Source organism: Triplophysa dalaica, chromosome 19 (assembly GCF_015846415.1).
Source record: "Triplophysa dalaica isolate WHDGS20190420 chromosome 19, ASM1584641v1, whole genome shotgun sequence".
Lineage (NCBI taxonomy): Eukaryota > Metazoa > Chordata > Actinopteri > Cypriniformes > Nemacheilidae > Triplophysa > Triplophysa dalaica.
Window position 1 is genome coordinate 14,068,570 of NC_079560.1, and position 144,179 is coordinate 14,212,748.

The 144,179-nt window shown below is 37.2% G+C and overlaps 7 protein-coding genes across 7 annotated transcripts; 4 read left to right on the forward strand and 3 right to left on the reverse strand.

Moving 5' to 3' along the window:
• Nucleotides 1-3,671: 3,671 nt before the first annotated feature.
• grk6 (G protein-coupled receptor kinase 6) lies at nt 3,672-35,689 on the reverse strand. Its single transcript, XM_056730932.1, has 16 exons — nt 35,464-35,689; nt 30,902-30,997; nt 15,600-15,712; nt 13,771-13,848; nt 13,481-13,581; nt 12,666-12,758; nt 12,137-12,200; nt 10,754-10,894; nt 9,595-9,785; nt 9,479-9,516; nt 9,011-9,100; nt 8,721-8,929; nt 8,110-8,247; nt 7,841-7,978; nt 7,047-7,181; nt 3,672-6,925 (listed from the first exon to the last, which is right to left on the reverse strand). Exons 1-16 carry the CDS (start codon nt 35,513-35,515, stop codon nt 6,875-6,877), a joined length of 1,728 nt encoding a protein of 575 aa, XP_056586910.1. The 5' UTR covers nt 35,516-35,689; the 3' UTR covers nt 3,672-6,874.
• Nucleotides 35,690-36,393: 704 nt separating this feature from the next.
• Nucleotides 36,394-38,407, forward strand: nop16 (NOP16 nucleolar protein homolog (yeast)). The gene is made up of 5 exons (XM_056730640.1): nt 36,394-36,586; nt 36,780-36,888; nt 36,982-37,048; nt 37,385-37,491; nt 37,582-38,407. Exons 1-5 carry the CDS (start codon nt 36,483-36,485, stop codon nt 37,717-37,719), a joined length of 525 nt encoding a protein of 174 aa, XP_056586618.1. The 5' UTR covers nt 36,394-36,482; the 3' UTR covers nt 37,720-38,407.
• Nucleotides 38,408-38,544: 137 nt separating this feature from the next.
• Nucleotides 38,545-42,284, reverse strand: arl10 (ADP-ribosylation factor-like 10). The gene is made up of 5 exons (XM_056730639.1): nt 42,172-42,284; nt 41,143-41,288; nt 39,779-39,947; nt 39,422-39,597; nt 38,545-39,313 (listed from the first exon to the last, which is right to left on the reverse strand). The coding sequence occupies exons 1-5, from the start codon at nt 42,218-42,220 to the stop codon at nt 39,158-39,160; spliced, it is 696 nt and encodes a 231-aa protein (XP_056586617.1). The 5' UTR covers nt 42,221-42,284; the 3' UTR covers nt 38,545-39,157.
• wwc1 (WW and C2 domain containing 1) lies at nt 42,043-78,394 on the forward strand. Its single transcript, XM_056730638.1, has 22 exons — nt 42,043-43,138; nt 48,665-48,774; nt 49,517-49,720; nt 51,530-51,606; nt 51,792-51,871; nt 53,511-53,640; nt 57,342-57,488; nt 57,619-57,689; nt 57,834-58,076; nt 60,112-60,201; nt 62,123-62,682; nt 62,986-63,103; nt 64,601-64,768; nt 65,042-65,234; nt 66,718-66,858; nt 67,251-67,315; nt 70,727-70,874; nt 71,229-71,387; nt 71,528-71,620; nt 73,611-73,841; nt 74,235-74,353; nt 74,464-78,394. The coding sequence occupies exons 1-22, from the start codon at nt 43,020-43,022 to the stop codon at nt 74,528-74,530; spliced, it is 3,333 nt and encodes a 1,110-aa protein (XP_056586616.1). The 5' UTR covers nt 42,043-43,019; the 3' UTR covers nt 74,531-78,394.
• A 1,023-nt stretch (nt 78,395-79,417) lies between these two features.
• On the forward strand, nt 79,418-82,303 carry cnot8 (CCR4-NOT transcription complex, subunit 8). The gene is made up of 7 exons (XM_056731369.1): nt 79,418-79,550; nt 80,036-80,229; nt 80,547-80,740; nt 80,855-81,016; nt 81,116-81,260; nt 81,337-81,447; nt 81,528-82,303. The coding sequence occupies exons 2-7, from the start codon at nt 80,113-80,115 to the stop codon at nt 81,654-81,656; spliced, it is 858 nt and encodes a 285-aa protein (XP_056587347.1). The 5' UTR covers nt 79,418-79,550; nt 80,036-80,112; the 3' UTR covers nt 81,657-82,303.
• A 214-nt stretch (nt 82,304-82,517) lies between these two features.
• gemin5 (gem (nuclear organelle) associated protein 5) lies at nt 82,518-99,859 on the reverse strand. The gene is given in 30 exon segments (XM_056731368.1): nt 82,518-82,757; nt 83,621-83,696; nt 83,782-84,220; nt 84,349-84,511; nt 84,617-84,871; nt 86,410-86,620; nt 86,713-86,832; nt 86,921-87,068; nt 87,171-87,308; nt 87,382-87,477; nt 88,422-88,544; nt 88,684-88,800; nt 88,908-89,126; nt 90,368-90,539; nt 90,944-91,083; nt 91,159-91,242; nt 91,245-91,339; nt 93,911-93,984; nt 94,062-94,198; nt 94,841-94,923; nt 95,658-95,743; nt 96,127-96,339; nt 96,602-96,764; nt 96,841-96,973; nt 97,052-97,153; nt 97,251-97,405; nt 99,093-99,274; nt 99,384-99,538; nt 99,610-99,687; nt 99,690-99,859. Coding segments are annotated over 30 exon segments (4,383 nt in total). The 5' UTR covers nt 99,751-99,859; the 3' UTR covers nt 82,518-82,592.
• A 211-nt stretch (nt 99,860-100,070) lies between these two features.
• mrpl22 (mitochondrial ribosomal protein L22) lies at nt 100,071-102,062 on the forward strand. The gene is made up of 7 exons (XM_056731589.1): nt 100,071-100,114; nt 100,203-100,245; nt 100,544-100,670; nt 100,770-100,835; nt 101,131-101,208; nt 101,308-101,377; nt 101,787-102,062. The coding sequence occupies exons 1-7, from the start codon at nt 100,087-100,089 to the stop codon at nt 101,993-101,995; spliced, it is 621 nt and encodes a 206-aa protein (XP_056587567.1). The 5' UTR covers nt 100,071-100,086; the 3' UTR covers nt 101,996-102,062.
• The last annotated feature ends 42,117 nt before the right edge of the window (nt 102,063-144,179 follow it).

Here is a 144,179-nt window from a genome sequence, read left to right on the forward strand (position 1 = left end):
TGTGACTACACAGTGCATGTCTGTGAGGCAGATGCAGGGATATCAGCCTTGATGTACTTCGAGAACTGTTCCTTTATGTTCTTGGAAAACATTTTGGTGCACTTGATTTCCTCTGTCATAACAACCAATTACATCTCTTCACCTCACCCTTTCTGTACTGTTGTCCTCAGATGACGCCCTTGAATGCTGTTTAATGCTGCAGTGTGTCACAGAGGGATGAAATATAATATTACAAAACCATGAGCTACATCTACTGTAAATACAGTATACCTTTACACAGCCATTCCACTTTTACTGCATCATCTCCGGGCAGAATTGGTAGAAGAGTGACTCAGGCTAACATGACACAGTGATCACAAAGGAGACAAAAGGTCACTCTTTCCGTCTCACTGACCTCGTTTTGCCACATGCGCTGTGCCCTCAATGACAACAGCTGACCCGCAGACGCTCTGTGTGACGGATCTCATAACAGGACACTTTACAGTACGACACAATCTGCCCAGCCTTCAAATAAAGATACAATCAGTGACACACTGACTCGTTCACTTGAGACAATGACAGCTTTTGTCTGATGAGTAAAGACGCAACGTTCGTCACAGTGCCTGCTTGCGTTTTCCCCTCCCTCTCTTTTAGCAATATCAGGATCTCTGCGTCAGGCCTACGATGTGATCATTGAAAAAAGTACCAAACGCATTATGGGTTTAAGATTCAATGGTCACCAAATTCATTCTGGGGAATAATAAGAGACATTGGTTTGACCTTGATTCCTCTTGAGACACAACATGTTTAAACAGCTTTGATCCTGGAAACAAGCGCATTATTAACCTATAGAGCGAAACTTTGTGAATGTTTAATTCTAAAGTATAGAGCTTTACCTATTGTTGGCTAGCAGATGCATCTATAGCTGGTCTATAATTTACAAAGGTGACAGCATGTCTGACATAATGTTCCCTTACCCTTCATTTAACGTCACCTATAAACTGATAGTAGCAAGAGACAGGAATTGGACACATTGTTTTTTGTAAGATCCTTAAAATCCACTGCCAAACATGCTCCAAACATTCTTGTCAATTCAGTGCATTCAAGACACAGATAAGGTCATTTAAATTACATTTATTCGTTTATAAGACGATTTCTCCAATGCAATTCACAAATGAGAGAACATTGCAGACAGTTTATCTGATGTTGTCTACTTACTTTATGGGCGTTATGCACTACTTTTAAAATCTGAACAGATTTTTTTTTAACTAGACATCACTTGCAGACTTTTTGAAAGTTTCAGATAGAAACACACTTATGGATCGAATCTGCAGACTGAAACAGACTTTCTGCAACAAGTCCAGCCTGAAAATCTAGGCAGAATCTGAGCAAGGGATTTAAGCTGACGGCTAAAAGGGACAGTTCACACAAAGTTAAAATTCTGTCATTTATTCACCCTCGTCTGGTTTAAAGAGAAATCCAGAGAGACGCGATAGCTTTACACATCGGTACACCATGTTCACGAAAACAGTTCCAGCTCAAATGACCTTGGTCGGGTACAACAGAAAAGCTCTTCATCCCTCTCATCCACAATCAAACCCTCTTGTCTCTCGCTCAAGGCCCGTGAGTCTAATGGCATGTCCAAACCTCACTGATGGTGAGACGGGCGCTCTTCTTTCAATGTTAAAAAACCCAGAAGGGTCTATTTGCGGCATTATTTATTTCTTTTAAATCCTCTTAAAGAGCGTTGCCCGGCAACAGAAGGACCCGAGAGGAGAGCGAGGTGCAAGGGAACGACACGGATGATATTCAGCGATGATCAGTCTGATGGACGAGTCCACCACACAGAACAGATGATGTACTTCAGAAACACCATGAAGTGTGAGAATATGTCTCTCGAGATTCGAGACACGCTGTAAAAAGCTTGAAGGGAGACCAGCGTGTTGCATAATAAAAGTAACATTACCTCGGGATTGAGTATCAAGGTATTATGTGATCGCCGAAAGCCAATCTGGTGGGTATAAAAAGGATGTCAATTTTTGTGCATTCTACACACTAGTTGTAATAGATGCTAGGTTACTGTTTCAGTATTGGCATGTTGGTTTTGATAGTAATATTGAATTAAATTGATTGTGTTACATTATCATTCAGTACATTTATTAAATTACATTTTTACGTGATCTTTTCACTGATACAGACAAGAGGAACACAAGAGACAAATTATGACCATAAATAATATAACCCATAAGGTTAAATCTGTGTGCAGGAGAAATGAGGAAAGCCGTTTCTGGGTGGATGTGACACCAGCATGTGACAACATGACTGTCTTAAGAGGAAAAAAAGAAAAAACACCTGTTTAGAGACACAAAAAGGTTCTCCTATGGCATCGTGAAGTGCCTTTATTTTAAGACTATAATTATAGGAATTGTCTATAGATTTTTGATATTAACCGGTTTTGGGGCCATGTTTATATTCTTATAAAGTTGCGAGAACGCATAAAAAGTGTGCTAAATGTATACATTGCAGATACAAAGATAAAAAAAGTAAATCTTACAAAAGTCTTTCCTCCAAGGCTGCGTCCGAAATCGCCCACTTCCATACTACATAGTAGGCGAAAAATGAGTATGAGTCATGAATAGTATATCTGAAACCTCAGTATGCAAAAAACAGTAGGCGAGAAATACCTGGATGGTCGACTACTTCCGCCGAGATTCGTAGAGTGTAGGATGGACAATAATCTATCTCATTATGCCACGAGAGCTGAGCAACGAGTAAAATTTCAAAAGTAAATCATATAACTAAAGGGGAAAACTTCAAGGCGGACTTCTTTTTCTAACGTAAGGGCCAATAAATGAATTTCTCGTGACTAAATTATGTTTTTATTAACGCTCAAGTGTAGGATGCTGTACATACGTCATCCGTCAAAGAGCATACGGGTCACATGACGATAAAACATGGCGGACACATTTTGTCTAAAATATATTCTTACTTCTCCAACTCATACTATATAGAACGTACTGTTTTAACGGCAAATAGGAACTTATTCAAATTCAGTACGTACTGTTCACAGTATGGGATTTCGGACGCAGCCCAAGTATTAAACGTTTCTCCTGCTACTTGTTTTACACTATTTGTGCTACAGAAATAAAGGATAAATGGTTTTACTAGCTAAGGGAAGTTGTGTTATTAGTTCAAGTAAACAAAGTTAAAGGAATTAGTATTTTGTCCAATTTGTATTATACACCTTATATTCGAAGGCTTTATTAAACCTGAGGGGCCTAAAAAGCAAAGAGAGAGTAAAAATATGTTTTTGCCACTGCTAATATAACACCATAACCAGGCAAGACAGTACAAGCTTTATGTGACCATTTAAATGTCAACAGTGAAACCCTGGGGGACACAGTGCAATATATGCTCTGTTTGTTATTTATAGAAAATATGTTTTTTTATTGTAAACTGTAGTAACCATAGTTTTGTGGCAGATTGATTTCTACCAGTTTTACCACAAATACCATGATTAAGCCATGGTTACTGTATCAAAACATGGTAACGTTTTGGTTACTATGGGTTATCTATTAATAACCATGTTTTTGGTTTATTATGTATTTTCAGAAGGTGTGAAGTAAGACTTTGGATTTACAAGTTAACAGAACACATTCAACACAGAAAGCCTTTTGAAATCTACACAAAAGTTAACCAAATAAAAATTTATTGAAGTTAAATAGTAATGCAGAAAACGTTCAGAAGGAAAACGAAAAGAAACAAAATGCCGTTTGTGGCACACAGATGACCTGCAATGTACAGACTTCACAGCGGAAAGGAAAACTAAACAAAGCGAAAAAGAGAATCAGTGCTTGGACAAGAAAAACATTTACCAAACAAATTCATTTACTGCCATTTTCATCATCATTAACATCATTTTACACACAAGTCTATAAACAGTGTTTCCCGCCAGTGGCGTATCATTTGTACAACTTTAAAATGGACAAATATAAGAAATGAACTTTACACATTGTTTCATCAGTAAGGCCATGTACATATATTAAGCAGATAACAACATAGAATGACGGCAGTAACCTGAGTGAGAATTACCTACTGAGTTTAGCAGAAATTAGTATTCAATGTGCAATCCAGGAACCGTTTGTTTGTATCACATACAGATAAGGCTTCGAGAACAGGGAGAAACAGATACGAGTTTGCACTGCAAAAAAATACACACATTCGATTGGCCTTGAATGAAAGGATTATGGACTTTTACAAACTTGAAAAAAATAATAAAGATATGTTATAAATTCATCAGAATGAAAATGATCAACAGAACAACTTAAATTCTGACATTATTTTGAAGTTATAACTATTAAACAATGGCACATGACAAATTTAACAACACATTTTTAACTGGGCTGCGTTGAATAAAAAAACGAAGTGCTTTCTGAATGCATCCTTTAGTCGTATTAGCTCAAATAAACACAATTACTGTCATATTCAACCCCATGACATGTTGCTGATTGATTTTCATATTTAATATTTTAGCTCTACTATGAAGGTAATGTATAATAAATGACAACATACACTTAGATAAGATATAAACTCATTCTTGGTGTTAAATGGTATACGTCAGCTTTTTTAAAAAAACAAAAAAACTGTATGGCATTATGAGTTTTATTGTACCTTTGATTCTCAAATGAATTTGTTTGAATAACACCGACAAATGTGCAGATTTGATTTTGACACTAAAGCATTCCCCATGATTCTCACAGCATGAACTTTTGAGTTTAACTTCACCTCTTCCTTAATGAGATCTTTGATATTGAAATGATCTGCGAAATTCATATACTACACCGTTATTATCATCAGTGACCCTGAAGTTGTCCACCTTTGTCTTCTAAAAGATAAACAAAACACTAGAACGTAACATTTCGCACATTACGAAATGATGGCCTCCACTAGTGGTTAAGATAAAGAATATGGGCACATGCAGTGCAAGCGCACACGCTCAAACATATAGCATTTAGGCACACACACATATGCAAACACGACGAAAAAAACATCAGTGCATTGCACAAAAGGAAAAATTATGTACAACTGTGACAGACATGATCACTTCACAGTGTTGAAAGCCTGGCTCAGGAAAACAAACTGAGTTCCGTCTTGAAATGTTTTCATTTTGTACACATTTATATAGTAGTTATAAAAAAATCAATTATTGCTAAATTAACAAACCAAGAAAACAAATCCATACATTTTACAACTGTACACTACGGTAGAGACTGGAATGTATCTGAGTCTGTCTGAGAGAATAACGTAAACTGCAAGTGGATGAGAAAATGTGTCAACAGGTGACGGTACGTCCATGGATTTCTTCGGAAGCGTTATGCTTCACAACAGAGTCTAGAGTTTGTGTGCCGTCGACGGAGCGCATTCAGCACGGCTCCCATACAAAGTTCCACGGAGTCCCGTGGCTTTACGTCCAAATGTTCAATGTAAGAATTCACAAGAGTTCTGGATAAAGACCGGACATCCATAGGGCACACGTTTGAGGTAAAAAACAACAACAACGAGGAACAAAACAAAGTATGCGGACTAGATGGTAAGCCGACTCGAACATTTATAAAAAACACAAGTAATAAAAAGTACCTTGAAACTCTAAAGGCACCTTTCGTGAAAACGAAGGACAAAAATACAGAGTTTGGTCTTAAGTGCAACAAGAGGTCAAAATGTAGAGGAAAGTTCCCAAGCCATCATAGTTCAGAGCAAATAAAAAGAGCTTATTGTGAGTGCAGGGGATAAACAAAACGCAAAAACAAAATAAAACGCAGAAACAAAACAAAACGCAGAAATAGCAAAACAAAACACAGAAACAAAGGAAAACACAATACTTTTGGCAAAATATTTTGTTTGACCTACACGTAAAAAAAGCAGCAAATGAATTTTATGCAGCACTTATATTAACTATTAAAAATGAAATGACATCGTTTTTAGCACGTTCAACATTAAAGCAACGATTACCTGCTGATTGTGTTGTGAATTTAAGTCTTTAAGTTTAAATACAACAATGTCAAACAACAGTACAAATCTAAAGAACAATGCTGCCAAATCTAAATGGAAAATAATGCCTCATGGTTTGATTCGGTATGTAACGCAGAACAACAACCAGGATGTTTTTTCCCCATTTATCAGGGGAGGATTCCCAGGAAGACGCGCTGAACACTTTACAGATGAGTGTCGCATATTTACAACAAGATCTGCACGATCAACCGTCCGCAGTTGTTATTTGTACACATATGCACTTTAGTCACGTCCATTTGGTTTACTAGGTCTCTCTAGCTAAGTCACCCTACGTGAGAATTGATGATGTCAAAATATCCCTCTGTTATTCAGTGACTTCCTGATTTGTTTAGAATCCGTTAATGCACGTTTCGCTGTTTAACACAAATGGTGTCATTTGATTGTCGATATTACCATATGAAAATAAAATTCAAAATATAAAAATATTTGCAAAAGCAAATTTCCTTTGCTTCCGACGTCTAAAACAAATATTCAGTGTACATACTGTAAAGGTGTGTGAATTAGCACGGGAACAGAAAAAGAAAACGAAAGCGCTAAGAGGCTGTGATACACGTGTTCTGGTGACATGTACAGTATAGGTTGGGTCGATCGCCTTTTGTAATGATGTGTCCTCGCCACACTTCACAGGTGATAAAGGACAACGACTGTGACCCATTCTGTCCATTTCATTTGGATGATTTTAAATAAGATGCACTGCATGGCTATATAGTGAAAATATACATTCCGATATTTATATAGAGCTATCGTAAAAATACAAATGTGCAAAAACTGTAAACAAATCAGATCCTCAGCGGTGTGGGGGTGGAGCCCCAGCCAGGCCACGCTTTCATAGCCGGGTCGGCTCCTCCTCACTGTCGCTGCAGTTTCCACAGCACTCCTGCAGGGGGAGCACAGACACATGCGCAGTCAAATACTGGTAGACACCCGAAGAAGCATGTCATAGGGGCATTTTAATGTCAGCTCTTTAAAACCCCCCGAAAAACAAATTCTTAACTCACCTGTCTTCCGAAGAGTCTCTGCATTAAGCCCTGTTTGGGTGGGGGTGAGGGTTGACCTCTCCAGTCTAGGTCGGGGGGCACAGAGCTCTCTAAGTTTAACACGTTGAGCTCTTTAAAGCACTCCGTCTCTATCATCTGAATGGGTCGATGATACGAATGCACATTAAGAATGGCAATGAAACGAACACACTGTCATCATTTGGTCACCCTTATGCCATTTAAAACTCTTTATGCTGTGCAACACAAACGAAGATATTTTGAGAAATGTCTCAGTGGTATGTGTCCGTTCAATGGAAGTCAATGGCTCAGTGATGTTTGATTGCCAACATTCTTCTTTTGTGTTCTGTCACACGATTAATCACGATTCATCGCATCCAGAATAAAAGTTCGGGTTGACATAATGCATGTCTGTGTACTGTGCATTTTAATGTTGTATTTATAAAAAAATATGCAATTATTTAAGATTGTTTTATTTTTATATTAATAAAAATGTACGTACTATTTAAATGATTGTCAAATAAAATAATACATTTTCTTAATATATACATTTAGTGTACATGTATGTGTTTATAAATACTACATTAATATGCACAGTACACAGATATACATTATGTAAACACAGACTTTTATTCTGGATGTGACTAATTCATCGTTTAATTAATCGATTAATCGTTTGACATCCCTAGTGTGTGGGTTTTTAACTGATAGAGAGTCAATTGTGTACACAAGTTGTCTCTCTTTATCGCCATTCAGGTTAAAATCATTACTGAAGTTATCTTGACCAAAATCCTTACCTCATTTTGCCAGGGGATGGAAACACATCCAGTAGACACTTTGCAGTAAAAGGAGTCGTCTTTGGGCTCCAGCTCCACTCCTTTAACTGTAGAGAACTGCTCGATGTCCAGCACATCCTTACAGTAGATGGCCTGAGGCTGCAAACAGATGAAGACAACTGCATGTCATGCCGGTGCGCTGAAACACTCACAGCCTGAACTATGCACAGAAAAGTAAAAACAACAGCAGTGGTGAATGGTATCCTGAGGTATAGCACAAACATACTCACATCAGGAATAAAGGGAGCTTCGAGCATGCCTGCTTCAAGACGCTTGAAGTTAATGGAACGGAAAATAGGGTGGGCTTTAACCTCTGAGGCTCCGCCTCCTTGACAGCCAAGCCTCTCGCTGGGGTCTTTGGCTAGCAGCTAAGGAAAACCAAATCAAATAGTATTTTTTTGCTTATAAAAAGTTAAAATAAACAATCAGCCCAAAACACAAGTGTGCTAAAAAGACACAAAGCTAGTATTGAGGATCCACTGAACAATGTGATGTCATTGATCACTTTTTGTGTTTAGACTTGATTCTTAATTTTAATGGTTTTCACTTTTGTCTACCATTGTCATTTTCCCTACTATGGTGGTCAATGGTGGACAAGAACTGTTTGGTTACAAGCATTTTTCCAAATATCTTTCTTTTGTGTTTATCAGAACAAAGACATTCATACAGATTTTGATAGAATTTTTGGGTGAACTGTTCCTTTAAATCATAGATGTTTCTCTTGAGAGAAAACATCAGGAAACGACTCCATTTGATAGTGTCAAAAACCAACTCAGATTTGTCAAGTCTGCTGTCAAAACTATAAAAGTCAGGCTAGTGTAAAGTTCAGTTCAGCGCTAACCATTTTACAGAGTGATTTGGCATCTTCTGAGAACTTGCTGGAATATTCTTCCTCCACCTCCTGGACCAGTCGCTCCACCTCCTCGCGCTTGATTTTCTTTTTGCGCTGCTGAAAGGGCGACTGGCCCTCGATCATCTCGTACAGGAGACAGCCGAGAGCCCACCAGTCTGGACTGAACGTGTAGCGATCGTTCTTCACCACCTCAGGGGCTGATGGGACACACAGAGGTTACACTGACATCATCTACGACACTGTTCCGAGCGCAACTCAAATCAAATAAAAGTACATACCCATATAGCCCACAGTCCCAACCCGACCTTTGATTGTCTGACCTTCAGGTATATGCACGGCCAAGCCCAGGTCTGATATACGTATATGACCTAAAGAGAAACAACAGTCACATTGCATCATGAAAATTCGTTCATCATTTATTCATCCTTGTGTCATCCAAAACCTGACTTTCTTTTCTCTGCAGAACCTCGGTAACCAAACAACATTGACCCCCATTGACACAAAACCACAGAGACATTTCTCAAAATATCTTCTTTTGTGTTCCACAGGAGGAAGAGTCATATACAACTGTGCTTTTGTACCACCTCACACGTTTATTATTTCTACCAAACCAAACACAACCATATACAGTTCATGTGATGTATTCCACTCCCTCTAGTGGCCAATATGAGCGCTTCAGTTTAGAAACAACACTAAGATCAAACTTTAGTTACCCACAAACACCCACATTTCACACAGTGACTTACCATGATCATCCAATAATATGTTTTCTGGTTTCAAATCCCTAACAGAGAAAAAAAGTTTGTTAATTCTCCTTTATTTGTGTGTAAAACTGCGTGTAAGTGAGAGTGAATCTCCTCACCTGTACACTATTCTCTCTCTATGGAGATCTTCTAAACCGCAGCCGATCTCTGCAGAGTAGAACACGGCTCTCTTCTCATCGAAACCAGCATCTCCCATGTGATAGATGTGAAACTTCAGATCCCCTCCGTTCATCAAGGTGAGCACTAAACACAAGGCGTCTTTCGTCTCGTACGCGTACGCAAGACTCACCTTGTAAAAAAAGCAGAAATATGTCAAACACGGATAAAACAGCCCGTGTGGCGAAGTGTCTGAAGTCTTATTTAATGGAACTTGAGGTTATGATGACACTTCTAAACCTCGATTTATACTTGAGCATTGGACCTACTCCATAGCCTACGTGTCGGTTTTCATTTATATTTCTACGTCGTTGTCTGCGTCGACAGGCAATGACCACTAGGTGTCAGTGTCCACGCGCTGTTGCTTGTGTAACCCAGACAAGACCCGAAGAAGAAGCAGCTCGCTTAAGAAGCATTAGCATTGATAGCGGCAAGTTAACAGTGAATTTTGTTGCAGATTTGATACAGAAGCACAAATATTTTACTTCGATAACTCATTCGGAAATACGTTTGAGAAAACATGACTCCTTTTTGACCTGAGGGAGGGGTTTAAACGGACCAATCCCAGCGCATGAGTTGACATTTTTGGAGAGGTGCGCGTCAGGCTACGGCGTAGGTCCAACACTCGAGTATAAATACAGCTTAAGGGTCTTCATTTACTGTATTCTGAATTCAACTTTTTAAATAAAACCCCGTCCAGAACCTTTATATTGTGATGTAGCTAATCTGCAAAAACAGAATATAAAGTCATAAATTAGCACATAGTTTGTTTTTGTAGCACACACCAAAATGGCTTTACAGACACTTGTCTATGTAGGCAGTAGACAGCAAGGCAACACACTGAGTACAGGAAGAGGGCTAGATTCATTTAACAATACACTCGTGAAGTGACTAAATCTCATTAGAACTACCGTGCAAGATCAAGACTGAAAGCCCTTCTGAACAGGATATGAGATAAACAGAAGTGAAGCCTAATCTTGCAATTTTCTCGACGCATGACAACCTTACAGACTTTGTGTTTTTCTTTGAAAACAGCTGTGATGCAATGGCACCGATGCCAAGATAAGGTGGTCGACGAAACAGCTATCGCACTCCACTTACAACAAACCGACTGTTGACTTTCTCCAGAATTTGTTTTTCGTTCAGGGCCATGGACTCTCCCTTCCTCTTCTTGATGCGTTTCTTCTCCAGCTTTTTGCAGGCGTACATCTTCCCCGTGGCCCGGACCTGACATGCACAGACCTTGGGCGCAACAACACAGAGAGGTCCGTTCACGTTGTGTAATCCACTCTTTTACATCGACACTTGGTTAAATAGTGCAGAGGTTGAAAAGCAGTTTGTACAAACTAACACACAAAGAGGTATTTCAGGTGAATTCAGGGGATAGAGGAGCAGATATTACATTAAAGCAGGGTTTTCCCAAACTGGGGTTCGCGACCCCCTGGTGGTTCAACTGGGAATTGCAAGGGGTTCGTCAGATACGCTGCATGTCTACCAGTGCACACAAGTTGTTTCTATTACTTTAAAATGTAAATAGCAAAGAAATGTTTAGAAAATAACAACAGTTATGATATGTTCTATCAATAAAAAGCTCAAAATAGATAAAAAAGGGGTACTTTTTAATGGAGTTCGGCTGACAAAAAAGTTTAAAACCCTTGCATTAAAGAAATGAAAGAGATGTATTAAACCACCAATAAATGATAGACAGAAATAACTTTACTTGTAACCAACTGTATAATGTCCCATTTTACCCCTTAAGTGCACGTGCCTTAGTTCTCAAGACAATACGTTGTCAAAATACTGTTTTAGGATTTAAAATAATAATATTTTTTACTAATTTTTAATGAGTATGTAATGGATTTGTTTGGAGAAGATGGAAGAAATGAAACGGTTTCATGCAAAAAAATGCAAATGAAAATAAATATGAAACTATAATTTAATCTCTTACTGTATTTCTTACATTTAATTTCAGTGTTCAAATATCGTCGCTGCCCTTCTGAGACCTTTTATTTCAAGATTTTAAATTTTCGCAAAATTATTGATCCCCCTTTAATCTTGTCATTGGGTTTTGCAAATCAACTTTGACAACACAGTATTTAGTCGTGCTTTGATCATTTCCTTCAAAACAGAGAATTTGGACATCTGTGGTTTCCGAAGGACAGCGATGTGCAGTATATAGCAGCGTAAATACAAATATGTATTTTTTTATGAGATTCACCCAAGAGGACCTTCGACAGGACAACAGAGGGCAATGCCATGAGTAATCTGATATGAGATTTGCTTTCTTTATATCTGTCGGCATTGACTATAAACCTGAAGGATAATCTGAAGGATTTACGACTGACAGCAGAATAAAAACACGACTGTGTCCTTATAAACCTTGTAATGCACAGATATCTGTTGTTTTAGTGCCACTCGTGATTCATAACACCCTGATAGAGTTCTGCCAAAAACACAGCTGTGCCTTTAGCGTTTCATACTAACCTCGCCAAATCCACCCTTTCCCAACACTCTGTACTGACGGAATGTGTTTTTTGTGACTGGCTGTCTGTCGAGGAGAGAAAGAGAACGATAAACAAATGTTATAATCACATCAAGGAAGTATAATACATTTTCATTTCATTACAACACACACAATTAAACAAACTTTGCCTCTCTGATAAAACGCTGACGCACAATACTAAAAAAACGCACTTGGAATTAAACCTGATGCCTTGGACTCAATATGTGTGTATATACAAGTGATCACTCTGATGGGAATTATCCAGGCCTGGCTTGGACATTCACTAAAAGGACGTTTTTATGACTGAACGTAAATAAACAGCGAGTTCAGAGTTCGCATCTGTTTCGTATAAGCTTTGCTTCAAAAATAAATCATGCCGCCCAAAGGAATAACTCTTGACTCTTGGCAGCGAAGAAACATTTCTTAGCCACATAATAATTTCCCTCGTTTAACATGGTCACATAACTACAGAAAATGATTAGGTTTACATGTCATAAACGCTATTTATACCTCTCCAGCCATTTCCACTGTAAGAAGCGACTGTAGTACATACTGTCGAGGCAGTCTGCAAAGGGGGCCACGCTCAGGTAGTCATGAATCAATCTACAAAAATTAAATAAAACATTGAGAGGTAATGATACATGTGGTCCGGGATAAAAACACAGTAAATACAAGATATTAACAGTTTAAGGGATAGTTCACCCAAAAATGAAAACCATCTCATTATTTAATCACACTCAGGTTGTTCTTAACCTGTATACATATCTCTGTTATGCGGAATACTAAGGAAGATATTTGGAAGAATGTCAGCAACCAAACAGAGCTCGTCCCCCATTTACTACCATAGAGGGGAAAATAAATACTATGCGAGTAAATGGGGGTTGAGATCTGTTAGTTTACTCACATTCTTCCAAATATCTTCCTTAGTATTCCATAGAACAAAGAAATGTATACAGGTTTGAAACAGTAAATGATGACATAATTTTCATTTTAGGGTGAACTATCCCTTTAATGCCAAAACACTTGGTAAATCGGTAAAGGGCAAGTAGTTTTGAACACTTTTTTGTAAAGATAATGAAAACTGACCCTAGTATTATAATTATATCTTTTATGAACGCATACGGGATTTTTTTCACATATTTTAAATCACCAAGCAAAACTCCTAGTTGCTTAGAAAAGCATTTGCGTATTTCGAGTCATCATGTACGTCTTTAGCATAAACAGGCGTGAGTTGAATCCTTTAAGATAAGGGATTTGTTGAAATCCTAATGAAATTTGAGCAAACTAATGCAATAATGAGAGTGTTTCCTGTGCAAAAGACTCACTTGGTGCACTCCATAAAGAGCTCTTTACATGCGTCCTGCTGTAAGCGCTCTGCACACTTAGTGACCATCTCCTCTGTTACCTCAGGGATATAGTCTTCTGACTACACATACACACACAAGAATAAGGTCTACAACAATACAACATCTTTTATTGCACATATACATCCGATTGAATTAAACAACAAGTTAAAACGACTATACGTCAGCTTTAGTAAAACATTTTTTAGCAACTTTAATGGTGACATGCACTAACATAAGCAGTCAGTTATGTGTTGAAATGTTTACTTTACCTTTGGACTGAGGTACTTGTCTAAGAGTTCCTGCCCGTATTCCTTCCTCTTCTCATCTGGTGTTACTTCATACTCCGCCTGAAATGATGGACATATCGGTAACGTTTGTTATGTTATACATTTAGCATTATTTAGATTCATCATATTGCTTCTGTTTATTGTTTTGATATTCAAATTTCAGCATTTATAGGTGTATCGTGGTCATTCCAGTCCAGTGTCTGTTTAATTTCACCAAAATCAAAGCTCAGGAGTGACAGAAAGTCATCCAACAGAAATGTGAAATACTGACAAGCATGACAAGACACGTGAAAACTGTGATAAACATACAAGTTCTTACATTAAAAATAATGTTCGAAATTTTCCTAAATACATGTAGAAATATTACTGTCGTATTATTTCAAAGTGAACATGAACTTGTTTTCTTTGCAGTATTTGAGACTTGAAAAAATACAGAGCGTTATTTTAACCTGTTTCTCCAGTTTTCATTGTCTGCAAATAAATGCAAATAGAAAATTTTATTTCAAATTCGGGAGAAATATTGATAGTACACATACCTATAAATAGTTCTATAAAAGAACGTCTTCATTTTTTTCACTATATAACTGTTTGGCTAGAAAACCAAAACAAACAATACAAAATGTGTATTGAGATTCTGAATAAAGAAATAATAAGTAAGTAATTTGAATATATAAATAAAATATAATAATAAACAAGAATTGAACAACTAGAAAATCTCTCGCAAAACTACATTTGAAGAGTTAATTTGCCCCAATTATTTAATAGGTTCAAAAATCATGTTTTTGTTGTGTTAGCATGTTAACATTGTGTTAGTTAGCTGTATTTTTGTTATTATTACTTGTTCAAAACAACACAACTGCAGTTTGATTGATATAACTTGGAATGCACAATAAAAAAAACATGATTTATTGATTAATTTGAAAACACAATCTATTATCTGTTTTTCCAAAACAAACTCTTTATTTTTTTATGTTAATAATAATTGAATCTCAAATGTGAATTTCAGTAACCAAACAGATCTCAACCCCCATTGTTTCCCATTGTATTTATTTTCCCTAGTATGGCAGTAAATGGGGGATGAGATCTGTTTGGTTACTGACATTCTTTCAAATATCTGTCTTTGTGTTCATCAGGACAAAGAAATGTATACAGGTCCAGAACAACCTGAGGGTGAGTAAATGACAGAATGTTTTCATTTTTGGGTGAACTATCCCTTTAACTTTTACTGCTCATGTGATCTTAACATGTAATATTGTGTCACATAACGAAAATAAAAGTGAAAAGAATACAACGTAAAAAAACATAATGCACAGAATTGTCAAATAATGCAGAATCGAGATCAAACCCCAGTTATAGCCTGAAGAAATAGAGTTAGCACACTTCACATCTTAAACATCACGTTACATAATTTAAAAAAAGGGACATTTTCCCTCAAATACAGGATTGTGGATAGGAAAGCTGATCTGAAATGGGTGTACATTTGGAAAAAGACAGCAGTCCGGGTAGAGAAGGCCATGGTGGTGTTTTCATGAACTGTATTTGTGGTATAAACCTTCTCCCTGTCTGCTGTCTTCATGGTCGGCTTCCTTCTCAAGATGCTTCCAAACAGAAATAGAACTGAAATGAAGTGCTCTACATACCATAGGCACTAACTCTGTTTACAAGAGCTACACAAACACCGCTACTAACTTAAAGAACATGAGAGATCTGACCGGCGTTCACGGACACTTGGCATAAAGCTAATAGCAGTGATTATTGTGCAATTCCAAAAAATACCCCAAAGGTCTTCTCCTTAAAACAAAGTTTCTCACCACAGCATCCAAGAATCTCACACAGCGTCTCAACTCCGGCCTGGTGTCGCAGAACTGTCGGAAGAGCAAGCGTCCGATTGGCTGCTTCTCACAAAGGCTGTTGTAGTCTTTTTCTGTGGAAACAGACCGGTAAGACACACAATGACTAAAGGCTTTTTGAAAGAAGATTTAAACGTACACACAATGAAAATGAGTAAATATCATTTGAGTCAATCGATAAACACAATAAAAATCAATAGCACTTTCCTCTCTTTCTTCCTCTCTCTGTAAAGAGACCCAACCATTAGACCACAACCAAATGGATTACAACATTCACAAAATACTACGGACACGTCCCAGGATTGGTAAAGCTGATACGTTTAAACCGAATCCAAATTTATGATTGGTATATTTATTCTGTTTGCTTAACAGTTTTTTTTCACTATACAGCTGAAATAATACAAATAGTAAAAAGTGAGATAAAAACCCCATTACATAAGCATTGTTTGACTAATATGGGTTTGTCAATGGCTGATTTTAATGCTATATTGATACAACACGGTGGATAATGACCGTAATAAAAATCAATATATAAACGCAATACAACTTAATAGACTGTAGAGGAAATGTGATTACTTGATAAATAATGTGACACACAATATGCAATTTGAATACAATAATGTTTTATGGTTATTAAATCAATTTGAACTATAAGGGATGTAACGATTGGCTTAGCTCGCGATGCGATTCACGATACTGAACTCACTATACTATTTATCACTTTTTTTCTACAAAATGAGTTGAGACAAATTAGAAATGAACAAGTGCCTTTTATTATATTTCAAATGCTGCAAATTTCTTTGTAAAATGAAAATATCTTTTATGTGCAATAAAAAAAGAAAAAGTCTCTAACTAAGACTTTGTCCGTGCTTTTTCCTAATCTGGATATCCACGTTTACTAAGTTAGCATGTAAACACAGCGGCCCCTGTGGTTCAAAACACGTTTCACGATTCATGTCTCCACCGAATTGAATCGTCACATATTATAATCGTTAAAATTCCCGTTAAATCCCTATGAACTATATTAAATTATATTAAAATTAAAAGTTATTTAACCAACAGACATATCATTGCGAAACCTCGTATGTCCAACTTCGCTGTTTTTCAGGAAATGAAAAAACTTGTCAAATGACTGTGATACTGTACTGTCACAGACTTTTTAGCACTTTTTATTGGTAAGTTATTTTCAAAACTCAGCGACAAACATAAGGGTGACTAATAATTATTATTTATGGCAGAAAATTGTAATCGCAAAATATGGAGAAACTAGGTTTCAGGAGGACACAGCAGGAAAATGTTATGCACATTGGCACGCCAGTGCCTTTGCTATCTGCATCAACCATAAATCATTGAGTTATTGCATACCATTGCATTATTTTGACAATTTTGTTATATTACGCAGCCCTATAATTGATTGTATGTACAGCAAATGAGACAATGTAAAAAAAAAATGTTTTAATCTAAATTGACTTTTGTGTTTATTTTATCACTACATAAATAATAAAATAATATTTTGATTTAAATTTTTCTTTGAATGTTACTTCATTCAGAGTATATTGCAGTAAAATATACAATACTGCCACAGAATAAGTTCAAAGACCACTCCAATTGTGCCTTGAATAAGCATCTCTACATTTATTGTGTCCGTTTCTATTTAAACAGACTTTTAACAAGGAACAAACCCCAGGAATGACAAAGTCACCCAACAGAAATGTAAAACACAAACAGATTTGAAAAAAAATCTATTTTATTTGATCTTGTTCAAATATTGTATCCTGAATCACATATAAAAACACTAGTGTAAATTGTGTTGTTTAAACATGACTATGAACTTCTCTGTGAAGTTTTCAAGATCTGCAAACATTGCATCTTTTTGTCATTGTGATCAATCCGTCCCATTAGAATTTTCAGCAAATAAATGCAAATAATACCTTATTTCCATTTGGTAATGGTGTCACTAGGTCACAGAATATACCAATAATATAATTTGACTTAAGCACATACCTAAAAACACTGATATCAGAAAAACGGAAAATAATGTTGGAGTCGTCTCTAAGGTTCTCCGTGGCTGAATTTGCCCATTCACAGTTCTGTCCAAATGACCAATACACTCATCTCTCTGCCACGTGGCGATAAAGAAAGACACCATTTGCAGTAGTGCAACAGCTTAGACATAATGCAGAACTATAAAAGGCCTAGGGCCTCCCTTCCAAGAGAGCTTTTTCATATAAAAGTTAACTAATGTCAAAGAAGAAGTAAAAGAGAAGATGTAAAAAGCCCTGTGTAGAGGTCTATACAAAAATAATTCAGATGGATGTTAAGAGAACGACACGAACAGATATGCTTGCATTTAATTGATTTACTTTTCGTTCGATTTAACTGTGAGGCAATGTATTGTATTGTATTATAGTAGGTTATTAAATATAAATATATATTTTTGTTCGTTATGTGTTAAGGGTTTGAAAATGGAGATGCGAATGTTTGGCAAAAATAAAGAGTTTCACACAAAAAAGAACGACACTAACTGTTTGCAACTGTAAAAACGCCAGCGAGAAGGCTGTGACATCAACAGTGGTTCTAATCCGTGTCTTTAGCCACAAACCAGACACAGTGGTTAAAGTGTTTAAGAACGAGCAGGAGAAAGAGAAAACATTGAAGCCAGCGGAGTGGGAAACGACCAGTGGAAGAGATTTGCATCTGATGTGCAGGTATATGCAAAGAGAGAGTAGGATTGATGCAGAGGCAAATGGGAGCATGTGGACACGCAGTAACATACAGGCAGCGAGTGGGAGGCTGGTATTGATAGCAGCAATGCCACATAACTACACAGAGAGCTTACAGCTATTTCACACGGTCGCTGGCACACACCGCAAAGACTGATTGCGAAGTGCTGATAAGCATCAGGTTTGCTGCTGTCAATGCACGCTTGTAGTTCATTACTTTGCAAGAAAAATATTCGTTTGTAGTCGTTTTTAGTGCATGTTGAGCATTTAAAGGGGTGGCCAGATTTTGTTGAGTTTTATTGTAGATGCACTCTTCCAATGACATGCTGGTATTCCCATTTTGTTCCCATCTCCCATGGTCCCATTTGAGTTCTTGTAGGTGAAAGTTCTGTTAAAAATGCAACTTCTGTCATCCTTAACATATTGTTTTCAATCCCACATGATTTACGTTATTCTGTGGAAACGTGAGCTGTTCTTTTCCACAGAATAAAAATACAGTACAAGGGAAGGGATGCCACCTAAATTCTTGAAGCCCAATTCCGTTTTTATCCGAGATTTTTTTGATGACGCGTTTACACCTTATTTTAAAAGTGACCCGTCTCCGATACTCTTAAGACCAAAAACTGAAGAAACGTCATTTACCTCCGTCACTTATCTTTTAAACAGACCGCAGAACTATCACGGGTGATGAAATGACTGAAATGTATTTTTTTGTCAAATTTGCATTTAACATTATTAAATCAGTTGTTTAGCAAATGGTTCCTTTCGTAAATAAATATGTTGTACAAGCGATTTGTCCAAATATAATGGGGTTTGCATATGTCAACGTGCAGAAGAGAGTACCAGAACCATTTTTCCCACTTCAAGCACTGGCCCTTTTCATACAGAGATTTTGGATAATGGGGGCGTAATGTGTGCCTGGATTTGTTCCTCTGTGTGCATATACACATAAAGACATGTGACGTTAGGCTACTGTAATGTAATGTTATATTTTTTAATCGTGAACTTAACTGTCACTGTAAAGGAATTTCCTTTGTGGTGTTTTTAGGTGGCTTAAAAGTGCGGATTGGTTTTATTACGACTTTTCTTGTATTATTAGTGCCAAAAACATCTAAATAAGCTCTGTTGATGGGTTATTATTATGCAGCATTTGTTGTTCACTAAATGTTTAAAGAAATACTTTTTGTTTATTTAATTGGTAAATGCAGAACAACGACCAACAATAAGAACAAAAGGTAGACTTCTTTTTTCCTTTAATACGTTCAGCCAGCTTATGCTACAAATAAGATAAATATGAAAATAAATAAATAAAATCAAAATGTGTATGCGTCTGTATTGCAAATAAAACTGAAAGCAGCGGAAAGGCATTAATGATGTACGACTCGCATTGACGGGTGAATATCCGATCTGCCTTTACATGACAGTCACATCGCCACATATCGGATTTATTTCCACATAGGAATGAGGCCTGAAACCAATCTCGAAATAACCGTATGTATGCGTTTTTTCCTGTTTACACGGTCTCATAAGAGCAAAAAAATCGGAATTGGGTCACATTACACTGTTAGTGTAAAAAGCCCCTAAGACTCTGTCTACACTTGTTTTCATTTTCAAAACGCTCTTTGTCCACACAACCGTTTTCAAGCGTTTCCCAAACGCTGCCCATCCACACTGTAATACCTAAAAACGCTTCCATCCATGTACTGCACTGAGTAAAACCTAAGACACGTCAGCATGTGTTATTTCTGTCAGGTGTTTATTTACTGTTTTATTATTGTTATGCATTATTTTATGCATTATTATGTCGCGGCAATGCGAAGCAAAGAAACAGTTTTTTTAAAATAGACAGACACTGAGGTAACTTACAGATGTTGCTGCGGGAAACACTACAAAGCTGCAAAAAAATGGTGAAAACCTCCGAAGAGAAAAAGATGCATTTAATGCAATAGTGTGGATAGGGTCTTATATTACTGCTCAAAAGTAAGGGTTACTTAACCCCCGCCAGCCTTTTTTAATGAAGTTTTCACAAAACTTTCATTAGCCTAGAATATTTTCTTCTAAGAATATCTGAACATACAATATATCAAATGTGCAAAGAGAGCCTCTGGTTTTATTTTATAAGCAGCTCTTCCCAAATGTAGGAGGGTTTCATCACAAACACAACCTTCTGAACAAAAGAATTGTGTTCTTGAATGATTCAGAATGATGATCAAACAGACAGCATTTACTTGTCTTCAGAATGAGTACAACAGCTACGGATCCAAAAACGTGTAACCACACTCCCTGTATTACAGTGAAAACATGAAAAGTCTGTCATAAATAATGGAAAAACTCATTAATGACGGGGAAAGAGTTAACTGAAAAGTTTCTCATGATCTTAAAAATGTTTCTATTTGAAGAAGAATGCTTACATGCAGGGGCAGAGCTAGAGGAGGCCAAAGGAGGCTAAAGCCCCAAATATTTTCAGTAAAGCCCTGAATGTTTTTATTACCATGCCATGTACAAATCACTAAGGAGCCGTTTACATTTTGCATTTTTTGGCGTGCACAGTACATGTTATTTTAAATGTATATGCACGACAATCGCTCAAATAGAGAGCAATGCAGTCATGGTGAGCATGTGATGCGACGCGCTATTTAGTCCTGGCACATCGGTGCTAAAAATCCATTTATCCTTTGCTGGAACCTTCACGATGAGCACAATTTGTGGTGACTACGCATTTTCAGAAACAAAATGTGTTTTCTGACACATACATTATATGGGTGTCTCTGGGTAAGGCCCTGACTGTCTAGTCACCTTAGAACCATCCCCACTAAAATGTTTGAAAATATTTCTGTTGACAAAAAGGTTTATAGTCATTTTTCATTACAGACTAACATTTTTTGTCAAAATTGTTTTTGAAAGGGATGACTTGAACTGAATAATAAAGAAAAAGCAGCCCAGCAAAAATGTGAACTCCCCTATAGAAAGGATCTCAGGATGGGACAAAATGGCAAGAAAACATTTACATATTCGAGGCAAAAGGTGACTAAAATATAATGTAATGTTTATTTATTTATCTGGTTACAAAAAAGATCCCACATTTTTTACAGCTTTTACTATTATTCTAAAATGTTAAATGTGTGTGGGGGGATTACTAAAGAATATGTCAACTGTTAAACTACAGCGCACATTTGTGACCATTTTCATTTATTTATTTTTGGTCATTTTTATTCGAAAATTTCACAAGAATATGCTGTTCAGTATAGCACACACTTTATGTTGGTGTGAAAGTAAATCCCACTACATCATGTGTCATCAGGCAGGTTATCACATCTAAATGTGCAGTAGATGATTTGTTCTGTGGTTTACATCAACAGCTTCCTGACCGACTACTCAAGAGTTTCTGTAATGGGTCTCAAACCCTCTCAGCTGTTGCCTGAGGGAAAAGGAAGAAAGATTATAGATATGTTGTGAATAATTAATCTTAAAACAGGCCTGCTTTGTCTTTTCTTTCCTCGCTTCTCTCATGGCGTGGTTTTCACACACGCAACACTATACAAGGTTTGATGTCCTGAGGATTTTATGGAAGTAATTAAATTAGCATTAACACGGTTTCGTTTATCCAGTCACGACGAGGCTTCTCAAAGCGATCTGAACAAGAGCATCTTCATCTGTGTCACACTGTTACTCTTAGTAATCTTAACCTCAAACGCAAACCGTCTGTTCACTTCCCATCTGATGCATACGGTACACAAAACTGGAAAAGACCTTGTCAGTGTATTGAGCCTTGATTCGATTGGCTGATCCGATTAGAAGAACTTACAATTTCTGTAAGGAAAAGCAGTGTTTGTAATGTACTGTTTTGTAGTTTCTTTTGGTTTGATAACCCCGCCTTCAATCACACAAACATGTATCACTCTCGAGACGGGTTTTAATGTCTAGGTGGGCGGTACTTGGCCTGTTTAAGCTGCAAAATGCACCGCAGACCTTTTGTCTTTAAGGTGAATGTCCGGCTACATAAGTCTGATCTCAGGCAGGTTTTATGATGATATAAACTGGGCAATGAGTGAAAAGATGAGAGACCGAAAGATACCAATCTAAATTAGGCCTGCAACAAAAATATAAGGCCTAAAATGATGTCCAAGTTTGCACACCTCACATCTTTGCTCTTTGCTCTTTATTCAAATATTTTATTTAAGGGACATCAAGTGTTTAGTATGCATTAAAGGTGCAGTGTGTGCAATTTAGCAGAATCTACTGGTGAGGTTTGGTGAGTCTAGCAACCAATGGCTCACTCCACCCCTCCCTTTCAAAGCACTACGATGGCTGTCACAGGACTAAAATGTCTTCACCTTTTCACTTCTTTGCCAAAGGAGATAAAGTATTTACAAAACACGCTCTGTAAAGAAGTTTGTTCGTTTAGGGCTACTGTAGAAACAACACGGCAAATTCCTTGTATGTAGATAGAAATAGCTCATTCTAAGGTAATAAAAACGTAACGCTTTATTATGGTCTATATAAACCTCTCAAGACATAGTTATGTATATTTTAATGCATTTTTGTCAATAGATTCTCCATAAAATACACATTCGACCTCTAAGAGCAAATATTGTACAAATATAAAAACAAACTGTACATCATAATAATCAAAATATCACAAACCCAATCACGATGGTTTGAAATAGCTGAATGATTTGAATCTTTTTCAAGTCAAAATGTCGATATGGATGGAGACTGATGAAACACAGAGAGTCATCCTTTCTTGCACCAGAAAGAATACAAAACAGCTTAAAATATTGTCTGTAATTCATATGTAATGCACACTGTATGATTTTGCGTATAAAGGCTATATAAAAAAAAAAAAAAAAAACTAACCCTCTCTTTCTCTCAACAGGTATTGTTGAAATTAGTATTAGCACATATTGGATTATTGCTCCTGTATGATATATCGCATATTGCTCCATGAACTCTCTGTAAGTCGCTTTGGATAAAAGCGTCCGCTAAATGACTAAATGTAAATGTAAAGTGAAATAAAACGAAATACTATAAGATAACGCTACTTAAAATGTTAATTTTTTCAAATAAACTAGTTTGTTGTAAAAATGTATTTACTCCAGGGTGTCCATGGTGGTGTTGGTTCAAACAAGGTCAGTATCATCCTTAAAAAGCACTGTCTGACTGATATTAGACTTCCATTTGTTATTGTTGAGCCTGTGAGCGTAATTCTCTGATAACAGAGTCAAATATATGGCAAGAAAAATATACAGTCAATGTCATAAACCTGAGCTGGAGCCTCATTAACCATTGAAGCCATAAAGATTTAAGCTTACTGGAGCATAACATTGAAACCATGACACTAATCATGAGAACATGTGGTTGGCATAGATGCATGTTGTACGGGGAAAGGTTTGTTTTTGTCAGAAGTGCAAAATCATTTTCTCTTGCTGGATCGTCTGTCATACAGGAAGGCAAACACATTTTTAAAAGATGTTTGGATAAAAATGCTTATGGGCATGTTGTTTTATGCAACAGAGGCTGTTTTTTGGTTCCTTGCATTTCATCACGGAAGTTAAGGGCTTCCTGAGCTGCAAGCTTGAGAGTCTGTCCTTAAAACAGTGAAAAAACACCTTCTGTTGTCTCGCTCGAGGTGTCACACAGATGCTTGTGAATGTATGAATCATCAATGACAATAAAATGGTCGCATTCCCCTACAAACGTGACCTTTTGAAGAAAGAAAATGGAGACAACTCCCTCAGGGTCTGTTTTCACAATTTGAAACACACGATGGGAAGATAAACTCCTGAGGCTTCCCCTTGACCTTTCAGAAGAGAATACCAAGACTAGATCGAACAAGCCTTGAAATATTGCCTCAAGTAAAGATGTTCCTCTGAACCTGTGGATCTATCTGCTTTATTCACTTGTGTTTTTCTCTTGTTGGGGCCTTCTTTTCTGAAGAAATCACTTGTTAAGGTCAGCATGAAACAGCATTCACAACCCATTTTGCTTTTATAATATGAAGCAGTCAAATAGAGTAAGAAAGTGTAGGGAGTGCGTGATTGTATCTCTGAGGAATTGATTGGGTTGTGAAAATGAATACGGATTGATTAGATGGGGAATGGACTGAATCATGATCAGGAATAGCTGCGGATATGAATCATCATAAAAGAAAAAAAAAAATCACTTCTTCAAGTCCGTTTAGAGAAGTCGTGGTGCTCAGCAGCCATGTTTTCAATACCTCACATGCAAGACTGAAGTCATATCTACTTTAGAGATGGAATCTCTAATATTCTAACCAACAATAAAACCTGACATCACGGGTACCAAAACTTTCGTTTCTTAAAGGGATATTTCACATCCACGTTTTTTTATGGTATATTGCAGTGTTTTATTATAAATTATTTGTTGTCCACTTCATTATTCTTTTATTCATCTGCCCTCATAAAACTATTTCAAATCTTAAAGGGGTCATATTGGACGGCTAAAACGAGTATTAGAGTGTGTATTTGGTGAAACACAGTTTGTTTACGCGGTTTATGGTTAAAAAAAACATTCGTTTTCGCATTCCGTGCATTAGTGTTGCTCCTCTGTGCCCCGCCTTTCTGAAACAAGTAGATATTTAACAAAGCCAATTGTTGTGAAAAGCCCTGTGTGTTCTGATTGGCCAGCTACCCCGTGTATTGTAATTGGCCGAATATCTCAAGCATGTGGAGGAAATGTAACGCCCCTTACAATATTCGGAACATCAGCATTCAAAGCATATTGACAGCTGACAATGTCACCGGTACCCTTTTAGTTCAGCCCGAATATGATCCAGAAAATGCATTTGACCAATCAGATTAATCTACTTTCCCAGCGCGAATCTGCCAACAGAGCATAACAGACCCAACATAGTAGTTTTTCATTTGTAACGAAACACACAGCGTCTCCACGATATGGCGGCGGCAACAACAACTCTGGCGATGCCACTCTATTTATTAAACAGTAGTACTGAAGTACCAGTGTTTGGTTTCTAAATAAATATGTGTTTAAACAAGTCAAAGATTTAGTGAGTCATTCATAAAGAATATATGATCTGTTTTGAACAAATTGGTTGGATGATTCACTGACTTAGTAAACAATTGTTGTTACCTATTAGCCATTTGAGTCTCACATTCAAAAGTAAGCATAACATTTAATTTTTTCAAACATTGCACATTGAATTTGGCCTGCTTTTTCTTTACCAAAATTATGCCAGGTCTTCAAAAAAACACTGTCTGAACTCAATGTCTGTCTGCCCTCATTTGTAACTGCATTCGCAGCGTTACGACACAATAGAGGCGATGTTTCATTTCAAGCACAGTGAGGCGCTGAAGAGTTGCAGTTCCATTCCATTTTCTACCGCTTATCCGAACTCCCTCGGGTTGCAGTACAAGAGCTATATTAGAAGCTGTATTTCACGGCATTTGGGAGAATATTGTTTCTTTTACACTTACATACATCCAATTTCTTAAAAAGGTTTACAAAATTAATTTTGCATTCATCCCTGTGTTAAAATGTGCAGATGGCTTGCTGAATCAGTGTTATACTGTACATAGCACAGCAGGTTCGCACATTGTGACAGAATGACTCACAGACAAATGACGTAGCCTGTTAGCTGTCAACCGTTCCGTATACGGGACACCTAAGTTTGCGTCAATATTGTGCATGTAATTTCTAATTGAATCATGACAAACTATATATCATTGGAAAGGTCTAAGTCTCTAGAATACAGATTTCTTTGAAGTTTTTGAAAATATTATGTAGGGGGATGTATTATTTTTTATAAAGAGTCTGTTTAGATTTTTTGTTATCCTTTTGTGACGCATATTTTTTAATGTATTTCTTAAACAAAGAAAAACAAACTTTTTAAATTTATTTTTTACAATAAACCTAAAACATACCTTTCATTTTTTTTGTGTGTGTGTGATTTTTTTTTATAAATTGTCTGCGGTAAAGCACATCACTTTATTGACGTACTTAAGGCAGACTTGTTTTTAATAAAATTAAAAAGTTCATATTGATTTCACTGAAGCTTTAAAGGAACAGTAAGCCTACACATGCTTGGGATGTCACCAGCTCTACTACATTTTGAACCAGCAAAAACCCTGGAATCACCACAACATGGCACAGTATTGTGATAACACTGGGTATCGCGATACTTCGGCTGGCAAAGTATTGTTAGATGTTTATGGTATCGTGAAAACTCTACTCCACACCACTGGTCAGACAAACAGATGGCAAATTCAAGCCATTGGTGCTATGTTGGGTTTTTAGAGATGCTCAACAAACAGACCAATGTTATGATAGCGCAGTGTTTACACTCAAGCTAACAATGACTTACTAACAGCTTCCTCTGGACCTAACGCTTCATCTTTAAGTAACTCTTGGTAGTTAATACAGTAATAGTACTATCCACGTTGTTCATTAGGTTGTTTTGACAATTTTAACTATGTTTTGCCATCATACACTTAGTATTTGCCAAACCACTTTGAGGCACATTATCAAACTTCAAGACAAAGCTGAACTATTCAGACACAGACTTGTCCGTGATGAACACTTTATATAATAGTGCGGTCAGAGGGGAGACAAATCGAACCCAGTGATGTTCAGCCTCCCTAGAAGCAATGCTGGGGTGAGATGTGACGTCTTCACGATGCATAACCATGAAGAGACGTATTATCACATAAAGACATTAAATGATAGAGAAACGCCCGAGGAGGGTTTAAAATAACCAGAGATGCCCAAAGGCTGTTGTTTATGTCTCGAGTTCCTCCGGATGTCCATTTTAGCACTTTCAATGTTTATATTGTTCGTGCCTCTGTTTGCGGATGCTTATTCAAGGCACCTAAGGCGAAGGACCCAGTGTGATTCTCCTAACACTTAAGAATGAGTTACAAGTAAGTTCTCACAACACCAGTGTGAGACAACCAGAACGGCTCCAGAACACACAAGGTACCAAAGTTGAGATGCTTGTTGACTTTTCAAAGCAAAAAACATGCGGAAAGGCCTGAGACAGAGCAAAGCGAACAAGACACGCGGGTTATGGGGTGTGCTAACTCTTCTCTCTTCTCATGTGAACACGCACAAACACAACCGAAATGTTTCACTTCCTGCCTGACACACATTGACTACGTTTGCTCTTTTATGTGTGGATAAAGGAGGCAGATTCACATGCAACGTTGAACAAGCGAAAATGACTACAAGCGTTTTGCTCTGATCTCATTCCAGGTTCACCAATGAGCTTTGCTTATGTCAGGTACCAGGCAAATATGATGGGACGATGGGACACAAAGGAAGCTTTTCTTCACCATTGCACAGAGAAGACTCGTAAACGATTCCTTTCTTAACCGCATCTCTTCTTATGACCGGTGACATGAGGATAAATTAGACGGGAGCTCACAGGAAATTATATGATTCGATTTAAATTAATAGGGACTTTTGATGGCCCTAACAAACCCGCAACCCTCAGTATTAAACTGTTATGGACATGAGCGATTCTTTAACTCCTATGGCTTGTCAGGTGACCTTCGCCTTCAGGATTATGTAAAAATATCATGGCTTTTTATTAAAGGAGAGACCTGTACCATTCCAAGGGACCAGAAAATCATCGGCATGTGGAAGTGAGGCACTTTTCTTCACAGAGGTCAATAAGCAAACGCCCTAGAAATGCCCTAGCAACCTTAATGGAAGCTCTGTGTTCATGAAATATGATGTAAACGTATCCCAGAGAATGGAATAAAATATATACAGCATATATAGGGATTTCAAATCGATAAATAGAATCCAAATAAATGTTTATATACAGTATGTGTGTGCCGTGTATATGTATACATAAACGAACACATATTCTTGTGCATATTTACATAAATATATATAAACTTACATTTAAATATAATATAAATTATGTATGAAAATAAATACATGTTGCTCATATTTATTAATTTATGTTTGTGTATTTAAATAAATTCATTATATTTATTAAATATAATCGTTTGTTAACGCAATGTGTATACACGTAGACACAGAAAAACACATATTCGCGCCATATGACCCCATTAATAATTTAATAAACAAAAATGAGTTCTGTGTGAGATGGAGGGAAATATCACAACAGCCTGGTATTGCACACAATCAGTTAGGAAGTTAAGAGTGCTTGTGTAACACCATGAGACTCTTTCACAAGTGTTCTGCAACAACATTTCTCTACTCGCTTACAAACTCCAAAGTGACAGATGATCAATATCAAGACTTTATCAATCATAACACAGTATTTGTTAGTTCTCATCTCTGATCTTGATTTTGATTTTTGAAGCGCCTGACAGTACGGAGGGGGGGGGGGACTGGGGGTTGAGCGTGCAGTGCACATTGCAACAGCAGATTTGGTAGGAACAACTATGTGATTTCTAAACTGATTCAGCAGTTCCCTCTCTCACACACACAAACATGACTAGAAATCTACAAAAGTTCATAAATTAATCCTTTCAATGCATTCACAAAAAATTATCTTGGTTAAATGTACTTATTAAAAATCGCATGCTTTTGCTCCTAAGAAGGTAAGGCAAATAAAATCGAAAATACAACAGTCAACTTCCTCTTTCTTGCCCCAGCCACAATTTCCTCTCCGTTAGAACAGCCGCATTCTAACCCTGTGCTGCTTTGTCGCTGACAAAGACATAAAGATACATACCAACCTCCGTGCCATCTTTATTCATGATAACTACTCTGAAACTATATATACAGTGTAACTCCTACACCGATTGCAATAATCTGAGGTGAGAGACTGCTGATAACTCCCGACGGCCAAAACAGTGACACCACACCAACAATGCCATTATTTCCAGTAATCAGAGTAAAGTACTTAATCACAGTATCATGTTTACATGACATGAGAACATCTCTATAATCCCACTTACATGAAAGTTTGATAAATCTGATTATTTTCTATAATACACGGCACAGACGATCATCTCAGATAAATTAGGTGTGTGTTACTGGCTATAGTTTTGAAGGGGTCATTTGGCACGAATACGGGTTTTTCTGTGTCGTTGGTGTGCTATAAGTTGCACATGCATGTATTAGACATGCATGTATTTATTTACATTAGATGTAAAATTGCTAAAATAAAAGTGTCGTAACAACTTATGCATTCTATCTAAAAGCGAATGCTCACCCAGACCTGTCTGAAACGCTTCGTGTAACCACACCCCCACAAATCTACATTGATTTGTGGTATGATTTGACTGAGACCGCCGACATGTATACACAAGTAAGGTGGGTGTACCTGTCAGTATAATTCCTTTGAAACCTGATATTCCAAATATGGTAAGCAGCATTACATTTCCGTCACACGCTTGCAGTAATCGACCAATCACTACACACTGGTTAACTGGCCAATCATAGCACACCTCACAACAAACCATAATATTCGTTTTAGCCGTGTCATATGACCCCATTATGAATATAGACCACAGTCTTTCTCTATAAGGATAAGGAGCAGACACTACTGACAGCGAGTTGAGTTGACGGTAAAACTTCAGACTGTCATGCTTACCATGAATGTGCGCTTAAAGGCTAAAATACACTACAAGTCTACAAGATTTTCAGTCTAGAGAAAAGTCTGTGCCATTCTGCAGATTTGATCAGTTAGTGTGTTTCTATCTGAAACTTTTAGCAAGTGTATGATGTCTGGTTTAGAAAAATCTGTTCCGATTTTAAAAGTGTTATAGTGTATTCCAGCCATAAGGTGCGTGACAGAAGCACATGCACACCTTGGTCAGAGCATCAAAAATGCTTTTAAGGCTTCTTATTGCGTACATCAAATATGTACTTTGATTATGCTAACTGCGAATATGATCTTATTTGCATTAATTAGATAGAATTATTGTGTTTACATACGGTAAAGTGTAATCGCAATAATGCCAAAATCCTATTATAATCGTTTTATCAGGGTGCATGTGAATGTAGTCAATGAAACAATGATTACTTCATGCACCTAAATATGCAAGAAATAGGATTTGCAAGTGATGTCACAAGAATTACCCTGCATTAAATAATCACTGGGACAGTGTTGCCACACTCACAAATGTAAGTGTAAGACTCCAGATCCACCGAGGCGCTTTTACGCAGTTCAAAGCGGCTTGCGCTGGATGCGCGTTGGTTACTATGATACGCCGAGCGTGAAAAACACGTTGACCAATAAGAATGCGGAAAAGAGAGCCTGCTGCTAGAAAACACACCGTACGATCGCAGAAATGCCTCGGTGGAAACAGCCCCTAAATCTCTGGGATCTTAAAATCTCTTATAATCCTAAAATAACAGTCAAGTATCACTTCCAACACAAGTCAAAGGCCTCTAAAAAGTCTCTTCTCAAGCCTCTCAATTTGAGAATCAGATACCAAACGTGAAAATTCTTAAACTTACAGTACAATATTGAATACACAGTGGAGCAAAATAGATTTATCAAACTTTCATGTAAGTAGGATTATTATTTTTTGTGTGACTGATATACCACCACATTTGTGATGCAAGCGTGATGTGTACCTAAGGTTTGACGTAACTCCTCGCAAAGGCTTATATGAGGGAACTGAAGCATCTGTTTCCATTTCTTGCTCTTGCCTTTCCTGTTCCCGCCACCTCCTGTGAAGAAACCAAAGAAGATCATATTAGAGACAGAAAAAGTGGGCAGGCTCTGAAAAACTATTAGACTAGCATCCTAACACAGGTGAGATTTGGAGGACAAATCGTAAAATTAAATGAAGCACAGTAACTAAATGCACATAACATATATAAATAACATACTAGATATATATCTGGTTATAGCAAGCATCACTGTGTATTAATCTCTGCTAAGGGTGTAAAAATATATAGAAGTATTGCATATCGGCATACAGAAACATCTAGATATATCATAAAGTTATGGCAATGTATTTTTGAATGAAATATATGTTTAAATTCAGTTTTTTTTCTATTAAATTACATAAGAATTGATGAATTAAACCTTGATTGTTGTCAATTCTAAAAAAAAAAAAACTTCTGTAGCTTTTTGGGGGAAACCGTGTCAGTTTTTTATCATTTTTTTCAAATATTGTGATGCAGTCGCAATTGTAAACACAGTATAGTGTATCGAATCTTGAGCTGAGCCTACTGTTAGACCCATTTTCTTTGCTTATCTTATTGGCCTAAACATTTGACTCTACATAGCTTTTTGAAGAATTAAAATCACGTTATTGCAAACCATTGTGGTATGCATACTGCAATACGCACGAGAATAAAATAGAGCCTTCATTGTCATTGTAGAGCTCTTTATAGCACTATATATCAAAACTATGAGTGTTGCTCATGTAAGTGTAAAAAAAATATATATAACAATGCACAAAAAATAAATTAAAATGAAAAAATAAAGAGTGGAACATTTTTAAGGAAGATAAAATTGTGAACAGACTTAATTTACAGGGGCCAGTTTACTATAGAAGCCTTTGGTAAGTATGGAGGGTATTTGCGATATTTAGACATATATTTCGACAGCCCTTTATTTTATGCAAAAAAAACAATTCTAGCGATACAATTATAGCGATATTTTAGAGACAAAACAAAATGCCCATAATCGATGCATCCGTCGATCAAATCACTTTTTGGAGCTTCAAAAAATTGCCCCCAGTTCACTTCAGAAAATGTTATGTTTTATAACTCCGACTAGATTATTCTTCAAAAAGAAAGTCATATTCAGTCAGGATTCCTTGAGGGCGAGTAAAACATGGGTAAATTTGGTTTTGCCTCTGAAACATCCCTTTAAGTACTGCTCAAACTTTCTGGTTGATGCACATATATCGGAATTGCGCAACACTTTACCCCAGACTTATTTATTCCTGAAGTGAGGGTGAACACAACCAGTATGCAGACTACACAGATTACGTGCAGTCTAAACCAACATTTACTGGCATGTATTCAATGGTTACTCTGTTAAGTCACCTCTTTGAACATGAAATTATGTACAACATTTACCTAAAATCCTTTCACGTGATGTCATGTTTTTAAAGATATAAATCTGAATACACACATAAAACACTTCTCAATTTTTGGACCAACCCAACAACAAAACATATGCGTTTAAGAAGGACTATCTGTTTTTTTGACAAGGAGTCTCATTTCCAAAAAAGCAAACTAATATAATCCTCCAGGTAATATCTAGTGCATTTCAGCGTGCTGTCACCCTCCTAGTGTAGGCACCCTGGATTGATTTCAGAACAAGAATCAAGCCAATGCTACGAGAATGTCCTGCTGGCCTGTGCCCATACGGGCGAACGTCATTAGGGAGGCTCCGGCTTCCCGGGTAGAATGACTGGTCCAGGTGCTGGACCCAACACGCTTGTCAACAGAGAAAGGTCATGAGGCGATGCTGTATGCGGGATATGTTCATCTGGAATGGAGGGGACGCTTGTGAAAGCAAAGTGTTTGCATTGTTGCTAGGTTATGAAGGGATTTAAGGAGTAAAATCTCCACTAATGGGATGGGATGGGGGGCGAAGGATGCGACGATTACAAACAGGTACGGGCGAAGCTCGTGACCACTGATAAGAGCTTACACAACGCATACTTTTAAAACAAAGATACTGGATGATTGCCGTTGAGAAACTCCATTACGTTACATACTCGAAAACCAACACAACAGAATTCTCATTCGCAAGAATTTACTACATCAAGTCAAGGTTGAGAAACTATCTGCAAGCTAATTCCACACTTTGCAATTCAAAAAAAAAAAATGTAAATAAAATGTTCGCAGGAAAAAGATAATAGTGGCACCCACTGATACAGGAAAACACACGGCGTTATCATCGTTTGAAGTGGCCAGGATGCAAATGGTGTGTGAATGTATTGTTTATGCAGTCACAGCGTAGAGGTGAAAAGGTTTTACTGTGTGCATAATTTATCCCCCCGGCACAATAACCCAGCTGGTTTCATCAAATTCCCCAAATGAATGACAAAAAACTGAGAATATTAAATGGATCGATTGAGGTAATCACATTTTCTGTGTGAGATTTTCAGTAATAGTGGAACAAGTCTTATAACTTAGGTTCACTGACAGGATAATTACGGGAATAGATTGTTTACAATGAATGTGTTCAAAGTTTAAGCATTACGGCAAGATTAACCTGCATCTACCTGCGATCCTGGCAAACATGCAACGACATTCATTTTCATTCTACTTGTTCGGTCAAAATGATTGTTCGTGGTATTTAAGAGCAATGCTGAACTTGTATCTATATTTTTACACTGTGATGTGAATCAACCATGTTAAACTGTTAAAGGTGTACATGACTTCTTCTCTTTTAATTTAATATATCACAATCTGAGTTATATAAAATGATATTCTGGCTCTCCCTAGCTTTGTAATGTCATTAAATGGTAGAGATACACCATTACTACATTTCTCTACAAATAATTTGGATTCTCAAGATTGAATTAATACTTCGTAACTTTCTTTAAGACTATTAATATTGAACTCGTGATGCATTTCTAATTTCAAGCTTATCTAGCGATGGTGATGTTCTGTAAGTAAGTTCAAACATTGCTACACATTTATAACATTGAATTTTGTTGGTTCTTGCGAGAAGCAATGGGATTTGAAGTTATCGGCGTATTGCAAACCTTACTGGGTTGTAAATATAACGGGATAACCAAAAATTAAGCACAAAAGGTATTTATCTTTAATGTCGATTGTATGATGGATGGATTTTTGGAGCTTCAAAAGTTAAGGGACCATTCTTGAGCATTACAACACCCGGATTAAAAAAAAAACCTATTATGGTGTTTCGCATATACACTTAGGTTGCCATGAGAGTAAAATCATTGTGTAACTGTTAAGATGCCGTTTTGAAAAAGGAAGAAACGGAATATTAAGCAATCAAAAATGACTAAACTGAAACTGCTGATGACAGGACAGCTTTCAAAATCATAAAAAGTCATCATGTGAATGATGGTTATATTCATTAGTATATGAAAGTTTTGCAGAGCCATCAAAACCGTGACCAGCAACACTGGAAAAACCACCAGTGGCATAAATTTGGGATTTCTGGACTAGTTTAATCTAGGACTATCTGTTTTAATCGGCCAATGAAATGATGCTGGGCTCGTGTTTAAGAAACCTGTAGGAAAATAATAATACCTTTTTGCAACATTACATAGAAATGACACGCTTCACCTTTATAACAATGAAAATGTGGCCATTTTAAAATACCCGTCAAAAATACACAAAGATGACTTTGTTTCTTCTTAAGAACACCAAAGAAGATACTTTAAAGAATGTTGCTAACCAAACAACGGCAGGACCCATTGACTTGCATTTGTTCATTCAAGTCCATTCAAGTTCAAATGGTTATCCCGTTGTTCGGTTACCAACATTCTTCAAAATATCTCCTTTTATGTACTTCAGGTCTACAAAGTCTAACAGGTTTAAAATGACAAGGGGGTTAGTAAATAATGACAGAATTTTCATGTTGGGGTGAACTTTCCCTTCACATGTGCACCACAAAAACACAAACAATGTCACAATACTGATCAGCCTACCTAGGTACCATTTTTGCCCATTCTAATATTAATTCACGTCAACACACTAGATTATGACTCACAAGACACTATTTGACTATGGTTATTATAACGGTGTGTTAATTCAACGAGGTAGTGAATTCAGGCTCTTATCTCGAGCACACATACAGTAATGACTGCTGTCAATACAACAGCACTTACTGTCAGTGCATTACAGTGTTAATCGCTTCTCCTTTAAATAGAAAGTCAAAAACGTCGTAAAATCCAAACAGGCATTTGACCTAAACGCACATAGAGAGACAACGATGGCATTTATTTATTCACTTTGATTGACAGCTCCATCTCTATTGCTCAAGGTTAGGAGCACAAGGCAGTATGTCTTCACCAACGTTCAATTCTCACATTTGCGACGATTCAAATATAAAGCAGAATCACATTTATTACACTGCATTGTTCTTGTCTTTTGGCCTAACTTCCTTTGGGGGAATACCCATTGTATCCAGACACATAGCGCTGCGTATCGAGAACGAAGCTGTCAAAAGTGACATTGTCATGTCTTACCTTCTCTCGCCTTTAACAAAACAGTGTTGGCCACGATATTCTCGAGCTCCATGTTTCCTGGGTTGCAGGCAGGCACCGCAGGCCCAACCTCGTCGCCGGGTTGGCAGTGTGTGTATGTATGTGTGTATCCTCCCCCGCTCCCCCCCACGGCGGAATATTATTAACCCTGAAAGACTCTCCGCTCTGCCGTTTTGCTCTTCTGATTCTCCGCCCAGAAGCTTCGGCCGTCCCTGCGACGATCACCGACATGTACTATGGAGAAGGTTTTGCTTATGAATATTAAGCACGCGTGCTGACGTTGCTTGGTAACCCAGAGCGAGCGTCCTACTTTCGATGAAGCTAAACTCATGAATATTTATAAGGTGACGTCGACGTCCTGTAGAATTAGGACGCAGACGTCACGTGATCTTCCATCGCCATAGTAGGAATAATCATCTCAAGAAACAGGAACGTTTAATAGCTCATTTTTTTCTCTGATTGTTTTATGTATAATATTTTCCGATTGTTTTTCTTTGCTGTCACAATGACTACTTGAAAGGTATTTTGTTTTAATTGTTGACTTTAAGGCGTAATTTAATTAAAAAAATAAATGATAACAATCAACGCAATGCTTCATTTAATAGATTAAATTCACTGATGTTTTGTAACGACCACTGTCGACCCAAGTTAAAATAACCAGCGATAAAATTGATCAAAACTTAGCGGACAGCTTCCTCTAGAGGTAACACGTGGAGCTTTGTTTTTTTTGAATAATTATTACTTAATATTTCAAAAGAATTTATAAGAATACAATAACTCAAACAGCAAATTAGATATATAAAATAAGAATAAAAAATATTTTACTTAATTAGGGTTAAAACGTTCTCTATTTTCTCGATATGTCCGTACCAGCAGGTGGCGATATTAAGTCGGCGTAAGCGTGTTTCGTCTTTGAAGCCAGAGAAGAAGTGGATAACATTTCCGCATTTCCTCGTGGTACAGAGAGGCTAAAGTGCTGTGTTATTGTGTATTATACAGTCATGGGCAAGCTCAAGAAATCTAGTCGCAACACATTTAATTACAATGTGAATAAAAAGAAGCTTAAGATTAAGTTGAAGAAAAAGGATAACCCGCATATTGAGTGGTAAGTATACCTAACGTTTCCTACATTTATCTGTTGAGTTCTCTCTGAATAATTTTTGTTACTAACGTTACTTGATGTAACTAAAACACAGCTTTTCTGTTATACCATTTTTTATTGTTTGCCTTGAATCTCTTTGAATTGAATGTTTGTATATGGAGTTGTTTATTAATCTGATTGTCGTACGCGGTTGAAGTGCTCAGATCCGTAGAGCTTGGGATGACCAGAAAACAACGAAGCAAAATTTTGCAGACATGGGACTATTTGTTGGGCAGAAGGGCATTCTTCCCATTAAAACTAAAAAGGCAAGTTTCATCTTTCATTTTCTACCGTGTTTTGTATTTGCACATCTCCTGCCTTATTATTCACAACCTGTTTGTGTTTCATTGATGTTGCAGAACATGGAAGAAGAAGAACAACAACCAATGGACTCAAATGTTCCATTAAAGCCCTATGTCATTAAAGGTAAGTTCAAGTTTTGCTACATTAATTCTATTTTTAGGACTCCGCTTTAACATTACACATAAATTGGTGACTCCACACAGAACCAAATGTAAGCCGAATAATCTTTTTTTAAATGCATGTGGTCTGTAATATATCCAGATCTATGTGTATTTGTAAACATTTCTTTAATTTATAAAAATGCCATGCTCCTTATAGCCAACTCTTTTTTTTAAACATAACATTTAATTTGTTTTTTTAACTTGCTGTTCAATATAAGAATAGACTTGCAACCCACCAGTTGTGCGCTGGTCTATAACTTTCATAAAATCTTAAAAGCACCATATGATCTCATTGCAGCAATGGAAGAAGAGGCCAGTCAAAAAGTAAGCCAAAAATTAACATGCTCCAGAGATATGATTGAATATGTCCAGCATATGGTGAGGGAACACAACGAGAATTACAAGGTATGAGCTGATGATGTACGTATTTATTACTAACTTAAGTCACATATTATTGTACACGTGATGCTAACTGTTTTTTTATGATCAATTCAGGCAATGGCAAGAGATGAGAAAAATTACTATCAGGATACACCAAAACAGATCAAACGAAAGGTGGATTTATACAAACGGTGTTATCCTAAGGAATATGATGCATTTGTTGCATCCCTACAGACACAGAAGTCAACATGATGCTTCAAGATGATGTCATGAGGAGGACTTCGATTTCTTTTACTTTTCAATTTGACACCCAAAATGTTATTGTACTGTAGCGAGTGTCATATGACAAGTGTAAACAGATGGAGAGTAAACATTTTGAGTGTTTGTTTCTACTGTTGCCTAGTCAGAAACATGTTAATGTTTGACATTTTTCATTTGAATATCTAAATATTTCTGATCTATATAAATATGAATTGGCATATTGTGTTATCATGAGAAATGCCGACGTATTAAAAAACACAGTTTATACATCAATCCGACATTAAGACTTTATGCATAGATAAAATTGAAATAAATATATCCGACAATAACGTAATATAATGCAAAATAAAAGCCTCTTTCCATGAATAGGGACCCTGTTTGTGAAAGTTCAAAGAAACTATTGAAGAGAGATTGGTTTTTATGAAAGCTCTGTTACGTGCAGAATAAAATTGGGTTATGAACAAGTTAAGAATTTCTAAGAAATCTCGACCCATTTTGCTGAGAATGTCGGTTACATTAAGTTAAATATCGGTCACGTTGATGTTTTCTCTTTAAATTGCTTTTCTGGAGCTTTAAATGTATAAAAGTTCTGATTGTTAGAAAATCGCCATTGCAAATTGTCAAACCAAGACAGAACAGTAAACAATTCACATCCACAATAAAACTACCATTTATTTCATTTATAGAACTCAAGAGGACTTTTTTTGCCAATGTAATTTAAATGAAGCTGTATTTTTTGCAAAACCGAAACGAGATGAACTTAATAGAATCCTTATTTTGTGTTAATAGCTCTTGGTGATGGTAATTAAAACCACTTTCATAACCAAACCATATTCAAGTAAAGAGGCCTTATTTTCTACAACTTCAAAAACAATCGTATATTTGAAGCCCAAATCATTAGTTATGAAGACATTTGTGTAAAATTAATCATTTGAGAGAATCTCACAAAATGTCTAGATCATACAATATCACAAATCCACAAATTTTGTGAATAAATGATTTGTAAGTTCTATTCAGTACAGCAAATATTGCTATGTATAGCTGCAATTTACACAAATGCAAAGAACAATATAACAATGTTAATCTTTATACAAAATAATAGATTTTGTCCCTGTACATTATTAAACATTCCTTGGAATTTCTATCATTTCAGCTTTTGACTTTGTTTCATGAAATATATTTCTACATTACATACTTAATATAGTCTATAATACTGATTAAAATGATGTAAACAACAATAATAATGTGCTATTGGACACTAGCAGCAATAATGCCTGCAGCACAGCGCTTGTTATACGAAATACTTTCTCAACTCCTCGGAGGAAGTAACATGTCATGATAGTGCCTCTTCGTACGAGGCAAAAGCTCTACCTTAAACGCTCTGTAATGAAGGTCCCCTTCCTAAAGAACCCTACACGGTTGTGTGGCTTTACACCAGTGTCAGAAGCAGATCCTGTAACTTTTGGTGACTGCTGGTTTTGCTCAATCCATCAGATCCTAGCAGGAAAATCTTCTTCTGATGGTCCACTGAGTTGAGAGACAGAGCCTCACGGAGCTCCGGGACACTGCACACATTCGGTTTGTCCTATATGAGGGTGTAAAGGATATTTTAGTCTGGATTGGAAATAAAAAACAAACCAGAACAAACAACAGGCTGTGATCTACCAGGTGTCATGTGATGTATCAAAGTCACCTGCTTGTTTCCCAGCACACCCCCCGGAAGATCCATTCCTGCTTTCAATAATCGATGGAGCTCATCTTTGGCCTGAGGGAGTCGACCTCTATCAGAGGAGTCAACCACGTACACCAAGATGTGCGTTCTCTTTAGGTAATCCTCCCAGTACTTTCTCAAGTCCTCGCCTCCTCCAACTGATGCGAGAAGATTGAATGATCTGCATTATTACTAGCATTAGACACAAATATAAGTCATATTTTCTAAGGCTGAAAAATGGGTGATATGGCAATAATTGAGTCATTGGCATTTAACAAAATGTATTCCATGAGTAATGACAGAGCATGTGAGGAAGAGGGGGCTGAAACTGATTCATACTTTCCAGAAAGTCCAGCTGGCACGCAGGTGTGTGTAGGCTAATGAAGTTAAAGCCTCGTGTGGGTCGGCAGCACCTTCTCGCTCCGCTCAGCCCCTGCAGAACACTGCTCTTACCAGCACCATCCAAACCGAGCACAAGCACCTGCTTTTCACTGCGCTCTTCCTGCTCCTAAACACACAAGCAAAATGAGTCTACACTCTTCAAGAGTTCTTTGCATTAAGGCGCACCATTTTATGCTATCTTCTCAAGGTTTCTAAAAGAACCATTTTAGTCTACATTTTAATAGTAACCTTTTTTGTGAATGTGAAATGCGTTCTTTATGGAACGATTCAGCTGGAGAAAGAGACCTTTAGTAACCTTTATTTTAAGAGTGTAGGGGGTGTACTAGGAATTTGCAGCTTTACTAAGAATAGCGGAATTTATTATGCAATTCCAGGTAGCCTAAGTAGTTGGAGTCTTGCCATTATTGTTTAATCAGAATCTAAAATCTAGTTTTTAGTAATAAAAGGTGTTATGTTCATATCTTAAGCAAACTGATCAAATGAAGAGTTTATTTGCAAATAACATAAAACTCAAAAACTAACCAAAAATCATGTTTTTATATTACGTTATCGTGATTTTCTCTTCTTTTAGTAATTATTTAAAAGAACCCAACAACAGTTTGATTTGTGTTTATTGGAATGCACAATAAAAGTACAAGATTTAAACATATTTAAATGGAATTATCTGTTTCTGCAAATAAATGTTTATTATATTAACTGTACAATTTGTTCCCCAATACTGCTACTATTCTATTTTTAATATAATATAAAATAGTGTGTATTAATATAATTTAAATCAAACATACCTTTATATACTTGTACATTGCTGCAGATGAAACAATAAGTCATTTTAAACTGATTTGATATGAAATCATACTTTTTGTTGATGCAGATGAATATTTAATGCTGGGATATTCTCAGTTGTAAATTAACCTATACTTGGTTATTTTAACCCATTGTAGGGTGAAATAAAAACCATTTGCTGGGTCAATTTAACCCAATGGTTGGGTTCGTCCATTTTTAACCCAATGCTGGAGTGCATTTTAAGAAACAATTAATACAAAACGTAGCCTATTTAATTAAGGAAGTAAAAGTTTATTTGTACATTTAAAAGTAAACTGTTGTACATTAAACTTATTTATTTTTTAATAATAGCCCACTACATGATTTCTGCAAGCATAAAGCAAACCCATATAAACGCACTGTACACCTGCAAGTGGACATGAGATGCTCTTCATTGTTGGAATGCATCTCCACCCTTAACACACGCTCGACCTATAGGCAGTTCTGTTAAAAGAGAAGAACTTTCATGTTATACTGACCTCACTGATGGTGTAGTACTCTGACTCTAGGGTCCACATTCGCCTCTTGTAGAAGAGATTGAGGGTGAGGAACAGCGCGGTTCCCACCGCAGCCATCGCAGCGCTGAGCGCCACAGAGATATGACGCAGCACAACCATGAACGAGACTGAAATAAAATGATATTTCATGAGCGCGAGCTGATCGCAAGTGCACGTGATACGCCCCGGTTTGTTTTGAACAGCACGCGCCCAGATCCCACAGCCCGTGACAGCAAGGGAGGGGCGAGAGAGTGTCCTGTCCGGACACTTCCGAATACAAATGAAGGATGGTATTATTACTCTAATTAATATAATTAATATTAGTTCTGTTTAGTTCGTTTTCAAATCAGAATTTTGTGTTTTTATTGTTGTTTAGCCAACAATAAATGTGGTGTTATTCAATTTAAAGTTGTAATTACGAACACAAATGCATATACATTGTCTAATATATATTGCAAACAGAAATATCAAAAAGTTCAAGTTAATTATATTTAAAAAGTTCAAGTTAGAGTATATCAAGTTCGCCGTTAGAGGGCGTTGTTAACTGCAGCCTAATTCCCAATGTTGACAAATGGTCCCGTATGTGACAGTTCTGTCATTTATATCAAATCTTTAAAACGTGTCTTTGATTCAGATTGAAATAACATTCGTGTGCAACAACAAACAGACAACTTAGAAAGATTTAGATTATAAAGGTATAAGTAATAAAGCTCTTTATTGTCACTGCACAGGATTTTTGTGCTGGAATTATTAACGAATAAATCAATGGACATATAAATGAAACGGTTAAAGCTTTATTTCAATAAACGCTGAAGTAATCAAAATAAAATAACAAAAATAATAATCATGACGTTGCAGTGTGCGTATGTACGTGTGAATAAAAGCCTGCATTTAAATAATTCAGATATAAATAATGAAATCATAAAACTATGCAAATGATTAAAATGGCAATAAATCGAGATTATTTTATATTTGAGAGGCAACCGCTACTAGAAGAATTACGGTTAGCACCTGTATGACGTGATCCATCCATTCCAGCCGCAGCATAGCGACCGAGCATGACTACAGGGGGAGAACCGCACACAGCCACTTAAAGCAAAAGACAACACTGGAAAACAAGCGAGAAAGAAACGAAAACCCCCACAAGAAAATTGCCGGTATGCTCTGGGCGTGATGGGAATACATCGACAAAACGAGAACAGCGGAGCGCGCTCGTGTGGAGGAGGAACTAACTGTTTACGTTGCCTATACAACGAGCTTTTGCGCTAACAGGCTAGCAGAGTTGTCGCTAAAACATGGTGGGACGACCAAAACTCTAGACGGGCACACGTATTTGGTGTTTCATGTGACCGTTGATGCTGGGAATTAAATTATATTGACTTCTTATGTGTTCGAACCTCATTTTAGGGATAATATAATTGATCTCAAACTTTAATTCTGTGTTGAAAACTCTCACGTCCTACTTTCGAAAGGAGTTTTTTTTTACTTTTTGCTCAAGATCTGCTTTGAAAACATGATCGACTGCTTTGATAATGCACAAGAAACGAGGAGTTTCTGATCATGAACACGACAGCTCTGGGAAAGTTACGAGGATTCAGAGCATCACACCCATCTCGTCCATTCATTAAGCACCATTCACCGGAGAAAACAATGGTCTAGGTTGCCTGTAGGAGTCGAATAGGAATTTTGGGACACGTTGGACTAACATGGAAATTATGGATTAAATCAGTGGGTACTGAATGGCACTTGGATTATGTGTTGGGTTTGAATTCGGACTGGTTCACGCAAAGCAACACATGGTTTGCTTTCCCATCAATTTAGAAGACTTACAGAGAACATTACATGGAGACTAGTTGGTCATGCCAAGGAAGGAGTTACCATTGCCAGAGGGTTGGGAAGAGGCCCGAGATTTTGACGGCAAAGTCTATTATATAGACCATATAAATCTAACCACCAGCTGGATTGACCCGAGGGATAGGTATGTGATGAGTACTTGGAGGTCTGGGAATGCATACTCGCTGCTTACTCAGTATACAGATGCATACTATGTCTATTACTCATCGTTACAGCTGCGCTTTTATTTACAATTTCTTTATCTGGACCAATTTGGCCATTAAACAACTCACTCTGGTATTTCTTATGCGAACGTAAAGCATCCAAGCGCTACATTGTATCAGTGTTTTCATAATGTTGTCCTGAAACTCTTTATCAATGGCTCATTTACCACTTGGACTTTAACACAAAATCTGCGCAGGAATGCCTAAGATTATTAGAGAATGTTCAAGCTTCGCCGCCTCCGAGTTTGGCATGTTCATATTCCAAGAAGCAACGGTTAACAGGGTGTTTTCCTTTCGCTCTTTTGGCCTATCTGATTTTTACAGCGTGCACAGAAGTGGAAAGACGATAGCGATCGGACCGCATATTTTCCCCCTTTGTGTGGTGCAACAGGTTTGCCTGTAGCCAGGAAACCAAGATGGCAGAAAGTTGTAAACAAGTACCTAGGACGCATTCCTGAATGCCGTGCCATCAGTGTAGGCTGCAGATCCGTGCCACGGCTCAAGCTCTCAAATACCTTTCGCTGCGGGTCGAGGTGCACAACAGGTTCAAAGTGCACGACAGAGCCATGAATTTTTTAACAGGAATGATGAAATAGTTGTTTGAAGCCTGCTGCACGTGTTTACTCGTGGACGAAGCTAAGCCATTTTTGATTTCAAAATGTATTTTTTGTCCCACACAGAGTTGAGCAACACTGCATGGAAACAGACGCCTGTGCATAAGAGTATTACACGCTCACGTCTGGGTGGCTGGCTTCTCTTGCACAATGTGGCACTTTAAAGGCGCAGATTAAAAATGACAAATATTCCTAATCCTGACCCAAAACTGTCAGCGTAATCTCCCCCTCAACCCTTCTCCCAGCATGCGGCTCACACAGATGGCTGGGTTTCCACCGCAAGGCAACGGTTATATAGACAGGGTGTTACATAGACATAATGCTAGTGACTCTAATTTGGTAACAAGCTCCCATTTGACAGCTTTCCTCTGATACAGAATACACAGAGATGTGTTGTGTGCGGGCAACCTTATTGCTTAAACAATCTTCTGGGTTTATACAGGTGTACTGAGAGAAGTGTTTCAATGACTGTTTATTGTTGTCTGATGGAAATGATGTTTGTGTTGTTGCTTTTTGGGTTTTGGGAGCTTGTTTTGGTCATTTTCTTATACATACTCGCCTTATCCTGAAGGAATGTGTCATTTGTGGCACTTACAGGCCCTGGTGAGAATAGACAAGTGAGCAGTGCTTTTTTCTGGGATAGTTCACCTCTCATCGTTTGTTCGACCTCATGTCATTCAAAACATGTATATGATTCTTTCATCTGTGGAACACAAGATGATGTTTTGAGAAATGTCTCCGTTGTTTTGTTTTTATACAATTGAAGTTAATGGGGGTCGCCCATGCTGTTTAATTACCAGCATTCTTCGAAATATCTTTTTCCGTGTTTCATGTTCATGTGTCTATGTTCGCACATTTTATTTGCAATCTATTAACAAAATTATAAAATGTTAATGATTCTTTTTTTAACAATATCTATTCAGAAAACGTGAATAATTCATTGATTTAGTAAAAGTATTATTTTGGCCAATACTGATAATCCTAAAAAGGCAAAATTTCCATGGTTTAGTTAACCTGCTGAATATGAACTATTATATATATATATATATATATATATATATATATATATATATTGTTTATAACATAATGAACTGGTTTGTCATTACATGGTGCTGAGTTAAAACATTTATTAAAGTCATAACATTGGTTACAATAACAACCAAGTTTCAGGTTATGACATTTTCTATTTTCAGTATGACAATAACTCTGCTAAAAAATCATGTTTTTTTAGTGTACATTCTAATTAATGTAAGTCAAGTTGGCCCATTTGGTATAGGGTTGTTGTGCTTAAACAAAAAAAATGAAAATTCTGTCATCATCTACCCTCAGGTTTTTCCACTTTTGTAAATTTCATTGTACTACTTAACGCAAAGGAAGATATTTGGAAAAATGTTTTTAAGCAAACCGTTCTAGGGCATTTTTGACTTCCATAGTAGGGAAAAATCTACTGTGCTAAGTCAATGGTGACCCAGAACGGTTTAGTTTCCCACATTCTTCAAAATATCTTCTTTTATGTTCAACAGAACAAAGGATTTTATACAGTTTTGGAATAATTTGAGGTTGCACTATCCCTGTTAATTAATAATAACTGACACAATAAAATGATTGATGCTTCTAGCAGGCATAGGCATTACAATTGAGATCATGCTTGAATTAGGTGTGAATTAGATTCCCTGACCTTTTGTTTATATTAACAAATGTTTAAACCTGTGTCAAACAACAGCACTTTGCAACGCAAGCATTCTCGTGACCTTCTAATGTACTGCGTCTGGGCCGTACTGTTTGTTTTCCTTCAGCGTGACATTCTGAAAAACATGCGCTCAGGTAAATGGAATGTTATCTCGCTGTCTTTGATAGGAGACTGGCCCTCTTCAGGGGTGTAGCAGCTTACTTTTATTGTCGAACCTTGAGCGCTGTGCTATGCTAGTCGGAGCCTCATAAATGACTCTGGGAATTTATGGAGTGCGCTGAATGAAAGTGTCTGACTCATCGTTTAGCTATGTCCTTTGTTTGCACTCGGCTGTGCGCTTTGTCATTTTGCATTAGTGCATGAGTCCTGAGTCTCTGACTTCTCGGGAGTTTGATCGAGTTCCTCTATGGCAGCCTGTAGAGGTGAACCAGAAAGCGTAATTGTTCACGTTTTTGGTTTCTTTTTTCTCAAAGTGCAGTCTTGGTTGAACTGTCATGGATGTTTCGTGTTTAAAAAACAGGGGAATGCATTGTCGTGTTTGTCATGTTTCTTCTCCGTTTTTATATTTCATCTCAGACCTGGCACTAATGTAAAGTTTCAACAAAATGTTAAGTGTAAACGGGTGTGAAATGTTTTTCCAGATCAATTAGACCACATTCACAGGTAATGAAAATTGCATATGACCAAGTCCCATGTGTACCGCACACAATGAGACTGCTTTCCCACCTGTCAATCATCCACTACACTAAAATAACAAACTATGTGGATGTTTATATTCAGGTTAAAAATAAAACAACTAATTTTGAAATGCATACACAGACATCCTGAATCGGGAAATGTGCAAATTACTACACAAAAAAGCTTTCCAGACACTTCTTGATGTGACCAAACCAATAAGCAACCACTCCATGGTCAGTTGTAAAATTATTACATTTGAAGGATGATAAATAAACAGCTGATGCTTAAAATCTGAGACCTCCCCCTGATCACAAGTGTTCACACAAGACGTTTATATGCGATGTTATTTATCACCAGGTGTAAATACTAAATAGCGATGTGTCTGAGCTGACCACTTGCGATCAAATCACATGTTGATCCGAGTCAACAGGGTCTTTGTCATCCTTGCACCCAAATCTCGATGACGTTGAAAAACCTCAAATGAGACACGTCAGCCCTCACGAGACGTCTGGAGGGATGAGAAAGAAATGGGTTGTCCTGCACTGTGGCTTTGGTATATGCATCTCATAAGTTTCTTTTCTGCCTGAGCTAAATTTAGAACGGGCCGGTGAGGGTCTCTCAGCAGCGTTTCATTATTCATAACGTGAAAAAGGAGCTAGTTCGGTTTCAACCTCTTTGAAAGTTTTGAATCGACGGGAAGGCATATGCACAGCAGGACAATGCAAAGACCTTTACCTGAGGGAAATGTTGATGCACTCTCTTGAAGTCAGACTTAAGAAAAATGTCCAGTTAATGTTTGGCTAAAATAATTGAGAAATACTTCTGAGAAGTCTTTTTCTATTGCAGCGACAATTGTACATTTTAAGTGGGCGACGATGTGGCTGTACATGCATTCTTTTGCCCATGTGGAAAAGAGTTTAATCCTGTTAATATGTTGCACAAATCAGATTTCGTGTGGAATGTTCCTGATAATCTGAGCAGAGCTGAATTTATTGCATAACTGCTGTTGGAGAGAACACCACACAAAATACTCTAGGCTAAACCCTGGAAATGAAAGCTATTTGAAATTGTGAAACATGCAATTTGTTGAGGACACAAAACCATGTTTTATTACATAACTTTTATGATAATAGAAAACTGGTTTTGAACGGTTATGAAATTATCATTCACAAATTTACATTTATGCATTTTGTAGTTTTTTGTGATTTAAAGTGCATTCAATGCATACATTTTTTTCACCAGTGTATGTGTTGTCTGGGATCAAACCCATGACCTTTGTGTTAAAATCTTTATGCTTAACCCACTGAGCTGCAGGGTACAACCCTGCTGAAACAAACAATAAAAACCATTACAGAAATCCTAATGGTTTCCATTAAAATACCACCATTAGCTTTTTCCATTAAAACCAATACAACATTATTTTTGTAGTGTGTTTTGGGCATTTTTCCAATACGATTTAACATCCCACCAATATAATCCATCACATACCAGTAGAACAATTAAAGTTTCCTTTAAAACCAACACAATTCCCATTAAAAGATTCAAAATTCTTTATTGGTTTCTATAGTTTTTTACATTTCTATAGAAAAACACAATTGGAATTTTAATGGTTATAGTGGGAATTGTGTGGGTTTTATTGGAAACAGTAGTGGTTTCTACTGGTATGTCACGGATGTGTGGGATGTTTTTCGGCAGATGGCAACACATAAAACACCATTCAATCCTATTGGAATAATGCCCAAAACCGTAACTGCTGAAAAAACTATGTTAACCCAACAGAAACCATTACAGAAATTATATTGGTTTCCATTTAAATACCATTATGAACCATTAGCTTTTTCCATTAAATCCATTACAAAATTCCTTAAAAATAAAATTTTTACACATTTAAATAAGCATTAACAATCCTAATTAAACATATCTGCAATAACCTCAAGCGGCCCCTTCGAAATGTACGCTTAAATCTGAATGACGTCTTTCTTTTCAATTCATTAGTCTAGCTAGCAATTGCCAGCAAACCTCTCTACTGAAGTTAGGCCAGACTACTTTGTTAGCATTAGCGAGCGCCCGCTTATAAAAGTTTCAGCGGCGCTCTTTTTCGGCCAAGTGAGCGTCCCTGTCGCTCTGCCGCGATTCAGCGATCTGGGTTTGGAGAGCCACAGTGTGTTGCCTCAGAAACCTCCAGGCGATGGGTCAGCAGGACCTTTGGAATGCATGGCTTGGGTTTCCGGCTATTGTGTTCGGCCAGCGCACTGGAGGTGAATAGCCCGACATTCCTCTGATGCCCCCGCCCCCCCCCCCCCCTGCACACATACTCGAACCACGCTCAAACTCTCAGCGGTGTAATGGAGTGACATCCTTCAGAAATTAGCCCGCCGGGCGTGAAGTTTGACGTGAGACTATGAGACTTTGAAATCTGATTGTGGTTGTAGACTGACCGTTGGGTTCCCTGTTTGGTTTTGCAGGCAGACAAAACCTCTGACTTTTGCCGACTGTATTGGAGATGAGCTGCCTGTGGGTTGGGAGGAGGTCTATGACCCCCATGTTGGAGCCTATTATGTCGACCACAATACCAGTAAGTGAAAGCTGAGCTGGACGCAGCCCACAGTATATGTGTGTGTGTGTGTGTGTGTGTATGTGTGTGTGTGTGGAGTACTAAGTGTCTGTTTTCGGTTTAATTGGTTTGAGTAATAGACCGAAGTAACAGTACATTACATATTTATATTGACATGAATTTAGACAAGGCTGTGATGAATTGATGTAAAGTTTAAAAAGAGCAGAAAATTTTTTGAGCCAAAGATTAGTAAAACTATTCTTAAAGGAATCGTTCACCTTTAAAATGAAAATTCTGTCTTCATTTACTCAGCCCCGTTGTCATTTTAAACCTGTATGATTATTTTCTGCTGCAAAACACAAAAGAAGATATTTTGAAAAACGTTGGTAAGAGAAAAGGTTACCAACATTTTTCAAAATATCTTCTTTCGTGCTCTGCAGAAGAAAAAAAAGTCATAAAGGTTTGAAATGACAGGGTGAGTAAATGATGACAGGATTTTCCTCTTGAAGGTGAACTTTTCCTTTAAATCTCATTGTAAATGTGATGATACTAGTAACGTAAACTGTAACAAATTGGAAATAGATAATAAGAGTAATGTAGTGACCCAAAAAATGGGTCAAAACCATTGAAAACACATTGAATTCATAAAGAACACACCCACACACAAACTAGAAATCCAACTCATTTCTTTATTTTCATTTGTGTCTAAGTAAATATCACCTTTGTTTTCAACCCTGTTCACATTTTTGTCCGCCTCCGTCAGAGAGCACCCAGCTGGAGGACCCGCGGGCCCAATGGCAGCGCGAGCAGGAGGTCATGTTGCGGGACTACCTCAGCGTGGTCCAGGAGGCATTGAGCGCCCAGAAGGAGATCTATCAAGTCAAAGAGCAGCGACTTCGTCTGGCCCAGCAGGAGTATCGGCAGCTAAATGATGCTTGGCGGGACAAGTCCTCCTCACAGACAAGCTGTAAGATGATCATTTGGTCCTTCATTGTCCAAATAGCTATTATCTTGACTTGGACAGTTAAAGTCCCATCCTTAAAGGGACAGGTTATAAAAAAATCTGTCATCATTTATTTACCCTCATGTGGTTTGAAACCAAAATATGACTAAGATATTTTGAGAAATGTGTCCGTGGTTTTGTGTCCATGCAAGGTCAAAGAAGGTCAGCGTTGGTTTGGTTTCCAACATTTTTCAAAATATTTTCTTTTGTGATCTGCAGAAAATAATGAAGTCCTACCGGTTTGGGATGACAGGAGGAAAAGTAAATGATGAGGGAATTTTTATTTTTGGATGAATTGTCCCTTTAACTAATAAATTGTGTAATTTCAATCATAATTTCAAGTGTGCATCATCGGATGAGATAACAGAGCTACAGCCATGCTCTCGATTCCTAAGAAACGTATTCTTTAATTAGCTTAAAAATGTTTGTACAACCCATCCAGTGACCTAACTAGCCAAACATTTCAAAAAAGAGGATGTATGTTGTTATTACATAGTTAACATGCTGTGTCATCAAAATAACTCCCTTCACATGAAGAATTTAACCAAAAATGAAAATTCTGTCATTATTTACTCACTCGTGTCATTTTCTTTTAGTTAAACGTTATTGAATGTTAATTAATGTCTATTTTTGATATGATAAGCTGATATGACAAAATTCTTAAAGGGACAGTTCAATCAAAAAAGAAAATACTGTCATCTTTTACTCACCCTCAAGTTGTTCCAAACACAAAGGAAGATATTTAGAAGAATGTGGGTAACGAAACAGTTCTGGGCCACCATTGACTACCATTGTAGTTATTCTACTATACTAGTAAATAGTGCCCCAGAACCATTTGGTTACAGACATTCTTCCATTTATCTTTCTTTGTGTTCAGGAAAACAAACTTTTTTACATGCTTGAAACAACTTTGGTTTATGGAGTGACCAACAACAATTTTATGTGTGTAGAAGGTGTAAAAGCACTATTTCGTAATAATAGGCAGTTATTCTTACCTTACTTCTTGACTGACTCTTCAACGATTCGGTCACCGATTCATCTGTCTAATCCCCTTCTTTCCGCTAGTTTAGTCTGATTGGTCAGATGGTCTAGTCTGCTGTGATTGGTCTATCGCGAATGAAGCTCACGAGCTACAGTGTTTGGGTGGGAAGAGTGAAGTTTTCGGGGGCAGTCCTAGCAAAACATAGGCGGGGACTTTATGTAGTGATGTACATCCGCGGCGGTTCGCAAATCGGATTAGACACGACTCATTTGCTTGATTCAGAGTCGACTCCCTTTTTTCCGAGCCAATATTTCCGTTATTCATTTCCCTTCGGATTTCCCTTTGGCAGACTGCTTACTTTCAAGAACGGAAACATTACACACTGCATGAAATGTTAGTAACATGATCTCATGTTATGTACTCTATAAGTTACAAAGAGGACAAAAAGTGTCATAAAAGTAACCTGAGAGTGATTTAAGAATGAATAATGACATTCCTCAGTTATCATGTGTCGGAAGATGAATGGGAGTAATAAAATGTACGAAATGCATTGTTTTCAGTGATTTTTTTATTAATTGTACCGTTAATTTTAACTAATCACCGTTAGCAAACATTTTCTTGTCTCATGGGAAAAATGACATCATGTGGGTTTGAAGCGCAGTCCCGTTATTATAACAAATGTAGATTTATGACACATTTTTTGTCTGTATAATAAATCGCTATGGAATTCCAAAACCATGCCAAGCGCTTTGAGATTAGAAAACGCCTTTGAACCTTTATCTTTCCTACAGTAAATTCCAGGTCCTCATCAAGCAGTAAATATGACCCTGAAATCCTCAAAGCGGAGATTGTTACAGCGAAAAGCCGGGTAAGATGCTCTTGCACCTGACACGAGCCTTTGATGGCGTGGTATGAATGTTATCTTGTTTATGCAAAACGTGGATTGCATTTAATGTTCGCTGAACGCTACATGTAGATGTGATGATGCGCAAAATTGTGCTGGAAGCGAAATATGAGATGTTGTAATTACCCGTCCCTGTCATTCTCTTTTAGGTAAACAAGCTGAAGAGAGATTTGGCTTGTATGAGACAAGAACTGCAGCATAAGGAGCAAGGCTATGAGACATTGAAAGAGTAAGTGTAACCTGCCCTTATTACAGGGTCGAGATGACCGGTCTGAAAACATCTCTTCTTTGTGTGAAGCAAATCATTTTTTGATATGTAGATCTTTACCTAGTATGACTAACTGGTTTTTGGATGACTAGCCGATAGTACCTCTACCCACCCCCCCGTTGTGACATGTTCCTCATATCAATTGAGGAAGTTACAGTTGACATTAAGTCTCAGATGGGGTTGTTTTTATACTCAAAAGTGGCGTTAAGATGCCCAGCTGATTCCTGTTGACTGGTTCTCTCTTGTTCTTTTGCTGAAAGGAATGTGGGGAAACCTGTTCATCGAGTCAGCGCGTGACTTTCCAATGACTCGCCGTACAACAAAACCCCCCTCATATTCCCGCCTGTAATGTCGTTCCACAAAGTCTTAAGCAAAACATTCAGCAGAGGTGCATCGAAACGTTTTGCCAGCATTGCAGCAAACGCGACCTTGCACCTCGCTCGGGTCACTCGGCCTGCATCGTGAATTTGCTTGCGGGTTAATAAACATTCCAAAACTAGTTTTGCACATTGACTTGGTGTCTTGTTTTAGACAGACCTGATGACATGGCGGGAATTATAGCTGCCGCGGTTTGGACTGTAACTAGTCACTATAGTTGTTTTTGTGTCATTTAACTTTTTGTTCATTCCTCTGAGATACTGTTGTGCCTTAGGAAGTCAATCATGACATTTCCAAAATATAATTTTTTTTTAGAAATTGTCACCAAAAGATGATTACTACAAATAAATAAATGTGAATAAATATCAAAATGAAAAACAAAGTTGTTAAAAGTTAATGATAGAAATGTATGAGACATCGCACATTACGCATCTCCCTGACACAAACAACAGAAATTTCCTAAACTACATCAAAACGCAAATGAAAAGCAAACATTTTAGATTTATCATGTAAAGAAGTTCTTAGGGCTATGGATGCGATTAATCGTTTTTGCGTACATAATATATATCGGTGTACTTTGCATATCAAATTGTATATGTATAAATGTATATATCAAAAAACATTAATAAACATTTATTTATGTATTAACATTATATTTCCTAAATATGTATACATGTGTATGTGTTTTTAAATACAAACGTAATATGCACAGTGCACAGACATACAGTATATTATGTAAACACAAACTTTTATTCTGGATGCGATTAATAATTTGACAGACCTACATTTTAACATATAAAATAGAGTGATTTTTCATTTTAGGTTATTTATGAATCAAACACCTTCTTCACACTTTCTGCACATGACCTTACATGTGTAAAGTTGCCCTGCGCTGGTGTTCTCAACAGCGTTATGAGTGACGGTGGTTTATAATTTCACTTTTTGAGGCTTTCAAATGCAAGCAAATTATTTGATCTTTGTTAAACGTCTTGGTTTTATCCATTCTGGGGTTTATAAATATGTAGGTCGAGGGTGTTTCTCCATCATTTCATCAACTGATGCTCTGGAAGAAAGTTTGTTGTATATTGGTTCAGCTAAATCATTATCCAAATAATTACTTAAAAGAAAATATTTGGGTTATTACGTTTTTCGAAAGTGACCAACTGCAAATTATGCTTGTGCGTCCATCACTTTCTTTCTCACGGTGTGTTTCTTTTGTCAGAATCGATCAAAAAGTGTCCAGTTCCTTAAATGGCTACAAACTGCATGAAGCCCAGGCCATCCTGAAGGAGGTGAAGACCATTAAAGATGCCATCAGCTCCGGGGAGAAGGAAAAACAGGATCTTATGCGGGTAAAACATTTACAGAAGACCATGTGCTCAGGGGGTGTGGTTAAAAGCAGAAAATTTGCCCGATAATGTTTTGGCCTGGATTGAATTTAATGCTTTGTCAAATTGATTATTGGCTATTTTGACGGTGTCAAATGAACCGCATTTTTTAAAAATTGAGAGGTCATGCATTTTTTTTAAGGTCATTGAATTCTACACATTTTAGCATCTCGATTGAGAAAACCGAACACAAATACTGCTTCTAAGAAAAAAACCAAGAGCTTTGTTAAACATCTGTCTCTTTTTCTGTGACCTTGTAACAGCTTGAACATTTAACACAAAATCGAACATTTAACTTACTTCCAATGTATTCCTATAGCTTTTTTGACAATTATGAGGCAGATTTCAAGAATATGTATTAGTACAGACAGTATAGAAATAAAAAGAAAATAGGACAGTTCAAATTTTTTGACTACCACCCCACGTACTGTATCTGAATGTTCGCCCCTCATAGGCATCCCAGTAACGCCATTGAATGTCGCCAATCCTTCCTTTAACCCTCAGTACATTCCCAGAGCATTATCATTATAAAAGCAATGTTCAAACGGCACCCAGGTCACGAAAGGACAAAACGCTACACCTGAGAGTATTCTGAGAATGGACAACAGCCACATTCCTGCATGCTTTCATCATTATCACATTGTGGAATAACGACTTCATGTTTATTTCAGTTTTACCAGGTACTTTCAAACACGGTAAAACCCCAGAATCTCTAAGTACATACTGGAAAAGTATGCAAACTAACTTAAACAAATAAAAGCCGCAGCAAACCATTTTAGCCGGCTGATATAGCCGGCAATCTGACTGTCATAATGAGGTAATGTGTTTGGCTGTGAGCAGATAAGGAGTGGCTGACTATGTCAGGTGGGGCGTTTCATTGAACATGACAAATGTAAACCGCAGGTATTTGTGCTTTAGACTCCTAAATATGCGTGTGTGAATGTTTGACATAGTTAAGGCTGTATTTAGACGTATAGACACGCCAGGCTTTGTGATCCACAGCCCCTTTTGGAGAAGGGTGTGGGGCGATGTAACTGTTATCTGTGGCCTCGTGTATCGTAGTTAGTGAGAGTTTATTTTTATGGCTAAATAATTTCACGTTTGAAATGGCTGTTAAAGTTTCTTACTACATATTGAATATTATTAGGAAATTACCGATATTAAAATGATTGGAAAACAGAAGCACAACTGAAGTATTTCACGTAAGCTATGCAAAATAATACTTTAAAATCGACAGGAAAAAACAAGCGATTATTTACATTTAGGCATGCAGCAGACGCTTTTATTCAAAGTGACTTACAAGAGTGTGGAAACAAAGAGGCGGCGGTTATGATGCTTTTAATGTCATTTCTATTGTTGAATTTGTTTGTTTTTACAAGTGTGAGTGTTAAATTTCATTTATGCAAATTCTCGAATGTTGTCCTAAAAAAAACATTTGCTCATGTACTGTTTGCGTCTTTACCGTAATGCAGTGTATGCGCGAAGCAGGTTTTACTAGAGGCTTACATTTCGTGCGAGTTTGTTCATGCGTTTGGAATTGTTGCTTGTAGTAACGTAAATGTAACGATGACAGCCAAGTTGTTAAGGCAACAGACAATATTTGTTTTTTGGCATTGTGTGTGTTGTGCAAAACTCAAGCCCTGTTAAAGAAACATAGTTTGTCATACACTGCCCGTCCAAAAATGAAGTCACCACCTGGATTTAAATTAGCAGATTGGACGTCTGGGTTCAGCAACGTTAGGTGCCCAATGAATGAGGTCAGCTGACTACCTGAATATACTGAATGACCAGGTTATTTCATCAATGGGTTCTTTCTTCCCTGATGGCAAGGGTGTATACCAAGATGACAATGCCAGGATTCATCGGGCTCAACTTGCGAAAGAGTGGTTCAGGGATCATGAGACATCATTTTCACACACGGATTGGCCACCAATTGGCCACACCTTTACCCGGTTGAGAGTCTTTGGGATGTGCTGGAGAAGACTTTGCGCAGGGGTCGGACTTTTCCATCATCAGCACAAGATCTTGCCGAAAAATGAATGCAACGTTCAAGGGGAAAAATTGACATTGTGGACATTGCAGAAGCTTATCGAAACGAATCAAAGCTAAAGACGGTCCAACGAAAACCTTTTTTTTGGACGGGCAGTGCATTTTATGTAATTTAAAAAACAATCATAAAACATAATCTGACAGACATTTTTGGTCGGGCATTATAAACGGGTGCCTCTTGGAGAACAAGAATGGGAGAATTTTGATGGTTTTTCGCGTTTCATCATTCGCTTTTTTTTCACTTTCGACTAGTTTTTGACCACCTTTTTTAAGGACCCAAGTTACATACAGTAAAGCGGTTTACAGAAATAGGAAGTGATTCGTCACCAGAAATGTTTCCGAACGTCTCGGCATGTACGCCACCACGATATCTCTTGAGAACACAAAACTCACTAAACCCCCGTTTCCATGAGTAATATTCCCTCTCATTTTGTCATCTTTTATTCATTATTTCTTTTCCTCACACTGCTGGAAGGCCATATGGAGAAGGCAGGCAGTTCTAAATAATGCAAGTCTTCCCAATTCCTCCCACCGGAGCGTGTGTGTGTGATCGGCTGTATCATGAGCCCCCTTCGGGCTTCTGTGCTAGGAATAAAATTCTCGTCCCTGCATTCTCGCGGCTCATCCTCGCTCATCACTAAATAAAGCACAAGGGTGACTTTATTCTCGTCTATGCAAAAGCTGTCAGACACCGAATCATACAGCTGAAGTTGTCTGTGGTCTCAGTTGTCTACTGACCAGAAGAGATGCCTCAGAAGTGTTCTGAATGCCTAGCCGATAAGCGTGTGAGAGAATGATAAACACTGAGGGAAAACCACATTTCTCAAAATGTCTCCTTTTGCTTTCCACACATGAGAGTCACAGCCTGGTTTTGAATTTGAATGACACGAAGGGAATTTTTTTTGGGTCAACTATCCCTTCACTTGTTTACATACAAAAATTACATTGAAACGCCTTTAATCTATACATTTATTATACTAATATTTCATTTCTCATAACTTCTTCAATGAATGTATACCGTAAAGTCTAATCGTATTAATATAAAAATATAGAAGTAAGAAAACAAAGTTTTAATAAATGCCATTTTGATGTAATGATATTCATACATTTGTAGTATTCTCAACTCAACTTTATTTATAAAGCGCTTTTTACAATTTCCATTGTTACAAAGCAGCTGTACATGAGACATATTGACTATAAGCAAAACAACTAAAGTCATATATCTGTAAAAACAAGAAAAAGGTGAAAACAGAGAAGACAGACACACCCACATGCAAATGCTCCACACACACAATATGCACACATTTACACACATCGACATACACACACGGACACACACGCAGGCACTCAAAGTGAAAACACACATTTAAGATAAAGGAGAGAGAAACAAAGGTCAAATATTAAACAGACTATTAATTCCTATATGCAATATTAATTATGTAAAACTTCTGAATTCTAAAGCAGCCCCCCCAGCCAGGCAAATAGTGCAAATCAGTATGCAAACATTATTGTATTGTAACATTAAACATCGCTAGACTTTATTATTGTGGTATGTTTTTAATATTGGATGAATTATTGCACCTATCGATGTGATTATCGTTTTTCTTCTGTTGCAGAGACTGGCCATGCTGAAGGATGGTTTTCAGTTAGATTATGGTTCTCAGTCTGATCTGTGGGCCAGCAGTCCTTCCCTGGCCAACTCACACCTCTCTCTGCCCCGCCTGTACTCAGACGCCGAATCTCAAACGGACGTACCTGTTGAGGTGAGACAGGATCTTCATCTCTGCGTTTTACAAACTCTTTAAGTGTTAAATGATCAAAACGCCTTCGTGAAGCTTTTCCCGATATGCTGTTTTCTGATTATTTCTCGCATTGTGTTTCCATTCGCATCAGTTTGTATCAAACTCAAATAAACTGGCGGAGAAGGTACGACTGAGCCTGAAATATGAGGAAGCAAAAAGAAGGTGAAGTATCTTTTACTTCAAATAATAACCGAATAACAATCATTAATATTCAATTAAATTGACTTATTTTAAAACGTCCAATATATGTGTCTCTCTTTTTATCATTTTCTCACTTAACATTTTCATTCTATGATTCCCGTTCAGGATTGCAAATATCGAGGTCCAGATTGCCAAACTGGACAGCGAGGCGTGGCCGGGCCTGTTGGACCCGGAGCGGGATCGCTTGATCCTCATCAACGAGAAGGAGGAACTGCTAAAGGAACTGCAGTACGTGAAGCCGTGCAAGCGCGCGCCCAGCGACGCACAGAAGATCGAGTCGGAGAAGAAACGACTTGAGAAGGATCTGCAGGATGCACGGGACAACCAGAGCAAAGCACTGACCGAGAGGTGAGATGATCGACCCGGCCAGCATTGTACACAATGCTGGACAAACTTCAGCACATAGTTTGATGATACCGCAGATTTTTGATAAAATGATGAATACATTAGATTTCATGTCAAAAGTTATCAATGATGATCGCCAACCACCCCTTCCAGGTCTTTAACCACTAAGCTCACAGCATAAAATAAATTATTTGTTTTAATTCCAAATATAGATTTATTTTTTAAATCAAGATTGCTTTAGAAGCAAAATAGGGTAAAATATTAATAAAATATATTAAGTATTGAATAAACTTGAATTGAGTTTTACTTATTTATTAAGTATGTATTTTAATTTTGTTTAGTCATTTATTTTTATTAGTCATTTATTTTAATTATTTTTTTTATTCAAGACCTACCTGGCTTAATTTCAAAACATATATATATACATATATTTACAGTTTATTAGGATTTAAGTTATTTTTCTCTGAAGTTGTCGTATCTTGATTTAGGATTTGTTTTTAATTGTTAATGTGAAAAAAATATATACAAAATCAAATTAAACTTTCCCAGTGCTACATATAGACTGTAGAATCCATGGAAGTTTTTTCACAGTACATTGCAGTTTTTCGCAAGCTCTCAGCATCCGTGTTGTGGAAAAACAACAGGACTCCCATCTGAGAAGCCGCAGCTGTGCTCTCAATACGTCAGCGGCGAGAAAAACACACAAGAAAACAGCAATTATTATTTAAAACCAACCACGAGTGAACGTGCAAATGTTTGCTAAAAGCCTGATGCGGTGCCTGAGCTCACATAGGTCTTTTGCATTATGCAAAACCAGTAGCATAGCAGTAACTGTGTCTCTTGCGTGTGTCTGCCATTATAACAGCACACGTCTAAAATGGCAGAGCTTGAGTGTCATGTATGCAAATGATTCATAAAAGTCTGCAGGTGTCTTGCTTAAGGAGACTTGTGCTCTCACAGGACACCTGTGTTTTCAATTCAGGTTGTCTAGGAGAGGGAACCAATTAACCTTTCTCGCTCTCTCTCTCTCTCTCTCTCTCTGTTATTCTCTCTCTCATTCCCTCTTTCGCTGCAACTCTTTCAGTTATTTGAACAAGGGCCTTGTTGTCGACTTTCGATACTGTATACTCGGTTAGCTTGAAGTCTACACTCTTCCTGTAACTTGAGTTGCTCAGACTCTGGATCTGGGTTGAACACAATGGGTGCCTTCTTCGGTGCTGCCGTTTAATAACATACCTACGACATTTAATCAAATTAAAAGAAATCAGGATTACATAAAAATTTGCTTTTGACCTATACAACCAAAATTAGTTTACAGTATACCCTGCTGAAAAAAACAATAGAAACCCAACAGATGCCATTACAACGGTTTCCATTAAATTACCATTACGAACCATTCGCTTTTCCCATTAAAACCATTACAAAATTCCTTTTTGGGCATTATTCCAATAGGATTTAACATCCCACCAGTATAATCCATCACATACCAGTAGAACCATTACAGTTTTCTTTAAAACCAATACAAATCCCTTTAAAAACATTAAACCCATTTTAACTTCTATAATGGTTTCTATTACAACTGTTACAGAAATTCTAATGGTTTCAGTACTATTGTTTCATTATAAACCATTAGCATTTCCATTAATACGATTAAAAAAGTCCTTTTTGTAATGTGATTTTGGCAGTATTTCATAGGAGTAAATGGTGTTCTATTGTTACCATCTGCCACATAACACCCCACCAATAGAATCCATCACATTCCAGTAGACACCATTATTAGTTTCCATTAAAACCAATGGCATTCCCATTGTAACCATTCAATAAATTATTACATTATATTATATATCATTTTTGGGGCATGGTTCTATTGTATTTGTTAGTTGGGGTCAGATCAGCCAAATAAAATGCAAATTAAAACCCAGTTTTAATTGACAGTTAATAATGATAGGTCTGATAGTTAGTAATATGTGTTAGTCTAAGCGCATTGAAACATTTGGATCGATTGTAAGTTCACGCATTTCTTGTCTGATTTTTTTAGGTTAAAGCTGCACTATAAGAGAAGCAAACTAGTGAAGGAACTCGAGGAAACTGTGAGGATGGCGTCTTCTCTCCACACCCAGCTAAAGAGGTATCACTCACTTTTATATCAATGATATTGTATTCACCAACTTTGGAAAATGTATGTCTTTGCCTTTTATTCAAAACCCAGACAGGGCTTAAGCCTAGGCCCAGACTAACTTAAATGATAGAGGTGTTAAATATGACATCTTAAAATATATCATTGCCATTGTTTTGTCTGAAGATGCACACACCAATGTTTATTTTTAAAGTATGTTTTTAAAAACGACTAATTTAACCAAGGCTTGTCGTGGCTTAAACTTAACCCTGTCCCAGGAAAACACCCCTTTGTTTGTTGTGTGACTGTGTTTGGAGTGTAAACTGAAGGTCAGATTTGAGAAGAATTTAGGAAGGCAAGCAAAAGGCAAAAAAAATGTGCAATATGACTCAAGACCCAGGAGAATGACCTTTTTAATTAAAAACAAGAAGTGGATCAACAAAATATGAATAATGGATTAAACTCTCCTCAGTTTGTGATTTATTTGCTGTGATAAATGTTTAGTTTACTCCTTTTTGGACCATATACGTCATATTTTGATGCTGTTATCAAACCAAACGGGACATGAAGGGTCAGTTCACCCAAAAATTATTTTACTGTGATGTCCTTCCAAACCTGTATGACTTTTACAAAAGCAGATATTTGGAAGAATGTTGGTAACCAAACAACACTGAGCACGTTTACATGCACAGTTTTACTCCGATGATGCTGAATAAGCTGATATATGTTAGGTCATGTAGACGTGTGAAACTTTTTTTTTTTTTTCTCGGGTTAAGCATATAAACGGCATAAGCAAAACCCGTTCGGCATAGGTAGTTTTTTCCCCATCACTCCGATTTTGCGCTGAATATAAGCACCTTTAACATTTTTATCAGTTTTCTTTATGTGCGCATGTCTGACGGGGCAATTCTAAAAGTCCCAAACGGAAGTAATGGTAAAATAACTCATAAAGTCCTGAATCATGCAGTGTAAGTAGAAATGACCAAATGAAGACTTGAAGATTTATTGTTGCATATGCAAGTACTGCGGACATGAGAAGAGATATAAATATACAGCTTCTGACCGTTTTCCAGCTCCATTTTTAATACCAAAATGACTATCGACAAATCTCAAACTTCCATGTAAACAAAGTTTTATGCATTGCCGGTTTATTACTATGCATGTAAACACGTGAAAACAGGTTTCTTTTTAAGCGGATTTTTATTTTGTGCACGTAAACGCACTCATTGACTCCCATTGGTGATCGTTGTATGGACACAAAACCACATTTCTCGAAATATCTTCCTTTATCTTCCACAAAAGAAAGAGTCATAAACAGATTTTAAACATTATGAGGGTGAATAAATGATTAAAGACTATTTTTATTTTTTGGATGAACTGTCCCTTTAAGATCGTTTCCTCCAGGCATCACTTTCGGCCACTTTATATAATCATTCTTTCAATCTTTTAGGTTGCCTGTGAACTTTAAGCCCGTTCAGATCCGATGCTTGATGTCAGTGAACATTTTCATTTATTTCAAACTCGTGTCTGGAAGTAAAAACTGCTTTGCCTCGCTGTATATGATGTAACATCCCCGCAATAAGGAATGTTCACCGTTATCAGACGAATCAGCCTTTGAAGTCCTGAAACTGAAATTCCTGTTGACATTAACAATAGCCTTGCGCTTATTTTTTGTTTATCAGTCGTGTTTAATTTATCCTCCGCATTTAGTTGAGGCACATCAAAGGCTTGTTGCGTGGAGAAACAATCTCTGTTGCTTCTCTAATGAGTCCGCCATCCCTTCATGAATGTGTTTGCTTTAACCCAGAATGCATTTTGATGTGAAACCTGCAATAAGATAAGAAAGAGAGAGAGATACGATGGGGGTGTGAATCTGCTTTACAATTAACCATTCTGTCCTTCCTCTCTATCTTTCCATGGCCGTCAAATTCAGCCTATCAGCAAGCACGCTGTCGTGTTCCTCGGGCAGCAGCCGCGGCTCTCTCACCTCAAGTCGAGGGTCCCTGGCCACCTCCAGCCTGGGCTCCACTTCCTCCCTCAGCTTCACCGACATCTACCTTGAACAGCCAGAGCTCGGCGACCCCGACTTTCAGAACAAACTGGACTCCATTTTGCAGGAGGGAGGCACCTCAGGCTATAGGCCGTCCAGCTCCATCACCACCATCCATGAGAACGAGGTCTCCTCCTGCAAGTCGGTCGGCGGGGGGCCGGGGGTGGGCCAGCGAGCCCAAGCGCTGCGGCTGTCGGAGACGCCTCACTCCATGAGCTCGCTTTCACCGCGTTCCTCTCTATCTTCTCTCTCTCCTCCTTGCTCGCCCCTTGTCACGGACGCTTCCTTCTTGTCGGGAGAGGCCTTCTCTGGTCCCGCCTCACAGCTGGACTTAGATCTGCAGACAAGACTGATGGAGCTAAGGCTCGATGAGGACAAGCAGCAGGGTCAGCTGGGTTACCATGACAACAAACAAGACAGCATCATGGCCGAGGCCTCAAAAGGTACATGGCTCTTTGGTTCAACTTTGGTTTAGAAAAGCTCAAATTAAATTTATTTGTTGTGTAAACTTGTTTATCACAATTGAGTGGCCTCCAGATACTCTCCTAGTCTGAAATTTAAGAAACGAACACAAATCGGCTTTCAGATTTAGTTCGGATGCCAGCTGAGCAACCCAGAATTTCACGTGAAACTGGATAAAGCTTCTGAAAGTGTGGTTTGATAGGGTAGATACTGGAGCTCTTGAACCTAAAACCCATCAAGTGATGCCGTGTCACATTTCCACTTGCCGTCCTGTGTGCTTGCAGATGGTGTTACGCAAACGAGAGTGTCGGGACCCGGATCAAAGAAGGCGGGAGTAACGTCTGCCGTGTCTGACGAATCAGTGGCGGGAGACAGCGGGGTGTACGAGCCCTCTGAGAAAAGGTAAGAAAGTCGCTGGAGCAAGCGGATGGGAAAAGGGATGTTAAAAATGGTCATGATGAATGTAAGATATGGTGTTTGTTTTTGTAACATCAGATTTTTTTCTAATGTATAACGACAACTATAATTATCCATTCAAGCGTTTTTTTGTTTTTTTGGGGGGGATATTGAACTCTTGAATGGATAATTATAGTTGTCATTTTAATTAAACATGAACATTTTATATCTTGTTTGGTGTTCATTTTTGTTACTCATGAAATGTTCACTGGTCTAGGTATGTGAACAATTTTACTGTATCCCACTTACAAGCAACATAGACTGAATATATGGTTTATTTTGATAATTTACTTAAACGACATTTATGAAAAAAGGTTTAAAAACAAAAAACTACACTCACTACACTTAAACAAAATACAATAACCGAATCAAAATGTTACATGAATATTTTTAAGATTTAATTTTATATATGTTTGAAATACTGAAACCGTGGGCTTCTGGACCAGTGTTTACATATTGCGAAGTGGTCTATAGATGGTTTCAGTGACAAGAACAACAAACAAACGCTATGTGGCCCAAACTTAGACTTCCTCAAAGATGTTGAGTAGTTTTAATTTAATTTAATACAATTAATATTCAATTAAATATTAATGACAATTAATATTCAATGAAATATTTATGTCAATTAATATACAATGAAATATTAATGTCAATTTAATACAAATTTTTTATATAGACCAATAAACATTCACAGACTGGAAGTTAACCTCCTACCAGACGCGTGCATCCAAAACCGTCTTTAAATCTAAAAACAATTGAATCGCTTTATTTTTATTAAACACTGAAATTGGACCATAGACCCAAACAGCACACACAGGTGAACGAAATAGAACAACAAACAAAATCTAATCTAACACTGAGTAGTTTTCTACCAAACATATTCGAAACTATAAAACTGTACATGTCAATTCTGTCAACAGTTTCAAAGCTGCAATCTGTGACTTTTGCCTACCTATCGCTATCTCTGTTTGTTACGTAAAATTACATGTTACTTTACTGAAGTACTACATACTTTTCTTTACCTTAAGTACGTAAAGTAAGTTGCAGTCAAACTTATGTGCCAGTTATACTTGACTTTCCGTGTCCATCTCGCACACAAACGCGTCTGCACAGCTTCTTTTACATACTCAATCGTGGACGGGCGTGGCAAGACAAGTTTGACACATGTGCAGTACATCACCGAGTGGACTCCGATTCAACGCTGTTTTGCACAGCGACTGTGGACCCTCCTGATGACAAAAATTACGCGGTGCAGTTGGCCGGACTTTACTTTTGCCTTTACACTGCCTGAATAATACGACATGACAGCTCAAATATAAATCATTATCTTAAACTTAACATTGCGAATTGGGTTAAGAGACCTTCTGAACATCAGTTTTTTATGTGCTAGCTCAAAACATTACATTGAGTATTCTAAGTTGTGTGTTGTGTTTACTCCGACAGGCCAGGGCTTCCTGCCGAACAGCTTCTGAGTTTTGATGACGGGAGCTCGGCGAGCAGTGCTCAGATCAAACTCGGACTAAAGTATGAAGTGAAGGAGAAGAGGTTCACAGTGTTAGTCATCCAGATCTCCAACTGCAGCGCTCTCTCCCTGCCAGCCAACCAGAACACGTGAGATCTCTTTCTCAGCCAGATTCATCTTAACTTGATGCGGAGACAATCATTTAATCTTCAGTATGTCATTCTGATAAAGCGTCTCTACCTGGACGTGTGGAGGGTTTTACAGATGGATAACATATTCACTAGATGAATAAAGATTTCTCCTTATGCTGTCTGTATGTTATGTCCATCAGGATGTTATATGATCTTTGATTTGGTCAGGTATCTCTGTCATTGTGGCATGTAGATGGTTAGTACCTTAAGTGTGTCTTTTGTTGGTTACAGATATGTTCGAGTGGTGGTCCTGCCGTGCTCAGAGCCCGTCCGCTGTCTCTTCCGTACCCGCGGCGCTCTTCAACAAGAGTCCTTAGACTTCAAGGAGGCGTTCGGCCTGCAGATGTCATCCACAGCTGTCAGACAGAAGACCCTGCGCATTGACATCTGCTCCACCAGCAAATCTGGCCGTGAAGAATGTCTAGTGAGTGTTAAATCTCTCCCCAAAAATGTATAATGTTGCTGTAGATCATGGCTAGTCAACTGGTGCCTTGACATTTCAAATAAGTGGAGAGACTTTAAGAACGGTGAGTACTTCCTGAGACGCCACATCTTTGAAAGTCCAAAACGTCGCTACATTCAATACGACAGTAATTCCTGCGGCTCATAACAATTGACGTCTTACAAAGCGATTCGATAGGTCTGTCCAAGAAACTTCATGTGATTTACAACGTTGTAATCGGCACACGAGATAGTTCGCGTTCTAAAACGCGTCTTGTGCCCTTGAAAGTGGGCTTACTGCAGGAAGGGTACACCACGGGAACGCTTATCTCAGATGTTTGTATTACTGTGTTCATTATGTATGATTCAAACAGCTATATTTACGAAAACAGCTGTTCATCTCCCTCCAGATCTCGCACTGCAAAGGATCTGCCCTTCTTAGTGCGTAGGGCACATGAATGCGGTTGGAATTACACCCGAAGATGTGATAACAGCTTTCAGTTTCTTGCACGGACCAATTGGTTCGCTTTATAAGATGCTGATTTAACATCACACAGGGCAGGAATAACTTTTGTGTTTGAATGTATTTGCGTTTTGATACTTTCATTAATTCAACCAAATATCTTCATAAATAACTTCTTGAAAAAACATTGGGTAACACTTCAGTATAGGGGGCAGTCCTCACTATTAACTAAATGTTATTAGCATGTCTTTCGTTGTCATATTGGTTTATTAGTACTTATAAAGCACATATTCTGCATGACCATACTCTACATCCCTAATCCTACCCGATACCTAAACCTAACAACTACCTTACTGACTATTAATTTGCAAGAACTTAAGAGTTTATTGAAGAAAAGTCGTAGTTAATGGTTTGTTAATAGCGAGAATTTCCCCCTGTAGTGAAGATTGACTAAACATTTCCACCCAAATCTTGGATATACTGGGGGACTGTGGGTGAGTAAATTAGCAGCAATTTTGGGGTAAAGTAACGCATTAAGTCATATAAAATACAATTAAAAAAGACAATATCCCTTTTAATTTAATAGCATGAAAAGGCATAAATACTGGATGCAATATTTGTGTGCATGTTCTAATATTTGACCGGTAACAACAACACAAGCAGTATAAAATGAAGAAAACGCATTAAATAACGAGGATATGGTTTTTCAGAACTGTTTATAGGTGTGTTTTGATAAAATTATCATTTTTGTTTCATTCAGTGAACTACTAACAATATTTCATGAAATGCTGATTTAATGAACATTTAGAATGCACTGTCGCTTAAGATAAAACGTCTTACGAATATATACAGTTTTGTGTCTAACCCCAGAGTTTTTCAGTATTTTGTGTAATATTATTTTTATTGGGGACTAATGGAGTGTATAAAGAATTTGATATATTTTCAAGTAATGCTGTGGGAATAGAGGACCATATCATAGTGTTGTTGTGTTCTTCTCGTGTAGGCCGGAGCTCAGATCAGTCTAGCTGATGAGGAGTATTCAGAGGAATGGTGCACCAAGTGGTACAACCTCCTCAACTACATGTACATGCCAGATATGGACAGAAAGCACAAGGAGCAAGAGGCTTCCACGCTGCAAGAGCTGGTAAAACACATGCACACGCACACACATGCATGCACGCACACACACACACACACACTTGAGTTTGGTTTCCATTTTTATGGGGACTTTCCATAGACATAATGGTTTTTATACTGTAGATTCAACAGCACTTTCTATTCTATTACCCTTCCCCTAAACCTAACCATCACAGAAAACGTTTATATATTTTTTTATTTAATAATAAATGTTTTTGAAATGGATGAATTTGACTGAATAGTTAAAAAGAAAAGCCAGTAAGAGCACAGAATAGTTTCCTTTGTTTAATTTCATAAATTTGAGTTTATTATTCTATAATGTGGAAAAACATAACACATAAGTAAGTGTCCCAAAACTTTTGACCTGTTGTGTATTTACACATTATTTTGTGTTTGTAGACTTCAGTTCCCAGCAGCTCCGAGAGCTCGGCTGCACATCTGGATAACACTCCTCTGGAGGACTGGTGAGTTCCATAACCAGTCATGTGACACCTCTTTTTTTCTTCTGTTTATTTAAAATGATTAAAGATTTGTTTTTAAAACTAATCTTTCTTCCTCTCTTGTGGAACTTGAGACATTGATATACATAACAACCATCCTTCCCTAACACTCAAATCTCAGTTAAACCAATCACAGAAGTACAGCAATACATCAAGTGTTAACAGGGTCAAAAAACATTTTCTGACTGGATCATACACACACTGTAAACCCAAATATTCAAAATAATCAAACGGATTAAGTAATGTAAGAATAATTTTATAAAAAAGTTAAACTTACTTACTTTTAAGTTCCCGAAACACTTTTTTACTTTTGAGTAAAGTGTAATGAACTTTTCCATTAGCTTTTGATTAAAACCAAAAAAAATGTTTGCTCATTGTTCAATTTGCTTAATTTAAACACTCTAATTCAACAGAATTGGTCAAGAAGTATTTCGAACTCCCAGTATGCTTTGCTTCAGACTGCATTAGAGAGTAAATTAAATAAAATATTGTTATTTTATATGTTTTTGTAAAGTTAAAGACTTGCATAGGATCTGCGAAACCACATTTTACCCGTAACAAGTGTTATATCACCAGTGAGCAGTAACTGTGCTTATGCCAGTTCTGCTCATTCTGGGTTGCATAAGTCAATGTGAGTAATGTGTTTGATTTTTGCATATGAAGACTAAGAAATATGTAAAATAAAGAAACTTATAGAATTAAGTTTTAACTTAAAAATAAAATTTTGGTCTACTTATTTGTTTAAGTTCTGTCTACTTAATTTCATAAAAAGGATAAATTTGAGGAAACGAGTATAGAGAATAGATGAGCAAAATGCAACAATGACCTTTAGGAAAAAATAAAACATTACACTACTGTAAAGTAGATGAAGATGATCGTACAAGACAAGAAATGTTCAAAAACCAAAGAACAAAACGAACTGGACATGAAACACAATACAGTGTACAATTGCACAAATAACATTTACATCCAGGCGTTTAGCAGATGCTTTTATCCAAAGCGACTTACAGAGAAGATAAAGTAAACAATACAGTAAAGCGATTTGTCAATAGGAGGCAATGTAAAAAATATGGCATCCTATGCACCTATTTTGATAAAAGTATACTACAGCAGATTTTCTTTTATAAGTTGTCTCTGAGTTCTGCCAAAATATGAACAGGTTTAAATGCTACAAAAACAAATTTATAAACTCGACAATCACAAATTTGAGGGTGTACACGTACTATAGTTTGCTGAAGACACAATAGTGACATTATGGTAATGTAAACACTAAACAAAATCCAAATGCGAATCAAGTTCAAACTGTATCATGTGCATTAAATAAAAGGGGATGTTTAATATCAACTTGAAGTAACACAAAACATGACCATGACACGGGTACTGAAATAACTAGGTCATCAATGTGAAACTAGTTACATAAACAATACACACAGCTGATAGCATAGCTGTGGATGAGCGGTATCAAGCAGCAGTCATCTCTAATGTCACAGTTTCTGGATTCTTTCGATGAATGTCAGCTGTGAGTGATGTTTGATGATTGGCTGAAGGGCGATCAGACGATTACAACCAAAACTGCACTACACAATCTGATTGTTTGAGAGGATGACTCAATAGCAGCCACCTGTCCAATAGAGATGAAACAGGAATGTGGCAGAGCTACATTTTTTCTCAGCATTTCCGCCCTTTACTCTCACTTGGTTTTTGATAAGTGAATAGATGAATAAAGTGCCCGTCTTTAAGGAACAATATGGTTTCACAGACATCCACTGATGACACATGCTGTATGCAGTATTACTATAGTAACAGCCATCAACTTTGAAATGAATTACATCACAAAATGACACTAGGACAGAATGTAGTAAGATAACTTATTTAACTCATTCGCCGCCAGCCTTTTTAAAAAAAAGTTGCCAGCCTACGCCAGCGTTTTTTAACATTTTCACCCAACTTTATTGGCTCACAGTAAATGTTCTGTAAAGAATATATGGACAAACAATGTCAAATGAAAGAACAGAGTTTTAGCTTTTAAAGAAAAGAAACCGTATTCTCTATCTTCATTTGTTGTCTGTATATGAGTGTAGGTGTAGGAGATAATTAACGTTTTGTCACAGATTCCGCCCAGATTACACTGAGAACAATCATTAAAAACCGCTAAAATACTAGTTTCTGGGATTCTGTACTTTTTCCCAAAGGTGTGTAATAGCGCCACCTGCTGGATAACAGTACAAACACTGATTGCCGTAAAAACTCGTCTTTGGCGGGGAAGAGTTTTTTTTAATTGACGAGATAACCTGGTCACTGTATAACTTTCAGAGCATATTGTTTCGTTTCAAAATGACAAAATGTGTGGTATGAAATGAAACTTGAAATGAAAACATAAACTAGTTTTATTAAAATCAGATCAAATTAGCAAAAGATCACACACACCCACACAAACAAAAAGAGAAATGTTATGATAAATATATTTACAGAATTTTTCTCAATTTCTCATCTGAAATTGCTGAAACAGTATGTGATTCTACAAGGGAAGAAAACCAAAGACTAATACTCAAACTATATTAAAAATAAACTATAAATAGGTAGACATTAATATACAATATTTTACAAAATACCAAAAAACAGATTTAGGGGTGTCCTCGACTAAGAGTTATCAGAATTGTCACGTCTTGCCTGTAGTCGACTGATAGTTGAATCGCAGGCACGTGCGTGTGTGCGTGCGTACGTGTGCACCTTCGGGTGGTTAAGGGTACAGCACAAAGTGCAGCACACTTAAACATTTATTTACAGAATTTGTTTAGAACAGAATAATCCTTTATAATAAATAAAAACGAAAGAAGCCAGATTCAAGTAACAATAGTGTGCTAAATAAATGTGTTTTGGCAAAATGTCTGAAATGCAGGGGAACAAATAGTCGAAACACAAAAAAAAAATAGTAAAATGAAAAGAAAATTCTTTAAACATCAAGTAACAATGCTGTGCCATACAATACTAGACCAGATCTCGCCTCAAAACTTTTTTTAAAACTACTTGATAATATCAATTATTTTTTACAAACGGGAATTACATCATTACCAATGAACTACCAACTTTATTTACCGCATGTAAAGGAGGAATGCAATAAAGCATCTTACCATTTAAAGACTCAAAATGTTTCTTTCATGATTCCCTAAGCAGATTTCATAACAAAAACAATAACATTTTCAAATTCACTACCATTTTTGTTTGAAAATGTTAGAATAATTGAACAAAATATTTTTTTATATAAAAATAAAATACACCAAACAAATAAAAAACATTAATTAATAAATGTTAAATTATTCCAATTATATAACATTTCTCAAGCCTATGATAATGGTGATGTGTGTTATGTTTCAGGCCCGCAGAGACTCTAGAGAGTGATGTGTTTGAGGATGGAGACATCAGTGATGATGAAGAGGATGAAGACTTTTATCCTAAAGACTGTCAGTGGGAGCAGGAGGAGGAACCAGCCAAGCCTGAAACTACACCTGTCATTACGGAAAAGGTGACGGCTTTGCTTTTACATGACACAGCAGAAACTTTCCTGTAGTGTTGAAGGAGAATTGGGTCATTTTTTTGTTGATGTCAAAATACTTCACTCACAGCTATGCAGAGACAGCTATAAGAAAGCCTCCGTATACTGATTCTTTTAAAGTATAAAAAAAACTTGCTAAGCCAGATACGGGAATACTGAATAAGGCATTTGCTGTTTGTCCAACCATAGACAAATGGGAAACATGTTTGAAAACAATCATTATTTTAGCCATTTTTATTTTGTGTTTATGTTTTTGTGCCTTTCTAGTGAATGTTTGTGTGTGTGAATCGGTCACTGAACATGGTTTGTTGTTTTTATAAAAAGGTGAATAAAGAGACCAGTGTGGACGGTCTTCCTCACTCTGTGGTTCGACCAAAAGAGAGACGACACAAAGTCCATCAGCAAAACCCTTTCATGCGTGGAAACACCATCATCCGCTCCAAGACGTTTTCTCCTGGTCCACAGAGCCAATACATCTGCAGGGTGAGAACACATTGATCTCTGAAAATATCTATATATTGGCTACAATTTTTTACAAAAACAATTTACATTTAACTAAATATACAACATACATCTAAATATATTTATGGCCATATTAATGGCCTCATTTTTCAAATCACCAGATCAACCGCAGTGACAGCGACAGCTCCACCCTGTCGAAAAAATCCCCTTTCATCCGGAACGCTTCAGAGAGACGCAGCGTTCGAATGAAGAAGGTAACACATTTCACCTGCTCTTTATTATATGTAATAATATATTATTTTTAATAGTAAACCGTATTTACATTTAATTATAATTAGAGATGCACCGATACTAAATTTGTCCACTGATACTGGTAGCCTATTATTCAACATCCATGAAAACTTGTCGCTTTTTGGGGAATTCCCCGTTTTTATTCCAAATATGCCATTCTTGTGAATTGTACCAATCAGAGGGGGTTCCTTAGTGATTTATAAAGGGCCTACACTGTTATTGGCACCCTTGGTAAATATGAGCAAAGAAGGCTGTAAAAAGAAATATATGTTGTTTCTCGTTTTGATCTTTTATTTAAAAAAATCTACAAAATTTCACCATTTCATTCAAGTAAAACTATTTGAAGTGGGGGGAATATCACATTGTGAAAAAAAAAAATTCTCCAATATACCTGTGGCCACAATTATTGGCAACCCTAGAAATTCTATGAGTAAAATATTCAATGGGTAAAACCAAAGAATATAGTTCTGATATGCAGCATACGATTGTTGAGCTGCACAAAATAGAAAGTGGGTTTAAAAGGAAATGGTTAAAACAATAAATATTCCCATTTCCAACATCAGGGCAATAATAGGTATGTGCAATCCCCTGGGATCGAACTCACAACCTTGCGGGTTTACCGCAATGCTCTTACCACATAATAACAGGAAAGTTTAGACCCAACTCTAATAAAACACCTGAAGAGGCTAACCAGTGTCTTCAGGAACAGACGCTCTCAATTTAATGTTGGGCTGCGCAGATTGTTTGGCATATCGCATTAAAGTACCGCGAGAGCGATTCAAATGTGTAACAAGCAATCTGCACCTGAATCGCTCTCGAGGTACTTTAATGTCATACCTGATAGATTTGCGCAGCACCGCATTAAATTAAACGTGTCTGTTCCTTAAGACGCTGTTTAGATGTTTTATATCAGAGTTCGGGCTAAACTCGGCACAATAATAGATCTCACGGGCCATAGTGGAGAACCACTGGTCGATATTGTCTTAATGCACAGCGAAGATAACATTTTGAGTGGCCAAAGACCTTTCAAAGATCACAGATGGAGAATTACAGAAATTTGTTGAATTTGCGTATAAGCTTGACATAGGTCATACATCGTGTGATTAGCTGCTTCTCCATATGTGTCATGTGGTGCACTTGAAAAACTTGTGCAGGATAAAAGACTGAAGAAAGACAATTTGACCAGCAAATTGTGGCTGGTGTTGTCAGAGCGTGCCAGAATGCATAATTGGATTTTATTGATTGATGCTGATTATTGTCCTATATATCGGTGAATCTCTAATTATTATATAATATATCATTTTTACATATATAGATATGTGTGTTTGTGTGTGTGTATAAATGTGTGTGTGTATATATGTGTTTGTTTGTGTATGTGTGTATACATGTGTATATATATATATATATATCAATATAAATAGTGTACAATTATATAATTATAAAAGTCGTTTGCATAAATTCAATTGTAGTTCATATTTTATATTCTATTAGAAATATGCATAAATATCATGAGGGTTGAAGTTTTAAAGCTAACACTTTTCCTTTCTTAAGCCAGCACTTTAAGAGGGCAGTTGAAAACATTTAGCAGTAGTTTAATATTTAACGCTGACATTTCTGTGCTGACCCGAGGTCAGTGTTAATGATGCACAGTTTGGAAAAAGAGGTCAAGTTTACTGCGAATACACCTCAGGTGAAATATTTACTCCTTTAAAGACACAAAGCAAAGTCATCATGAGAGTTCAGAGTCTTTTTGTTGAGATGAACTGCACCGTCTTTTTAACTCTCTTGAACTGTCATTAAACTGAAGATGACAGTAATGAAAGTGCACGGTGGTTAGATGCTAGGAAGTCTAATGTATCGTTTTCATGATGAATGAACATTTACTTGATTCCCAACACTTAGTCTTGGAGAACGTCTCTGTTTTCAAAGTTTTTTCACTTTGCTATCTTACAGCCGCCGGTGCAGGTCAAAGGTCTGGACGGTCTGCTCCGCACCTCTCTGGATCTGGAACTGGACCTGCAGGTGACCCGCACGCGACACAACCGTCTGAACGAGGAGCTGCACGTGCTGCGAGAGCTGAAGAAAGCGCTGGAAGAGGCCCGACAGAAGGGCCAGCACACCCTTCCGGCGTGGGTGCAGGAGGATGAGCGCTTCCGACTGCTGCTCAAACACACAGAGAGACAGGTGCAGACACCTTCTCTAAAATCACACCCTTCAAAGACGGCGATCGATGCTAACGTAAAAGCCAAATGCTCAAAAAGATTATCATGCAGAGAGCGTCACTGGTTTGTTTTGGTAAACAGTTACATCCCGCAGTGAGATTCTCAAATCTGTAGGGCTCTCCTGAGAAATCACACCTGTCTCTGTGAGTCATCAGTCAGGTGGAAGAAATGCTTTGTGCTTATGACTGTCTCAGAATACTTAAAGGATTGGCCAAAGATATAAAAGAAACTAAATAAAACTCATACGGAATGACAGAATCCTGCACACCCTGACGTAAAAGCATTCCAGAAGTATTATATCCTAAATACCAGCTCTGTTCTAGCATGTGATGCGGTTCGCTCTATTTTTCCTCAGACACAAGAAGAGCAGCTACAAGAACAGAGGGTGGAGAAGATGATGCGAGCAGCCGCTAAAGATGTGCACAAGATCCGCGGGCAAAGCCTCAAAGAGGTCCCCGGGGTCCAGTCTTTCAGGTGGGCATAACATGCTACTCGAGCCTTCCCAATTAACATCCTAAAACTGTTGTATCTGATACCGTCTTGTTCGACTGTCTGTACTCATTGCCTGCTGTGACCCCTCTTAGAGAAAAGATGGCCTTCTTCACTCGAGCGAAGATAAACGTTCCTGACCTACCAGCCGACGACGTGTAGAGGATCTCAAGTATTTTTTGGTCTGAACTGCTGTTTCCATGGAAACAAAACTGACATCTGGTGGTGTTATGAAGAACTGCGTGACAGAAAGTGTACGTTGGGCAAGACATTTTAAACACTGGGTTTTAACTCTCGGAGCTGAAAGTGTGTTGATCCATGTGTCTTATTCCTTCTTTTAAGCTAGTTTTCTTTTCTTTCTTTTTTTGACTCTCATTGCGTTCTGTTACTAATAAGAATATGTCTGTATGTGTACTAGGTGTTTTAGGGGTCATTTGAAAATGAAATAAGTAGGGCTGGTAAACGATTAATCGCGATTAATCGCATCCAAAATGAAAGTTTGTTTGCATAATATATGTCTGTGGACAGTTCCTATTTATTTTGTATTTATAAACACACACACATACATGTATATACTGTATTTAGGAAATATACATATGTGCATATATTAATATTTCAACATTTATTGATTTTCTATTTTTTTTTTCATAAATGCATACACCTTGTATGTACAGTGTGTGTTTATAAATACAAAATAACATGCATAGTACACGGCCATACATGTTATGTAAACAAACTTTTATTCTGGATGCGAATAATCGCGATTAATCGTTTGGCCCTAGAAATAAGATTGAAAAATGCTGCTCTGCCGACCAGGCATGACTGCGCACTGTTAATGATGTGAATACAGTAATTTACGGTACTACTTCTGTCTTTAGCACAAGGCTTCAGAAATCTGTATACAACAATGTTGCAATGACGACACGAATGCTCATAAATCCTGCTTTTATTCTGTCCACGCTTATGTTAGATAGTCTGAGGTTTTTATTTTGCAAACGTGTAAACGGTTAGCCAGCATGAAACTAAAGCATGACAGTAACATGACCGCTTAGTAGATTAAGTAGATGGCTAACAGCTCTCCGAAAATGCAAACAAAACACACCTTTGGCGCAAAACGTTCGTAAAATGATGTAGAAACTGCACTTAGTTCCACGGACTCTCAGGTAGAACATCAGATAGTTAATGCACTTTATTAGACATCAGATATCAAGTCATCAATGTAGAGAATGCAAAGATGATGTTGTCTCATTTAAGAGAAGCTCTTCTTGTATATTTATATACAAAGAGAATCTTTTGACGTTTGTTAACTCCCCATTATTTAACCTGCTATGTTCACAGATTAGATGTCACCTAAGATAAATACAGACCTCTTGTCCCAACAATAGGTTCACTTTAGTATATAAGCACAAGTGTAACTGTAGTTTATGTGACTAATAATCTGTCAGTGAGTTGGAAAAGAGTAAGCAAAAGCTGCAACAATTCTCAAAGCACAATATCGAAGAAGTCTGTGCAGTTGCGTGAATCCGCCATCAAACCAAAAATGATTTTGCATAGAATGTAGAAAATAAATTATTTTTAGGACCATTAAAATCTTTGCGTTGTGACATGATTGTAATGACAGCTAAGCAAACTTACCCCAGAAGACACATGAATAGGGCAAACATTTGAATGTGGAAAAGACATATTTCAGTAATACTGTAAAAAAAGTTTTTTAATTAAACTCTGCATAAAATAAAGTCATAGCATATGCATTAATAGATTTATTAATAAAGACATTTAATACAAACAAATTTTCTCGTATACTTTTGCAATACAGTAGGCATGCAAGTAATGTCACAATGCAAAAAATGGGCCTAACAATTGACATCCATTTTGGACTAAATCATTTTTTAGACAATTCGAGAAAGATTCACTCGTTCATGAATCAAATAAAAAGCAACCAGCTAAAATCTAGAAAACTGGAACATCATCATCTCAACACATCTAGGTCACTGCAAAGGCACAGTTCATAACTCCCAGCTCTCTCTGTAAACACTTAATAATGCATCGCGCCTCGCTGCAGAGATCCCTGAGCATAACGTTTGCTGATATATGAAAGAATCGTGGCATTTATGTTATGTAAATGAGCACTCCCACTATACCAACATTGATTTTCTCTCGGCATCTGTTTATTCACATTCAGAATGTTCAGTTTAATATTATTCAAGTATTTTGACAATAGATGAGTGTGAATGTTACTGCGCACCGTGTTTTCCGATTCTTTTTAGGGTTTTATCTACAAGAGTGAAGTTGGATGTTTAAATGTAGCACTTTAAAAATGCCCCAGTCCACACAATCTATTATTGATACAGAAATACATTACTTGTCTTTGTTTTAGCCTAATGCCCATTAACACAGAAATCAGTGGCAATAAAAGCCAGATTACATGGGTTTTGTCCACATTTTAACGTTAAATTTTGCATTTGATCTTTATTACGTATTACGCAAAAGTCTTGGTGCAGTTTATGGGCCGTGCTCACAATATTTTCTGTTTTGCATTCATTTTCAGTACCGCATCCTAATACGTTCTTGTTCCTCTTGAGAGCCTGCGGTGCTGTTTTTATTGGCCTTGTTCTACAAGAAAACATCAACGGATGTACTGTCTTTGCCCAACCTTAGATCAGCTATCAGTGTTTGAGTAATATAGAGCTGACAGCAAAGTTTGTTTTATCTAATTAAAGCAATAATAATAATAAAACATTCGTGTTGCATAAATAAACTGGAGTCGAAAAACAGAGCCGTGACGTATATTTATGATGAAAGTCCTACAGAATTTAAAATCCAGTAAGGGTTACTGGTCCAAAAATTCTAGTCTCTTGCTCCACCAAGTGGTACAAAATACAAACAGATCTGAATGTCTATATCTATGAAGTTCATACTGAGCTTGATTCAATACGAAAAATAGATTTGTATTTTTATTGAAAATTCGATGTCATGATTTAAAAAATGACATTAACTGAATCCCTCTGAGCTGCATATTTATTTTTATATGATGGAATACTAAAAAACAACATAAAAGACCCGACTAAAATGCCGTCCCAAAGCCTTACGTTAGCCAAATATCTATACTACACTAATTTCTTTCACGTTAAAGCCTCACAGTTTTTTTCTGTTGCCTGTTTCTTGTAGTTTATGTCAGTTTATTAGAGTATCTGTGCTTGTTTCTAATTTTATTGTTTTCACAGTTTAGACTCAGTAATAAACATTGCCAAACGTAAAGACTCCTGTCGGCTTCATCCTAGCTCATCTCAGTTTATTAATGTGCTGTTTGATGTGAAGATTTCTCACATGGGCATTTTTAATCGAGGTACATTTTTATTATTTTGAATCTTTCAGATTTTCACACGTTTTATCATTTTCTTTCATTTGAATGTGAGAGATACAGTGTGTCCCCTTAAAATATGATGTACAGTACGTGTGTATGTAATGCTGTAGAATGTAAACATTTTACCTGGAAACACTACGATTTATGTTCTTCTGAGAGTGCTCGAACAAGAGAAAAGAAGTCTTATGTTGTCATTGGTCATTATAGTGTACAATAGTATGCCATCTCTGCGTATGGTTGGAGAGATTTGTATTTCTTAGGTGCTCTTTAACTACCAATTTTCATACATACATCATGTAAGATTTGTTATGATTAATCAATAGGTGAAAACGCTGTCAGTATCTGATGCTGGTAGTCATGAATGATTTGTTGTGTATCGTTCACAGTAGGACTTTTATTTTGGAAGCTCCAGTTCATTTTTTGAAAATCTTGTTATGATGATGAAACAACCTGATCTGATCACAGAGATGGTTTGAGAAGTACAGCTTGAATTTATTGCACTTTTGTGATTTGGGTTTTCTGTCTTTTTTTCTTGTGAGACTTCTGAAAGCTGTGAATTTTATCATCGACACTGTACTGTCAACAAGATTTGTAAATATATCACCAGCACATGAATATGTTTTGTAGTTTCACAACAAATATAAAAAGTTCCTCTCTTCTAATCTTTAGAATGAATCGTGTGTGTGTATTTCTGAGTCTGATTGTTTCATTCATCAATGTTGATTGTGGTTTACTCAATCCAACAAGTTATGTGCAATGACAATCTACAGACTAGCCACCATCTACTCTTTTATTTATAATAACCCAAAGCCCTAAGCGCTATATATATATTTTTTAATCACAGTAAATTAGGAATGTATAATTAGAATAAATAATTGGGCACATTTTGCTAGCATTGCTTCTTTTGTCATGCGCTGTAATAAAGCATTTAACATGAACAAAATAATTCACAAAAATAATTTCAAATTTAAATGAACTAAAATAGTTGGACATTAATTATATGAAAAAATAAAAGGACCAACTTGCCTAAGAAACGATGGGATTAACATGTACTCTACAGAGACTTTGAAAATCATGTTTTATCTGTTTGTTGTTAGTACTGAATGTATGTGCAAACATTTATAACTTTTGTGGTGTATACACATTGTTCTTGAGAAATTTTTGAATGGATTTTTTACATAAACTTAATACCTTATTTTTCCTATATGCAAATTTCCCATATATATATATATATATATATATATACATATATATATATATATGTATATATTTATATATGTGTGTGTGTATGTAATAAATGAATACAATAATATATCATAAATTATACATCAAAATAAATTAGAATAAAGAATAATGCCTCTTATGGAGATATTCTTAGTCATTTATATTTGTTCATTTTACTACTTACACTTTATAAAGCAAAATCCTATTCTATCTGTAACGAAGCAGTGATTTCAATAAGTCAGATCAGAACTGTAACTTAAATTGTAGTAATATGTGCACTAAATTGAAAAGTAATTGTTTCGTTATTTATTATTATTATTTTCAGGCCAATGTTTTTTTATTACATTGTTATCAAATTGAACATGCAATCTTATAATGTTATTAAATTAAATAGTATTTATTGTTTTGAAGTGTTTTATATAAAAAGGTTGTGATATTTTCTGCAGTGCGGTTGATTGAAAGGCTTTTGTATTGGCGGGTGTTTTCCCATAATCCCGCGGGACCGGAAGCAGCGTTGCGTATGTGTGTTTGGAGTCGCTGCTAGTTGTCCAGCTGCTCAGCGGTTACTTCTCCATTTCACAAGACTTTGGCCAGGTAACTAGTTTGGGGGGTCAAACGTTACATTGTCTAAAATATAGTCCGTTTATTTGCTTTTTAGGCGCTTAAAATGTTAACTTGCTTGGCGGAAACAGAAGAGCGGAAGCTAACACAAGCTAATTTTAACGCCATCCACCAAAACACGGTTAATTATCACCTGTTAAATTATCAGCTTGCCTTCATTTTTTGATCAAATACGATGTTGAATAAAATGTCTAGACGATCTGTGATGTTGGCCACTGTTAGGTAACTTAGACGTGACCTCCTTGTCTTCATAATGTTTAATTCGAAGAACATTTGTTTGTGATGAATTATGCTACGTGCATGTGCGTGAATGAAGTACTCCACTGAATGTGCACGTTGCTCGGTTACGTTATTTCATCCCAATATTCATAATCATTAAGGATTTTCGTATTTTGGAGCTCGTGAGAGATAATTCAGTGTAAATCACCTAATTGACTAAACTCTCATTGGCTTTTCAGGCAGCGTTGTGTTTCCTGTGGGCGCTACTGGATCTCTGGGATCCTCGATCACTTCTTCAGTCTTCACCATCGTCATCATGCCAGCCGCACTTGCAGATACCAGTCAGATTATCTGCGAGGTCTGGGCAAGCAATGTGGAGGATGAGATGAGGAAGATACGACAGATCATTCAAAACTACAACTTCATCGCTATGGTGTGTGTGTGTGTGTGTGTGTGTATTTGTTTCTCAGTGTCTGTACGTGTTTGTTCCTCATCTACTTATGAGAAAATTTCCCATTCATTTATCAAATCTATCCTCCTATAGTATCCACAAACACGTTACCTGTATGTATCCATTTAGCAGTCCTTTTGATTGAAGGTCGGCTTCACAAGAGACACCATGAGACTATAGTAGTATGTTTAAAAAATCTGATACGATCACCATCATCCCTCCACAGAAACTTGATTTTAAATCTGAGATATTCCAGTGCATTTTAACGTGAGCCTGACAGTGTTTCTTGCATAAATCAGGACACAGAGTTTCCCGGAGTGGTCGTCCGTCCTATCGGAGAGTTCCGCAGTACTGTTGACTACCAGTATCAGCTTCTGCGGTGCAACGTGGACCTTTTAAAAATCATCCAGCTGGGCTTGACGTTTATGAACGAAGATGGAGACTACCCACCGGGAACCACAACGTGGCAGTTCAACTTCAAATTCAATCTGACGTAGGTGTCCACTCTGTAGGGTCCTAAATCAGAACCGAGAACCAAAACGTGAGCGTTTTATAATGAATGTTAATTCTTTTACATAATCCACAAATACTACCGTTTGCTCTGCAGGGAGGACATGTACTCTCAGGACTCCATAGACCTCCTACAGAACTCAGGGCTGCAGTTTAAGAAGCACGAGGAGGAGGGGATCGATACGCTTTACTTCGCAGAACTCCTAATGACATCAGGCCTGGTGCTTTGTGAAAATGTCAAGTGGCTCTCATTTCACAGGTAATGACACTGATGTCTGAATCGATGCTTTTTAGTATTTTGTCAAGGCCAGGTTTAAGATTAATCATTATTTTTATATCACTACTTTGTCCTTTTCAGCGGCTATGATTTTGGCTACCTGGTGAAGTTACTCACAGACACCCGACTACCGGAGGAGGAACATGAGTTCTTCCAGATCTTATATCTCTTCTTCCCAGCCATCTATGATGTGAAATACCTCATGAAGAGCTGCAAAAACCTCAAGGTATGAGAGCGTTGGCTTCTATAACCAGTTTACAGTGTGTGTTGGAAGGTACCATGTGCTGTTAATTTGTTTTTAGGGGGGACTCCAGGAAGTGGCAGACCAACTTGAACTAAAAAGGATCGGCAGGCAGCACCAGGCTGGATCAGACTCGCTGCTCACTGGAATGGCCTTTTTCCGCATGAAAGAGGTCCATTTTATTTCTCACTTGTGTAAATAAGTCTCTAGAAATGCATTTAGATGATATTCTAACGTCCTTTATCTCTGCAGCTGTTTTTTGAGGACAACATCGACGACGCAAAGTACTGCGGGCGGCTCTACGGCTTGGGATCGGGTTCCTCACAAAGCCAGAACGGAATCTCCAACTCGTCGCAGGAGGAAACCAACAACAAGCACTGACTAAACGATCGATCGACAATGACCAAGTGGATGATGCACTTGTTTTAATCCCACCCAGCAGATTTTCTCTCTTTCCTATTCCTTAAGATGATTTCAGATCATTCATTCATTCTAAAGGGACATTGGAAAATGCCAACAATCACATTCTGTTCTGCTTGGTAGTTCAACACACTGCAACGTTCCAGGACGCCAGACATGATCCCATTACTCCCCTCTGCTGCTTTTGAAAATTTTATCTTTTGTTTTACAGTATTAAAAACACAAACGTTTTAAGCATGGGACCAGCGCTTGTGTATATTACTGCATTTTAATATACTCGATCCTTTTAGAAATGTTTTGATATTTTCTAGAAAGGTTTAATTGTTGTCACTGGGATTATAGAAAACATCCATTCGACGCTGGAAAACGGGATAGGGATTTTAACATATGCTGGTGTGCATGTATATTAAATTACAAAACTCTTCTTGGCATTTTTCTCGCTAAGAACAAGTTTTAAGATTGTCGAGGCGTCGTTAGGAACAGGAGTCTGCTGGGCCTATGTACATTTTAAAGTCGGTCGTCATGAATTCAACTGTTTGTGGTACATTTTGTTTTTATTTCATCTGTTGTTCAAAGCTGTTGTGTATTAAAATGTTTTCTATTGTCAATTTGCATTTGTAGTTTCATGTTTGTTTACAAAGGATGTGCTGTAAAAAGCACAAGCGTCATACAGAGCAAGATCGTCTGTTTTAAATAAAACACCATGTTCTTTATAAACAAATTGTGTATTAATTGTTAAAATTACATATGTAAAACCTGTTGAAAAGATACATTGTGTCTCAACTTTGTTCAAGTCAGATGTCAACGTTTCGAATGCATTGCTTCAAATTCAGATTTTTTATTAAGTATAGATATACAGTGTAAATATTCAAAGTACACAAGTGCATACAGTAAATTCTAGTGTGTCAGTCTCTGCCAGGCTTTATGCAGTGACGCTGTACTTCCATATTTGTGCAACAACGCTGTAGCTTCTGAGGAGATATGCTGTGGAACCTGAGCAAAATGTTGGTCCAGGTACAGAAGGACAATACAACACTCCATGACATCAGGAAATGGGTATTTCTGAAATACAGTCAAAACAATCATAGGGTTTAGAAAAAGCTGTTGTAAGCCATTCTTTTTGAAAAAAACACCCATAAAATACTATGAAGATGTTTGTAAAAACATTAAGGGGTGGTCAGGTACACAACGTGAACATTGTAAACTAGCTGTGCATATTTGAATGCAATAAGTTTGCATGACAAGGCTATTAATTATATTTAAAGGAATAGTTCACCCGAAAATTAAAATTTCTCATTTACTAACCAGCATGCTATCACAGATGTATATGATGACTTTTCTTTAGATGAACTGATTGTATTTTTCACAAGTAACCTAAAAATTGTTCTACAAATGTATCATTTTACTTCAGAAGAGACTTATTGAAGATATAAAGATTTAAAGGGAAAGTTCACCCAAAAAAAGTAAGACATTTCTGTCATCATTTACTCACCCTCAAGTTGATCCAAACCTACATACATTTATTTCAAAAAAGATATATGAAAATGTTTGTAACCAAATAAGTAAGAAAAACTACTATGGTAGTCAATGGTGCCCCAGAACAGATGGTTTCCCACATTCTTCAAAATATCTTCTTTTGTCTTCAACAGAACAAAGACATTCACACAGGTTTGGAACTACTTAAGTGATGACAGCATTTTTATGTTTGGGTGAACTGTCCCTTTAAAACATTAAATGGTATGTTTTATTTTTCAATTTGTTCAATTACCATGAGCCAATCGTATTTGTCATTTTCTTGTGACTTAAATGTAATGTGTTGATTCATTTGGCTTGAAAAACACTACTGTATGCCTGTAAGACGCCAACAAATAATGCTTATGATTGATTATACAATGTTAAATCTGAGGAAACAAACAGGGACTTACCTTGATCATCTCAGGAACAGCAGCAAGCTCTTTGTGGTATTCAGCAGCCCGGGCGGTCAGTGTAGAAAAAGATTGGCTATTTTTATGACAAAAAGGGGCAGTTAAGACATCTTTACAATATTTGCAGAAATGATCAAATAAAAACAGAGTATAATCAAGACCTTTTTTCACTGTTAGCTCCTTCCTGTTCCTCAGATAGATGAGTAACACTAGATGTTTCTGTGGCCATGTCTGAGCCCAGATGAGAGTCTGTAGACGGGTTGTGTCGCTGAACCAGGCTCAAAACTTCACTCTGAATATCTGCTATGGCTCTCTGGATGGCTTGAAAACTGGCGTGAGGTTCAGAGAGTAAAACCTTCCAGAAGCCCTCGGATTGAGCTTCTCCATTACGATCTGCATCTTCAGGTTGTTTTTGCTCTGTGGAATGGTGACCATTACTCGTCATATTATTGGTCGAAGTGGATGTTAGTGTACCTTGGCTCCACCATTTCTTATACAAGAGCTGATAACAGACAAAAGCCTCCATATTTCGAGAAACCGCCAAGCTTTTCTCATCCCCTGGACATAGTTTTCTTTTATAAAACGCCACAGAGTCCAACCCTGCAAAAAGTTTTGATACGGATATTAAGTCGCTACAATTAACACATAACCAATGTTTATTATTTCACTTTATTTGGTAAGAGAAACAGAAATAGGCACAACACAGATCACATATTTACACGTCTCACCTTGTGGTAGAAGCAGACGGCTCATCTCAGACATCAGAGTAAAGCGACCGACCTCAAAACCTCGAGTCACAGCTCTCAACAGTTCCTCTAGTACAGACGGCCAATCACACGACAGCTGACTCAACGCGCACAGTGTCACGTCCAATGAGATAAAAGATAAGAGCTGCAAAAATAAAAAATGAACAGATTATTGGCGAAACTGCATTTTAGCAACACTTACTATATTTTCCTAATATTACAAATATAATTATACATTATATTAACCAACCTGCTTCATTGGGACACTGGCAGCGACGGGAGGATTCTCAATGGCACTTAGTTGTTGATGGAGGGTTTTTAATTTAACAAGATCATCAGCGGTCACGCCGAAGTCTCTCTTCCACACTGTGTGTGCTGTACAGAGGAAGTGTTCATCCCGTGACTCAGACCAGTCGTGTGAGGAGGCCAGAGACCAGGTGATCACATCTGTATCTGGGAGTCTGTAAGTGAGGAGCTCATTCACACAGTACAGCAGCCTGTGAGCCTGTGACAAACAGCAGGAGATACATGTGCTTAACATACTTTTAACATTATTATTATAGTTCCCTAAAACTACGAAAACATTTTGTGAATTTTAGGGGCACCAACCCTTCCCTTTCTAAGCACTATGGTGGCTAACACAGGACTAAGATGTTTTCATGTTTTCGCGAGATAACATATTTACGAAACGCGATCTGTAGAGCAGTTTGTCCGTTAAGGGCTACTGTAGAAACAACATGGCGAATTCCATGTAAGGGGACCCGCGATGTATGTAGATATAAATAATAAATAAGGCTTCATTATGTTAGGTCTTTATACACCTCTGGACACATATGTAGTTATGTATATATTATATTGCATTTATGTCAATAGATCCTCCAACGTATTACACGATAGACCTTTAATAGAAAATATCAACCTACAATGCTTTTTGAAAAACTCAATTTGAATAAACAAACGAAATGAAGTACTAGATTATTAATTGAAAATAAATTTAAACTAACCTGAAATAAAAAGAAAACTCCCAAAAATAAGAAAATTGCTGCAAAAATTATACCAATTAATGTTAACTAAAAATATTAAATAATTGCCAATTCAAAACTTTCACAAAACTACAATAAAACAAAACTATTATATCTCTGGTTTCTGTACTTACCATATAGTTGCAGTGTAGAGAAGTAAAAGTATCTAAATGTTATATACTAATATAATATACTTTAGTACTTGCTTTACTAGCATACTACAATAACTGTAAACAAGAGTTTATTGTTGCAGTTACACTATAGTATTTCTAGACTATACTATAGTAATTTGTAGTGTGAAGGGATGGTTCACCCAAACTAAACTTTGTCATCCTTAGGATCCATAATAAGTAAAAATGATAAAAAACTATTTCTTGATCTGTTGAACACAAAAGAAAGTATTTGGAGGAATGCAAAGCAAACAGTTCTGGGGCGCGTTTGAATACAATTGTCATTTTTCCTACTAGTCAATGATGTCCCAATACCGTCACTTACTAACATTTTTTATACATCATTCTATGTGTTCATCCAAACGAAGAAAGCTATACAGGTCTGAAACAAGTCGTGGGTGAGTAAATGATGACAGAATGTTCATTTTTTGTGAACTGTTCCTTTAACTATTGTAAAACTATATGGTGTAGTAAAAAGCAAACTATAGTATGTAATATAGCAAGGTTCAAAAACACTACAGTACCTTGTATGTTTCCGATGCCAAATACGACGGTATTTTATAGTATTTTTCATAAGTTCAGTAAGGTGCTATATCATTATCCTATTCTTCCTTGTAAATGGTTCTCTAATGTCAATTACTACTTATATTATGAATATATTATTCATTAATTCACTTAACTTACTAATAGTTTTAGTAATAACAACATAAGGACACCATTTCCACATGTACATATTACTACAGTTAATGATAAAAATAGTTTGGAAATCTATTTAGCCATTTAAACTGACTCACTTAAGCAAAATGTTAACATACCGAATCGATCAAGTTACAAAACAGTTTAAAACAAACCAGAAGAGAATCTTGTGTCTTTAGGACTTCCTGTGTGGCAAGCCAATCCTGTGAAAGCATCAAATCTTTGGCACATCTGAGAGAGAGAGAATGTGCCAGCTCGCTTTCTCCCGACAGCCACGCCAGATTAGCAGCGGTCCTTAAAGATGTCACGTCGCCTTTCTTGGCGATCACTTTAGCGGCATCAAAGTTGGAGTCTGCAGCGAGATAGCTGTCAAGTGCATAAGATAACATTTGTTTACAGTTTCTATAGGTTTCAATGATAACCGCATTGAACTGGAACTCTGTTTGAAGTTTCTGTACCATTTGGCGGCAGTCGCATAATGTCCATCCTTCTCCAACACAGCCGCCCAGCTCATGTAGAGATCTCTCTGAACCGGGTCCTCCGGCTGAAGTCTGGCTTTGGCCAACGCAATGGCTTCCCTGATAATTTAACACACAAACACCTTCACTTTCTATTCAGGCAACAGTGTTACACTTGCACACGAGTCCTCGAGATGATGTTTCTAACCTGTAAAACTGGTGTCCCTTCAGGAGGTTGATGGCCTCGTAGATTTTATGGATGGAGATGAGGTGTGAAGCGGCTTTGAGGAACTGCTCATGAAGACAGAGCTGCTTCACATACGCCTCTACAGTCCTGGACCAAACCTGGTACCCCGCTGACACACAAACACACATTATCTTACATCACTGACCGATAGAGATAATCTAGATCTTTCAAAAACGCACATGCTAAGTAAACTACAGCACTTGTGTCTTACCCATAGGAGCTAAACTGAGAAGATGGTCGTTCAGTTCTCCTTTCTCTGTGGCGACGTTTAAAGCTCCTGTCAGGTCTCCCTTCCACAGCCTGAGATACATCACAGAGTCATAATGCCCCGCCTCCACGTGACTCTCCTCTATACAAACACCAGCGTCAGTTTAACACACTGATTCCAGATCAGCATTTAATGATCGTGATCATGAACTCACCTTCCTCCTGAAACATCCTGTAGAGGGCGTCTCTGTCCGTGAACAGACCCAGCTGGATGTGATCTCCAGCACCTGGGACACACATTTCTGCTTGACCTGAGGAGGATGGGAAACATTTGTGACTACAACCATTTCAATTCCTCATTATTTATACATGAAATGACACCCAAGGTTAACTTCGTAAAGTATTGATGCAATCTTTGTTCTTTATTACATGCACCACGTCTTTATTTTTATTGGATACTGTTTTTTTCTTATTCTTATTGTGTATTCTTTGCCTTTTTGGAAACATTTAAGCATATTTTACATAAACGTGACATTTTATCAATCTCTAACATACAAATCGACATAGACCAACCATGAGTAGAAAAGAAATAAATGTATTTAAAAATATGGTAATATTAGGGCTGTCACACCATCACATTTTCACTGCGGTTGTCGTGGCAAAAAGGATATTCAAGATAACAATATTATCATGATATCCATTTACTGTAAATGCTTGTTTAAATGCACAATACTTTCAGTCAAATTCATCTATAATTTTGTGTTTTCTCCTTTTTTGGCCAACAAATTACACCTACAATTTGAGTGTAACAATTAAAGGAAGTCTGTAAACATTGAGCGTCTCAGAACGGACTTCACAAAAAAATGTTCCTCACACCTGCCACAAATACGGCTAGATAAAAGCTACATAAAGGATACAATTCTTAGTTGAACAGGACCTGTATGATTATGAAGGTACATGTTTTATTTTATTTTTGTGTTAGCGAAGGTGCTAGGATAAGTACTTTAATACGTTTTCTGTCAGTTGTTTACACTGTTGTTAAACTCCAGTGCGACGGCAAAATGGAAGTTCTTCTTCACCTTGTTTGTTGCAAGACGGATGTTATGATACAATGCTTTGCGAAAAGGTGGATTGTTTTCCCCCACGGCACAAACGCATATGATGTTTTTGTGGGCGTTCCCAGATATTCCGACCAAGTCTATGTTATGTATTGAGCAGACAGTGTCATTTAAAGTGATGCATGTCCAGCGCTCACCGTGTGAATGTCTGACTGCTGCCAGTGTGAGACAGTCCATCTGAAGCTCATCTTTGGGTCTGTGATCCATCGTCGTACTAAGAGGAAGGATGGAGCGCGGCTTTCTCTTCTTAAGAGAAACATCTACATAAATGTGAATGAGTAACAATGAGATTTCATTTAAATGTCTATTTTAACATTCTTACAAATAAATTGCGAAACTTCAAACTGAGAAAACTAGATTGACTCCACAGAGGAGTTGAAAGACCGGACACAAACCAACCTGGCTTCTCTCTTCTCTTCTCCTCTTTGACCTCTCTTTTAACTGCATGGATGAACTTTTCTCCATTCTGAACCCTCTCGGCGCCGCACGTGTCCACATCTTTCTCTCCGGACCAACCTGTGACCCCAATGATGAAGGTTATTCATCACAGGACCGAAGTGACATTTCACAGACAGCGCTGGAAGCGCACAGAGGAGATGAAAGACAGAAAGCTGATCGGTTACCCGTGACGCACGGACGCTCTGCGCTCTCTCTCTCGTCTTCCTCCTCCTCATGTTCTGACTGCTGATCTTCTGCTCCGCTGCCTGCTGCTCTTTTATGTTCCTCTCGTGAAGGCAATTCGCTCTCCTCCGCCTTCATCCCTCCTTTTCCCGGTGCCTTCTTTTTCTTCTTGGCCTTTTTCTGAGGCGCCTTCTTTTTTTCCATCTCAACACGTTTCTTACCTGTTGACGGAAGGACCAATAAGATATAAGTTTAATGTTTGCCATCAAAAAATATGGAATTTCTGTGTGGAATATTCGAACAAAATCTTAATAGTATTTGAAAGACAATTTTTTTTAATGATTTTAGGTATTTTTCAGGTCATACATTTTTTTATGAATCATTTTTTTAATGATACAAAAGCAATATAAAAACAAACAGTGAAGAAAGAATCAATAAAAGTGATTTCTGCCGATCCCGATTCTGAAGATTAAATTAATATTTCTTCACCTTTGGAATGTTATTAATTCATATAATGACTATTAATATTGAACATCAATCATTTTCCATACACAGAGCATACATTTTAGCATTTATTCTCGTCCTGTTTTGATTGACATAATAATATCGGCCCTGATCATTGGCTGTTTTCAAACTATCGGCTTATAATGTGAACCGATCGCGATTATTGGCCGACATATATCAGTGCATCTCTAAAAATAAGCTTTTTTTTGCCAACAAATTTGGAAATTAAATGTTTAATATCCTAAGACAAACATATTTGTAAAAAAAAACGATGTTTAAAGACGAAGTACATTTTAAGATATTTTTGGTACAATTCTCAAGATAACAGGAAATCAGTGGCAATGTTGGGTAAATTACTTTAATATTAATTAAATACTAGTGACTAATTACATATTTAATATTGTAATTAGATTGCTCTCCAAAAAGTATTTAATTACTTAGTACTAATTACGTTCTGTATCCCATATCAACCGTGATAAGAAGTGATTTAAGGATAGACGTGAAACTGCTTATTTAATTCATTCAAATAAATAACTATATAAATTATTCTCATTAACTGACCAAATATTACAAATGTGTGAAGGATACATTAAAGCATACATTTTAAAGTTTGACTTTTAATTTTGATGTCATTTCCACTATTAAATATATTACATTACCTCACATAAGAAGTAAATGTGATTAAATTACAAAACAAATATCCCTGACTTTACTTTTTCAAGGGAAAAGAAATTTAACTACCGTAACTAGTTACACCCAAAACTGATCAGTGCAAATATTGTACATTTTGGAAATCTACACCAGAAAGTTAATATTTGGTTTCATAATATACAATATTTTTGTTGCCATCATATCTAGAAATTAAAAAAAAAATTCAACAATATATAACACAATTAAATAATAATGTATAGTAAACAACACAGTATTTGAGAGAGACAGGAGGAATGAGAAAATGTACTTTTGGGGGGTGTGACGTGCTCCTGCTTGGACAAGGCCCATTCGTGCAAAGTGAAATCATCTCCACCAGTCCAGATGAGGTCAGGATGAACTGAAGACCACTGCACACACATCAGACGCCCTGAATGACCCCTGTAGTTACACACCGGCTGCTCTTTCAGTACATCCCACACCTGTTCACAAACACATTACCATAAAAATAATATAACATTTACACAAAATCGCTTTAAAACTTATTTCACTGGACCTCAAAGAAACATTAAATGAACATTATTCGAACATTAATATAATAAACTTATGGGTTATATTACAATATATACAGTGTTCATAAATATAATGCGAGGCCTTTAAACACTTCCCGGGGGAGATAATAAATAACCCACATTGCTCCAGCGCTAATTCAAACATTCTCATCCGTCGCCGTCAATAACAGCGTGAAGGTGGTGTGTTTATATTTATAGACCCACTTTGTCTGCAAAATCACATCAATTTAACTGCCCGCGCTTCACGCCGATGAGAAACTAACCGGCACAGTGTTCAGAGCTTCATTCGTGTGAATATGAAATGTAAAACTTGCCTGAGCTGTGCCGTCATAACACGCCGTCACCAGGCGCCCGTCGTGATGAGGGCTCCAGGCCAGACCGGTGATTTTGTTGGTGTGTCCAGACAGAGTCCTGTAGGGTTCAGTCACCAGTACTGAACTCTCTGATGGGGTTTCTGTAAGAGATGAACACTGATGAGAGAAGGCCATTCATAGAGCTCTCAGATGAGAGATTGAAAGACGGTTCTGACCTATGGTGCTCCTGAGATCGTGAATGTAGACGGTGGCGCTACTTGAGCCGGAGGCCAGCAGGTACTGCAGATCTGACTGAGCGAGTGCTCGTGGTGCCAGCATAATGCATTAATGATCTTATGATGCTGCTGAACTGAACACAGGAGCTTCAACGTCGGGGCTTTAAACACGTCTATGGACCTGAAGAAATAAAAACCTCATGGCGTGACGGACATATCTCTCAAAACAGTCTGAGAAGCATCTGTAGAAAAAGATGCGATAACAATACGATAAAGGATCTGTTGAATAAACACTTGATGCTTTTCCTGCATTAAAACATCAATCTGATTCAATATATATCTGCTGTTTGTGTGATTTTCCTCCGAAATGTAGTTATATTCAGTTAGTCACTTGCAATCTTCATTTAATGTTTTTCTTTTAAACTAGCGTATCTTAACTTTTTTATTTCAATGTGTCCCAATACCCATAACATCTCAACCCAATGAAGTATTAAATATTCAAACCAATAAAAAAAACTTAGAACGCTGGATAGTTATAAGAAATTTTGTTGTGGTTGTTGTTTCCGAATTTTTTGACACAATCAATTTATAATGTTACATTTTGACCTGTGCTGTTACTTAGAAAACGATAAGTAAGTTGATAAGTAATTTATAACGTAAATAGGTATTTAAAAAAATAAATAAATGAAAAATCAGTATGTTGAAATGACTGTTTTAGACAATTTGACAGCACTTTTAAATTTAAGGCAGCAAATTTCCTATAGTAGTAGCCCTTGTCCCCCTGGTAGAGAAACACGGTGTTAAACGCTTCTTATTCAAAATGCAGCAAGTTCCCTTTCTGTCGGTCTCTCGACGTTGTGTCGAGAACGACAGATGGGGTTCGCCCTTGAGAACCATCTGTCGTTCTCGACACAGCGTCTCGTTCCCTCCATCAGGGAACTGAGGTTACATACGTAACCAAGACGTTTATACTATAAATACTCTACTTTTCTTGAAATGTTCATAAAAAAAACTAATATTACAAAAGAAAAGATAGGTTTCACTTTAATTTACTGTGCCCATATTACAATTCAATTACACAAATACTACGAGTTATGTTAACACTGTCCCAACAAATTACTTATTATTTAGGTTCGGTTCAGGGTTAATACATAAATACACAATTACACAGTGAGAACATAGTATGAACATGGGTAGGATGACTGTAAAATAAAGTGAAACCAATATAAATGAATACATAACTCATGCCGACTAATATATAACCAAGTTATTAATATAACTGAGTAATGCAATTAAACAACATCTATTTACTATTAAGGTTTAGGGTTTGTACCAATGCTAAATTTACTCTTATCACTATAGACCACTTAGAAAAACGTAAACAATGCTGGTCCAGAAGAACTTCCTTTCTCAGTTTTTTAATACTACATTTTTTTCCCTATATTCCTTCTGTGTGTGGTTTTATGAAAATATTAATCAAAGATGATCAGTATTTTCTCTTTATTAAGAATGATTTAATTATGATACAAGGATATCATTAGTTAACCCTTCAGGCCATTATTGTTAGTTTATGCAGTAGTTCCGTCTATTCCTGGAACATGTGTCATTCCAAGGTGTCAAGGATGTCAGAATTACAGTCAGACAGGTGTCCCTGTGGTATGTGTAAAACTCACAGAGACCATTAATTTGGTTCCTCAAACCATCCAATCCCGAGAAAAAACTGGGGGAAAATCCTGTCCTGTCCCAATCCCCGAAGAATGACTCCCATTAACTTCCACTCCCGTGTTTTATTATTTTGGTCGAAACCTGTCAGTTACAGTAAAAGAGGCATCATTTTCCCAAAGTAGTCATTGCAGTGTGAGTTTCAGGTCCGACTCCATTTTGCTTTCAATTTTGGTGGCTACAGTCTAGTGAGCGCATGGGGAAACTGCCTTCTTCTCTTATATTATTGGTGGTTGGAATACCAACTGCTACGGGTGTGTGGAGCACATCATTCACGTAACCAGCCACACCAAAGCAAACAGAAGAATATATGTTTAGTTATATCAAAGGTATATTTGTGTATTCCCACTCCAGCTGACATATATTCTTGTCCCATTATATTGATTTTGTTACACGTGACCCATGGGAATCCCCCCAAAAAGTCAGCCTCTACTACATGATCGTTTTAAAAGAATAGAACCAACCGAACATTTACGACTGAATCAAAACTAATACCTCTAGATCAGGATTTAATTACATATGGGAGATAAAAAAAGGAAATTAAACGTGTATTATATTGTATGTTACTCCATCCAGGGTGTATCCTGCCTTGATGCCCGATGACTCCTGAGATAGGCGCAGGCTCCCCGTGACCCGAGGTAGTTCGGATAAGCGGTAGAAAATGGAATGGAATGTTGTATGTTAATATACATTTATATTATTATCTCATTGTGTAATAACTATTAAATTAAATTAACTTGTTGTATGTTAATTTTGTTCAATAAACAATTTGTTGACTGGGTCGTGTAGTTTTGTCACATTAAAAGAAACCGTTTGGGTTGAGCGAGGTATCGCAGTCTAAATTCAAAATATTGGAAAGACAGGTTTAGGCAAATGTGAAAGTTTAGCCATCGGTTTCTTTTGCTTGTTAACAGAAACAATCTACAGGAACTCTATTGTTTGTGTATGTGTACCAGAAGATAACTGCAACCGTCTATAAGAATGAGATCTAATAAAAAGTGGCAGTGAAATTTGGGCTTAAGACTCTTACCCGTCTTCATTTCCGATGGCAAGAACGCTGCCATCCGGCTTCCAGCAGAGATCTGTGTGCGGGCTCATCTTGTGCTTTAACAAAATCAAATAACATTTTCATCACTATTTCGCTGTTCTATAAGCAGAGAAAGAGTGATTTTGTGACTTACTTTGATGTTGTTGGTGTCGCGGATGAGCTTGTCAATGTTACTGGCCTCTCCTGAGAGTTTCCAGGGGTTGTGCTGAAAGATGATGCCCTCTCCGGCACAACTGTACAAACTGTAGGACGGCTTATCTTCTGAACCTCCTGAGTCACACACACACACAAAAAAATATATGATGATGCTCGACAACATGACACATTACAAACCAGGTGTAAAGTTTTGATCAGGACAATTGGGGTCAATTGTCAACTTGTGTAAAAAATGTTTGGTAGCTGCTGAAGGGATTTACTAAACAAAACTAGTTAAATCTATATTACAAAAGCTTCCTCATTTCATAATTAAAGCCTAAAGTTTACTTTAGAAGCCGAAAGACGATCCGACATATTAAAATGAATCCCAGCTGAACAAATCTAAGCAGGATATCCTGAGGGAGATGAGTCGAGGAAACACACCGCCGAAAGAATGTAAACAAATCACATCATCCCCAGCCACAGTCTCCCATCAGCAGCTCTCAAACAAAAGCAATTACCTTCACACCCCCGCGGCCCAGAGATGGATATGGCGATAAACGTGTCATTTGTCAGCGGACGGGCGAAATTAAGTTTTCATTTTTTGATTACCCAACAAAGTGGGCGGAGGGAGCGGCGGCATTCAGTCCACGCTCGCTCAATTACAGAGCGTGTTAAAGATGAGCCGAGCATCACTTATTGCTGACGGATCGCTCACGGTGTCACTCCGAGTTCAGCGTTTTCTGGGTCATGAGTGTGTGTGGGGAAGAGACTTACCGAAAGATACGGGCGGCACAGGAGGACCCCACGACAGGGTATAGACGGTTCGGCGGTGGTAGGTGCTTGAGACTTGAGGTGGTCTGTGTGTAAAATGAATATTAAAGTTATGTTCTTTTATATATATATTTGATTAATTTGTATTATTTTCCTATCTCTGAGGGGAAGATAAAGAATGTCTGCAAACTCAAGTCTGAGTGTCAAAGTTCAACATGTCAGGAGTATGTGCACTAAAAGCAAGACCAGGTCACTATTTAGTAGCTATGCACCGCATTTTTTATGACCAATACCGATTTGAAATGCAAAGTATTTTTGAAAATACAACACTAGCTGGTTTTCTCTGCATTAAATTAAATTGACAGAACATGAATTGGATACATTTTAAGAGAGGCTCATGTAACGATAATAATACAATAAGACAACATGAAAATCTTCAAAGGTGATTTTTGCTATCCAATATTTATTTTATTAACAACATATTGATGTTAAGTCAAATTAATATTGAACTTAAAATTTTACATTTCTTTAATAAACTTAAAGTCTGCTGTTGATATTTAATTCTTAGGATAAAAACAACTCATTGCCTACATGCAGTCAATTAATAAACCATTGTTATCGGCCTTTTTCATGCTATTGCCGATGATGATACATTAATCCAATATCGGCTGATTAATATCGGTGGATCCATACTATTTAGTGGACCACATATGATACAATTATAAATATATACAGTTTTTTCTTTACATGTAACTATGCATGTGCACGAATATACACACAAAGACTTCCAAAATGACAAAAAAGAATACAGCTGTCTTACTTGTTTGAGTAAACCTCATAGATCCCCACTTTACCATCATCCGTACCAAAAGCTAGCGAGCCCTCTTTTAATGGATGCCATGCCAACTGAGAGAAAAATGTAAATAGTGTTGACAAATCGATTAATTGCGATTAAGTGTTTTCAAAACAAATGTTTGTTTATATAATATATAAGTTTGGGATGTATATTTATATGTACATGTGTATATAAATGCATTAAAATGTTTACACAAATATATATTTAAATATAAATTAAATTACGTTTCAATATAAATATATCTTATACGTATTTCTTAAATATAACATGTATGATCGTGTATTTATATATACATAAAAATATAAACACCACACATATACAGTTTATATATTATTGTATACAACTGCAGAAATCGATTTGTCAGCGATAAACAATTTTTTTTTTTATAAAACACAATGATCTTTCGAGTCATTAACAGTATTAGAAGACTCACAGCTGTCACTTTTGACTTGATCCCTTGCCAGAAAGTCCTGATGTCATACTTGTTCTGAATAGAGAGGGTGTTCCACACCCGGATCATGCTGTCCCCGACACCCAGAGCTAGAGAGCCGGTGCTCACCGAAGAGAAACTGAGACAGTACACAAACCCTCCTAGAGTAGGCAATGTCCAGCAACACTCCAGTGACGCCAGATCCCAACATTTAATCTGAAATGAACCATCAAATGTTAAAGGGAAGATTCACCCGGAAAGGGAAAATTCTTACTCAAGCTCATGCAACACTCGGAACACAAGAGCAGATATTTGGAAGAATGTTGGTAACAGAACAACACTGGCCCCCAATTGACTTCCATTGTATGGACACAAAACCACTGAGACATTTCTCAAAATATCTTTTGTTATTCACTGAAAAAAGAGGCACAAAAAAATGAACAGGACAAAGTTCTGTTAGCACAGAGAAAAGTCTCACCTCTCTGTCCATCGATGTGCTGAGCAGAAGTTCCCTCTCCCCCAAACTACAAGAGCTCATATTAAAGACGATGCGTCCGTGATTCTGTCCGTCCGATGAACTTCCCAAAAGAGTCCACTTCTGCTTGCCTGACTTCATCAAATCCCACATGGCAATCTCACCACTAAACGCACAAACACACAAACAATAAGCACTGAAATTCAACACACCAAAGCACAACAGCGTCTATGCATCCACACCCGAAACAGCTGGACACAATCTGTGATGATCTCCCCTTGGGCCAGTGGACTGTCAGCCAGAGTCTTTCCTTAACCGTTGGATCAACTCCAGCTCCTCTTCTCTTCAAGAACGGAAGCTTTAGGGTCATGACACCTGAAATCAAAAACACGGTGACCTGAATGGTTCCTGGATCCTGTGATAGTCTTTAAAACCTCTGAGCATCTACGGCACCTTTGCCTCTGGCTGTGCTCCATATCCGCACCGTCTGATCTCGACTGCCTGAGGCCAGGTAACAACCCGCCTCTGCTCCTTCTGTCAGCCCGTTGCTTCCATCTATGAAAAGAGACCAGTAGATAGAAAAATACAGCCCTTCATTTGGACATACTATGATATTGAATGAGTGGATCTTAAAACAAACGGGTGAAGCCACCTGCGTTTTCTTCTGTACAGCGTCCATACAGCGGCTCTTCTCTGGGTTGAGGACACCAAGCCAGGGCGTGAATCTCATCATCATGTCCTCTCAGCCGTTGGATCACATCTCCTTTCTTACTTATGTCTATCACTACGATCATCCCATCCTTATAGCTATAGGAGGAAAATCAAAGTATAATGTTAGGGTGTTGCTATGGTGTTTTAACACACTGCTTTGTGGCTGCTGTGCTGTTGGTGGTTGCGAACAGGGCTGTGATTGTCTTCAGGACAATAAATGTATAAATATGTCAGAAATGTCCAAAATGTGTATGTTTATATATACAAAATTAAAATCCACAGTACACAAACAAATATTATGTAAACATAAACGATTATTCTGGATGCGGTTAATCGTTTGAAAGCACCATTATATTTATATATAAGTTACATAACATTTTTCTTAAATATTGTATATAAAATGTGTATTTGTTTGTAAATACAAAATGAATATTCACAGTACACAGACATATATTATTTAAACACAAACCTTTATTCTGGATGCGATTAATCACGATTAATCGTTTGAAAGCCCTGTTATATATATATATATTTTTTTTTTCTTAAATATTGTATATAAAAATTTTTTTTGGTTTATAAATACAAAATTAATATGCACCGTACACAGACATATATTATTTAAACACAAACCTTTATTCTGGATGCGATTAATCGTTTGACAGACCTAATATATTTATATTTTTAAATATATATAAACTTTTGTTCGTTTTTATATTTTTCTTAGATATATACATGTGTATGCATTTATAAATGGAAAATAAGGTGCACAGACATATAGTATGTAAACTTAAACTTTCATTCTGATGCAATTAATCACGATTAATCGTTGAAGATCCCTTACTACCATTCAAAAGAAATCTCACACTTGAGTCAAATGTTTCTCATTACCTTAATAAGGTTTTGATCTGAACGCATATGCTTAAATGAATTAGTTTCACAGACATTAATATCCCTGATAGGACACTCTATCTGGCTTCCGTCTATTTGATGTCTGCATTTATATATGCAATACGTCTCCGAGATGTCTGCTGTCAGACGTCATAAAGACATCTATAAGATGTCTGTCAGATGTTTATGATTTAGAACGGATGTAAAACTGATCTTTCAAAGATGTGTAGAAGATCTTTTTACACAGCAGATGTTTTCCAGATCTCCAGCAGACGTATTACAGACGTCTTCGAGACGTATTGCAGATGAGCAAACAATGTATTGCGAATGTCTTGCAGATGTAAAAGCAGACGTCAAATAGACATAAGCAATATGGAGTGTGCTCTCTGTGATGGGTCTAAATGTGCAAATATAAACTGTTTTATTACAAACGGAACTTAACTGAATAAAAATGACTTTGACTAAAAAATGACAATAAAGATAATGGAGCAGAAAATGTCTGCAAATTATAGGCAAAAGGTGACTACACTAAGATGATCAAATATAACAATTTTAATAGTTTTTATTAAGATGGTTAAGTCGCAACATAGTTCCCTTTGTGTTATTCCACAGTTTCGATTAATGTTTTGTGCTAAAAAATGGAGAAATATGAATAAGTGAGTGAGTGTTCTAAAACTTATGACCAGTGGTGCATGAGCCAAAGTTTACTAAGAATTAGAGGCTCATTCAAATCCCAAGTCAATAGTGTTAGTCATAGCAATAGATTATAGTAATAGATTCCCAAGCAGCACTAATGGACCTTGATCACTCCAGGATTACACAGATTCCACTGTCAAGACCTTAATGAAGAAGCTGATGATATCCAGCATTAAGCGATAATATAATGAGCTTTTACCCCACTGCGATGTAGTTCTCATCATGTGGAGAGCAGGATAAGCAGAAGATGGTTCGAGGTTCAGGGAAGAAGCTCTGGGTGTCATTACTGCTGTACCGATAACACACCACGACTCCTTTCTCATCTCCTGTCACCACCAGATGTTTCTGCACCGGAGACCAGTGGACTGCAGAGATGGTGTTCTGAACATCGGAAATACATGAGTGATGAATACGACAAATGTCTGTGTTTGATTTTGTTTTTATATCAATGTATTACAATGGCTAAAGTAAATCAAGACAAAACATGTACCTGATGCACATTGTGCTCAGTCACCAGAACTCTCTGTTCAGCATCCCAGATTTTAACAGCCTTGTCATCTGAAGTACTGGCACAAATGTTTTCTTGTCCATCGTGGTGACAAAAAGCAAAACCAGAAACTCGTTCAGTGTGTCCGATGAGCTCACCTGCGGAAAGACGAACTGATCAGACCTTGAGAAACTACGAAAAGAGATTATGATGTGATGTTAACCCTCACCTATGGCTGCTGGAGATGTGGCAGTCACTTTAACCAGGTGAATGACGTTCTTTGCTCCAAACCCCAATATTCCGTAACACTGACGTCACTGCAGCGTGAACAGTACCAGTTCGGCGACGCCGGCAGAAGTCTTTCATGCATTGTAATAAAAATACGATCACCGCGTCAAAGTAAAAGAAGCTCAAAGTGGGGTCAGTATCTTCTCACATGCACCCATGCTGCTGAAAACACTCCGGCTGCCAAAAACGGACTGTCGTAAAAATGATACGGCGCGGGTGGGAGGGACCGTGTAACCATGGAGACACTCAAATAAACATAGGGGAAATTTATATCAGCGTACAAAAAACGTATTAGAATATTTTTTATTTACATTTATAACTTTGCTACAAACAACAATGAGCGAAAAAAATTATAAAGTCTTTCAACGGTTCCTCTTTGAAACGTTTGCCGTAAAGCGCGGTGTCGTAACAAATCAACATGGCAGCCTCCGCGGTGACATGGGCTGGTAAGTCAATCCAAACACACAATCGCTTTATTCATCGTTATAGATGTAAATCACTTGCTGTTGGTAACTATATAAACATAATTCGCAGGTATATCCGCATTCGGACGCCTTTGTGGACAAATAAACTCTAGGTAAGAACATTGAAGTATGTGTTGTGCGGTGAGGACACACACGGACGGCGTCAGCTGCCAGTGGGTTAACGTAACCTGTATGGCTGGTGTCTTAAAATCTAATAAATATATCTTTTCTACACATTAATGCAACACTTCACACTTAAAGTATAGTTTAGATCGTTAGGGGCTCTTGCAGCTTCCGTGAGATATTTTATTATAATTCAATATAAAGATGCGCATTAAATGCATGTATATTATACATGTACACCAATATAGGGAATCTTTTAATTTTTGCAATCTGTCATGCTCTTTTCAGGTTGCTCGGTGCTTCGTCTCAAGTGTCTTGCCTTCACACAAGCACACAGTTGAACAGCAAAAACTGGGAGAGGTACAATCGCATTGTACAACCACCGCAACAGAAAGATGAGCCACGGAGACCAGCTGTTAGTGAGCCTTTACATTTACATTTACACATGGTTCACCTGTTCCTTGCTCCATCAGACTGAAATACGCTTGTGTGTTCTTATTGTTTGCCCTAACAGGAGATTTATCACTGCAGACGTCAAATTAAATACAGCAAAGACAAGATGTGGTACCTGGCTAAGCTGGTAAGTGAAAGACTTTATGTGTATCATGGATGAATCTACTTCAAGTACAAGTGTGCTTTATTTTTATCCCGCTATATATATATATATATAACAGTTATAGCAATGTTTTAGTGGTTCAGTTTATTTTGAAGACTTCATGCTTCCCTGCTGATTTTTTTAAGAATGGCATTAAAAGTACAAAGGCCAGGGGCTCGAATCCCAGGGAACACATATGCTGATAAAATGCATACTTTGAATAAGTCGCTTTGACTAAAGTCGCCTGTCTGAATTGTTAATGTCAATATCTGTTTGATAGATCAAAGGTATGACCATTGACCAGGCACTCGCACAGCTGGAATTCAGTGACAAGAAAGGAGCTAAAATAATGAAAGAGGTAAAAGACTAACGGTGGCTTCAATTTGTTTAACTTGAGAAAGCTTAAATAGAATTGACACATGATCTTGGGACTAACGGTAAATGTGTTGTGTTTAAGGTCATTTTGGAAGCCCAGGAAATGGCTGTCAAGAATCACAATGTGGAATACAAATCCAATCTGTATCTCGGTAAGTGTTTAGATAATGCACGGCTTACTTTCATTAGAAGATTCATGCCTCATTAGTGTTTTTTCATTAGTGTTTTACTACGAGAAACAAACCTATAATAGTATTGCTAAGTGTACATGTATTTTATTCCTCTGTTTTTATGTCTTAAATAAAGTTTTTTCTTTTAAAAAGGTAAGTTTGTTTTTAAATATGCTATATCGATACATAAAAGTTGAAGCAGTTTTAGTTATTTATTGCGTTTTATTATTTTAGGTATATTTGGGCTATTTAATCTTAAATTAAGTTAAGTGTTAAGTTCAATAGTCTATTAGACTTTTTTGAGAAATATTGAGCCTTTTTCAAAAAATGTCATTTGAGAGTATTGTTGAATTAATATTAAATTATATTTTCTGTGGTCTGATCCCAACAGCTGAATCGTTCTCGGGCAAGGGAAAGTATCTGAAGCGCATTCGTTATCATGGACGTGGAATGTTTGGCATCATGGACAAAGTAAACTGCCACTATTTTGTAAAGCTTGTTGAGGGGCTGCCACCCAAAGTGGAACAGAAGATGGGATTCGACCATGCCAAAGAGTATGTGGAGGAGCTGAAGAACAGAACGATTATTTACTCGCTGTAGTTTAAAATGACTTTTTATTTGTAGACGTTTGTGTAAATAATAATGAAGGAATAAAAATTATACCAAGCACGGTTCTTCATTTCGTTTCCTGGCTGTTACAGCTTCAAATAAAAATGTCTGCAAATTGAATTATTAGTCGATGACATATAGAGCTAAAATATTCTGAACTAATGTGCACTTTTAGTGTAAACCTTGATGCCTGACCTGTGAGGGATATTTCTGTCTGACATTTTCTCTCACTATAATTAATATTATACGGTTCTCTTAGTAAGATCCTTGTTTTTTACTGTATAATTTTAGTTCTCGATATATTGTTTTCTTAAGTAGATTCCCAAACCAAGTGTGTATGTAACATGGGGTACTCGGTTATGACTCTTTCCTGTGTTTCTATAGTACTTTTCAAATAGTCCAGGCAGCTCCTGTGAATTTCAGAATTCAATTGTCTTTTATATAAAAGATTTCCAGCGTTAATTTGAACATAAAAATGCTTCATCTGCACGGTGAAGAGCATAATGAATATTTTATTTATAGAAAATGGATTTATTTCAACCAAAATGTTCGACGCCAAATTACCCAAAACCCTTCTAGCTCCGGTTGTGCTATCTGAAGCAAACAGGGTCCTTGGCTCTTTTTTGCACTTTCATTAGTTCCCCTCATTAAATTAGGATGGTGAAATTGAAACAGCTCTGTTTAATGGCTTATAATTTGAGCGAATGGTGTTGCCTTGAGTGTCGCCTCCATCTATCAACCCAGACCTGGTAAACAGCATCCAGACAGGGTTAGAATCGGATCGTAAAAGGGTAATTTTCCACTTTTTGTAACAATGAGGTCTTTATTTTAGACATCAAGCGAAATAGACTTCTGCAGCTGTTGTCCAAATTGTTTCAAGAGTGTGTTTTTACAGAAATTGACCTTCACCCAAAAATAAAGATTCGAACATCGTTTATTCCACCTCATGTGGTTAAAACCTGTATATGACTCTTCCACAAAATAAGATATTTTGAGAAATGGCTTTGTGTTCAAACAATGGAAGTCAATGTGGGCCAGTGTTGTTTGCTTTCCAACATTCTTCAAAATATCTTCTTTTGTGGACTGCAGAAAAAGAAAGTCACACAGATTTAATATGAATTAATGACACATTTTTGGGTGTTGTAGAAGAAATTAATCTTGTTCAGTGTCTTTAAAAACTGGCTATTTATGTGCTACATAAAGACATTTGTCTCTTTGAGCTCGATTTGAAAACAGTTACTTGCTATAGTAAGTGCATTAAGAATTGCATGTATATCAAAAAAATTATGTTCCGCATAAACAGGCCTAGAAAAAAAAAAACATTCGTAAAAATTTAAGTAATTATTATAATAATTTATTATGCAGTATTTGTCAATAACCCAATACCATTAGTTTCTACGAATGTTGTTCAATTTCCACCAACAGAAACTTTTGGTCTTGAAACTCGGTACTTTAATCCATTAAAACCACATCCATCACTGCAGAAAGTCAAACCTGGATCAGTGTAGCAGGAAGATCTCAGCAGTCGTAAGCCTGTCTGTGATGTGTCTAATTTCTCCATCGTTTGATAGCTCTTGTAAGACCGAAGCCCTGCAGAATGCTCTCTGATAAAACAGCATCTTCTGGCCCCAATTTCAACTACAGGTGCCCTCAATTTCAGGTTAGAGTTCTGATCTCCTCCTTAACTCCTACTGACCAGCACACAGCATTAAGGATCAGTTATCTCCACATTTCTCAGAGTATAGCTGGAAACCCTCCCAAAGCAAAAACCATGGAAACTTGTGCGTCTTCAAATAAAAATGGAAAAGTTTGCTGTTTATGCTTACTTCTAAAAGGTCAGAAGTGCAAAATTATTGATGACTCATCACGCACTCACAATATATATTTATAATATCCTGTAAAATTCAATTCTGAATGATAAAGAGTCAAATTTCTTCACACTCACTGCAAAAATCTAATCATGACTGTTCTGTGAGCTAAAGTCTATTGCTTTTTTATTATTATTTTGAAAAAGCTCTGATATGTCCAGCATCATCTCACATTTTTCAACTCCCTTATTTCAATATCAAATGTGTAGAAAACCTGCCCTTGTCAAGTCAAGACATATTGAAAGACTTTAAAAAGCTACAGGCTTATTTGAGTTTGTCGGAATAATTTAAAATGGACAGATTAAAGTTCTTAAAACTGAACAGATTAAGAATTAGCTCTTCACTTTTCACAGACCCTAAAGAACTTAATTTATCAGCCTGAAGCAGACACAGAAATAAATGATTTAAGCTTGCTAATACAATGCGTGGCAGTTGCTGCAAGACACTGTTGTTTGTTTTATATTGTTTGCCCTTGAGAGTCACAATATTTGGATGAAATGTTAAATGCTTTCTCATTTGTAAGTCACTTTGGATGCAAACTAAATTAATAAATGCAAAACACATATCTACCACTGTGTTTGCTTACTTATTTAGTAAATAGTACTGGCTGCTGACAGCCTAAATGTCAAATTTCTGTACTAATTTGACATCATTATATTTGATATTTAACTTCTCATATTTCCATACATAGAGCAAATATATCTATATAATGTCCAGCATTTAGTTTGATGAAAAATCGTGACTGTGAGACGCGTTGTTTTCATATCAATCTGTAGGTGTCACTGTTGCTACTTGCAAATCGTTTTCTCATCAACTCGTCAACTTCAACTCATAAGCAAATGAACTGCTTATTTTTTTCCACATTGTTATTACACAAATAACACTTTGTTGTAGTTTTGTTTTAAGCAATGTGCAATTTCACACTAAAGTTGAAAACTGCTACCTTACGTTTGACAAAAAACGCATTATTTCGGCAATTTCCGTAGGCCTGTTCAAGGTTTATGCCTGATGTTAATTTATTTAGAGATATTTTTATCTTGAGAGACTTCAGTGCATTAATTAAAAGTGTCCTCACATTTTTGAAGGCAAGTTTAGAGCTTTCAACTTCTGCACATTGGGGTAAATACAACTGAAATCGGCTTTAATGTAAAAGCTTATTTAAACATGATGTTTGTTGATAATATTATGTCCATTAATATATTCCATTTGCATTAATACTTATTTCTTTCTATTTACTGCACACTGCATAGTATTAAAACACCAAGTTCAACTTTTCAAGTTCATTCTGTATTAACATGTTGCCTCTTTGCAGTTAATGAAATATTGATTTGGAAATATATTGTAAGCAGAGAGACTTCTTTGTTTAAGTGCTTTAGCTGGAAGTCACTGCGAGCGTCTATTAAATTCTGTTGGGATGAAATCAAAAGTGATAATTTTCCTTTGGCTGGATGTATTTTAGGGCTATTGTTCAGTAATTAGCTGAGCCTCCGGCTATTTTGAGAACACGGAAAAGCTATTAAAACTCTTCATCATTGATAATGTGCTAGGCTTGATGCCTCAGCTGAAGTGAGTCAATAAACATTTAATATTTTTCTTTCTGTAGATTTAGAAAGATGTTGGGTGGGTTTAATATGTGTTAGCTACCCTTTGTAAGTTAACATTTGGTTTGAAACATATGGAACTGCGCCTACAATGATAAATGGCAATTCTTGCTAATGTACATTTAAATTCAGTTAGCTGATGTTTTTATCTATAAAGAGACGAACAGATGAATAAAGTAATCACCTAATCAATTCATTCTAATACTTAAGCCGCTTATGAGGAGATGTAGGCTATAATGTTGCACTTTTTATGACCTCTAGTTAACTGAGTACTGTACATGAAATATCGATGATGGAAAATAAAGACATGTTACTTGTCAAAAAGGGTTTATGAGTAAGAGGATAAGTAGTCAAGTGATCATGACAGTCTATTAATTTTTTTTCTGTTGCAGTGGATATACATGCAATACAGGAGAGGTCAGATTTTTTTCAAACAGTCATATATTAAAATAATTTTTTAATAAACCAGATTAATCCTTGGGGTTGGTTTAAATCTAACATTTTTGTACACAATTTGACACTTTTATAACTTGAACAGAAATGATCAATTAAAATGTTGTGTTCACGGAGTAATATTTAGCTAAATTTGAATGTCATTTTTGAAGAACACAAATTCATGATACGTTGGGGAACAAAGATTGTGGTCATGTTATAAAGTTCCAAAGATTCAATAGCCTACATTCATTTAAAGGCCCATTGATTATTTTTTGGGAGATCTATTGACAGAAATGCAATATTATATACATAACTATGTTTTTAGAGGTGTAAAAAGAGCTTAGTGGAGCATTATGTTTATATTACCTTAGAATGAGTTATTTCTTAAACGGACAAACTGCTCTACAGAGCGTGTTTGGTAAATACGTTATTCTCCTTTTGCAAAGGAGCAAAACTTGACGACATCTAGTCCTGGTCAGCCTCTGTGGTGCTTCGAAGGGGAGGGTGGAGTGAGCCATTGGTTTCATTAACCTCACCACTGGATGCCGCTAAAATCTCCACATTGCTCCTTTAAAAAACTACAAACAACTACACCCAAAACTACAATTCCGGTGATATTTACTCTCATTCATGTTGACCTGTTTTACTTTCTTCGGCACAACGAAAATGATTATGTGCCTCAGTAGATTTTATGAAAAATAACTTATTCAAATAAACTTTATATAATTATGTTCCTGTTCTTAACGAAAACATTTTTTTTAAATAAAGTACGTAGAAATCTTGGGAATACAATCTCGGTAAACATTTGGTTGATAAAATTTTTATTCATTTGTTTGAGTAATTTTAGTTGAACAAATTTTTAAGTAAATTCAATGTAATTTTTATTAAGTTAAACCCATTTAAATTGATCAAATGAAGTTCACTTATTTATTTTGTGTTGAGACTACATAAATATCTTTTGTAGATATAACTACCTTAGCAGTTTATCTGTTGTTCCCACCAGGCTTTGTATCTGACAAAGTAATTTTCCCGATTATCTATAATTTTAAGTATTTTTCAGTAAAAAGAAAGACTTGTTCATGTGTTTTGTTGATTTATTCTTTGAGATTTAGGAGAGTTTTTGTCTTATTTTTAAGTTTTTAAGTTTTTTCCATTGTCCAGAAGAGCGGTGCTTATGGCTAGTCTGAGGGAGGCACAATATTAGTCATGATGTGTGCTATTTCTCTTATTGAGCAGTAACTGTGCTATTGTCAGTACAGAGACCAACAGTCTCTTCTTACTTTACCATCTATATTGTAAATGAAAAGTATATTTCAATATGAAAGTAAGAGATCTGAAAAGCTTGAGTTAGACACATGTTTTTGTCCAGCACAATTTGATTTGTTTTCTTTAAGTAAATTTAACTTGACATTTTAACAAAAACTAAATGTATTTCATAAGTAGAATTTACTTTATTCTGGTAAGTAAATTGTACTTGGATTATAGCAGCAGATTTTTCTTGAAAAATGCCTACATTAGAAAATAAGATCGTTTCAAAGCACCCTTGTCTGGCAACTATATTTTAAAGAGCGTATTCTTGTAGTTATGTAAAGACTAACAAGCTTTTCAGTTGAAGGAATCAAGTTACATTAACCTTTATCAAAACAGGCTCATCAGTTTTACAACAGTCAATGCAAAAAAACTGCCTCCATGAGTTATTTGAGAGTGTCAAAATAAGAGCCCGTTTGATCAGTTTGGAAGAAGTGCGTTCTCATCCTAACTCTAATATGATGATAGCCATCATCACTTAAGCAAACGGATTCACTGCAGACTGTTCATGAATAATTGCAACAAGCCCTTTTACTTAATTAATTTCAGCAATGACATTTCTCACTGTCCCGAGGTGATCGCTCAGCACTGCAGGTGCCTTGCAATGACCAGAATCGCTTTGAAAATGTCACACAACTTTAGACGAAGGCAAGGGGATCATAAGAAAGTGATGCAGTGTAATTGAGTTAGCCCCAATAGGATGAATTAAATGTTTTTTTTTCCCGAAAGGTTATAAAGCAATTTTTTAAGCAATCATCTTGCAACTTAGCATTGGTGGCCTATAGATGCATTTGCTTACTATTGAGCATTTGGGGAGATACGGATTTGCTTTAATGAATAGCTGACACATTAGAATAGCTTTTTATATATATATTTATTTCCTTCAAAATAAGTCTCTTTCACTTGTTTATTAATTAGTTACAAATTTGTTAAACAATTTATTTGTTTTCTAAAATCGATTCTAATTCTACATTTGATATTTTGTTATGTAGTTTTGCAAAGATCAATTTCACGTTTCTGAATCTGATTTTGATTACAATTCTGGTTTTGATTCAGACGGCCAAATTTCAATCTAAAATGGATTCAGTTCATGTTGTGAATACTTCTAACTTTGCGAATTCACCCCTGGCATATAAAACTCCTTCAGCAAGAGCGAGGTGAGGATTCCACAGAGCAGTAAGGACACAGCTGCTGACTGCTCAGATGCCATCATGGTGTCAAGGCTACACAGCGGTGACTCTTGGGCATCATTAAGGCAGGTGATAACAGATCTCAGATCAAAAGAAAGGCCTCTGTGAAACGCTGGGATTGATCCCATCCTCTGCTCTCTCTGACACTTGGAGCAGGGTGCAGACACATACCGGAGACACCAAGGACATTAATGATGTGCACTTTTTCATAAATGTTTATAAGCGAGATACAGAGATTACATCTCGGAGGTACAGATTCCCACTGGCTAAGTGGACGTCGAGGTGTTGTTGTGTGAAATAGATTTTTCTTAAAGGGACAGTTCATCCAAACGTACTTATGCAATCATTTTCTCATTTAGTCTTATTGTAAAACACAAAGGAGAATATGCTGGCCACTGTTTGAAAATAATAAAAGTGAGCGAGGAATGCACTGTAAAAAAGACAAACGGTTGTTTTTACTGTAAAAATTAAATTAAAAGTAATGTCTTATTAATGTATTATTTTTTACGGATGTAAAGGTTTTTTGGAGTTAACCATTTACCAAGCTTTTACTTTATTTTTCTAATAAAATGACAAAACTGTTTACAATGTAGAGTTGCTAAACTTCAAAATGAATATATACTGTATAATTTCATGCAAGGAAGAAACCAAACATTTTGTTTACGAAACCCAAATTTTTATGTTCACCCAAAAAAACCCCAATTCTGTCTGTTTCAAACCTGTATGAATTTCATCGTTTGGTTAAACACAGAGAAAGATATTTGGAAGAATGCTTGTAGAGTCCTGCTCACAATTATTGGCCCCCTTGGTAAATATGAGCAACGAAGCCTGTAAAAATAAATCTGCATTGTTTCTCCTTTTGATTTTTGATTTAAAAAATCTACAATATTCCAACATTTCATTGAACAAAAACAATTTGAAGTGGGGGGAATATCACATTGAAGAAAAAAAAAACATTCTTCCATGTATGTTGGCCACAATTATTGGCACCCTTGTATTTAATTCACCCCGCAACCTAAATTTACGAGAAAATCAGTAGTGTGTGTTTTCTATTCAGTTTGATGAGGTTTGAGATTACATTGAGAGTCATCTAAGTCCCTTCCTCCATAAAGAATTTCTCCAGATCCTTCAAATGTTTGTCCTCCCTCTCCTTCAGTTCATATCACTCATTTTCTATAGGGTTCGGGTAAGGGAACTGGGTTTCCTATAAAACATGATGACATATATCTGAACAAAATGTCAAGAACCTCTAGTATAAAAATAGGTTCACAACAATGAAGATCTGGTGACATATTTAACTGTGCACCAAACCTATCTTGAGTTATTGCTGCCAAAAAAAAACTATTTTTAAGTTCATATGGCCATAGAACCCAGTCCTGGTTGAAGTTCCCTTATGGCAGATTAATATGGTGCAATTTATTTTTGCATAAGAGCAGAAGATTTGTTTCTTGAACAGTGTCCCAAACAACTTGTGATGATGGAGGTGCAGTTTCAAAATTTGAAAAAAGAACCACTCCTCACTTGTCCTAGTTGTGCATTGAGACAATATAGACACACATCCTGTTTCAAGCTGATTTTCAACATCTCCAGGTCATTAAAACTTCTTGACCATTGCCCTGATGTTGGAAATGACATTGTTTATTGTTTTAACTTTTTCCTTCAAGCCATTTTGTATTTTGTGTAGCTCAACAGCAACTATATTGGACATCAGAACTATATTCTTTGGTTTTATCCATTGTGATAAATGATTAAGCGGTTTGGCTTTGTGTTACTAATATTTATTCTCATGTGCAACAATAAGTCATAACTGGACAACGTCATGTTTCTAGTCACCTTGGTGTGCTAAGAGAATGTAAATATCAATTTGAATATACTTGGGAGGTATTTTACTCATAAGAATTTTTAGGGGTGCAAGTAATTGTGGCAAGGGTGTATTAGAGAAAAACAATTCTCAATGTGACATTCCCCCTACTTCAAACTGTTTTAATTTAATGAAATGTTGGAATATTGTATATATTTTTAATAAAAGATCAAAAGACCAAAATTAAGACCATTGCTATTAATGGTGAGCAGGACTGTAAGCAAACCCATTGAAAAATGACAATGGTTGTCAAAAGTGCTCCAGAACTGATTGTTGCACTACATTCTTCAAAATATATATTTTTTTGAGTTCAACAGAACCAAGAAAATTATAAAGCAATTTTTCCTACTATTTTCAATGTGTTTAGTTATAAGCATTCTTCCTAATATCTTTCTCCGTGTTCATCAGAACAAAGACATTTATACAGGTTAAGAACAGCTCGAAGGTGACTAAATTATGACAGGATTTCCATTTTTGGGTGAACTGTTCCTTTAATGGTAGTGCTCGGTTAACAGGTAAATTCTTCAGATTTGTTAACAGCTTTGTTCATAAAGAAAAGAAAGCCACAAAAAGTCTGTTCATTAGTCCCAGTTTCCCTGTAGCACTACATCAGACGACCAAAGGGTCTGTCCAACAGAACTATGTTTTTCTATTGTAATCTTGTAATAATCTAAGAAGAACAAACATATCTCCATAAGACATTTTCCTCAGGATTTAATGAATTTGATTGATCATGATCATGTACCTCTTAGAATGTGAGTCAGTAAATCTGTACATCAAGCATATGAAACCTACACTTATCCTCACTGTATCATTTATGTCAATGGGCCCACAGCCAGACATCTGTATCCCCTTTTAGCCTGTGTGTGATAATTAATCTGTGACCCTCACACACTTGACCCGTGTGTATGTGCTAATGGTCATTTGTCAAGACCATCATGGACAGCTCGGCCCACTGGGAGAAGTGCAATTTACTCTGGCACATATGCTAATATCCGTGTCTGGGACAACAGGATATTTGCCAACTGTCTTTGTCCTTCTTTGTCATCATCCATCGCAGGACATTACAAGATATTCATTGCTTTGAGTCAAGGAGGGGAATTGTTTGAGTGGATTTCTGAGGACGCTGAATTATGCTGTTTCACGGAGGAGCTGTGTTTGGCTTGCGCTGTTAAGACAATTCACAGCTACGATATGAGCTGAATTAATTGCTTTCCTCATGGTCATCAAGAAGATGAATTTACAAGAATTTACGATTTATTACACTGTTCATGCATACGTAGATGTCCCATTCTGCTATTTTTATCTTAAACTGTGATTTCTTAGCCTGAGTTACATTATGACATGTTAACTACAACAACAACAATAGTACACCGCAAAAAAACAGTAAAGGCCAGAACGATATGATCAAGAAGGATCTTGTTCTTGGATCCTTTTGAAGATTTGAAAGCCAGGAACAGCACAGGGTTTGGCAGACATCACCACACTGGTGTTTAGGAATAATGTTATCAAGCCCACTACCTCCTTGTTATCTCACTGTGTGCAAAGTTTCTGAACACTGACATGTAAATGTGGGCAGTCATACAGAATGATCATTTTTTTCAGATTCACTCAAATCCTCCTATTGGACTGAGGAGGAAGTTTTGAATTCTTCAGGTTACAGAACACAAACTAAAGAAAACTAAAAGAAAATTATTCAAATCATGCCCTGGTCCTTTCTAAGCATTATGAGTCCACTCCCCTTTTGTGTTAAAGAATTACAAAAAACAAACTATAGTCTTTACGCTCTTTGATGTCTTCTACAAAGTTTAATTTCTGAAGCTCTAGTGGACATTTTGCATTTTTGGCTGAATTTAAAAGAGTCCCCTACCCACATTCAGTGAGGTAAATTAATAAAAATGATCTAATTTTACAGAAAACCGTTGAAATTTTAATAATATTGCATTCTTTTGACAATTTGTCACAGTCACCAGCCGGAATGCCCTTATGCCTCCCAAGCGGTACTCTCCACTTCTTCTGAGATGCCATATCACACTACATTTCCCATAAACAATTAGATTCATTCTCCATGATTACATTCACATGTGCCCTTTTAAGTGATGTCACTGTGCCTATTTAAACCCTGGTTTTCATTCAGTCATTGCATAGTCTTGTCAGTCTTACAACTACATCTCTGAGGGCTCCGTGGTACCTGGCTCCGTGGTACCTGGCTCCGTGGTACCTGGCTCCGTGGTACCTGGCTCCGTGGTACCTGGCTCCGTGGTACCTGGCTCCGTGGATCACTTGCCTGCTGGCTGGATTAATCATTGCGCCTGCGGTTTTACCCTGTCATCTTGTTCGGCTTGCAGGGCTTTTTTATGACCTCTTGCCTATTTGTGGACTGTGTGTTTGGATTTGCCCAATAACAACTACAACTGGGTCCTTCTCACCATATGTGCCTTTGTGTAGTGTGACATAATTATTTTGTTATTCTAAAGTGTTAGAGCGGTAAAATATAAAGTGAAATTTCATGTGACAGGTTTGATACGTGACTCATATATGTTTGTATGATATAAATACGAAATTAAATATTATTCTTATGCTTTTCACAGGGGAACTCCAATTTCAGGTTCTGGGCGACAATTCCCTCACATTAACAAAGCTGATTATTAACACCACAACTAGTGGGTTTCAGCCTGATATCAACTTTCAATGATAGCAGAGGAATTTATCTGACAGCAAAACTCTTATTTGGCAGAATAAAGTTCTACTGTATTGAATGAGAAAAAGAAAAGAAAGCCATTCTCCGTGCAACAACCTGCAGCCCACAAACCAAATGCTCTAACCACTGGACCACTTGGCCTTTTTGTTAGGGCTTTTTGTTTGAAGGCTAAACTTTGCCAGTTACAGTATGTACTGTAAAAGTGAAGAAATGCACCATGAAATATACAGTGTTGCTTGAGTGCTATGTCCATAAATCCATACATTTGTAGGGGGTATAATCCTGGCAGTTGGGCAAAAGAGATCATGCACTAAATTTACCCCCTTCAATTATGTTTAACGTGTCCTTGAAAATTTTAACTGTCTATGCCATTATGAGTAACTGCTTCATGAGACACAGTGATGCTTGTGTGCATGCAACAAATTAATTGCTTTTGTTTATATGTCCAATCATGCATAAGTTTGAAGGGTGTAGAATCCTGGCATTTGGGCAAAACAGATCCTGCACTCATTATACCCCCCTCAAATATAATCATGTCATGTGTAAAATGGAATATGTGTGCACTTGAAATATTAAACTGTCTATTCCATTATGAGTAACTGCTTCATTAGACACTGTGTTGCTTGTGTGCATTCAACAAACTAATTGTTTTGACTGTATGTACGCCCATGCCCAATTTGGAGAAAGGGGGTAGAAACCTGACAGTTGGGCAAAACAGACCCTGCCCCAATAATCCCCCCCCCGAAATATGATAATTTCTTGTGTAACATGTAGTTTGTGTGGCCTCAAAATATTACACTGCCTATGCTTTACTGAATGAATGCGTCCTGAGACATACAGTGTTGCTTGTGTGCATGCATTCAAATGGTTTTAGACTTTGTGTGCATCCATGCATAAGTTTGAAGAAGGTAAAACAGGTGATGGCCCAATATTTACCCCTTGAAAAATTATCCTATCATGTATAACATATAGTGTGTTGCCTTGAAATGTTAGCATGTCAACAAAATAGCAGGGGGAACGTTGTCTCATGGCTGAGAATGATTTTTGTCAGATAATGTTCCCAATGTGTCCATTAAATAGAAAGTTCATGCTTACTACTGAACTTTAACACTGCTGACTTTTAACATCACAACAAGTGGGTTCTCAGTTCTCAGTGGAGTTTCAGCCCCAATATCACAAAACTTTCCATCATAGCAGCAGAACTTAAAGGGGTCATAAGACAAGGCTTATCGAATATTATAGTTTGTTTTAGATATAATACAATGTGAATACAAGATTTAAGGTTCAACAACGCTGTATTTTCCCCATACCATGGATGTTTGTATCTCCTCTTTGCCCCTCCTTTCTGAAAAGCGAGGTGTGCTATTATTGGCCAGTTAACCTGTGTGTTGTGATCGGACAGAATATTGTAACCGTGTGATGGAAATGTAACGCCTCTTACCATATTTGGAACATCAGGTTCCAAAGCAATTGTACTGACAGGTACGCCCAGATTACTTGTTCATTTGGGCGATCTTAGTCAAGTCATACCACAAACTGATGTAGATTTATGGGGGTGTGGTTACACCAGACGTTTAAGGCAGGTCTGGGTGAGCATTTGCTTTTAGATAGAATGCATCTTTTGTTCCAACACTTAAATTTCTAATACATCCATTGGCAAATTATAACACACCAAAGACACAGAAAAACATTTTATTCGCACCATATGACGCCTTTAACCTGACAAGGAACTTGTCAAATAAAGGTTCCCCTGTATTGACTGAGAAAAAGAAAAGAATGCCATTCTCAATCCAGTAACCTTCAGCCCAAATGGTCAATGCTTTAACCACTTGACCACATGGGCATTTTTGGAGCCAGCATGAATGTGCATCCTTTTAAGGCTAACATTTGCAGGTTAAATCAGGGGAAAAATTTCCATCAAAGCAGGATAACTTATTCCTGATAACAAAATATTTTGCATTCAAACAAGGTTCTTCTGTATTAAATGAAACATAAAAATGAAAGCCAGCCTCAAACCAACAACCTGATACTTAGGAACTTGACTAACCACCAGATCACAAGGTCATTCGTTTTAGTACAGTATTTGTGTATTTTAGGCCAAATCATCCGGACTCGCGATTCTTTCAAAAACAGGACCACCCCTTTCGGACGTCTGGTCCACCTCAGTGAGTTAAGTTGTCTCGATTTGAAAGTGTTTAAATGTTTACAGGAACTGAACTTAAAGTATGTTTTTTTAGCCGCAATCCATCTGACTCACGGTCCTTTAGGAAACAGGAGCCCCACTTCAGAGCATCAGGTCCACTTCAGTAAGTTAAACAAAATTAATATTTAAATTACTTTTTCTTAGATTTTTAGTATGTATCCAAACGGTTGATAACAGTTACAGATTTTCTAAAATGCTGTCTTGTACTCGTTCACTCACGAGTCGGCCCAAACATGAAACATCAAATACTTTTTCTTGTATTTTTACACATTATCATCCTGATTTAGAAAACAAGACCCTCCTTTCCAAACATCGGGTCCATCTCAGTGAGTTAAATTGTCTCAATTTGTAGGTGTTTAAATGTTTGAGAAAACTGCATTTAAAAAACTGTTTCTTGTATTTTAAGATGCAAGACTCAAGGTCATTTTGAAAACAGGACCCCCTTTCAGAGCATCTAGTCCATCTCAGTGAGTTAAATTGTTTTGATTAGTAAATGTTTGAATGTTTGCAGAAATTGTATTTAAAACTCTGTTTCTTTTATTTTTAGGCACAGTTACAGTCACACAGACTTACGGTTCTTTCTAAAACAGGGGGTGCCTTCCTGAGCATTTGGCCCATCTCTGTAAGTTAAATAAATAGTCACTTGATCACACATGTACTACTTTAGTTTCTATAAAATTAATTACACATAGTGTACTTCATTGAGGATAGGGAAAAAAATTATAGATCGGTCATGTGTAGCATGGTAGTGTGCATTACATATATGTATTTGGTCTTGGTGGAATAGATCTGCTACTCTGCTGCGTAAGGAGACTTGCTTCTGACAATATATCCACAACATGCTGCTTACGTGGTCCTTGTAGCAGATCTATGGAGCTGGGGAAGGAGGAGGGTTCTGAAACGTGCTGCACTGCTGCAACAATCACTAGCCAAGATTTAAACGTAGAGAAGCAAGCTGCTGAAACAGAGGGAACCAATCACTTCATCTTGTAGTAGTTATTAAGTCGTTTAGGTTTAGACTTTGAGACTGCTCCGTCTAGAGTTTCATGGCAGAACTGTTCATCAATCTTAGAGATTTATTTAACACAGAGCTGGAACAGACAACCCATGTAATATTATTACAAAACTTTTCTAAATCAGTTTATGGACAGAACAATATCATGAATACAATAGTTTTACCAAACAAAGGCTGTGTATCACCAACAACTTCACGAAACGATACGTATCATACTACATACGCCATACTGGTATATTTCTTATTATATTTACCAGACGCGATTTCTTTAAGAATGCAAGGGAAGCTCAGCTTCCCCTATAATTGTCAAAAAATGAATGGTCAAATATATGTACTATTATGTAAACATTTTATTGACTAAAAATGCGTTAAACACGTTCATCTCAAACGAAAACAATTTCGTTCAGAATCAGCTGCTTAGGTCGGCTGACTCGATTTCCTTCTCATTCATTCTCGTAGCGTACAGTGCATTACTCTGTTGAAGCCCAGCATCCATTGACTTCAATGGGGCTGCTTTAAACAGTTTTTTTCAGTGCTTAGAAACAAGACGGTCATTGGATAATGCTGCGATTATGTCCCGCCCACGGACGTTCAGCGTCTCTGGGATGAATGGAGGAGTGGTCCGGACTCCGAGCGTCTGCGTGATGATTGGAGGGTCTGTCATATCTTTATAATCCACTTTTATGTCTGTCACAGTGAGGATCTGTGACTAGACTCTCTTATTTAGGAGTAGACTCTTATTATGTCACTGATTGTGCATTGTTTCACAGTGTACTTGTCTTCACCATGCCCTTTTTGCATTTACTTAGTTATTAATTTCTCTTTGTTGATTTATGTTTTGTTAAGAACTCAGACAAGACCGGTAACCATGTTATATGTTTATTGATTTCAATTAACCACTTACATAATAATAAAATTGTCATACTTACGTACAGGAACATTTTAACTCACCAAACGGACAAAACCCGGTCACCGTAATTGCCACCATTTTGAATGCCTTTTTCCCGCCGACAGTAGGCACAGTTAATTGTTGCCATGTGTGAGGGGGAGATTGGAGTTCTGTGTGATTCTTTGTTAAATTTTGTTCGACATTAATAATTAATAGTTGTTTTGTTGTCAATTTTTATATTATTCTAATTGTTTATCTCTTTGTTACTGTTAAATATATTTTGATTTTGTCTTTAGATTTCTTTATTATCTTTAATTAACAAATGGATTAATCCAAGTAGGAGGGGTTTAGCCTTTTTAAGAAGGCGCCTAAGTGTGGTAAAGGTGGGGGGATAGGCTCTTAGAGTGAGTGGTTGGAGGTTATTGCTCTGATTTTGGGCCAATTTTTTGGTATAGCTAAATGATGGTTGCAGATAACCGTGAACACTTTATGTTATTTATTTGTTTGTTTGTTTAGTTTTTACTTTCTTTTTTGGATCTTCATTGTAAATACCAGTTGCAGGTATTAGATTAAAGACTGAACTTTTGACCTCATCAGCACGTCACTTCATTTTTTTTCGCCTCCATCTGCCGGTACATTCAGAGCAGTGGTGCTGCTACTGTTGTGGCCTCATTGTGGCACCCCTGTCTCTGTTACAATGTCCTAAAACGCTCGTTTTTTGGGGTCGACAGTTTATAAAAACGTATTTCTTGTTTTTTTTTTAGCTTGTTTGCTATACACATAGTCACATATCAGCTTTTAGACATTTTTTAAAAAAATGCAAAGAGCAATGCAAAGAGACGGTTGGTGTGGGCGTGGTCTTCAGATTATGACGCGTATCACTCTGTGTCTCCAATTCCACCTCAGTCCCATCGCGGATTTTGCATGTGTAGTCGAAAGACAAACTGCTGCAACCTTCATCGTATATTTCACACAATTTCACACCACATTCATTGTTTCAGTTTAACATAATTCCCACATTTCCTCCCGTTGAGTTAAATGTATATATATATATATTAGATTGTTTGTTCATTAATTAAAGTCACTGGAAAAGACGCCTAGTTGGTACGACAGGGTTACAGAGCATTTTCTTGAAAAGGAACGTAGGGCAGAATTTACATATAAATAAATGGACAATTTTTATGATTTAAGCCGAAAAGGACCTTCCCCTCTTTAAAAGTTCAGCAGCCGCCACTGATATTTACATATACGTGACGTCATCACATCCTTTATGCAATTTCAGATCGGCTTCACTTCTACTCTGAACATTCAGTATTTTAATACAGCTTTTGACCCATTAAAGCCGTTCATGTAGTTTGTTTCTGTTATCAGTTCTGATTCATAACCTTGACATAGCCTGTCAAAATGACCTTTATAAGAGCAATTTTGCACACGCAGTGCACAGCCTCTGTCTGGGTAACAATGTGCATATTTAAGAATTGTGATCATCATCAAAACAGTCGATAACAGTAAAATTGGAAATGCTATCTTGTACTCTTTTGTTCACAAACTGGAAGAAATATGAAGTTGTGTCCCTACATCGCTCCAGCAGCAGCTGTTGAAATTATTTTAAGCGTGCACTAGTTTTAGTTTGGATAATGCAGAAGCAGTGTTGTGTCATTTGTGTGTTGAATTAGCACCTATCGCCTTTAACTATATAACATCACAACTTAAGTGAGGAAGTGGGTGCGGTTTCATACTTTTCCTACATAGAAGGAGAGGTAGAGAGAGTGAGTGCTTAATTCATGTTTGCAGGTCACAAGCATTCCAATTCCTGGGGTGCGATCTGTACGGATCACGGATAAACTAAAAATTTGTCATATTGTGTCATTTTTTGATACCACAGCTTAAGCCAGCGTCAACCCGAAGGTAATGGGAGTCGGGGGAGAAGAGAGGCCGGAAGGGTTGGCATCCCTTTGTGTAGACCTAAGATAATGATTATTAATTCTTAACACATAAACTTGTCACAATTTAATTTAATGCAAATAACAGATTTAATGAAAAAGTGAAAAATATAACGGGTTTGTAAGCCAAATTAAATGTCATGAGATTGTAAATCCAGGTTGTGTTATTTGACCGTTTGAATAAGATGAATACAATTTTGACTTAAATAAAAGATTTTTCACCAAATGCAAAACTTATTCACAAAGCATTTTTTCTTTCATACCACTGAGTTCTCCTTAATAGTAGAAAAGTTTTTAGTTTTCATGTTTCTTCTTAAAACCTATTCACAAAGCTGCTCACAGCAACTTTTACCAAGGATAAGAAAGAAATCTTAAAGGAACAATTTACCCAAAAATAAAAATTCTGTCATAATTTACTAACCCTCGAGTTGTTCCAAATCTGTGTACATTTCTATGTTCTGACGAAAACAGAAAAAGATATTTGGAAGAACGCTTGTAACCAAACAGTTCTTGGTCACCATTGACAGCCATAGGAAAAATGACAATAGTAATCAAAAGTGCCCCAAAGCGATTTGCTTTCCGACATTCTTCAAAATATCTTCTGTCGTGATCAACTAAACAAAGAAATTCATATAGCAATTTTTCCTACTATGGTGGCCAAGAACACATTTGAGGTGTCTCAGAACAACCAAATAACATCTAAGCTATCAACATGGTGAAAACCTTTTGAAAACCATTTTGTATGGTAACTGTGACCTTTGGATGGATTTGCTCGATAGCCTTTGCTATCATTAATGAGGTTAGCTTGAACACGTTTCTGAAGTTTGTGCTTGCATCCGTCATATCGTGCACTCGATGTATTGCATGTGTTGACGCTCCAGAACTGATCTGTATGGAGTCAGCAATCTTTTTCTCATAATAACAAGAGACCTCACCTTACAGCTGCCAAATTCACCGGTGTTAAGCATTTCAGCACATAGCACTTTTTTCGTAACAGCCCACTTTGACACTCTTAAATTGATCTTGCCCTTGTCTAATGGCAGCAGCTTTTTTAGTGTACACCGCGTTTTGTCACTCAGCAAGAAACCCTTTGCCAAAGTGGCCGGAAAAAAGGTTTAAGCCGCTCCTCCACCCAATAAAAAAATCACTGGATTGAGTTTCTCAAAGGCAAAGCCATTCACCTCGACTTGGCTGTCGTAAGAATCATTGCTATGCAGGCTGCGTTTGGGCTTGTTTGTCCTGATACGTTTTAGCTGTACGTTCCCTCAGCTCACGCTGAAACCGAGCATAAGATCTAACAGCTGCTGAAGACAGGCAGCGTGCAGTCATCCACATCACGCTCATGGGAATTACAGCCCCTCACCTCCAGCCTCTCTTCATTACCTTTTGTAATAGAAATGGCACGACACCGACTGGTCCAGGATTTTCCGGCCTCTTGCCCCTCCACGCACAAATGCTCACTACAGCTAAACACAATGTTTACGATGAAAGCACCATGGCCGTTTTGTCAGAATTTTGACGTGCGGTAACTTGACCGATTCTCTTCCGCCACTCGAGACCTTGAGCTGTCACAAGTTGTTTAGGTTGTGAACAGAAAGCCACTCTACTTTAGTCTGTTTATGGTCTCGCCGGCTCATGCCAAATACATGCAGCAGACAAGAAAATCACCCAAAATGTCCATCAGAGGTATTTTTCTGCTCCTTTCTTTCAGATTCTCAGAGACATGAGGCTGTTTCAAAAATCCCATTTGATCAAGTGACCAGTCAGTGTCATCATAAAAATAATTTGAAAGAATAGTTCAAAGAAAAATGAAACATTTCTCAAGATTTACTCACTTTCATGCCATTCCAGATGTACAGTACATGACTACATAGAAGCTATTTATTTATATTAACAACCATCATGTTATCTTCTTATTTGGTAGCCAATATGGCAAAGCTCCATAAAGCACATACATCCATCATTAAAGAAAAGATGACATCAAATGGCTTATAAATATTTTAGCCTACATCATGACAAGAACGTCGAATGACTAGTCATAAGACACACGAGCACCAATGAGATTTGACATTATTCGAATATTTCTTCTCCCATGTGAGAAGAGAACATGATTTCAGCATCTTCTGCCATTGACATGCCTTTCCTATAGTTTTCACTCTTAAACAGTAGGGGGAGCTATTACATATCCGAATACAGCGAGAGTACATGTACAGATACAAAGACAGCAAAAAAATTTACATTTTTTAAGCAGATATTCTGTTCCAATTTGATATATTCTATAGTCTTGTTTAACAACACAGCAGCTGCATCGCTACAAGATCTACCAGAACCAGACTCGCTGAAGCATCCAACTCTCTCCAATGCTGTGATATTTTATAAAAGAACCCACGCAGGCATAATGTGTAATTTCACGCATTGTGATAAAGGTGAATTCATAGACGAAAATATAGACTGGTGCAGAGATGACGTATTTTTGCAGGCCAACCCGGAAGTGCCAGAAGTGCCGCACTGGTTCCCTCGATTGAAAGCTGATGCCTTTTTCCTAAAGACTTTTGGAAGATCTTAAGAAATACGATCCGTGATTAACAAAGGTTTATGATGTTTACATGTTCAAGATAATCTTTGCAGATTTGTTTCTTTTGTTATTCCCAGGTAAATTCAAGTTTAGGTTGAGCATACTCTTCAGTTTTCGGGCTCAAGAAGGTGGATTGGTTTCGAGAGGGTTTCGTCGCCATGGTAACTTAAGATGCACGGCTAACCTGCTTCGGAGCTGGTTTTATTCTCAAAACAAAGCTGGACCAATCATCTCTGAGCAAAGTGACATATATCTGGCGAAGTGCAGCAACTCCTCTTATATCTTGCTTCAAATTAAAAAAAAGGTTTATAGAGATAAGATGTCAGAGGGAAATCTTTTTCGCCTAATTGTTTATCATATTTTATTGATTTTAATTATGTATCATTCATATGACTTGTATAATTATTACGAGTTGATGAATATTAATCAATTAATAATAAACAAAGCATTTCAATTAATATAACTGTATACTGTACGTATAAATACAAGTTTCAGTATATAAAGCCTTTTAAAGAAACAACGCATACATGTTTTGACCTTTTTGGTAACCTATATGATATATATCTTATTCAGTTGATTCCCTTGCATTGATATAATCAGTAATTGTCATCTTAAACGTTCACTGTTGCAGTTTGTATTCCTGCCTGGTAAATGTGTTTAAATTCATGAGATTTCTTTGATGATTTCTTGCAAGTTTCTGATACTCGCGTGGAGTCAATCAATGATGATGCTGGTGATGCTTTCTGTGTTCCGTGGTATTGGCTTGACACACTTTCAGGTAAACGTGCCTCACAAACTCTGAATCAAACCTCTTATCCTGTCCAACAGCCAGTATTCCAGCCGACGTCCAGTCTGGTGCAGCCGGCATTATTGTGTTTGTTCCCCAGTCTTGCCCTTGTGTGGACTTTATTTTTACTCTTGTGCTCCCTTGGACTCTTGTGCTCCCCCACTTTATTTTATTTGTATTTATCATGTTGCCCTGTTTTTGTCTGTGTCATTGTCCCGTCTTGTTTGTTGCCTTGAGGAGCGTCAGGTTACCGCTCCTTGAGGAGTGGCTTCTGTCATGATTCTGCCCCATCATGTCATGTTTCTCTTGATTTAGTGGCAGGATCATGACAGAGCCTCGTGTTTTGTGTGGAGAGAGACATATTATTGTTCTCATGACTTAATATGTGCTCTCTCTGGTCTCATCTTTTGCCCTGCCCCTCTCGTTTCCCCATTATTACTTGTTATTGATTTCATGCCCGCACTTGTTCCCCTCTTGATTTGATCCCTTTATAATGCCCTGTGTTTTCTGTCTTGTGCTGGTTCATTGTGATATGTATGGCGAGTTCCTGTGCCTTGTCAAATCTAGTCTAGTTTAGTTATTTGTAGTTCATGTCAAATGTTAACTTTAGTCTTGTTTAAGTGTAGTTAGGCTTAGTCCTGTCTTGTCATGTTATTATGTTGCCCTGTTTTGTTAAGTTACCCCCTCGCAGGTTTTTGGTTTTGTTATTATTAATTGTCTCCCCTTACCCACTGTTTGCGCCTGGATCCTCTGTTCATGTCTCACCGCAAACCCTGACATTAGTATGTCCCAAATCTATACAAGCCCTAATAGTAGGTACTGTTTTTGTCTTGGAATAGTAGGTACTTTTGAGTGCATAACAAAAGAGATTGCACACACTGGGGACATACTTACAGGAAACGGAAGTTGCTGCTGTTGCCTAGACAACATTGGGGCCAGTAACTGTCACACACATCAAAATACAGCTCTTCTTTCCATTAAGGTATTTATTTATTCATTATTTTGTATGTAATATTTACTTTATACTTACATTTGTTAATTTAGCGGCGCAGCAGTTATATCATTTATTAATGCAGTGGAGAAAACTCTGTCTGCTCACAGTGAGTTGTGGGTAATATCAGTCGTTGTAGCCCCTGTTCCAAATGGTGAACTCCGGTCTTGTGGACATCCTCAGAGTCTACACTTGGTGACATCAGGAAGTGCAGGGCACTTAGCACGAGTCCACAAAGGAACATGGGAGTGCATTTTGGGACAGACTAGAGCTCTTCATAGAGCAATAGAGCAAGGATTGCTTTGTTGTCATACGCTGATCAGTCTGCGCAGTGCAGCATGAATTCGACCACACTGTTACCCGTTGATGTAATTTGGGAGCCTAGGAGCTGCTGGTTTTTATTGTTCTAAATTTCATATATTGATATACCACCCGAGTATTATGCAATAGATACTTATGTTTGTAATGAAGCTGCTTCTGTATATAACGCTGGATTTGGAGATCGTTTGAAACTGATACATGGATCCGACCCAACGCTAAAACATGCTGGACATGAACCACATGCAGTGAGTGAAACTGATGCCTGTGTTTTGTTGACAATGCACGTGCTTTGGTTCAGCCTGATGATGATCTACATTTACATTATTTGCACATATGAAATATTTGTTTAAATGGTCACATTATGTGAGAGATTCTTTCACACCCAAATGTTCTTTTCAAAGTGACACAAATTCATTTGACATACTCAAGGTTACTGCTCCATTTGTGGCTGTTGTTTCATAAATCATTTGATAATGTAATTGCCCGAGATCAAGGTATGGGGACTATTAATTCACCATACTCTTCTAGAAGCACTTAAGGTGGCATTACTAATGTTGGAAATGTATTGTCTCAAAGCGTTGACTTGCCGGAGATCCAGTTTCTGTAAAAAGGGAATAAATAAGTTACAGCATCTGAAAGAACCAGGACTAAAAGTGTTCTCGCCTGGCCGAGGGTGCCATCAAGAATTCCTCTTTAATCCCTTCGATGAGTAATGTGCATTTATGTCTGCATCATGTTCTACTCCATTAGGAGTTGTGCTGTAGGGAATCTCTAAACCTTATTTGTCACGGTGTATAATTTTGAGTTGTTTTCAATATTATGCACTGAAAGATGTTTAATGATACTTTCACAAATGGAAGAACCAAGTTACGGCCCGCCTTACTGAGATCCAGAAGCTTCCACAGCTGGACTATGAATATTGATGGAGACCTGCTGAAAGCAGTATATGCTGTGCTGTCAATTCTGGTCTGCTGGTGGTCACATGGGGGCTGCTCAAGCCAATTGCTAGTGAACCATCTTCACCTGAAAGATTAAAACCTCTTGACAGTCAGATTTGCTGCATGGTGACATCATTGCTGGTTGACCCACATGACCCCAAAATAAAAACGATCACTAACTCTGAGATGTTAATGGCTTTCTCTCATTAGTTGTAAACAAATGATCAATTTTATATCAGAACGCCATTTTAACTCTTTCTGCACCATGCCGTTTTTCTGGCAATCCATGTTTTCCTTATTTAACAGTAGGGGGAGCTATTATCTGAGTACAGAGAGTGCAGAATCGGATCCAAAGACAGCAAAAAAAATGTTCTGAATTAGATCTGGATAAAGTCAAAAGGATGTCTTTTTAAAAGAAACCTGCTCCATTCGGGAGGTGATTGAAACCAAAACAAATTAAGATCATTGTTGACATGAAAAAAAAAAAAAAGATAAATTACGACTCACCCTTAGCTGTTTTCTTTCTTTAATTAATATCATATTTAAACGACATCATCTTAAATGGTAGCCAACGTGTCAAAATTCCCATCCATCCATCATTGAAATAATTCAAATATCTTCATTGAATGAATGTCTTCCATAGAATTTTGTTTTTTGTGCTTATTTAGCAATCAATATCATGAAGTTATATGAAATAATATTTTAGCCTTCTACTGCATTGAAAGGGGGCTACAATTTCGGAACTCCATACATCATAGAAGAAATCCATATGATTCCAGTGGGTCTTCTAAAGGGAAACAATGTGACCTCTGACCTAAACCAAGATTGCATGTCATAAACTATTGCATGAGCTTTACAATATTTTTTGTGAACCGGATGAACTGGTGTAGACAAGCATGGTCTGAGCTGGCCTCTTTTGGGTGCAAGGTGGAAATGTTAGTGGCATCTGGTGGTGATCTTGCGAATTGCAACTAATGGCTCACTCAACCCCTCCCTTTCAAATCACCATGGAGGCTGACACAGAACTAAGACGTCGTTTTGCTTCTTAGCCAAAGGAGTAAACATATTTACCAAACGCGTATTTACCAAAAGACTATTGAGCAGTCTGTCCATTTGGGCAACTTTAGAAACAACGAATTCCATGCAAGGGGACCCGCGGTGTACGTAGATAAAAATAGCTCATTCTAAGGTTTAATAAAATCTTTGTACACCTCCGAAGTTATGTATAGCCTAATGTATTGCATTTCTGGCAATAGATACTCCAAAAATGTTCTCACAGCATTCCTTTACTCACTCCTTGTGTGGAATATTAACAAACATGTTATTATGTTCTGCAAAGGTGCTCCTTTCCAATTTCCAGACTCTTACTAGGGGACTAAGTTAGATGTTTCTGAATCTAACAACTTGTTCAAAATTGTATTACTGTGGGTCTCTGATCAGACACTGCAATATGAACAGCATTCATGGGGAATTTAGAAGTACAATAATTTCTCTCAAATCCGCAGGGTCCTTCTTGACGTTTTTTCGATTACCCCATCTGCAATATGAGGTCCCAAGTGACAAACTCGACCATCCGTGTGGTGTGGTACAGAGGAGCATTAGTAGATACTCCACCGGTCACCTAGCAGGGAGTAAAGTGGGATTTATTTTATTCCAGGAGGAGATCATCAGAAAATCAATGATCTGGAACTACAGGCGGCTGATGAGATTGCATAACCACGGTGAGATTTTTCCATGGGAGATTTGGCTCTGACCTCTGGTGGAAAGAATGAACAAGAACGCACAGTCTCCTCTTTGAGATCGCTCATTTTCATCATCTTTCGGGAAAAGGCCAAAGTTTCATCGCCTGTGGCAAAGGCATTCCGGCGATTGCGGAAGCCACAGTTGCTCTGGGCAATGACGGACATGATCTCAGCAAGCAAAACAGTCCCTGCATGGGAGATCACGCTGCTTTCTACAAAAAGTACAAAAAGTCAACTGCATTGAAATTTCCTTGGCATTCCTAACAACATCGATGACTGACTTCAGGGTTAAACACCACAGTTTCAAAATATCATTTAAAATGATTTGCTGACAGTTGGGCTGAAGTACTAAAAGGTTATTTCACTCAAAAGTGAATATTCGGTCATCATTCCGTTTTTCGTGTAATTAAAACTTGAATTTAAAGATTGGTTAGAGCCTGTCCTTGGTTTTGCCTTGCATCAGGGTTGGCAAATATGTACAACAAAACCTGCTCAATGGCGTATCAATTTGCACAAAACTAGCCGAATGACCCCTTAATATCAAAACTCAAAATATGTCACTTCCATACATAAAATCCATAGCTTACAATCACTGTTTTGAGGCACACAACTTCTGCTCGAAAATCACAATGTAAATGTAACAAGTAAACTTACTTTTTTCTTAAAATAACATATTTTATAACTTTTATAAATAACTTAAATATAAGATTTTGTAATGGGGCACGGTGGCTTAGTGGTTAGCACGTTCGCCTCACACCTCCAGGGTTGGGGGTCGATTCCCGCTTCCGACTTGTGTGTGTGGAGTTTGCATGTTCTCCCCGTGCCTCGGGGGTTTCCTCCGGGTACTCCGGTTTCCTCCCCTGGTCCAAAGACATGCATGGTAGGTTGATTGGCATCTCTGGAAAAATTGTCCGTAGGGTGTGAGTGAGTGAGTGAATGAGTGAGTGTGTGTGCCCTGCGATGGGTTGGCAGTGGCACTCCATCCAGGGTGTATCCTGCCTTGATGCCCGATGACCTCTGAGATAGGCACAGGTTCCCCGTGACCCGAGGTAGTTCGGATAAGCGGTAGAAAATGGATGGATGGATAAGATTTTGTAAATCCTATTACAATAATGACAGATGACGAATAAAATCTGTACACAGTTAATCCACATATTAAAAAACAGCACACCAACTATTTAAAAGTAAGGCAGTTCTGAGAGAAAACTGTGGACCTGGCAATCCTGCCTTAAACAGAAACGGTTGCTTTACAGCTAAAGAAAACACGACATTTTTCAAAAAGCATACACAAGTTAATTGAATGTCTTTGAAGTCGCATTTCTAGAATATATTTACAAAATAGTTATAGATGGAAAAATTCTAGTTAACTTTTAACCATTGCAATTGAATCACTGAGTTGGTCATCAGACCAGTTTGTGAATGATTTTATAAACTAGTATATTATAAAAAGTGCAAGCAAACAAATTATTTGTTTTCCTCATGAAGTCTAGGTGGGTATCAAGATTTTTGGTCAATGCCTTCAGGGTCAGGTTTGTCAGATCTGCGTAAAAATATCACCCTAAATAAATGAAATGCCTTCAGAACACTTTGAATACAGAATACAATTTTTATAGAATTGTCACGAGTGGAGTGAGGACACGTACACAAATATGAGGTTTAATCAACTTTCCCCCGGAGGATGTTTATTAACAAGTGCACAACTCAATGAATGAATGAAGCTTGCTGGCTGTCTGTGATCTGTGCGTGTCGTGAGAGTGCAGACGTCGTGCTCAGTGGTAAGTCTCCGATGGTAGCGTGGAAGCTGAGTGTCAGGTGCTGGTCTCTATGAAGGAAGGAAACGACAACGTTAGGTGATTCAGAAATTCGGAGATGATACTCGCTTTCTTTTCCAGAGTCGGCATTGGGCACCTCGCAACATCCCCCCCTTTGCGCCGACGTGGTCTGGCTCAGGTTCCTATTGGTAAAAAGGGAACAGGGGGTTGGAGTTCGAAGACAGACCTGACCAACCTGTCCAGAACCTTGAGAGGCCGTCGGCATTCCCGTGGACAGCTCCGGCTCGATGTTGTACTTTAAAGTGGATGTCTTGGAGCGCCAAGATCCGACTGGTTACCTGAGCGTTAGTGTCCTTCAGTTTTGCCATGCACTGGAGGGGTGTATGATCTGTCAAAAGAGTAAAACTTCTCCCCAGCAAATTATAGCGGAGCTCCAAGACTGTCAACTTCATAGCCAGAGCTTCCCTCTCCACGGTGGCACATTTAGATTCCTGCGTCGTCAACTTCCTGCTAATGTTCATGACAGACCGAGGTGACATTTGTTGGGGTAAGGAGTCAAGCCCACCCGTTGTAGTTCCAGATGCACCCTCGTTCTAGGTGGGGCCTCAGCAGGATGTTATTCATACGTCGAAACATCGGTAGGGCCTCTGCAGTACGATGACCGTCTGTATACGGTCTTTGCCAGGACACCATGAATTTACAGGCAGAGGAGGGGACCAGTAGTTGGACTCTGTCCCCTGGCTGGATATCTCGGGGCTGGGAGGGCCGGTCGTACAGGTGGCCTTGGGCGCACTGGGCTTGGTGAGGTGTTCCTTGACTATCGGCTTTACCCGATCAATCCGTGTGCGCATCTCCCGTATGTGTTCAACGACCGTGCACTGATCCATCCTAATACACTCAAAGGGTCCCTCGATGATAGGAAGTAGGATGAGCAGGTTGTGGTGAGGACGTTGGGCAGCTTAGTCAGAATCGCTTATTTTCCCCTTCTAGGCCGGGCCAGTGGAAGCGATCACGGACTCGTTGGATCGTGTTCTGCACTCCATGGCTGGCCTTTGAGTGGACGAAGGGCCAATTCCAGCACAGTTTCTGTCTTCATTTTAGGAACCACCTGCAGAGGATTTTCCTCCCCTCACCACATCGGAACACAGTATAGCAGACCATTTTTCACAACAAAGTAGGTTAGTGGGTGAGGGGCGGGATGTCGAACTTCCTTCTCCTACACTCGCACTTTCTACCAGCAATTCTTCAACCTCTCATCCTCTGACTGCTCCTGTCCGAACAAACTTCCAGGAGTTATCTGTTGGAAGAGCTCAAGAAACGTGTTACAGGAGGTGTCGCACACACCCTCTTTGTCGCTTTCCATGAGGATGAAGGTGAGGTGACGGTCCCCTCATCTCCTCAGACGTCTTCTCCAGGGTGAGTTTGCTTGGGTCCGTGGGTCCGGAGGATTGTTTATTAATAAGTACACAAGTGAATGCATGAATGAAGCGTGCTGGCTGTCTGTGAACTGTGCGTGTTCTCATGAGAGTGCAGACGTCATGCTCAGTGGTGAGTCCCTGTCGGTAGAGTAGGAGCTGAGTGTCAGGCGCTGGTCTCTGCGAGGGACAGAAACGACAACGTTAGGTGATTCAGTCATTCGGACATGATACTCGCCTTCTTCTTTTTCTGAGCCATTTATATGAGCCGCTGCTGATTGAGACCAGCTGCCGATGTTCTGCTCGTGATTGTGAGTAGACAAGTGGTTTTCCGTGGGGACGCTGTTCTGGCATTGGGCGGCTCGCCACAATAATATATAATATAATACTTTGTAATAGAGATGCACAGATATATTGAACAATAATCTGTGTCGAACGATAAAAGCAAATTTTCACAATATCAGCTTTCTCAATATGCAGTGAAAATGTTAAGAAACATCACCAGTTTGATGTTTGATATTAATAGATATTATATAAATTAATACAATTCAGAAAGTAACAAAATTGAAGTTTTATTGGTTTTGGCAGAGATCACTCTGATTAATTGGTACTGGTGGAGAAAATTAGCATCAGTGTATCTCTTCGTTGTACCTAATATGGGCCCAGTTTCACAGACAAGGTTGAAGGCTGGTCCCAGACTACAATGAATGTGTTAACTCAATATAACTTGCCAAGAAATATCTTAAAATATATCATTAGCATTGATTTATCTCAAGATGCACACTAACAGTGATGGGTGTAACTAGTTACAAAGTAATCAGTTACTGTAATTTATACACTTTTCCCTTGAAAAAGTAAATTAATGGATAACTCTTATTTTTCCTGTAATTTAATTAGAGTTAGTTCAGATGTAATTGAACTAAATGTTGTGTAATATATTCAATAGTGGAAATGACATATAAAAATAAGTCTAACTTTGAAATTTATGCTTTAATGTATCCTTGTCACATTTGTATACATTGGTCAGTTAACAAGAATAATTTATGTAGTTATTTATTATTTATTTGAATGAATTAAATAAGCCGTTTCATTTCTATCTTTGAATCAATTCTATTCAAGCATTATGTAGGATAAAGAAAGTATTTAGAAAAATTAATTAAATTCTTTTTGGAGAGATTCACTTTTAATCTAATTACTAATTAGCAATTAAAGACTTTTTCAGACTAGACACCAGTAATGTATTCTTCTATGGTTTTATTATAAAAGCGACATAAATATCTTAATTCAATGAAGGCTTAGTCCTGGCTTATGATAAACCGTGTCTCTGAAACTGGGCCATGGTGTTTTTTTATGTCATTTTGGACCTTGGCAGTCTAGGCCCCTTATTCCATTTCATTATATATTTGTACTGCAGCAAAATGAATAAATCATGTCATAAATATAAATTTTTGGGTGAAGTGTACTTTTAAACGGACAAAGACGCTTCACCTGTGAGGTCTTGTTTGCCAGACTTTGCATTGAATAATGAAGTCAGGGGATAAGATACTGTCATTCACCAGCCCTCTGTGGAAGACTGCCTCTCTCTCACTCTATCCCAGCGCTGCGATTGGCAGTAAGATGGATGTCAATGGGGCTAAGGCTGGTCAAAAGCCCCGTGGCTCCAGACACCACTTAGATATTCATCAAAGGCTTTGAGCGCAGACAAGATGAAATACACTAATTTGAGCTGTTCGTCTGTTTGAAATGAAAACAAAAAGGCCTCTCAGAGCATTCTGACACAAGATGACCGTCACTGTCATAACAGTTGAGATATTATTCAGCTGAGGGATGTTTTAGCTGACAAAGAGAAAGTAGAGGAGAATCCTTTTAGATTTCGTCAAAAAGGCTGAGGGATTTTTTTGACCAAGCTTTGCTTTGCAAACTAATTGTAAGGATTTGCAATGTGATTACAAAGAGGAAAATTAGAAATGAATGTTAACATACTGTATGTGGAACTTTATTAGATCAATAATACAAAAAAAAACATAAAAAATAAAATTCCTTTGCATTACACATGCAAGGTCCACGGAGACCAGTTTGATATTTACATTTTGGACCAATCGTTAAAGATCTAAGACAGAGTGGCATTCACATCATTGACCATGACCATCTTCTGCACTGATTCTACAACAGACCTATTATTAATCCTATATTCTGCATTGGGAGATTTTGCAGTTAATCTATCCAAAGCTGGTTATAAATAACCAAATCTAATAAGAAATAGTCATAATGTAAAGTGTTTTGGAAGGTTGTCCTGTTCATCACAGTTCACTGTATGCTATTTTAAGAGTTAAACCTGCCGTCCGTGAACGGGTCCCAGTACAACAGTCTCATTGTGAACTTTATTGACAGGCGCTGCGTGCGGGAGACCGTAAAGATGATTTCAGGTTGGGCCGGTGACCTCTGCGGACCCCTCCATGAATATACAAGGTGACAGGATGGTGTCTGGTGGTCTCACTCAATCACTTTCTAATGGCAGCTTTGTAGACCCTGCTTAGAGAGATAAAAAGAGAGAGCTCATGACAGCCTTGAGCTTTGATAGCAGACGGGAATAAATCATACAGGCTGCTTCTAGGGTCAATCATATTTTCAATTCTTGTTAGATTGAGCTGATATACACAATGTTCTGAGTCTGAACCTATACGTGTAAGTTACTGACACTTTATGATTAAAGGTACGGTGATCCCCAAAAATGATTAGCTCACTTTTGACTTAAAGGGGTCATATGACACGGCTAAAAGAAATATGGTTTGTTTTAGATGTCTAAACACAATTTAAGGTTCAAATCTGCTGTATTATCCACATACAGTGCATGTTTGTATCTCCTCTTTGCCCCACCTCTCTAAAACGCATAGATTTTTAACAAACCTCATCGGTCTGAAAGGGAGTTGTGCTACGATTGGCCAGTTAACCAGTGTGTAGTGATCGGTCGATTTCTGCAAGCATGTGAAAGACATGAGATGCATTTTACCATATTTGGAACATCAGGTTCTAAAGCATGATTATTGTTCACATCTTTCTTTACAGTGTTCTCATTGTAACGTATAGAAATTACCACAGTAGTCGTTTGCGCTAAAGGATAATTTTCTTACACATTTTCCATGTTTTATTGTGTTTTTTTCATATAATATCATAAGTTTTATATGTTACAAGTTTCTTGAAGAACAGGGATTTTCAAAAATGAAATCTGCATGTGAACAGAATTAATAGAAAGGCCCACAAATCCAGGATATAATTGCAAAAAAACTTGAGATCTTGTTCACTATATAGATTTTTACATTCGTTTAAATGCAAAATTAAAATTGGGTTAATAAATAAAAGTATCGTATATCCTATAATTGTTTAATTGAAAGAGCTCACAGATTTCAATAGGCCATCTTTTGGGTGCTAACATCATTTAAATGTTTTATGTACTGTTATATGTTATTTTATGCTTATTTTGTGACGCCCCACCTGTTGGAATGTTATTTTTTTACAGTTTACAGATTTTCCCAAATGTACACAATCTTAACGAATGCATTTTATTCATAAATAGCTGTCTCATCACTTTCCCCATCCTTTATTTTTTAAATGATTACCTCATCGTGTGGAAGGTCCCTCCACCAAACCGGCGAAGAATGTCATCGCAAAGTACCCCAGCTCAAAGTGAACTGCGGGGGTGTGTTCGCACCGTGAGCAGTGAGTGACTGGCGGCAGTGTTTGGACAGGTACCTCTAATTGGCAGGTGGAGTTCATCTGCCGCAGCTGTGGCTTCTGGGACTAATGACGAGCCGGACGGGCAACAGAGAAGCGTCTGGAACATCTCCGTTGACTCGCACGCTGACAGAGTCGCGGGGATGATGGCGGTTGGGCCTGATTAATTTGAGTGGCGGGTGCGGCTGTGACGAAAGAGTATGAAGACTGTGGGCGGTGACATTGTCCTTTATTATCAGAGAAACTCAGTGGCAGGCGCTTCAACCATATGAGACAAGACACCTTGGAAGAGATGGGATTGGAGAGAAGTTCTTATGGAACTTGTGTTGCAGGCTTCGTTTTACAAGGTGCACTATATGCATTTTATGCATTTGGCAGATGCTTTTATCCAAAGTAACTTACAGGCTACGCTTATTTTATCAGGAAGATTATCTTTCATGATTGCTATTCTTGGTTTGATCATAAAATTGTTCAACCCAAACGTCAGCAACAGCAGATATTTCATCTCAGATTGCAGTCTCTCGTTTCGTGGCACGATGGCCTTACACACCACTGGTGATGTTTTAAATGCAGACGCATGTCGAAAACCAAAGAGAATTTGCTTTGACTGATACCAAGCCTTTCATCTCCGAGCTGTTTGTACTGGATACTGTCATGAGCGGAGCTGCGGATTTCATTAATGCGTGCAGCACGCTTCAAGAGCGCAGAGATCAATGCCACATTATTCATAATGACAATGGCAAGCAACATTTCTGTTGATGCCGAACGCGGCTCTGGTTGTGGGTGAGGAGTCGTGCTCCGTGCGGATGCCTGCCTGAATTTGCGCACATTTCTTGAAAGGCTCTTGTGGCAAATGTCACATTTAAGCATGTTCTTAAGACTCGTTGAATCTGAAATATTTTAAAAGGGGCAAAGCAGCATTGCTCTGTCACTGAATGTTAAAACAGGTTATAGAGCGAGAGTGCGGTTGGGCTGTGCGTAAAGAACATCAAAAACATTGGAATGGTTGGGCTGAATTAGAATAAATGCAAAATGAGAGCAAATAACTAATACGAGAGACCTGTACAGTGTGGTTTTCTTTAAAGGCCTTCCCAATGTGTCTGATATAAAGTACTTTAATGGAAAATACTATGGTTTTATTTTAAAGTATGTGTCTAAAGTCAGGGGAATGATGCAAGATTTATGCAACACTAAATGCTTCTTTATAAAGTACTTTCAGTCTTCACTGTAACACTTAGACAGCATTTAAAGTACATTTCTTTGAACTGTTGAACACAAAAGAAGATATTTTGAAGAATGTAGGAAAGTAAACAGTTCTGCACTTTTGACATCCATTGTTATTTTTCTACTCTGATAGTCAATGGCAGCCAAGAACTGTTTGGTTACAAGCATTTTTCCAAATATATTTCTCTTTGTTCATCAGAACAAAGACATTTATACAGATTTAATACTTGAGGGTGGGTAAATGATGACAGAATTTGTATTTTGGGTGAACTGTTCCTTTAAGTTCTTTTGTGTTGCATTTGGGTCTTTTTGATGCTTCAAAGCTTAAGTGCACGTTCATTTTAGTTGGAAGAAAGAGAGTCCACACAGCAAGGAAAACCCAACGTATGTTAAATGAAAATTTTTGTGTGATGTGAATCTTCAAGTGTACTACAGGTGCATTGTGTTGTGTTTCCTAAGTCCTGATTCTCTTTTAGCTTGAACACTTCTCTCCGAATTCCCAATTTTGTTGTTACTTTTCTGTCGATAAGGGGTATAAGAAAAATATGAATTAAATTAATTACGTTAAAAATAGAATAGTCTGGTAATTTGGTTTCAGTCATTTGTGCTAAAGGTCAAGCAGATGACACAGCTCACCAGAACACTCATTTATGATTGGTCAGCCACATTATCCAGAAATATCATTTTAACTTTATTGAAAGTATTTATGTTTGCTCGTCCGGGCATTTTAATTTTAATATTAAACACACACGCACGCACGCACCCACGCACACACACACACACACACACACACACAAACATATTTAATTAAAAACAATATGTTCTCTAATATAATATTGAATGTATCTCTTAGAAAATATAAGAGAACAATTGTTTTTTTCACCCAGGGATTGGGTATTGAATAGTATTATATTTTATTTTTGTATCTCTATATCAAATAATACATTTTGTCTAAAGAAGATCTATAAATAACCAGAAGGGAAGATTAAATAATTTATCATATGCATACTGTACAGGCCCATAAATCACATTACTGTACATGAGGCACATACATTTTTTCCCTTTATTTCTATATCATCATCAATACAGTGGAGATCTAAGCTTGATATCCTACTCCTATCAGATCAGTAACAGTAAAGTGATATTTCCTGAGAGCGTGATGTAAATCATGTATAATTATTCATTAACCTCCTGATAAGTGTTACTGGAAGAGTACCATTAACATTTCATAAGAGGGTTTTTTTGGCTTGACTATGGTAATTACATAGAACATCATCCTCAACTTGTTTCTCAAGAGGAAACAAGACAATTAAGAAATAATATTTCTCACCCTGTGAAGTCATGGATAATTGCGTAAGACAATTAGAGGGAAATGTTCTTGGGGAGAAACAAACAACAAATAACCATCTATAAATGATAAAGTTGGATGAACATGATTCGTACATCATGCAAACGTTGTCTCCATACATCATTTGGAGTTTAAGGCTCACAAATCACCAGCTTCAAACTTTCACAAATTTCATCACATGTGAATAGAGTATTATTTTGTGTTTACAATTTGTAACCCTCCGTGCAAAACCAGACACATGCGTTTGTATAGCATATTGTTTGTTAATGTGTTGTGGTGGATTGTGAATATAATTTTGATGTATTAGAGCTCATGGCTCTCATAATAACTTAGGGAACACATAATGACAAACAACAATTGGCTTTTTCAGTTTGCTTTTTTTTCTTAAACTGGGATTTTGACTAAAAATTAAATAACAATTAAAACTTTTTTAATCAATTAGCACATACAACGGATGCTACCAGTGTTTAGCATTATGGTCTTGCAAAGCATGCCGGGAACTGGAAATAGTTAACCAGTTTTATGTTAATACAACACAAATCATTCATGTAGTACCAACTTAATTCGATTAGATGACTGAACATGAAAAAATCATGTTGTGAAATAAATAAATAAAATTGTGTTCAATTAACCCAAGTAAATTGGACATCTATGACAACATGTCAAAAGTCATGTGACTCTGTGAATTTTAACGTCAGCTATCATATTTCACGCGGCTATGATAAACTCAATAACACAGCAGTTCTCTGTAGAGTGTCAGCTTGATGTTTTATTGTTGGTCTAAATGAAGAGGAAATATCTGAGAGAGATGTGCCACACAGTTCCCAACAGCTGCTTGTGAAAGTGTTCGACCCGTGTGCCAGGGCCGGATATATTTAGACAGGGTTGACATCTTAGAGGCTGTATTCAGATCTTTACTCAATGTACTCAGTTTTAAGGAGCTGCGTCAGAAGCCGCAATTCATAGAAGAGACAAGATGTAAAGCACAGTTTATTCTATTTTAGTTTCCTGGCACCTGTACAATGACGTAAAACATTTTTATCTTTGCCATACTGTGAAATATAGTGGCAGAATGCGTCATATCCTTTGGCTCTTTGCACCTGCAACTGCTGTATTTATGCAGAAATGTTACAAGTGGGCAACTAATGTTGCTTGGATTAAGATTAGCTTTTACTTTCTTATATAACTTTTATGAAATTGATCGCTCTCCTGACTCTAATTCTTTCATTTTAGTACAAGTTGCTGTGATTTTAGCGCCACTGATGTTGGTTTTGGGGGCGGGGTTAGGGGAGGGGCTTCAGTATTGCTTTTTCCTAACACAGGCATCATACAGTTTTGCATGATTCACATTGTATGAACTTATATGAATAAGCCACCTCGTAAAATACTTCCATGAGATCAGGTTGGACAAATGTGACTGGTCACCAGTAGACCTACATAAAAATTAAGAGACCATTCCAAAAACAATCTGTTGCACTGTTACAATAAATGAATTTTACGTCTTGTTTTGCAGAATCATATAGCAGAAATATTAACTAAACAATTTTTTAATTTTTAATTATTAAATCGAAATACAACTTTGTCACTCCTGAAGTTTAATTTTGTTAAAAATCAGTATGCACTGAACTGCACAATACATCTAGAAATGCAGATTTGAAATGGAAATTTGGAGTGCTCTATTAATTTTTTCCACGGCTGTATGTGGTACTTTGGATGCTGGTGTACCTGCAGTGTCCCTTTTTATCTAGAAGCTTGTTTTTGTCAAGCAACTTTTTGTTAAAGCCAATATTTATTGTCATCATGTTCTGCACAGTCCACAGTCTACTTTCCATTCCAATGACATCACAAAATTATACGTGCACCTGCAGCGTTCACCGAAAAACAACAATACACATGATTTGAAAAAAGGATTTTAACATTCAGAGCAAAAAGTCAACAAGATCTAAAACATTCATTTTTGTTACTTGCAATTCCACCATTTTCAATCAATAATGTTTCGTATAGAAAAATAGTTTTTCTTGCTAAATTGATTTTCTTTCATATTGATTTGCCCACCCCAGAAATTCAAACACCCACCCCAGGAATGCCTCTGAATTTTTTTCAGACATTGAATTAAAGCTCTATTTATCTCCCTTTTATGAAAAAAACATGAACCATTGTTAAACAGTCTGCTTGTGTTTCACCCACTTTGTAGATTATCAGCAGACATGACTCAGGGCACATGCTTGTCACTTTCATTTGCTCTCCAAAAAATGCCTTTCATAGTTGTGACCAGATTAAAAAGTTAATCATACACATCGCCATAATTCTCTTCTTCTTTAATTGAGTTGTAAAATGAAAGATGCGGGGGCTTTCGTTAATACCCATTGAAGTTTGTGTGCCACTCACACGTTTAATAGGACTGTGATTTACAAGCTTTTGTGCTGATGAAAAATAATCGGATTTTATATGCCATACAGACAATGAAATTAGCTGTTAAAAAACATCAATACCATTGAATGCCGCGGTATAAAGTGCTTATTGTCTGCTGGCGCAAATTACGGCAGATTACACGTGTGATTTATGAAGCGTTGGGTCACATAAATAGAATATATACATACACTTCCCATTCATATATCCTGCGCCATTATAGAGTCCGATCGGTTGGTATTAATCACGGCTTTCAGCGTCCTTCGCACATGCCCTATAGATATGGGTGTGCGGCCAATTTACGGTCCGCAGGCAGACTGATTTATTGGTCATTTGAGATAAAGAGGACACGCTAATTGGTTTAAACCCAAAGGATCCACAGAAGCGAGTGAGATAGCAGATCCCAGGAGTTTAATGATGATGTTCAGTGTGGTGGGATAGGTCCAATATGAGGTGGGCTGTGTCCGACACACATTTAATGATTAGCATGTAAGAGACAGTTTTGCGGGTGAAAAGAAGCAGAAGAACAGTTTACATTGCATGAGACATTGTACAGTAATGAACACAAATAGCATACACTGTAAACAACAGTCATTTTGTTCTACACGTATAGGCCTATTCATTTTTTTTTTAAATCAGATTAAAAATAGACATCCAAATTATTTAAATAAAGCATTGTACATTTTTTTGCACCCCAGCTATAGGCACCCATATTTTTTTAACGTAAATTTTCGTTTTTATGGGATTTATTTGACAGTGTACATGGAATAGCTCAGAGAGTTTCCCAAAGGAAATAAGACACTTGCCATTTGTCCCTGCTCAGTAGATGAAGTGACATAGAAAAGGTGATTTTTAGCACAATTTAAGTTTAGCAAACAAAAGTTAGGCCCAGGCCCGGATTAATAAGTGTCTTGTGGACCCGCAGGGCAGTCTTTGTCAATGATTATAGACTTTTACTATAAAAGTCCTTTTTTAATTTGTTATACTTTATTTGTGTAAGAAATCCCGTTCTTATGTAAGCGTGTAATGTGTTAAACGGCATTAAAGAGTATTATAAGTCGCCTATTCTTCTTTAGCCTCTATAGCTGTATTACGTGATCATAATAGTTGTGTGTATGTAAAAATTTTGCAATGTATGTAAAACTACTGTGGATTATAATAATGAAGGCTAAATATTGGTAAAGTAAGCCAGATCATCATTATTTCAATTTACCACATACATGTAAAAATAACTACCTTTTGAGATTTAAGACGACTGTCAGGGTAGCACGAGGCTCATTCTAATTCATAGATTATATTTACAACAAGAAAACCGTTTTCATTGACATATTTTCAGTTTCTATTGTCAATTCTGATTTATAACGCGACATCATCTAACAAATCAAGATAAGATGTTTTTTCACACAGCCTTTTGACTAGGTAACCGTTTGCATCCTTACAGAAGTAATATAGCGGAAACACTGTTATGTGAAATTTTCTTCCCCTTGCTTGGGCCCCAAGTGAATTTGGGCCCCTGAACCTGGACCCAATATGCTCATTAGATAATCCGGCCCTGGTAATGGCACAGTTCATATTAGGTTTAATTATTCATAGGAAATTTGCTTAATGTTTAATTGTGATTTTTGTCACCGATTTAAAAAATATCTGCCTCGTCCCATTCAAGTATAGGACTGTGGACTTGCCATGACGTAAATAACTATCCAGAGGCGTAGAAAACATGGCCGCCGAGTGCCATGACTTCCGTAAACAGACTTTGGTATCTGTAAAATACCAGATATTTTAAGATTTTTATAATGAATCAAAATGAATTTTTTAGGTCAAATTAATTACGTCTATCAATACATTTCAATGCAACTTATAAAATCTTGGAATGTTATTTTAAGATATAAAAAAAGTGATTGAATATAATGATGTGTGTATTCCAGCATGTATTCCAGGAGCAATGAATAAATTTGATTACTTATTTGATGATTATACCACTTGACGTTTTCATTGAATACATTTTGAATGAAAATTCATCATATTATATAATATTACATTTTATGAAAAACAACAGGGGTTTCATACCCCTGTGGTTTAAGGGGGCACCGGTAGCCCTAGACTATAGTCTGCAGGCTTGGATGCAGTTACAGACCTAATATATCATTTGTTTTTAATAAATCAGTTGCAAAATTGCACCTGGACGTGACAGCCACTGATCAGCATGCATGTTTTTTGTATAAAAAAGTGACATTTTGATAATAACTGCTTTTGTGTTCCACAGCGCCAAAGAAAAAAATCACACGCATTTGGAGTGACATGTGCGTGGGTAGATGATGACAGTTTTTCTCACTGTGAAGCAAATGCAGAAGGTGCGAGATGATTGGACTGACCGAATTTAGACATGTTAAGGGATGATTTCTGCCACAGCATTTTAGCCAAACCCCGTTTCACCAACAATGTAACTTAATTTTAAAAGATATACACAAAGTTGCATTAAAAGTCCACCTGGCTCAGGAATGGACGTGACAGTTTTGACAAGGAATATGATGTGATATAATAAATTCAATTATAAGAATACTTTACATTCCTGATATAAGTGTATAATATAATATAATATAATATATAAGGTTACCTTCATATTTATATTATTGAATAAATGTGTATGTGAATCCAACCAGGTTTGGATAATGTGTTTAAACTTGGGACAGTAATAATAATAATTTATCATTATTTATCCTCATGTTTTTCCAAACCTGTAGGACTTTTGTTCTTCTGAAAGAACACAAAAGAAGATATTTTGAAAAATGTTGAAACAATATTGACCCCCATGACATCGTATGGACACAACACTACTGAGACATTTCTCAAAATATCGTATTTTTTGGGAAGAAAACGTAATTTACAGATTTTAATGGGGGTGAATAAATTATGACAGAAATTGTATTTTTAGGTGAACGGTCCCCTGGTCTAATCCAACAAAATCACATTCATGTCCAGTCAGACCGCCGAGAGTTTCATTATCAGCTCAAGCGACCACTCGTCCACCGTCTGACGCCTTCTCTGCTCCAAACAACACTCTCACTTTGTTATATGGCCATCTCATCTACAGTTGAAAGAAAAAGTATGTGAACACTTTGGGCTTACTTGGATTTCTTCATAAATTGTTCATAAAATGTGCTCTGATCTTCATCTAAGTCACAACAATAGAGAAACACAGTATGCTTAAACTAATACCGCACAAACATTATACGTTTTCATGTTTTTATTGAACACAACATGTAAACATTCATAGTGCAGGGTGGAAAAAGTATGTGAAACCCTAGGCTAATGACTTCTCCAAGAGCTAATTGGAGCCAGGAGTCAGCCAACCTGGTGTCCAATCAATGTGATGAGATTGGATGTGTTGATTAAAGCAGGCCTGTTCAATAAAAAACACACACAAGTTTTGAGTTTGCTGTTCTGAAGAAGCGTTGCCTGATGTGAACCATGCCTCGCACAAAAGACCTCTCAGAAGACCTGCGATCAAGAATTGTATTTACATAAAGCTGGAAAGGGCTACAAAAGTATATCTAAAAGCCTTGATGTCCATGTGTCCACGGTAAGACAGATTGTCTACAAATGGAGAAAGTTCAGCACTGTTGCTACACTCCCTAGGCGTGGTCGTCCTGTAAAGATGACTGCAAGAGCACAGCGCAGAATGCTCAATGAGGTGAAGAAGAACCCTAGAGTGTCAGCTAAACACTTACAGAAATCTCTGGCACATGCTAACATTTTTGTCGACAAATCTACAATAAGGAAAACATTAAACAAGAATGGACTTCATGGGAGGACACCACGGAGGAAGCCACTGCTGTCCAAAAAAAACATTGCAGCACGTTTGAAGTTTGCAAAAGAGCACCTGGATGTTCCACAGCACTACTGGCAAAACATTCTGTGGACAGATGAAACTAAAATTGAGTTGTTTGGAAAGAACACACAAAGCTATGTGTGGAGAACAAAAGGCACAGCACACCAACATCAAAACCTCATCCCAACTGTGAAATATGGTGGAGGGGCATCATGGTTTGGGGCTGCTTTGCTGCCTCAGGCCCTGGACGGATTACTGTCATCGATGGAAAAATGAGTTCCAAAGTTTATCAAGACATTTTGCAGGAAAACTTAAGACCATATGTCCGCCAACTGAAGCTTAACAGAGGATGGACGATGCAACAGGACAACGACCCAAAGCATAGAAGTAAATCAACAACAGAATGGCTTCAACAGAAGAAAATACGCCTTCTGGAGAGTCCTGACCTCAACCCGATTGAGATGCTGTGGCATGACCTCAAGAGAGCGATTCACACCAGTCATCCCAAGAATATTGCTGAACTGAAACACTTTTGTAAAGAGGAATGGTCCAAAATTTCTCCTGACCGTTGTGCAGGTCTGATCTGCAACTATAGGAAACGTTTGGTTGAGGTTATTGCTGCCAAAGGCGGGTCAACCAGTTATTAAACCCAAAGGTTCACATACTTTTTCCACCCTGCACTATGAATGTTTACGTTATGTTCAATAAAAACATGAAAACGTATAATGTTTGTGCAGTATTAGTTTAAGCAGACTGTGTTTCTCTATTGTTGTGACTTAGATGAAGATCAGAACACATGTTAAGACCAATTTATGAAGAAATCAAGTAAGCCCAAAGGGTTCACATACTTTTTCTTTCAACTGTATATGACTTTCTCTTTATAAAGTCAGAGGACGGTAATTACCGCCGTGTTGTTTTTGAATGAAGGCCTCTTTAGTTCTGCAGCCTATTTGCCTTCAAAACATGTAAATACAATCCATTATTTATCCCCTGAAATGTGAGAGACAATAGACATTTAGAGAACTGTTATTAGGTTAGTCCGGAGATCTTCCGTGATGGAACGAAATGTCGCAAATACACCCATTTAGATGCTGTTTAGTAGGCATACTTGCTTTTATTTGTTTCATTAGCTTAAAGGGGAGAGCACTCTCCAATGTTTGTGCTATTCAATGAGACTCATTTAATTGCTGGCACTTGCTGTCAGGTTACATGCTAGTGATTGGTCATTATCAATAAGCCATTAAAGCCCAGAACATTTCATTGTTTGGAGTGCATTTGCAAAATGTGCAACCTCATTTAGGCATGGTTATGGGTGGGCCTGTAAAGCTTGTCTCACTTAACTATGGGCACATTCGTAATTCACACATAAATGATTGAATGTAACTGCTCACGCAAGAACAGATCTGTAGGAATATAATATGACATAAGTTTAAGAAAAAAATAAGAATCAGGATAGACATTGAGAATGAAAAGTAAAAGAAAATGGGGAACAGATGTGTTTTTAGGCTGTAAAGACAAGTACTATACAGAGTCTTAATATTGAGAGGTAAATGTAATTTCTCTACGAGAATGCCAATGAATATCAAACAGATATGACACTAATACCTGTGTTATAACTTCTCTTATATCTTCGAGGTTTGAGTGAATTGTGGTTTAAGCTCAGTACCAGAGGGTTAAACAAAAAGCCAATTGGAAAGTTAATGTATAAATCAAGTCTTACTAAAAGCAGAAATATATAAACTTCTGTAAAATATGTTATGAAATGCCAAAAAGATCCTTCACGGAAATTGTTATTTTGAAGCATTTTCCTAAATGAATATATGTAATGTGCAAATGTGGACAAATTTGATCACTATTGCCTTATTCTTAAAAAATTTACTTCTTCAAACTTGTACATTTACAGTTTATTTCTGTAATTTAACGCATTTCAAAAATATGTGAAAATTCTGTTAAACATAACATTATTTTAAATAATATTTAGGCAAAACAAAATAAAAGATTTACATGCCATGCAAAGGACTTTGAAGCCCTGTAATAGTTAAAAAGTAAGACACAGTCTAAAGACCCTTTTCCACTAC

Excerpts from the sequence above, each read along its gene's own strand:
- cnot8 (XM_056731369.1), top strand. The coding sequence starts at position 80,113 with ATGCCAGCCGCACTTGCAGATACCAGTCAGATTATCTGCGAGGTCTGG. Across the intron at positions 80,230-80,546 it reads ACTACAACTTCATCGCTATG|GACACAGAGTTTCCCGGAGT; the intron begins GTGTGTGTGTGT and ends TGCATAAATCAG. Across the intron at positions 81,017-81,115 it reads AAGTGGCTCTCATTTCACAG|CGGCTATGATTTTGGCTACC; the intron begins GTAATGACACTG and ends TGTCCTTTTCAG.
- grk6 (XM_056730932.1), bottom strand. The coding sequence starts at position 35,515 with ATGGAGCTCGAGAATATCGTGGCCAACACTGTTTTGTTAAAGGCGAGA. Across the intron at positions 12,759-13,480 it reads CTCTTTATGGAGTGCACCAA|ATTGATTCATGACTACCTGA; the intron begins GTGAGTCTTTTG and ends TAATTTTTGTAG. Across the intron at positions 7,182-7,840 it reads CCATCCCCTGGCAAAATGAG|ATGATAGAGACGGAGTGCTT; the intron begins GTAAGGATTTTG and ends CGACCCATTCAG.
- arl10 (XM_056730639.1), bottom strand. The coding sequence starts at position 42,220 with ATGCTCGGTCGCTATGCTGCGGCTGGAATGGATGGATCACGTCATACA. Across the intron at positions 41,289-42,171 it reads GGATGGATCACGTCATACAG|TCTCGTTCATGGTTGTGCTG; the intron begins GTGCTAACCGTA and ends ATTTTATTTCAG. Across the intron at positions 39,598-39,778 it reads CCAGCTGGACTTTCTGGAAA|TTGGAGGAGGCGAGGACTTG; the intron begins GTATGAATCAGT and ends TTCTCGCATCAG.
- wwc1 (XM_056730638.1), top strand. The coding sequence starts at position 43,020 with ATGCCAAGGAAGGAGTTACCATTGCCAGAGGGTTGGGAAGAGGCCCGA. Across the intron at positions 51,607-51,791 it reads TTGTTACAGCGAAAAGCCGG|GTAAACAAGCTGAAGAGAGA; the intron begins GTAAGATGCTCT and ends ATTCTCTTTTAG. Across the intron at positions 62,683-62,985 it reads CATGGCCGAGGCCTCAAAAG|ATGGTGTTACGCAAACGAGA; the intron begins GTACATGGCTCT and ends GTGTGCTTGCAG.
- nop16 (XM_056730640.1), top strand. The coding sequence starts at position 36,483 with ATGGGCAAGCTCAAGAAATCTAGTCGCAACACATTTAATTACAATGTG. Across the intron at positions 36,889-36,981 it reads TTCCCATTAAAACTAAAAAG|AACATGGAAGAAGAAGAACA; the intron begins GCAAGTTTCATC and ends TTGATGTTGCAG. Across the intron at positions 37,049-37,384 it reads AAAGCCCTATGTCATTAAAG|CAATGGAAGAAGAGGCCAGT; the intron begins GTAAGTTCAAGT and ends ATCTCATTGCAG.
- mrpl22 (XM_056731589.1), top strand. The coding sequence starts at position 100,087 with ATGGCAGCCTCCGCGGTGACATGGGCTG. Across the intron at positions 100,115-100,202 it reads CTCCGCGGTGACATGGGCTG|GTATATCCGCATTCGGACGC; the intron begins GTAAGTCAATCC and ends CATAATTCGCAG. Across the intron at positions 100,836-101,130 it reads TGTGGTACCTGGCTAAGCTG|ATCAAAGGTATGACCATTGA; the intron begins GTAAGTGAAAGA and ends TCTGTTTGATAG.